The following is a 144,179-nucleotide window of genomic DNA, read 5'->3' on the forward strand; positions in this document are numbered from 1 at the left end:
TAAAATAATTATTTATTAATATTATTGGCCAAAAAGCTAGAAAGAGGGGATCCATATTAAAAAAAAAATATGATAATTTGAAAGGTATATAACTAAATAATAAATTTGGAGGGTAAAATATAAGAAATTATTTTTACAAGGATATGTATATATGAAAAATCTAAAATAAAAACTATAAGACACAGCCTAGCCCACTCCTGCTGCCCCCGCTTTTTACTCCACCCGTTTCTCTTTAGGAGCTAAATTTCTATTTGCCCTCCGAACCATCCCTCTATATATCCATCCTTCCCGTCCGGATTCTAGAGAAGCTCCAACCTAACTCCAGTCATGAAGGATATGAAGGTTTATGCGGTCGCCTTTCTCATTAGATTCATATATGCGGTCATGCAGATTCTCACCAAGGCTGCCTTCGATGGAGGCATGAGCACGTACGTTTATGTGTTCTATAGACAGCTGATCGGCACTCTCTCTGTGGCACCACTGGCTTTGCTACTTGAAAGGTATTGGTTGCTCCTCTCTCTTGGATTTCGAACCTTCATTATTGATTGCTACTCTGTTCTTTAGGGAAAGGGCTCCACAACTATCCGTTAAGGTCTGCTTCAAGATTTTCCTGCTTGCTTTAGTGGGGTAAGTTTTTTTTTTAATCAAATTTCATATTTAGCTAAAATTAAAAAAAAATATTTTCCTTTGGATTCATAAGTGTAGCTATATTTTTTTCAGTAAATATAAATACAGATATAATATTAAACTTATTTTAAATTTGATATTTATATTTGTTCTAAATGGATACAGATATAAATTAGATATAAAGCATATTTATATTTATTTAAATAATAAAGATATAAGTCGAATATTATTTGGATGCGAATTAGATTTAAGTAAAATTTAATAATAAAAATAAATATAAACAATATAACCATAAAGAATGAAAATAAAATCGCAATGGTCTAAAACTAGTTATTAAATTTGGATGGAGACTGGTTTCTTGAGCACTGCATATTAGGATAGTGAAGTTTGTTGTTTATGTGGCTTGAAGGTCCCTTTTGCCTATTACTTGCAAATTTAGCTGGGGTTCGTATCAAATTGATGACTGTGGCATTTCTTAAGATGCATTTAACTCTTGTTGTTGGCTATTATTGAGGAAAGTTTTAAACACTACATATTGGGATGGTGAAGTTTGTGGCTCATGAAGCTTGAAGGTCTGTTTTGCCTGTTACCTGTAGCTGTAGGTTTAGCATATGGCTGATATCAAATGGATGACTATGGCATTTCTAAAGCTACACTCAACTTTTGTTGTAGGCTATTATTAAGAAAACAACTTAGGCTAGTAGCCAACTTGGAGAGTACTCGTTTTATCTTGAGGATAGTGCTATCTCATTGCTTGCAAGATGAGTAAATTCCACATGTAGAGAAAGGTGGTGGATTGATCGTCATCTGACATTTTCCTATGAAGCTTAGCTACATTTCCTTTTTTTGAATCTTGGGAATCAGAGACATTTCTCCACGTATGTGACATTGGTGATCCTTGCAGATAGTCTCAACAAAAACATAAAAAAAAAGAAAAGAAAAAGAAAAAGAAAAGTAAAGAAAACTCTTGTAGATGGTGCACACTCATTGTTATTCTAGAAAAAGAAGGAAGAGCAGCACTATATGCTCCTCCTTATGACCATACTGATGATATGTACATTGCAAGATTATATAACATTAATTTTTTGTTAATCTCCTTTTCTATTTAAATTTCCATTAAAATTTCATTCAGCATTATCTCCCTTAGCCTATAATTCATATGCCTATGAGTTGATCCTCCATAGCTAGTTTGGGTATAATATACTATTTCTCTACATTAAACAAGTCTAATGTCTAAGAAGTTGTACATTTACCCAATATATAAGATTTGTAATCTTTTTCTAACTACTTTTCTTTTTTGTTCTATCTAGGTTTGTTATATTCTTAAATACATTTTCCATTGGTCTTGATTATACAACAACCACATCAGCAGCTGCAATGATAAATTCCGTTCCTGTGGTTACCTTTGTTTTTGCTGTTCTATTTAGGTATGGCTTGATCATATTATTTAAAAGTCCTATCTTTTCTTTTCTTTTCTTTTCTTTTTTTGGGTTGAATTGGTGTCTAAAACCATAAAAACAAAATATGGGGTACCGGCCTAAATCGGGTAGTATAGGATGTACTATGCTATACCGGTTCGATACCGGTACCTAGTATAGGTGGCATACCGATATTCGGTATGCCAAAAAAAATTTGTACCGTATCGTATTGATACTGTGCTAGAGTGACACCGTTACAGGATCCGATACCAAGACGCCAAGCCATGCATACAAGAATATAGACATCCAATGGTGTCAGCAAACAACAAATCTCTCAACTCAGTAGGAACATCAGATGTCATAAAACAAAATTAGTATAAGTATCGCGATCAGGTCAACTTCTGATTTGTGGCAAGTGCGTTGCGTTGCTCATATTGTGATTGCAGTATGAAACGCAAGAGGTGGAGGCAACCAGGAGTGGATTGCAACCCTAAAGATAGTTAAATCTTGTGTCTTTGTCAAGCTTGCTTGCTTTTTTCTAATGGGCGACAAGCTGAAGCATGACATGTTGTTGATAAATTAAAAAAAGTACGTGACACACTTCAAGCCCATATTTAGCACGAGCACTTTATTTACCAAAAAAAACACTAGTGCACTTTTGCCACCCTACCTTCTTTCCAAGCCTATCTCGGTGGACTTTATGATGCAAGCTAATGGAATTAATTTAAACCTTTAGGTACCATTTTGTTTTCAATTGTTTTTTACTTAAACTTTTTTTAAAAAATTAATAATTATATATATGATATCTGAAAAGGTCATTTTTTGTATGTTTGGTTGACAATGAAAAAGATGACCCATTACAGAGTAGCTTATATTTGGTTAAGTATCTACTTTTTTTAAAAAGTTATGTAAAATATCGATTGTACCCTTAATAAAGAGAAAAAATCTTACCTCATTATATCGAAAAGTTTAAGGATACTTTTTTTAAAAAATAATATCCCTATTTCCAATCAGGGAGAATTGGACTTTTTCTTTTTCATTAAGTATGGAAATCTTATTTTTATAGAAAAACTACTTTTCTATCTCTTTTCTTTGAAAACTCCCACCAAATATGAGGTAATTCTCTATTTTTTTATTGACCATACTTTTCCTCCTTCTCTTTCTGCGAATCAAACAAGTCCTTAGTAATCAGATTGCGAATATCAAATTTGTTGTGTTTATCTATTTATGCTTTGTCATTCAAGCTCCATAGTAAACCATAAAAAGAAAACCTTTTTAAATTTGTGAATGATCGTAACTAATCTTCTTCGTACTCTAAACACATCGTTTTTTTTATAAAAAAAAAAAACTTTTTTTTTTAAAAAAAAATTCTCAGCTCACCACTTCTATAATTGGGCTACCTTGCTTGCCCTACTCTCTGTTTCAAAATGAATCGGACGAAGTCCACTCTCTGGAGCATCCCACCGAAAGGGGGAGGACCTAGGTTCCAAACTTGAGGCCTTCTTTTCCAAAGCATTTCGATCCAGGTGTTTCCAAATTATGACTCTCCCCTCCCCCTTTTCTCTATTCTTTAATTTATTGAGAGGGAAAGGGAGGGACGCATATCCATATAATAATTACTTATATCCTAATAATTTTGGAGATGTTCCACTAAAAGATTTGAACCTAGAATCTTTGGTTGCTAGGCACTACATCAAAATGAGACAACCCCCAAGTCATTCAATTAAATTTAGCCGAGCCTAGCAGCCCATAGTATGCCCTTCTTTTCTGAACAAAAAAAAAAAAAAAAACAGGGCTTGTTAATCTTTCTTGGAAGAAAAAAATTTATCATTAGATCTTTAATCATGCGTTATCATTGTTTCATGATAGACTAGAAACCATTAAGATCAAAAGGCTTCAGGGACTTGCCAAAGTTGCTGGACTTGCACTCTGCCTAGGTGGCATCCTGACAATGGCCTTCTACAAGGGACCCCAGTTAAAATCTTTCAACCATCACCACTTCCTTGGCCTTGGATCCAGTCACACTGATGGAGCTCGCTCCCATTCTACCAAGAGATGGGCCTTGGGGACCCTCCTTATGACCATTTCCACTACGGCAATGTCTCTATGGATGGTCCTGCAGGTATGCTTCTAAGCTCTAAGCACCAGATTTCCCAATTATCCAAGTCCTCTGTTCCTGCATTTTATCATACAAATTAGATTAGGGTAGTATAATTTGCAAATAGGACTAAGAACAGGCCTAAAAAATTTGGTTCTATCCTCTGTTCTCATGAGAGAATGATTTAACTTCCACTAGGGATATGTGTTGATGGAGTACCCTGCCAAGCTTCTATTCACCACTCATCAGTGTCTGTGTAGCACCATTCAGTCATTCTTCATAGCTCTAGCTTTCGAGAGGGACTTTTCTCGGTGGAAGCTAGGCTTCAACATGAATCTCCTCTCCGTGGCTTATGGCGTAAGTATTTTTCTTTTCTTTTCTTCTAAGAATTTTTTTCGTCTGCACTCTTTGCTCCATCATAGCGTAGAATTGCCAATCCTTCCTCACAGAGACCACCTAAAGCTTTCGAAGAATATCCAAATGGAGAATTGAATTTTGCAAACTGGCTCTAGCCTAGCTATTGCACCCCTTCATTTGAAATAATGCCTTTATATGTTAACACTTTATTCGATGTTCAATGTAGAGTTAAGCTAAAAGACTTAAATTTTCTGCAACATAGCTTGTTTACAATGTATCATATCAATTTGCTGCTCATGCCTTACTCCAAGAAATAAGAAAAAAAAAATCTGAACTACTTGTTTGGTGACAAAAAATAATATAATAATGGACTGATCAAGTGATGCATGACAGGGTATCGTGGCCACTGCAGCCACATATTACTTGCAATCATGGACTATTGAGAAGAAGGGCCCTGTTTTCTGCGCTATGACCTCACCAATAACTCTAATTATCCAAATCATATGCTCCTCTTTTCTTCTTGGAGAAATGATTAATTTGGGAAGGTGTCCTTCAGCTTCATCAAATCTTCCGTCCATTTTATACTATTATGCCTGAAAGGGAACTTTACTATTGTAATATGTCGTTGCAGCATTCTAAGTGGAGTTTTCATGGTTGGAGGCCTTTACTGTGTTCTCTGGGGAAAGAGCCGAGAAGAAAAAGACAGAAAAATGCAAATAAGGGAGAATGAAGAAGCTTGCCTGGAGGAGAAAGAAGCACCAATACCAGCATAAAAATTACAAGAGTAAATATTAGTATAATTTTAGGGATCACTAACAACCTGCATCACTCATAATATTTTTCTTTATTAATATGATTTTGTAATAACATATATTATTTTTATTTGTTAGATATTGTTAGAGTGATTTTAGGGATCACATAACAACTCGTATCAGTCAGTAATATTTTTCATTATTAGTGTGATCCTATATCAGTTTATATTATTTTTCTTATATAGAGTTAGTACATGAGTATATACAACTCCTGAGATGTACCGAATATGATAGAACAGAGATATAAAGCTGTTTTTTTTTGTTTTTTTTTCTTTTATTGTGATCTTTCGATCTCTGTTTCCGAATGAATCAATATCCGAAAATCTTCTATTTTTTGGTGGATCCGCAGATCCTCTATTTCTCCACAGATCCTTTATTTCTCTACAGATCCTCTATTTCCTAATAGAACAATATTGATCTCATTAGTAGATCAATACAAAGATGAAAATTTTCGGGGGCAAGGAAAAAGGCACACCATAATGAAGTAAAGTAACATAAAATTCATATCCATCTTTAATTTTCCGAGCCTTGGCTATACTACACCTGAAACAAAAGATCAATAACTCATTTGGTTTGTGGAAAGATTTTTTTTTTTGAAAAATTGATTTCTGAGAATATGATGCCTGAAAAAAATTTTGGTATGTTTAGTTGACCATGAGAAAATGGTATATTTTAGAGTATCTTATGTTCCGTTGAGTTTGTTTTTTCCTTGAAAAGTTATATAAAATATCTATTATATTCTTAATAAAAAAATTATTTTAATAAATAAAAATAGCTTTTTTTTTGCCCCTCATATACTTATTTCATAAAATATAAAAAAATTATTTTTATAAAAATGCTACTTACTCATCTTTTTTTAAAAAAAATTTCAACCAAGTAATTTTTATATTTTAAGGCTAAGTCTCTAACAAAGAACCCAGAACGACTTAGGACGACTTGATCTAAAACAGTTGGGGATTGCCATGGTTTCAAACCCCTACTCTGTCCACTCCCTCCCTTCCCCACCTCTCTCCCCTTCTCTGTTCCCAAATCCCAACCCCCCACCCCCACCTCTCTCTCCCCTTCTCTGTTCCCTACCCCGCGCCCCCGTGTTCGCCTTAATCCCATTCCCCTCCCCCTCTCGTGGGAGGTGCGAGATCGTAGGAGAACGGCGGCCACTTTAAGACGACAGCCACATCTCGATGGCCACCATGATCGCCTGCTCTGAGATGGATCCGGCATGAACAGATTTGTCGGCGACGAAGCAATGGCCGGCCGACATTGTCGGAGAAGGCGGCCGCCCTGTTCCGATCGGCTGACGGAAGGTGGAGCGGATCGGCGAGAAAGACGGGGGGCTATTAACTAGTATTAGATTATTCAATTTTTACCCCATGAAGTCGCAAAAATTACATCACCACCATCACCTTCAAAGTTGTAAAAATTACATGAGTCATCGTCTTTAGATTAGGTCCAAACTATAACGCTTGCAATTCGTACCTGAATTTTGCAAGAATATAACCAGTTGCCATGGAAAAAAAAAATCAGGACCATTAATTTTACAAAAAAAAGTAACAAAATATTAAATAAAAATTTCTATAAAAATTTTAGTAAGCACCGCAACAAAATCCAAATGATTTATTTGGACCGCATTTGTCGGCTTCATGTATGGATGCTGATGTAAAGTCGGTACTATTGTTGAAATCATCACTTATTCTAAAAGCTTAAGTTGATACGAACTCAAGATCTCTATTCTGATACCATATTGAAATCACCCCTTGTCCTAAAAGCTTAAGCTGATAGGATGAGGTATATTTATTTATATATATTTTAATAACTCTTTAGCTTCTTTTTCTCGCATCTGTTCCTCTTCTCTTGACAATGTAACTTCTCTCTGCTGTAAATATGATTAATTTTTAATAAAAGCCGGGTGGCTCCTTTTTGCCTCCCCTTTTACATCAGAAAAAAGTGAACAAAGGATCAAGACGGTGTCCATCAACCTTTTGTCGCAATCCAATGCTTGGTCAACACAAACCCAGCAATTGTTAAGTTATCACAGGAAGTAATCATGGCAGAATTGCTATTCATTCTTAGAAGGATAATATTGCTGGAAACTTGATCATCTTCCAATCATGGCATCCCATTCTAAGAAGATAACTATGGTTGAACCAAATTCGATTACCCTTATATAATGGCTGCGATTATCTTCCTTTCATAGCTGTGATGACTTTCCTGTATTATCATTATATGATTCTATATTGTCATTTTATGATTCTCCATGGTTGTTGTAATTTTCCTATATTATTGGGATTTGATTATTTGACAGCTTGTATATAAACACAGCATTTCCATGAACATGATGAGAGATTACAGGTGAAACAATTCCTCTCATAGGTTTCTTCTTCATTATTTTTGGGAAAATCACAAAGGCTTGCTCCCCTCCATAGACTCTTGAAGGATCGAAGCTTTGAGACTCGAGACAACTGCCAGTTTGCTTTGCAGTGATTCAACAAGCCTAGCTAGGACATCATGAAAGGTAATCGAAGGTGCCTCATGATTTGTTGCCTTGTGACATCTATCATCATTATACTCCTCATTGTGACTCTTGTGATCTTATACTTCGCCATGCTCAAACCAAAGCAACCGCAAGTTGTGGAGACGCCGGTGAATATCCGAAGCATAAAATTTGGACTCTTCCCCACTCCGACGCTAAAGATATCGCTAGATATAGATATCTTCATCAAGAACCCGAACTATGCAGCCTTCGAGTACGATAACACGACGACTTCCATCTACTACCGAGGTGTATTAGTTGGGCTGCCACCATTGGAGGCAGGCAGCATCGATGCCCGTGCAACAAAGAATATAACCACCGTGGCGGATCTTCAGGTCGAGAAGATCATCTCCAACCGCTATTTCTTGCCGGATATTGCTTCAGGGTCCTTAAATTTGACGTCCTCGTCGAACCTGGAGGGGAAGGCGATCCTTCTCAAGATCTTTAAGTTACACGCATCGATTCATGTCTCATGTGATATAAGCGTTTTTGTTATGACGAGAAACAGCAGCTCTATCTGCAATTCAAAAATTAGACTTTGATTATTCTGTGGAAATTACATTAATTCTTGTTGGCAGTAGTTACTGGATTTTGTTTCTATGCCATTTTAGCGATGGCTTTGTGTATTATAATTAAACGAAGGGAAAAAAAAGGAAAGGAATAAATGAAGGAAGGAAGAAGAAAAGGAAAGAAAGGATGCATGGAAGCTGAAGGAAAATCAAGGAAAGAAGAAAAGGGAAAAGGGGAAGGGAAAAACAGTGAAAGAACCTGAACCACCCTGCGGAACCAAGCGATTTAATGAGCATTTAAATTTAGTTGTGCAAGTGATTTAATGTGAATTTAATATATTCAGTTGTGGAGGTCAGGACGGTATAAAAATAATTAGATGCTGACCTGATATCAAGAGAAACAAAATAGGTATGTTGCCGAACCACATCTAACTTTTGGGATTATGTAAGCTTTAAATTCTTGACCTTTATAAAACCATGGAATTTTGTTTCAAAGGCGAACCCTTATGAACCACTCAAGCATCAAAATTTTGAGACTAAAGGTCTTCGAAATTTGCATTTGACATGCTCTAAGAAGCCTATGAACATGATGAACGCCAAATCTAGAAGAGGCCTCAAGCTCTGCTGCTTTCCAGCTTGCGTCGTTGTAGGCCTGCTCCTCGTTGTTGCTCTTGTGATCTTATGGTTCACCATCTTCATGCCAAAGGATCCCCAAGTTGAGGTGAAGCCAGCTGATCTCCAGCACTTAGATTTGGGAGTCTTTCCGTCTCTTACACTAAACCTAACACTAGGTTTAGATGTTGGCATCAAGAACTCCAACTATGAAGACTTTATGTACCATAACACAACAACTTCAATATATTACCGGGAGGTGTTTGTCGGGCAGGCACCGATCGAGGCAGGAAGAATCGATGCACGTTCAACAACGAACATAAGCACTGTGGCGGAGCTTCAAGCGCTGAAGTTGATCTCCAACAAGTGTTTCTCTCAAGATATCTTATCAGGTTCCTTGAATTTTACAGCATTATTGAGCATAGAGGGGAAAGTGGTCTTCCTTAAGATCTTCAAGAAACATGGGTCAATTCATATATCATGTGATATGAGCATTTTTCTTCAGACTAGCACTAGCGAATCTAATTGCAGATCAAAAATTAAAATTTGATATTGTTTTTCTTTTTGAAAGGACAACAAAAATGATGTCATGTTTTGATAAAAAAGATCAGCAGTAACTTGCTTGAATTTATGTGATCCTTTTGATGTGAACTTAATATTAGTGTTGATCAGTTGGAATGAAGCAGATTGCACTGTCTTTTGTTGCACCCTTTTCTTACCAAGTGGCCTGTTTTTTTTTTTCCCCTTTTTTTCTTTCTGAGGATTTTGGAGCAACACACCAAGCACGTCGCTGTGGAAAAAAAAAAACTCCGTCCTTGCGAGGGTGATGAACAAAAATACTTGAATTACAGGTTCAGGTACATGGCCCCATCTCACCTGATCCAGATGATTTTGTAACTGGACTCTAATATGATCTATACCTGATCCATTACTTAGGCCAAGAAATCCAAATATCAGAGACCAAGAACAATTGGAAACGAATCATATTGCGGACCAGGTCTTATGAAAATTCTGCAGATGTGACGAGTCTGAAGAATTTGATACATTATGTAGGTCTTTCCTACTTATGACTGGGAAAATACATGAAGCGTACTATAATCTATCCTCAGGTACTTTAGGCGAGCAGTTTTGTTGATTTTAGTTCTCTCTCGATTAAATATTGGACCATCGGGTTTACCGACCCTGGAATTTTAACTTGCTTTTGAAGGCAGGAGACATGGTTTAATGATTCACACAAGGATCATTCATTCTTACCAAGAGAACGTAAGTATGATTAATGGGTGATTTCTTATGGTGCTCGTAACTACTACAATAAGGTGAAATCAAAGTTCCCCATTTTAATACCGGACTCCATACTAGTGTCACATTTGCATAGTATCGGCGTGCTACGGTACGAAATTTTTTGGTATACTTACATTCTGTACCATTCGGTTTAGACCGATACTGCATACCATGGGTAAAATAGAGGACAACTTTGAAACTATGTCTTGCTCAGCCCACATTATACCTCTAGGGCTCGATATTGGAAGTGGGCTTTATATATGAATCCATGAAAAATAATGCCAATTCTCAATGTGACTATTTTCATTTTTTTATAAAAGAAAATCGTGAGACCTTCCAATACTTTTTAGAAAAGAGGCTGTTTCATGCCATGGGGCCTTAACGCAACCAGGAGCGGCTCAATACATTCTGGGGCCTAAGGCGAATCCAATGAACGAGGCCTTTTTTTTTAATAATTTTTTTAATAAATATAAAATACTTAAAAAAATATATAAAAATAGATAGCTATCAAGTACACTATTTTAACAAAAATACATGAACCTAACAAAGATAGACAAGAAGCCTTTTTAAATTAATATAATTCTTGAATGGAAGCACGTAAAAGTAATTATACTAAATGAAGGGCCATGAAACTGATTAAATAACTGAGATAATGCTTGGCAATACTGTTTACCATGTCAAGCAAGAGCCAAATAGGAAAAGGTCATCCTATGGCACTTCATGGTCAAGGTAAAGAAAATAATTTTTTCATAAAGAAACCTCTCTATAAGAGAAAGCAGGGTCATTATGGGAAAGTCACCCCATCCCACCATCTCCCCTTCAAGTAAGTACCCAAGCGGCAACTGCAACATCCCAGCACAGCAGCCATTAAACCCCCTCCCTCCTTTTCTCTCTCTACCACCCAAGAGGGGAGAAGAAACCGAGAGGAGAAAACTAAAAGAATCTCCACCCTCGAAAAAGTCCATCTCCAATCCCCCTATCTTTCTTCCGGATGGCCCAGCTGGATCAGGAGTAATGTGAGGGAAGGAAAACCAAGACCAAAACCAAAAAAGAGAAGCGATGAAAGATAAGAGTGGCTTCAGGCGTCTATCAAGCCAACCAAATCCCTCCTCTCTCTCTCTCTCTCTCTCGCTCTCCCCACCCAAAACAAAACTACCGTCCCCAACATCCCAAATTGCCCCTTTGCAGGCCAGAAAACTCTCCACCTCCTTTCCATCAAGGGAGAAGACTCGTAGCCAGCCCCAGATCGGGGCCTTTGCTTCCTTTTGGTCAGCCTCCCGGAGGCCTTCCATTGGCCCGGGGCCTTAGGCGACCGCCTCAGTCGCCTAGGGCTCGGGCCGGCCTTGAACGCAACATTCGGTACCGTGTTCAAGGTGTGATTGTGGCATCCATTTCTTGCCAGATATTGCTTTAGGGTCCTTGAATTTGACGTCGTCGAATCTGAAGGGGGACGATCCTTCTCAAGATCTTTAAGTTGCAAGCATCAACTCATGTCTCATGCAGTGTAAATGTTTTTGTTATGACGAGAAACTGCCGCAGCTCTATCTGCAATTCAAAAATTAGACTTTGATTATTTTGTTTTGTTTATTTTTGTTGAAATTATATTCTTGTTGGGCAGTAGTTAGTTAATTTTTGATAGAAAAAATATGCTTAGATTTTGTTTCTGCATCATTTTAGCGATGGCTTCGTGTCCTTGTTCAATTGGAATTGTAATTATTATATTATAATTCACTGAAGGGAAAAATAGAAAAAAATAAATGAAGAAAAGAAGAAAAAAAAGAAAGAAGGAAAGAAAGGAAAAAGCAAAATAAAGGAAAGAAGAAATGAAAGAAAGAAAAGAAAAGCAAATACAATACAAGTACGAAAGGTTCAAGGGGAAAGGTTAAGAGACGTGAAGCACTCCGCGGAACTGAGCGATTGAAAGAGCATTTAATGAAAATTTAAATTCAGTTGTGGTTTCTTTTAATATATATATATATATATATATATAGAGAGAGAGAGAGAGAGAGAGAGAGAGAGAGAGAGAGAGAAAATAAGTGCATAAAAAATTAAATTTGTTCACGTACTTATCCTCCTAAATATTAAATTTTGCATAATTATCCTTCTAAAATTGATATCTACATGTATATCCTTATAAAATACTTGTTTTGTGTGTATACCCTTTTTTTCCTTTTTTTTCTTCCACATATATATATATATATATATATATATATATATATATATATATATATATATATATATATATATATATATATGTCCACACTATTTAACGCCGTCAAAAAATTAGCGATTTAAAATTAAAAATAATTGAAATATCCTTATATAATGGGTAGATATGCAAAAAGAAACATTTATAAGGGTATACATGTAAATAACATTTTGCGAGGGTATCATGCAATTTCACATATTTCGGGTTTACATGCAAAAAATTTTATATATTTATTAGAGCAATAGACAAGGAAAGAGTATAATAGCTTGTTCAAAGATCGTGTGACTAGATGATGACGGAGTCTCATCCTCCTCTCTATATAAACCAAGCGGGAAACCTTAGATATAAAACTTTTTACCTCGCTCTCACCTCGTTGCTCATCTCAGATTTTTGCCATTCCTTTTAAAACTCTGCCTACTTAAACATCGGATGGTTCCTCACTAAGCACATTTTGGCAACCCTTAATTGCTTCTTTTTACTTGAAAGGTAATTCTGAACGTATAGAGCCCATATGCTTTAATCCAGGTGGTAAGATATCGGGGAAAAAACGAAGGGATCGGAACTTTAACGTCAGACTTCGGGTTGCAAAGAGGCCTACAAATACCTCAGACCGCTACAACCAATCTTTCAGAGCTCAACCTGAACCCTAATTAACATCTTGGATCCCTATACCGTCGAACCAATCAGCAGTTGCCACTTTAGTACACAAAAACTGATGGTTGAATCGGATACGGAGATTGGATTAGATACAGACAGGGAATAGGGTAGGTTTTTTTTTTGCTACAACTCTAGTATGAATACATCTAAAAAGTTAAAAAGTAACAAGTCACAGAACACTTTGAGAAGCTCCCTCTCACCAGTCCAGAGAACTCCCTCAGAATAATTGGCTACAAAAGAAGCCACCGAGTCCGCAGCTCTATTATCTTCTTTATAAACTTATTTAGCCCAAAAGGCAATGTCTCTGTTTGCCATGCCCCAGATATTTCAGAGCAAAGAATAATGGCCACCTATATCACTAGTGCACCTCGAATCCAGTCGAGTCACCTTTGTGCAGAATTGCGTTAGCCAGCAATATATACCGAGCATGACACAGACCAGCACAAGCTGCCCTCAGCTCCGCTCCAATGACAGAAACACCAAAAATTGGAAACCCACCGGCTGCAACCATCCTAAACTTCAGATCTAGAGTTCGGATCTCTGATCATAAAATCAACCCCACCCTTCTACCACCGTCCAAAACATATCAATGGAAGCTGACTTAGAAAACTTGGGGCGGGGGCATTGCTCTTTCAAAGCCTTCAAACCCGACGGTACCAAAAGTTCCGAAGTCACCGAGGGCCCAACCATAAGAGTCGTAACGTCCAAAAGAAATGAGCGAAACGCGCTGCAGCACCAAAACAGACGGATCCCTCAAAGAATGGCCACCTGGGAAACTCCATCCTCCCATTTCCTACCCCTCTCTATTTTGTTTTCATCTCCACAAACTTACTCCCAGCATCAAAAATTCCTTCTCCAAAACAAAGCATTTAAACATCCTTTTTCACCCACCTTGCAAGCGTCCTGCGAGTCCGAATGCCCTTCCCATCCATCAACCTGGTTTCTTCTTCATCAGTCCTGGGAAAGTCTCAAAGGCTTGCCCAGCTTTGAGACTCGAGGCAACTGCCAGCTTGCTTTGCAGTGATTCAAAAGGCCTGAGAGATCATGAGGAGCACTCGAAGGTGCCTCATGATCTGTTGCCTCGTGGCGGCTGTCATCATTATTCTCCTCGTTGTGACTTTTGTGATCTTATACTTCACCATGTTCAAACCAAAGCAACCAGAAGTTGTGGCGAAGCCGGTGTATCTCAGAAACATGGAATTCGGACTCCTCCCCGTTCCGACGCTAAACGTATCTCTAGGTTTAGATGTCTTCGTCAAGAACCAGAACCGTGCAGGCTTCAAGTATGATAACACGACGACTTCCATCTACTACCGAGGGGTGTTGGTTGGGGTGGCATCAATCGAGGCAGGCACCATCGATGCCCGAGCAACAGATGTTATACCCACAGTGGCGGATCTTCAGGCCGGGAAGATCATCTTGAACCCCTCTTTCTTGCCAGATGTTGTTTCAGGATCCTTAAATTTTACGTCCTCGTCGAACCTGGAGGGGGACGTGATCCTTCTCGACATCTTCAAGTTGCACGCATCGACTCGGGTCTCATGCGATATTAGCGTTTTTCTTATGACGAGTAGCATCAGCTCTACCTGCCATTCGAAAGTTAAAATTTGATTATTTTGTTCTCTTTATTTTATTGAAATTACATTCTTGTTGGCAGTAGTTGTTACATTTTGATCGAATAAAACGCACCTGGATTTTGTTTCCATGTCATTTTAGCGTTGGCTTTGTGTCAGTGTTTAGTTAGAATCGTAATGAAAGGTAAAAAAAAAAAATAATCCAAAAGAAATAAATAAACCAAAGAATTAGGTTGAAATCGGATCAGATGCTAGTATATCTATATCTATATTTGTTTTGTTTGTCAAATACAAATATAGATAAAACGGATATGGATACAAATCGGATATCAACAATATAGATGTAAATATGGATATAAATTAGATAATTAAACTTTATGACACAGAATCAAAGATATTTCTAAATGGATGATAAATCAAATTAATAGTATATTAATGTGGTTATTTATTTTTAAAAAAAATTCATGAGCGTCATATAAAATTAAATAGAGTTGCAACTAAAATTGGATATTCGGATATGGATTAGATATTGTCTATCTATATCTATATCTATTTTTTTTTTTATGGATATAGATATAGATATGGATATTAGTTGGATACTCAAATTTCTATTCATATTCGGATAGATTCGGATACCAAAACGAATTCGAACAGATATTATCCGATCCACTTTTATCCTCTAGAAAAGAAGGAAAGAAAAAAAAAAGAAAGCTATTGAAAAATAAGGGAAAGAAGGGGAAAAAAAAAAAAGGAAAGGGGAAAGGGAAAACAACGAGGAACCTGAACCACCCCACGGAACGAAGCGATTTAATGAGCATTTAAATTCAGTTGTGCAAGTGATTTAATGTGAATTTAATATATTCAGCTGTGGTTTCTGTATGAGGTCAGGACGGTATAAAAATTAGATACTGGCCTGATATCAAGAGAATCAAAATAGGTATGTTCCTTAACCACATTTAATTTTTGGGATTATGTAAGCTTTAAATTCTTGATCTTTTTATAAAACCATGGAATTTTGTTTCAAAGGCGAACCCTTATGAGCCACTTAAGCATCAAAAGTTTGAGGCCGAAGCTCTTCATGATTTGCATTTGAAATGCTCTAACAGGCCTATGACCCTGATGAACGCCAAATCTACAAGAGGCCTCAAGCTCTGCTGCTTACCAGCTTGCATTGTTATAGGTGTTGGAATTTTTAATTTAGAAGAAATTTAAATTTAAAAAAAGATAAAACCAACCTCACCCCCAAAATTTTTGTTAGTTCAATTGCTTTAAACTACTTTCTTTTTTAATCTCGCCAGATATATGAAAGTAAGTTCTTGTACTTAACTAGAAATCTCATCCTATGAAGCCCAAGTTAGACTTTGGGGGAAGTAGGCTGGTAAACATACACGTGCGAGCTCGGCATAGTGCAGTCAGCCATGCTATGCGCCTTGTATAACACAAATATTTTCGCCAGTGGTGAGCAGGGTCGACCCAACTCTTAGACGACTTAAACGGTCGCTTAAGGCCCCGGCCCAAAAAAGGCCCACCGCAGAAAAAACTTCAAAAATAAAAAAAAAAAGAAAAAAAAGCCCTCATGTGAGTTCGCCTTAGACTGGCCCACTGCAGAAAAGGCCTCAAAGATAAAACAGCCTTAAGCCTCCAAATATATTGAGCCGCTCCTAGTGGTGAGGGCCAAGAGAAATACTAGTGCGAGGTTTTCCTCGTCAAAGCATAAATGCTCATAGGACTTCTTTTTGAGGAACATTCTTACTGAAATTTCTTGTCTTCGGAAAGCTACAACTAGATGGACCCCAATATTGCTAAAAAGCTAATATAAGGTGAAAAATTTGCCTCATTTTCTGAATGGTGTTTGAGAAGTCTTTTGGTGTGATGGAGAGAGAGCCTACAATTCTCTGTTTCTTCTTTCCACATTTCAACTCTACTCTCTGTTGATATGTTGTGCCACCTTTTTTGAAACCATAGCATTGGCAGAAGCCATCAGTATGCTAGCTCCAGAGGATGAACTCCATTTACGTATTTTGCCGGTGGGGTAGCTCATTTAAAACCGTTAAGAAATATCCAACATCTTAAGAAGCATAACAAGACGGTAAAGTGTAAATCTCAACTTCGAATGGATGCGTTTGTTTGTGTTGTGCTTAACTGTGCATTGATGGTGGCTGGAAATTAGTCCAGGCCTTGCGTTCAAAGATCCAGCGGAGATCACTAATCTACTCATACCTTGTTGAGGGATTCAATCTGCTCCACTTGAAAAGAGGTTGCCTCTCGCTTCCTCGAAGCCCCCACCATCTAGTTTTCTCAAGATAAACTTTGACAGCAGTGTCTTGGATGGTGCAGACAGAGGAGGAGTGGGCTTTGAATGAGAGACCATGAGTCTAGGTTCATTGCAGTAGCCAGATGACGCACCTTCGAGGAGTTGGTTATCAGAATAGAGCTGAGAGCCGCCTAGAAGGGCTCACCCTAGGCCTGCGTTGGGCACAGGTAACATTTACTTGGAGGGCGACTCAACCACAGTGATTTACTGGATACATGAAAGTCACAGCAATGAAGGGCTACACCCGTTGCTTCACGACATACGTAGGATCTCGAGAGAGCTTGTTGCATTCAGAGTCCCGCGCATTTTTCGGAAGACGAACATGACAGCCGACTAGGTTGTATCCCATGCTGCGCACCGTTCAGGAGGTTTCCTCTAGAAGAGTATTGAGATGGTCCTGCCTACTCTATGTTAAATACTCACTTAAGATTGCTCGGGGTGCACTCATGCTCGACTAGCGTAAGGCGCCGATTAAAAAAAAAAAAAAAGAGCTATCATTTTTTCAAGCTTAGCACCATGTTTTCTTGAGAAGTTCATTTTGTTGTTTTTCGGCTCAGTATTGCTTCTTTCTTCCCGTTATAATGCTCTAACTCTGTATCTCTACTACCCCCCTCTCTTGTATCACTCTGCCAAAACTCTTGTAAATTCTCGTGGTCTTTGATCTTTAATAAAAGCCGGGTGGCTGCTCTTCCAGCTTCCCTTATCATCAAAAAACAAAAAGGAAAAAAAGAAAAAGAAAAAACAGGAGATTGGAAAGTTCATAAGTTCTATCCGTGAGTGAGGGAGAGGGGGAATCGAAAATTTTAAGCATATGAAAGGCAGCATATATTTTGGTCATTTTTCAAAATTGCCATGAATGAGCCGAAAATGTCTTGCACAGCCCACGTTACACCTCTAGGGCTCAATGAAGCAAGCTTTTTACATAAATCCATGAACGAGAACAGCTAACTCGGGTTATCCGGGGGCACAAGGTGGCCCATATTTTGAGTGTTGCATGCCAAGCCTCAATCTGGCTATTTTCATTTACATTTCTTCAGAGAAAATCGTAAAACCATCCAAAAATTTGGAGAGCAGTCTATTTCATGCCATCCGGGCCTTAGCACAACATTCGGTGCTGCATTCAAGGTGTGCTTTTTTTTTTTCCCCTTTTTTTTTTTGGCTGAAAACGGGTGCTTCATACAGTATGGATATACCTAATAAAATCAGAAAACAGTAATTAGTTTTGGAGTACTCTCAGTAACTCCTCCTCTTCAGCTCATAAGGTACCTCCGGAGTCCATGTCGTGCTTGCGTCCGACGCTTCACAGCCACCTATTGGGCTGAAAATAGGAAATCTGATCCAAACACCAACACAAGGCCATCTTAATCTTCAATATAAAAAATGATAAACATTCGAACCCGACTACCTAAGTCAAGCCTAGTGACTTGTGATATGTGACGGGTGATCAGGTCGTGAGCTGGCCCATCCCAACTCAGTATGTACAGCTGGTTTTTTGACACCGCTATCCTGATTTACAAGACATGAATATTCTCAAGGCTGGAAGCAAAGGATTACTTCCAGGGAGCAATGCCGCAGAATAGATGCAAAAGTCCTCGAAAGACAATGCTTTACTCCAGGTGCTAAGATACCGGGGACAAAAAAGAAGGGATAGGAACTTTAACATCAGACTTCGGGTTGCAAGTAGGCCTACAAATACCTCAGACCACTACAACCTTCCTTGCATACTTCAACCCGAGCCTTCGTTTATCTTAATCCCATTTTCCCACGACAGTCCACTCGGGTCTTCCCTCATGGCAAACTTCCATGGTTCGGTGCTTCTGTGTTTCGTTCTCCTTGCATCAATGGCTGCTGCAGCACAGTTCAAGGTGGGAGGCTCCAAAGGGTGGGCTGTGCCATCCCCCAGTGCAATGTCACTCAACCAATGGGCCGAAAAAACCCGGTTTCAAATTGGTGACTCTCTACGTAAGTCGTCAATAAACCAATCCGTCTCAGCTCTTATTCAATTAGAAGACGGTTAAAATCTGTAGCTCAAGTTGACACTGGATATTTGTTAATGCTGCAGTTTTTGCTTACCTACCCGACCAGGACTCGGTACTTCTAGTGGATGCGAATGCGTACAATAGTTGTGACACATCAACATTCATTGATCGGTTCGATGATGGAAACACGGTGTTTACGTTCACCCAATCAGGTCCCTTCTACTTCATCAGTGGAAACAAAGAGAATTGCCAAAAGAACAAGAAGTTGGCGGTTGTGGTCATGGCAAGCCGTGGCAATGGAACAAGCCTGGCACCTTCTCCTTCACCGGTTTCTTCTCCATCACCTCCTGCACCTGCTTCGGGTGTGGTAGAGATTGTACCATTATCAGCTCCCGCCGGCGGGGAGTCCACACCTACTCCCCCTTCAAATGGGGCTTCCGTAAAGGTTGTGGACTTCATGGGCACACTTGGTGCTCTCCTCGTGATATTGTACAATGTTCTTTAAGTGTCTTTTGTTGAGAATTAATGTTTCTGAGATTTATTCATTTGGTTGGAGTGAGATTGTTTTGCTGAGAGTGAAGGTATGTGAAATTTATGTACTTGGCTTGGGTGAGAAATTGTATGACTCATCAATAAGCTTAGCTTGGTTAATGACAGATTATTTTATTTATTTTTAAATTTCGGTAGCTTGGCTTCAATACTAGCCTTCACGGTTGTAACACAAGCTGCAGGCATCATTTGGTAGCTTGTTTTCAGTTTTCATTCTCAAAGTCCAAAAAGAAGATGGAACTAGACTAAACTAATATATGTTGTGAAACCTTTAAAGTTAAAACATTAAGAGCAAAGATTTATGACTTTGAAACAATGGGGCTGAGTCCTTAAACAGGTACATGATCGAAAGTCCCCCGTCACCGTCTATCGAGCAATTGAAAATGAAATTACTCGGTGCCAAAGCCAGAGATAGTGATTTTCTTGGGCTGGCTATGATTTGAGTCATTTTTTTATTCTTCCTTACAGACAGAAAAAAAAAAATCTCAATTATAAACTTGCAAAACAAGGATTGGGTCCGGTAATGCTATTGGTACGGAGGGATCTACTACTGGTTCTTTGACTGGATCAACGTATGGATATGCTTCTTGCTCTGCTCCAGCAACCCTAGCTTATGGTTCAGGTCCCACAAGTGGGTATGTGACTGGTGCGTTCTTTTTACGTATTAGCTACTTATGCTCCTATTGGTGTTGATACTAGGTATGGATCAACTGCTGGGTCTTGATCTAAGACTGGATCTGCTGCTAGGTCTACTGCTTGCTTTGCTCTTGCCATCCTTGCCTCTGTTGCTATTAGGGCTGGTTCTCGATCTGGAACAACTGACTCTAGTACTGGTGCTTGCTTTGCTTATGGCGTATATGGATCACGAAAAATAAAAGTAAGGATTGGTAGTTCAACCTGCAGTATTTCACTAGCTAGCCGAGAAAGTCGAACAAAAAAAAAAGCAACGACAATATCAAACAGTCCACTGACGAACAGGTAAATTGTGACAAGCACCTATGCTCAAACCTTGTCTCGCTTGGTTTTATTTTTTCCTATTTTCCATTTTGAATGTTCTCTCTAGGGGCGTTAACTAACTTATGAATAATTCCCGAGTCACAAGGTCCACCGATGGCAGCTGAAAGAACACAGGAGTATTGCCCCTGATGCAAGGAACGGTCTGGAATTCTTCAATTCGAAGGAATGGTTTTGGGAAGCAATATTTTCTATATATGCATTTGCCAGGTTTTAATTACACTGGCCAATGCATGCGTCTTGTGACAAAAAGCATCATCTGCTATGAGTGAAAGCATTCAAAATGGAATTGCTAACTAGGGGAATGAGCAAAACTGTGGACCCGTTGTACAACCAATATTTCACCTTTGCCCATCAAAATTGTTTTCCTAATTCAACCTTTCTCATAAGCCGGATCGTATTGTGCAGGATAGAATCCAATATTCCAGCAACCTGAAAGCCAATAAGGTCAAATTTTTCATACGCATTTGGCAGTACAAAACCGAAGATATCATCTAAAGAGATCGAGTGCAAACCGTAAAAATGCCTCCAATGATAGCACAAACATTTGTAATGAAGTGCGAGAAGAATTTTGGAACTTCAGTTACCAAGACCTGAAATTCAAAATAACGATGAGCTCACAGATTTTGAATTTGGTAAATGTGTATCCAAGTGTCAGAAACCAGCCTGCATAGGAGAGGGCTCAAAATGGAATTTGGCAGCAGGAATATGCAGACTGTGCACCAAACTACTGTGGGCTGTATACTCATACTCCTCTAGCAATTTAAACTCCCGAGAAGATTTTCTTGATGCTATCTCAGTCTTTACCAATTGAAGGTAATGCTCAATCTGCAAATCCAAAGAGGGTACATTTAGATCTCTCTTCACAGCCTCTATTTCATAATCGGCATGGTACAAATAGGTAACTCCTGTTCATTGCTATCTGACAGGTGATTATCATTAGAAACATCAAAACAGTGTAAATATAGGAAGTCAATATTTCACTTCCTGTCCAATTCCTCGAAAATAAGTTATGGCTTGGTGTTCGTGCTGCTAATGCTAAACTAAGCGTCAACTACTGATATCATGATGGAGCATCAAACAGTAACAAGGTATCTGATCAATCAAAAAATTTTAAGTACATAAAAATGGTTCCGAGACTTACAGTAACATTTGCATTAACATCATCAGCATGATTAGTGATGTATGATCGACCTGTTAATCGATCATGGCTTCCACCAACATAGGGTGATAGCCTCTTCGCTTCAGACAGCATCTGTGGGGTGAGCTTCTTACCAAATGAAAATTGTGAAATGACATGCGAGACATTTATTTGAGATGGATCAAAGGAGTGCGCTCCAGAGCGGGCTGAGATGACAAGGCTACCTGGAACCTGCATAATCAGGAAACAGGAAAAAAAATTATACACTTCTTGCAAACAAACAAGTAAATTCCATGGTTTATTCAAGTTGATCACTGACATATTCAAGCCAACAACAAACACCCTAGATTTGTAATGAAACAGATGGTGATACCCAGATAAACATATACCCAACAAGCTTCACCCAAGTAATCTAAGCTGGATTTAGTAATCACGTTTCATCATACATTACTAACATCTGGTCCTTCAGATCCTATTTCGGTATTTGTCCTCTTTCAATATAAGGTAAGCATAGTCCAATTCCCTCTTCAGACAGGAGATGTTCGAAGGCAATGTGCTCTAGGTTTGGAAATGCCAAAGAACTGACAAATTATTTGAGCCTCAAAGAACATCCTATTATCGCTTCGTAAAGCTGAGAAGACCGAAATCAAGATTCTGGGTTGGGGAAGCCATACACTGGTATGGAACAATAGGATGGTGTGCATAGGTAGTGAAAGTACTGAAATTCAAAAATTCTAAATACCAATTGGTTAGGCCAACATGCATGCACGCATATATTAACTTGCCAATTGGTGGTGTAAAGATTGTTTTGTGTAATGCTGAAGCACCATCTCTGCAATGGCGTTGTTGATGCACTATCTCTAGAAACAGGTCTATGGATGCTCCTTCATTTAATAAATAGACATGTAAAAAAGGAGGGAGGACATATATAATACAAGTACTAATTGATAATAGGGTTTGAGGAGCTTATGAGAAGGAAGAAGCACAACACTAGAAAACCAATGCTACCACTCGTGTCAATCTAATGCAAAAAATATCATGAAGAGGCAGACAGCTAACATCATACTAGTTTTTGATCTCATTAAATAGAACACGGCAACAAGTCACCATTTTGTTCCATCCGCCAGACCTTACCTCTTTCTATCCTAGGTGTGGCCTCTTTAATTCTAATAACGTAATTAATAAGAGTTGTTCATATTAGGTACTCCAGCAATCTCATTCTTTATGCATTTAACATAATCTGAATGCCTCTAATTCTCCCTCATTTTTGTTGGTCTGCTCATGTCTTTCGCAACCTCTTTTGAGCTTGAGAAAGCAAATATATAACAATCTGCCAGTTTAGTACACCTAAGTAAAATGTATACGGAACAAGGGAATAATTAATTTAACAAGGAAGAATTTATATATTTGCTAAATCATCACATTAGTCTTCCAGATAACAAATTAAATGCCATGCTTACCATACTGAACATTTTTATCACAAAAATCAACAGTTGCATGACACTTGATGTCAATGCATCGCATCTTTGTGAGTGGAACTGTTAGTTTCATCACAGAGAACAGCATCGTACCTAGATGAGAAAAGGTTTAATGGTTCTAGTCAAATATACCAGAATATCTAAATTAAGAAGACATTAAATCATCTACAGATCATTCTGGCACATATTATACAATTTTCATTTCTGAAATTATATCCCGAACAGCCCATAGTATTGTTTTTCTAAGACATATATAGAAGATTCTGCAAACTCAAAATGGTGAATGAATTCAATGCAGAAGCTTATTTTACCTTTTTGACAAGCACAAAACCTTCTATTCTACACCCACTAGTCAATGGCGCAGGCCGTTTTGCTGTATCGATGGTTTGACCAGATTTGTCATCCAATGCTAGTTTATGGAACTCTCTTGGAACAGGTGCAACCAGAGTTTCCATTGCCTAAAATTAAGAACTCCAAACAAGCAGTTAAACCAGTTAACAGGGCTAACAAATAAAGTGACAATGCATATGCCTAACTCTTATGATAGACGAGTACACTATAAGGCAATGATGTGCAATGACAGTGCCGATGATTAATTACTGCACATCAAATTTAAATCGAAACAATAAGCATACCACAACTAAACTTTCTGTGTCCCGTTCTCCATAATAAGATTCATGTTCATGGTGGCCATGATTTTCCCTGTGGCAGATGATATAGTAATCACAGTTATTTAATAAACAGCAAATAAGATATAACAACATGACCATTAACATTCTAAAAGACTACTTGCTAGCCCAGGAAAATGGAAGACAGCAGAAGTTAATTGACAACATCAAAAAAAGCTAATTCAGCCTCGTAGAAAATGTAGTACTTGAAATTTTATAAGCATGAACGACAACAATTAAAAGCAACTAAGACAATTTTAAACATATCAAAAGTACATAAAACAAATTTGCAGGCAAATTTTACTTATGCACGAAGCTCAGAGGACTAGGTTGCCCGTAACGTCAAGTATTTACTCAATGCTCACTTGTTTCTTCCTTCATTAATAGGATTTTTAAATATCTATGTTGCATAAGGCTCACATAGAGGAATTTTAGCACAATTTCTTTTCAAACAATAGGAGTTCTAGAAGCAGAGGTGAGGCATATTAAAAAAGAAAAATATCTCAGGCTAAATATTCCTCCATTTAAGGGATCAAAATAGATGGTCGTGCTAAAGGAGGGTCGAAAAGAAACATATAGAATTTGAGCATGCTTAAGATAATTCAATGTATGACTAAAACTAAATAATATTCTCTCCCTGATACCTGTTACATTGAACCCTTATTTTTGGGAGACCTATTATGCAAATTACCTTTCAAGAAACAGTGATATAAATTACTAAGCAATATGAAGAGGGCTCAAAAGAGTAGCAATGTAGCTCAAAATTTTAAATAACAGAACAGCAATAGGATAAAACTGGCATCTTGATTATTACTGGACTAATAATATAAGACACTAAAGACTTCTCAGAAGAGTTGCTTGGAGAGGCATGATGAGTCTCACATAGATATGAACTGCAATTTTTATTTAAAGGAGAAGACATAAGTAATAAAACTACACGTTATTAGATCAAAACTCATCAAAAGAAATGGCAAGTTTTGCTTAGTTTCCAGCTTACTTAATATCATTCCCCCTGCGGAAAATGCGAATAGATGGGTAGCCCTGGATATGATGCCTGCACAAATTTCAAATAACCAAATCAGCTCAATCTTCAACAAGAAGAACGATACAACGACCGAACTTATAAAGCAACTTGGAAAGAAACTTCTACAATAACATGCTATTGCATAATCATTTTAATGTTTGTGGATTGCAAAATCCAACTTTTATTCATAGAAGATATGGAGCATTGTCATAAATAAAAAACAATCTCTTGATTCAGGAGATTAAATAAATGTTCTAAAGTTTTACAATGAGATGAAAAGTACCAGACTTTTGAAAAGAAACTTTCTATGTAATTTTTATCTAACAATTTCATAGTTTCTTTTTGAACTATCATCTTACATTCGTTCTTGTTGTTTTTGTTTATTCTTTTATTCTCTGCTCTTCTCTCGTCTTCTTTCTTCTAAAAAATTTCCTTTCCTTTTCCTTTAGGCATTCCAAATTAAATTCTTTTTTTAGAAAAGAAAAGGCTAATTAACCTACAATAAATAGATTAAATTTATATTGAATATTTGCATAGGTATTCAATCAGATCATAATAACTTATTCAAAATGGGGTGGGTGGGTTTTCTTTCTTTGCTTTTTTTTTTTCTGTTGGGGAGGTGCGGATGAGGGGCATAAGAAAAACATATCTCTAAGACGACTTGATTTTAAAATAGGGCATTTCTAGACAGTCAACAGTATGCAGCATATTGCACAATAAAATCAGACTATCTGAAAATTGACATTTCCCTGTAGACTGAACGGCATGGTAATTCTTACTTCAACAAATGATTAAATTTGTAAGCATATTATTTCTTCTAGCACACTTTAGGACTATTGTCAGTCTTTTATTGACATAAAGCGCTAGGTTTCCTGTCTAACATTGATAAAAGGTGTTACTAAATACAACGGTCAGTATGATTTTATGTCATACGGTGAATACCCCTTCACAAGGTTAGTGACATGGGTCTGTACATGTATCGGCCCCTATAATTGACAGCCGGGTTGTGTTAGCCTATATTTCTGCATATCACCATAATGCATGACAAGTCAGCATGGTGTAGTACCCTATTAGACAACAAACATTGATAAAATTTATCAATTCACTAAACACAATGCATATCAAACATAAAATATTTTTAAAAATTATTAATTATGAAATAATAAGAATGACAAAACTGGTAAGTCATGCAAAAATTAGTTACCTATCATTGTTAAGAATTTGGCTACCCTATAACATGATAGTTTGTGGATTAGATTGCAATCATCAGCAGTAGCATGTTTCAAAATGTATACTGTGAGGCCCAAGCCGAAGGAGAGGCCGGAATCCCCGGCTGCACCTTCTCGAGCATAACGGGGGAGAGATCCGCGGCGGCCATTTGAATGGCCGATGAACCCGCGCAGCCGCCGCTGAAATCACGGCGGTGAACGAGTAGAGCCGTTTGAAATTTTTCTGTAAAATCCCCCGTTGACCTGTATCTGAGATCCACCAAGCACTTCTCCTTCTCCACCCTACTCTGCCTCTAACCCCTTTCCCTCCTCCGCTACTAGGGTTTGGAGCTCGCATCAGTGCCGCCGAAGAAAGTAGCCGCAGCTTCTCTTCGTAGCAAGGTAAGCCTCAACCCTATATCCTTCCTACCTTATGATAATGAAATACAAGAAGAGAAGAAGAGGAGAAAAAGGCGTATCTGTGATCGTCAGCTTGCCGGCTCTCGGTCACAGGTATCGTCTGGCTTCGGCCGCAACCACCGCCAGTCATCGGAGGGGGATGCAGTCGGGTCGGAGTCCTTCCCTTTCTCCCTTCTGGTGGGACAAAGAGGGCGACTCTCGCCTCTTTCCCTGGGTGAACAGAAGAAGAAAGAAAGAAAGAAAGAAGAAAGAAAGGAAAAAAAAGGGAAGGGACTTACCGTGGGCGCCGGCCGCAGGCGCGGCCTACGACTGCGGCGCTGGAGAACAGGGAATGCCGGCCGCAGGCGCGGCCTGCGACTGCGGCGCCGAAGGCCAGGGAACGCCGGCCGCGGGCCGCAGGCACGGCCTGCGACTGCGGGCGCCGGAGGCCGGGGAACGCCGGCCGCGGGCCGCCAGTTCGGCCACGGCTGCAGCCGCGGACCGCGGGTGCGGCCACGGCCGCAACCGTGGGTGCCGCAGGCACCGCGGGTGTCGCCAGCCGGCCGAGGGGGCATCGCCGGTTGCTGCTCGGCCCTCTCGAGCCCGATCTCCCCTTACGGGAGAAGAAAGAGGGAAGGAGAAAAAGAAGAAGAAGAAGAAGAAGAAGAAGAAGAGGAGGGGAAGCTTCGGGAATGAAGAAGAGGGGAAGTTTCGGGAGGAGAGGAAAAAGAAGAAAAGAAGAAAGAAAGAAAAAAAAAGAAAGTAAAGGAAAAATAATAATAAATAATAATAAGAAATATATAATGAAATAAATAGAGAATTAAGGTAATAGATGTATTTAAATGAAATGAAATAACAATAAATAAATAAATTAAAATAGAAAATGATAATCTGTCCTCTATGATGATGATAGGTACAGTAAAGTTGTCATCTGGTTCTAGAGATTCGTGAGCGAATCAAGGTAAGTAACCCTGGCACTGATCTTATTAATTTAAAATCATTGTTTAATTGTAAGAATAAAATAATGAAAAAATATATTTGGTATGATGTATTTTCTTGAAAGTAGGATCAAGCATATGATTGCATGAGATTCATGAGTTTGACTAAAATGCATCCTTCAAGAATATTTGAGTATAAATTATGGTTATAATAAATTGCATGAAAATGAGATTTGTGGCATGATCATGAATTTTATACATTACGATGAATTATGGTTATGATAAATTGCATGAAAAATGATATTTGTGGCATAATCATGAATTTAATACATTATGATGCCATTCGTCATTTTTCAATCAATATATGAAAGTATGATTTGTGAAAAAGAAGAATGATTTATGAACTCTCAGATAGCTATGCCCACCTCTAGAAATAGAGGTCAGTCGACCCCCTGGAGCTAGCATCCAACGAATATGGCCCTCTGCCAACAGGTTAAAGTTGGTAACGAATATGAATAAGTTATAAACATCATCGACTACGGATACGAGCCCTGTCACGGGATTATAGTGAACAAAGCAGCACATCCGTTTGAGAGTAAGATTTATAAAGTATGGATGAATGGCAACATTTTTTTATATGACTTGCATTATCATGTTTATGAACTTGCATGGTTGGAGCATATTTTGCTTTATAACTTGTTTTGAATAAATTATCTATGAAATGCTTTATTTTGCTGTTAAATTCTTCAAATAATGCATTGGCATGAGAAAAATTATGCTTGATCTAATAAGATAGTACATGGTTACTTACTGAGCCACAAGCTCATACCTCTCCTGTTGTTTCCTTTTATTTATTTCAGATAATTAAGGCGATTAGGAGCGGGGAAGAGTAAATGAAAATTGGAGTTGAAGCATAGTTATAGGGACTCTTAGAACTATCTTTGTTAATAAGTTTGGGTTGTAATATTGCAAACTCAAGTATTTGATTTAGATGCTCTGTATTCGCTTCTTTATGATTTGTCAATAAATTTGATCAGGTTTAATTTCATGAAATAAAATTGTTATCGTGGGCTTCGTGTTATTGTGGGCAGCAACCTACAATAGCACGGCCATGTCATGAATCGGATCTGGGACGCAAGAAAAAAAAAATCATGTCCGGATCCGGGGCGTGACATTGAGTGGTATCAGAGCAATAGGTTTGATCAGGGATAGAAGTTAGAACTTGGTAATGGGCACACTTAGAGTCTAGTAATAGATGGTTACGTCTCATTTAGTTGGGTCTAGCTAGTTAAACAAAAGTAGATAGATTTTTTTTATAATCCTACTGTTGCTCAATTATGGAAACTAATAAACGTTGGCTTTCTAATAGGTAAAAATGAGGAACAGAGAGGAACAAGTTTTGAGGAATATTGCAGCTAGAAGGAGAGGGACAAGAGCACCCTCTCGGAGAACTACTAGCCAACTAGTTGAGTCAGCTCCTACCGCGACCGCTACCCAAACAGATTTTGCTGGAGTATGTCAGGTGATGACTCAGCTCCTTCAGCAGCAACAACAGATGCAACAACTGATACAACAACAGATGCAACAGCAGGTGCAAGCCACTGTCCGACCTGCACAACGTATGGACTCTTGCTATGAGAGGTTCCGGAGGCTGAATCCTCCTATGTTTGATGGTGGAGCTGATTATTTAGCTGCCGAGACTTGGATTCGAAAAATAGAAGAAATGTTTGATGCACTACAATTTTCCGAAGATGTCAAGATCAGACTGGCGATACCCATGCTTAAAGGAAATGCCAAGTTTTGGTGGACGACCATGCAAGCTACATTCGAGGGTGATGATGAACAACTGACTTGGGATGAATTTAAGGATATATTCTATGATCAGTACTTTCCTAAGTCAGTGAGGCTATCAAAGGAGAATGAGTTCCTATCTTTGAGGCAGTCAGAGAACATGACGGTGTTGGAATATGCCAACAAGTTCAATGAATTAGGCCGGTTCTGTCCTCGACTTATGGAGGATGATCAAAGCAAGGCCAACAGATTTGAGCAAGGCTTGAGATACGGGATTCGATCCCGGTTGTCAGTTCTAATTTTTAATAGTTACAGGGATGTACTGGACAGGGCTCTGAAGGTTGAAGCTGAACTGATTAGATCAGAAAGAGAAAGAGGTGGCCAGAAGAAGCCTAGGATATCAGGGAATCAGATTAAACAACCAAGAGACTATGAAGGCCCTTCAAATAAGAAGAGATTTGAAGCTTGTTACTACTGTAATAAATTTCATGCTGGACCTTGTCTAAAGAAAGCAGGAGCTTGCTTCATTTGTGGGCAGCCGGGGCACATAGCACGTGACTGTCCGAATAGAAAGGAGAATGACTCTAGACCTGCCAGACCTGCTGATCAAAGATAGAAGGGTGGTGCACGGGTTTTCGCACTAACACAGCAGGATGCTAGTGCCAGCGACGAAGTGGTGGCAGGTATGATTCCCATTAATACTGTAGATGCTTATGCATTGTTTGATTCTGGCTCTACTCATTCCTTTATATCCTCCAAGTTTTCTGTCTCTTTGAATCGCATACATGATAAGCTAGATGAGCCACTATATGTTGCTGCTACTCTTAAGAAAACAGTAGTGGTTGATTCTATCTTTAAGAACTGCATAATTCAGATAGGAGATAGAGAATTGATAGCAGACTTGATACAATTAGATATACATGACTTTGATGTGATTCTCGGGATGAACTGGCTGTCCGAGTATCATGCTCATATTGACTGCTATGGCAAAAAGGTAGTGTTCCAGATACCTGATGAACTGAAATTCTTCTACCAAGGTGATGCACCCACCATGAAGCCCTTTTTGCATATTATTTCTGCTATGAGTGCAAGGAAGGCACTAGAAAAGGGGTGTCAGGCCTATCTAGCCTATGTTGTGGACACTCAAAAAGAATCAGGACTGGATGATATTCCTGTTGTGAGGGAATATCCAGATGTTTTTTCAGAGGAGCTACCTGGGCTACCTCCTGATCGAGAAATTGATTTCCAAATTAATCTCATACCGGGTGTTGGACCAATCTCTAAGGCTCCTTACCGGATGGCCCATGCGGAGCTGAGAGAATTGAAAGTTCAGCTACAGAAGCTTCTAGAGAAGAAATTCATCCGTCCGAGTGTTTCTCCATGGGGGGCTCCTGTACTATTTGTAAAGAAGAAGGATGGAAGTATTCGGCTGTGTATTGATTATCGAGAGCTGAACAAGGTGACAGTGAAGAACAAATACCCTTTGCCCCGCATTGATGACTTATTTGATCAGCTGCAAGGTGCCCAAGTCTTCTCCAAGATAGATTTGCGATCCGGTTATCATCAATTAAAAATAAGAGCTGAGGATGTGCCTAAGACTGCATTTCGAACCAGGTATGGCCATTACAAATTTTTGGTTGTCTTTTGGACTAACCAATGCACCTGCTGCCTTTATGGACTTGATGAACAGGGCCTTCAAACAATATTTGGACCAATTTGTTATTGTTTTCATAGATGACATATTGGTCTATTCTAAGAGTAAGGAAGAACATGAAGATCACTTGAGAAAGGTGTTGCAAACTCTTCGGGAGAAGAAGCACTATGCCAAATTGAGCAAATGCGAGTTTTGGCTGGACAACATTGCATTCCTTGGGCATGTGATTTCCAAAGAAGGGTATCAGTGGACCCAAAGAAAATAGAAGCAGTGGTGGACTGGCCTCATCCTACAAATCCTACAAATGTGACTGAGATTAGAAGCTTCTTGGGTTTGGCTGGGTACTATAGAAGATTTGTGGAAAGGTTTTCCCGGATAGCTACTCCTTTGACTCGTTTAACCCAGAAACGAGCAAAGTTTGAAGGAGGCGAGGATTGTGAACGAAGCTTTCAAGAGTTAAAGCAAAGGTTAGTGTCTGCTCCTGTTCTTACTCTGCCGTCTAATACTGGGGGTTTCACCATTTATAGTGATGTCTCCAAGAAAGGATTGGGCTGTGCACTGATGCAAAATGATAAAGTAGTGGCTTATGCCTCTAGACAGTTGAAGCCCCATGAGCAGAACTATCCGACGCATGATTTGAAATTGGCAGCGGTAGTCTTCGCTTTAAAAATTTGGCGACACTATCTGTATGGGGAGCCATGTGAGATATTTACTGATCACAAAAGCTTGAAGTATATATTTACCCAGAAAGAGTTAAACATGAGGCAGAGCAGATGGCTCGAACTACTGAAAGATTATGATCTAAATATTAAGTATCATCCGGGAAAGGCTAATGTGGTGGCAGATGCCCTCAGTAGGAAGTCAGCAGTGGGCACAATAGCTTTGCTCACTACTCAAAAGCAAATTTTGAAAGATCTCCACATGATGCAGATTAAGGTGACTACCAAGGATGCTGGGAACATGCTGGCTAGTTTGATGGTACAACCCACCTTGATAGAGAAAATAAAAGCTGCCCAACAAACAGATGCACAGATGTGTCAGCTCAAGAAAGATGCAGAAAGAGGGTCGCGACCCGAATTCAGGATGCACCTAGATGGTACTCTACGATTTGGGAGTAGACTATGTGTACCTAAAGATGCTGACTTGAAGAAAGATTTTGGAGGAAGCTCACCAATCCTATTTCTCTATTCATCTTGGTAGCACTAAGATGTATAGTGATCTAAGGGAACATTTTTGGTGGAATGGTATGAAAAGAGAGATAGCCGAGTTTGTAGCTCGGTGCTTGGTATGTCAGCAAGTGAAAGCTGAACACCAAAGACCTGCCGGATTGTTAGAGCCATTGGAGATACCAGAATGGAAATGGGAACACATCACCATGGACTTCGTTATTGGGCTTCCTAAGACAGTCAAGAAAAATGATGCAGTGTGGGTGATTGTTGATCGCCTCACAAAGTCAGCTCACTTTTTACCCTTTAGGGTTGGCACTTCACTTGATAGGCTGGCGCAGAGGTACATTGATGAGATCGTGCGCCTACATGGGGTATAGGTGAGCATTGTATCTGATCGGGACCCACGATTTGTATCTAGATTCTGGAGAAGTTTTCAAGATGCCATGGGTACTAAATTCAGGCTCAGCACTGCTTATCACCCTCAGACCGATGGTCAGTCAGAAAGGACGATCCAGACCTTAGAGGATATGTTGAGAACATGTACAGTTGATCTTGGAGGTTGCTGGGATAATCATATAGCCTTGGTGAAGTTTGCCTATAATAATAGTTATCATTCTAGCATCAAGATGGCACCATATGAAGCTCTTTATGGGAGGAAGTGCAAGTCTCCTCTGCATTGGGATGATGTCGGAGAAAAGAAGTTATTGGGTTCAGAATTAGTGCAGAATGCCAGGAAGAAAATCTTGTTGATCAAGGAAAGACTCAAGGCAGCTCAGGATAGACAGAAGAGTTGGGCAGATAAAAAGAGGAGAGGAGAATTTCAAGCAGGTGATTTTGTTTTCTTAAAGATTTCACCCTCGAAAGATATCATGAGATTTGGAAGACATAGTAAACTAAGTCCTCGCTACATCGGGCCCTTTGAGATTCTGGACAGAGTTGGAGAGGTTGCTTACAGATTAGCCTTGCCACCTGGGCTATCTAAAGTACACAATGCTTTTCATGTTTCCTTACTGAGAAAGTATGTCTCGGATCCCAGTCATGTGGTACAGTATGAGCCATTGCAAATTGACGAAAATTTGACTTATGAAGAATTTTCTTTACGTATTATCGATCGCAAGGAGCAAGTTTTGAGGTGGTGCACCATCCCCTATGTGAAAGTACAATGGAGCAATCATTCAGAAAGAGAGGCGACTTGGAAGCTTGAGGATGACATGCGTGCGAGGCATCCGCAACTCTTCAAAGTCACAGGTATGTAAATTTCGAGGACGAAATTTTATTTAAGGGGGGAGAATGTGAGGCCCAAGCCGAAGGAGAGGCCAGAATCCCCGGCTGCACCTTCTCGAGCATAACGGGGGCGAGATCCGCGGCAGCCATTTGAATGGCTGATGAACCCGCGCAACCGCCGCTGAAATCACGGCGGTGAACGAGTAGAGCCGTTTGAAATTTTTCTGTAAAATCCCCCGTTGACCTATATCTGAGATCCACCAAGCACTTCTCCTTCTCCACCCTACTCTGCCTCTAACCCCTTTCCCTCCTCCGCTGCTAGGGTTTGGAGCTCGCATCAGTGCCACCGAAGAAAGTAGCCGCAGCTTCTCTTCGTAGCAAGGTAAGCCTCAACCCTATATCCTTCCTACCTTATGATAATGAAATAAAAGAAGAGGAGGAGAAAAAGGCGTATCTGTGATCGTCAGCTTGCCGACTCTCGGTCACAGTTATCGTCTGGCTTCGGCCGCAACCAACGCCAGTCGTCGGAGGGGGATGCAGTCGGGTCGGAGTCCTTCCCTTTCTCCCTTCTGGTGGGACAAAGGGGGCGACTCTCGCCTCTTTCCCTAGGTGAACAGAAGAAGAAAGAAAGAAAGAAACAAGAAAGAAAAAAAAAGGGAGGAGACTCACCGTGGGCGTCGGCCGCAGGCGCGGCCTGCGACTGCGGCGCCGGAGGCTGGGGAACGCCGGCCGCAGGCCGCAGGCGCGGCCTGCGACTGCGGGCACAGGAGGCCGGGGAACGCCGGCCGCGGGCCGCGAGTTCGGCCACGGCCGCAGCCGTGGACCGCGGGTGTGGCCACGGCCGCAACCGTGGGTGCCGCAGGCTCGGCCGCAGGCACCGCGGGTGCCGCCAGCCGGCCGAGGGGGCGTCGCCGGCTGCTGCTCGGCCCTCTCGAGCCCGATCTCCCCTTACGGGAGAAGAAAGAGGGAAGGAGAAAAAAAAGAAGAAGAAGAAGAAGAAGAGAGGAAGCTTCGGGAATGAAGAAGAGGGGAAGTTTCGGGAGAAGAGAGGAAAAAGAAGAAAAGAAGAAAGAAAGAAAAAAAAAGAAAGAAAAGGAAAAATAATAATAAATAATAATAATAAATATATATTGAAATAAATAGAGAATTAAGGTAATAGATGTATTTAAATGAAATGAAATAACAATAAATAAATAAATTAAAATAGAAAATGATAATCTGTCCTCTATGATGATGATAGGTACAGTAAAGTTGTCATCTGGTTCTAGAGATTCGTGAGCGAATCAAGGTAAGTAACCCTGGCACTGATCTTATTAATTTAAAATCATTGTTTAATTGTAAGAATAAAATAATGAAAAAATATATTTGGTATGATGTATTTTCTTGAAAGTAGGATCAAGCATATGATTGCATGAGATTCATGAGTTTGACTAAAATGCATCCTTCAAGAATATTTGAGTATAAATTATGGTTATGATAAATTGCATGAAAATGAGATTTGTGGCATGATCATGAATTTTATACATTATGATGAATTATGGTTATGATAAATTGCATGAAAAATGAGATTTGTGGCATAATCATGAATTTAATATATTATGATGCCATTCGTCATTTTTCAATCAATATATGAAAGTATGATTTATGAAAAAGAAGAATGATTTATGAACTCTCAGATAGCTATGCCCACCTCTAGAAATAGAGGTCAGTCGACCCCCTGGAGCTAGCATCCAACGAATATGGCCCTCTGCCAACGGGTTAAAGTTGGTAACGAATATGAATAAGTTATAAACATCATCGACTACGGATACGAGCCCTGTCACGGGATTATAGTGACCATAGCAGCACATCCGTCTGAGAGTAAGATTTATAAAGTATGGATGAATGGCAACATTTTTTTATATGACTTGCATTATCATGTTTATGAACTTGCATGGTTGGAGCATATTTTGCTTTATAACTTGTTTTGAATAAATTGTCTATGAAATACTTTATTTTGCTGTTAAATTATTCAAATAATGCATTGGCATGAGAAAAATTATGCTTGATCTAATAAGATAGTACATGGTTACTTACTGAGCCACAAGCTCATACCCCTCCTGTTGTTTTCTTTTATTTATTTCAGATAATTAAGGCGATTAGGAGCGGGGAAGAGTAAATGAAAATTGGAGTTGAAGCATAGTTATAGGGACTCTTAGAACTATCTATGTTAATAAGTTTGGATTGTAATATTGCAAACTCAAGTATTTGATTTAGATGCTCTATATTCGCTTCTTTATGATTTGTCAATAAATTTGATCAGATTTGGTTTAATTTCATGAAATAAAATTGTTATCATGGGCTTCGTGTTATTGTGGGCAGCAACCTACAATAGCACGGCCATGTCATGAATCGGATTTGGGACGCGAGAAAAAAAATCATGTCCGGATCCGGGGCGTGACATTTGTAACCACCCAGGACCTCATCCAAAATGGCTAGCCAGAAGTTATTATTTGGGTTCCTTGATCCTGTATAAGTATCCAAGATCTACCCAGCGAATAGCCGATGTGGGACTAAACACACGCCCGCACGGGTCCTCACATACTCCCCCCGTTCAAGCCCTGACGTCCTCGTCAGGCTAAGGGTTCATATCTATTCAAATCAAATCACAAACACCACGATTGGCCCGTGGTCAGCCCCAATGGATCCGTGCTGCAGTGTCCCCTAGTCCACATAGGTTATGGGTCGGGTCCGCTCTGATACCATTTGTAACAACCTAGGACCTCATCCAAAATAGCTAGTCATAAGTTATTATTTGGGTTCCTTGATCCTGTATAAGTACCCAAGATCTACCCAGCGAATAACCGATGCGGGACTAAACACACGCCCGCACGGGTCCTCACATATACTATCTACTAGAAAAGCTATAAGAAGTAATCCAATAATCTAAATGCCAAACTATAATTTTTATAGCATTTTATGGTGTATATTTTGCTATGTCATAAATAATTCCGTGCTGTGCATGTGAATTATCAGTATTGTATCATCATGCTATAATTTGGAAAAGTAAAAAATGTAAATTGCCAGCTCCTTAGAGGTGATAGGTGATACTCTAACCTCTGCAAGTGCTTAGGTGGTGCATCTAGCAACATATCAGCTCTATATTTAAATGGAAAAGAGTTTCTAAGCCTTTGGTTATGAACAAAACCCTTCTTGCATGAGGTAATGCCAAGCAACAGAATAGGAAGCCTGCATCAAAATATTTGCATGCGTTATCCTTTAAATGCATCCCAAACTGATTGCATATTTCATCATTTCTCTTATACTACAGGGGGGCATGACAGCATACAGGCAGACAAGCACAATGATCAGTGATGGTAAATGAAGCATCTATGTTGGAACTTGCACATAAGGGATTTCATTTCTGAACCTTGCCAGACACCTTAGCTAGACTCAAATATATAACACTGAAATTCGTCAGCAACACAAAAACCTAAAGATCTAAACAAGATTATCCCAAATAGGCCACTTTATCAAGTATAGAAGTGACATGGATGTGGCATATCAAGGGTTTCAATCAAAGCTTGATCACCATTCACTAGCTACATTGCCTTGTGATTATTTTGGATCTTTACTTAAATTCTAGAAAGATTGCCACATCCAAATGTACAACATTTATTTTCTCTTCACATTTACAAACCTCTCTTTGTTGTGGTATGAGGCCAGTAATTTGCCTCAACAATATTATACCTTTTCATCAGTACTCTCCAATTTATGGAAATTGTAATAGCAACAGTAACATTTTTTTTCATATTAACCATAGTAACCTTGGGGGAGAAGACCTCTACTTAGGCATCAAGCAGATCTGGTTTCTCAAGCAGGGTCAATATTTCCAACAAAGCAAACTTTTTAAAAGGATTCCTGCTCATATAACATTTAATTATCTTCTGTGCTCAGTTTGCTAAATCTGAATTCCATTGCATTTTTTGCTAATAAAAAAAGTGCACCGACAAAACCTTTTAGCCAGACCTGGAGGCAGTTCTAGAACATGCAGAAAAACTAGTTAATAAGCATTATGAGTGGAACCAGTCACCTGCCTGCATGACTATAGGAGCAGCTTAATGATTGCCCTTTGGCAGAGGCAAGGATTGGGGTATTGCATGCTGGCAGGATGCCAGTCTCATAGTTGCATCAAATGTACCATATTATGCAGTGTTATGCCAGTGCTTGGCATGGAAAGGCACCACAGCATGCCAAGCACTGGCATGCATCAGCTTTTGTGCCAGTACTGGATGCCTGTAAAGCATTGGCAATCTGGCATGGTATGCATGGTCGCATATCAACCATGCAGACCAGCATTTTAATTCACAGGGCAAAGTACCATATCCAATCCTTTTTTTGGTTATCTCATTCCTCCTAATTTTATCTCCTTTATCTCTCTTCCAAAGCATGTTCATGACATGGTGATCGCTAACAAATAGCATGCAATGTGCAGTTCAAAATTTCTTGAGACATCTTCCATGTCTCAGGTTTTCAGCAGTCTATGCTCCATACTGCCTGCCACATCAATTTTCAGACTAGAACCATAGGATTACCCCTAATTTTCCTGCTCCTGCATCAAGAAATTCCAAATTAAAATCCAGACTAAAATACCAAGCTATTTGTCAGAAGGTGAAAGTTTCATATCAACTGAAGTAGAATGTCAGATTATTCATGCAGACATGAGAATAGCCACAAGATAAGGGTTCAGGAACAATCAGGATAGGAGAAAAGATTTGGAATATAAAGAATTTTCCAAGAACTTGGGAAGAAGTTCAACAACTAAAAATTAGGGAAAGAATAGCCACCAGCACATACACATGGGAGAAGTTTCATATTCAAACTTAAAAGGTAGTATTACCAATTTATTTCTTAAAAAAACGACGAAAATGAAAAAACAAGTGACCAAGAGGCAAGAACAATGACCAAGTGCCTGGGAGAATACAATGCCACTGCCAGAACAGAATTATCAAAACTTGTAATGGATGAAGTGTTTCTAAAATCAGTCATCAAAAATTTCACAATGAAACATGAAAATCATCAGCAATTAAATGGCTGCAGATCATACATTACACAAGTAAAAATTTAAATAATCACTGAGACAAAAAATGACAATATGAATAAGCCAAACTTTTCCAATGTTTCAACAATAAGCACAATGTGGAAAAGATGAGGACCGCGCAAGCAAAGTTCCAAATGTAAGAATGAATGTGAAAAAATTAAATGGTACTCATCTCACATTGTGGACTTTAAATGTCAATTAGCACCTCTGTCTTCTCAGCTAGACTGATGATACTCAGCCAAGGACAGCGGCATGTATTCTCATTTTAACATATCACGCATCCTCCAAAATGTTGGACAGGATACAGCAAAATAACCATTTCAGCACGTTAAAACCCTATCAAATGATATGAAAATACAGAGTTGTATGCTTTAATGCATGGTCGGTGGAACTGTCCCGAACCGTCCAGTTCGAAGTGTACCAAGTCGTACCGGCAGCAGACCAGGATGATTCTAACAACCAAAACAAGAAATTGGGACGGAGGAGGGAAGGAGAAGCAAAGAGAAAAAGGAAAAGCGGGGAGGGAGGGAGGAGAGAGAGAGAGGGAGCATGGCGGCCGGCCGACGGAGGGTCAGGGAGCTGCATGAAGGGGCGGAGGAGAAGCTCCGCCTTTGGTTCCCCTGTTTCGTTCTAAAAAGAAGTCCCGGAGGGGGCCCTTATTATTTTTGAAAATTTTAAGTGATAAAATTTTTGAAAATAAAAAAGAGCTCCCTCACCAGAGGCGAAGCCCCTCCTCCACCCCCCGCATGGCTCCCCGGCCCTCCACCGGCCTTCGCCACCCTCCTCTCTCCGTCCCTCTCCTCCGCCTCCTCTACTGTGTCGATACGAGCCCAGCACAGAACGGCACAGGGGCATACTGACCCGTGCCGCCAGCCAACCAATCCAAGTCCCAGTTGTGACACAACAATTCTTGTTTTAATGTAAATTATATAGATAGAGGCGATATGGAAATGCTGAAATATGTTCATCTTCTCAAATATGTGGAACTTCGTCTTCTCAAATATGTAGATCTCATAAGAAGAGACATCTAACAGGCACATACAATCTTGGTATCAGTATCTAGACATCGAACTAACTGCACGAACATAGTTACATCATGCATGTTGAAGTTTCCAAGAATATTTCTTGACCTTTTATCCGAACATATGCACCCTTACAATTTAGAAAGGGATCATCATGCTCCTCAATCATGTCTTCCTACGTAACCAAAGTTGTGATTTTGCTCTTCTCTAGAAGGTAAAAGTCTATAACTATCTTATTAACACTTTATACAAAAGTTTGATGCACTGCAACATGCTCAGGCAAGGTACAAGGATTATGTCCATTACAAGCAGCAGGGTTATCTAGACTTGAGTTCGGACAAGAATACATGGTTTAATTTCATAGCTAATCCAAAAGAGCATGAAATACATTCAGAATCTCCAATTAAAACCTTTCTTTGGGGGCAGAATCACATTTTGATCTTCGACATCAATCTAACAAAAGTTAAACATAAAGCAGGCTTCAAGTTTCAAGTTTAATTTCACTTGTTAATTATGATGAGTACAATAAAGCATTCGAGGTGACCTCGTTCTTCTTTTATGGATTCATAATTTTCAAATTTAAACAGAGAGAATGCATTGCTGACAAGTTTTATGGATGTTGTACTTGGTAGATTTGGTGCAGGTAATAGCAGAAATAGCTTCTCCCAATCACTGAGTTTCTGAGCACTCAAACCCCTGCCATACATAAAATACCCTAACCAACAGATCTTCTCATCCAAGACAATGGGAAAGAAGTTGACATCTCAATTTCTAATAAGATAAATAATATAAGATATACATAAGGAATGGAGGAGAATTTCATGTCATCTCAAACTTGTATAAGAAAGCAGTGCAAGATATCAACTTAGCATCCAATTTACACGGAATTAATGCCACAATGAGTAAATGCTGCGATGGAAAATACCTCCTGCATAGTCCACCTTCTTCAGTACAATCAACCTTTCCCAAGAGAATACGTCCATCCATTTCAGGATCATATCTGTAGATATTCATAAATAAAAGTAAAAAAAAAAAAATCTTCCCCAAGAATAGGTGAACAACATTCAATTTAAACAAAAGAGTAATAAAAGAAGATATTGCATGATACCTTTGTCTCATTATTTTAGCAGTCCTCTCCCATGATGGTTTCTGGAGCAAATTGTCAAATTTAAAAACCCAAAATTGAAGGCGAATACAACTCAAAAGACTTATTTCATAATGATGTTTTTCTTTAATAATTATCTTTAATAATGTTGCATATTTAGCTTTTGTTGCAGCTGCTGCTATTGTTTTTTTGACCTACCCTATTGGTCCAGGAAGTTTCTATGATGGTATGCCTTTAATGATTGTATTTTAGATGGAGTGCAACATCCTTATGCATCTATTTCACATGTTGGGTGTAGCCGGCGTATATAGCGGCTCCCTATTCAGTGCTATCCATGGTCCCTTGGCAATCTCTAGTTTAATCAAAAAAACCACTAAAAATGAGTCTACTAATGAACGTTACAGATTCAGTCAAGAGGAAGAAACTTATAATATCATAGGTGCCCATGGTTATTTTGGCAGATTGATATTACAATATGCTAGTTTCAACAATTCTTGTTCCATACATTTCTTCTTGGCTGCTTGGGCTGCAGTAGGTATCTGGTTAACTACTTTAAGTATCAATACTATGACTTTCAACCTAAATGATTTCAATTCCAATCAATCTGAAGTTGACAATCAGGGTCATGTTATCAACACTTGGACTAATATCATCAATCGTGGTAGCTTTGGTATGGAGGTAATGCATGAATGTAATGTTCACAACTTCCCTCTAGACCTAGTTGTTGTCGAGTTCCATCTACAAATGGATAAGAATTTTGTCTTAGCATACATTGAAGGCAAAGACGTTCACTCCTATTCATTTGTGCTCTAGGAAATAGAATGAACAAGCTGCATCGACGCCCATGCATACAGAAAGATTAGAGATAGTTGAGCAACTTCAAAAATGCAAATTATGAATAGTGTCAGCTTCTGGATTTTTATGGGGATGAATAACTGCCACTATTTCATTAACCACTACTGAAAAGCTTTAACTCAACTGGACAGTGCTTGTTCCCTAATTAGAAGCAAGGGGGATGGACATGAAACGAAGTACATTAAACAGACTAGGCCTCAACTTGTAACTGTAAATTTGCTTCAGCCTTTCTACAACCAAAATCTTCCCATCTCCACACAAGAAAATGGGACAGATGAAAGTGTTCCATGATTATAATAGAAATATTGAGCAAGAATCTTCTACCTATGGCAAGACGCCAGCTTTGAAAGCCTGTTCCCTGTTCGAGATCCCCTCCCAATTCAGGTAACTAAGCCGTAAGAGAGATGAAGTAAATGCAGTGCCTTGTCTAACAGTGTGACACCTAATTTTTGTAGCATATGTAGGCCATAAAGTGCTCCTAATCAATAGCAGGCAGGCAGCATAACTAGGAACCAGATGCAAATGATAAGCATGCAGGCCTCTTTCCATGCAATTGCACGGACAGCCTAGCTACAGGATCAGAATAGATATTTTATTTTGAAGAGATGCTCTTGGTGTTCTATCTCCTCAAATGACTCGCAAATCTGGCGGGTTGCAAGAATTTTGAAGCCGATAACATAACTCTAATACCAAATGTCATACACCACACGGAGCAACGTGTTGCTACCATTACCATTGTTGCTTGATGAAGGACTGGAGCATCGGTACAGTGGCTCATACATGACATTGAGAAGATGCTAGCATCAATTTATCTTCCACTAATTTATGATAAATAGTGGGATTTCACTAGTGACAAACTTGTAATTGGAAAAAAAAATATAGAGACAATAAAGAACTGTTCATATAGAGACAAACCAAGTTGTAGTATTATTCAAAAAAATGGCAGTTTATGAACCATGTGAATAAGGATCAGCGAGATTAGTTACGTATTGTTGTTTCCATATAAGAGACCCTCAGCCTCTATGCATGAATCATCACGAGATATACTTTCGATCATGGGGTGGGAAGAGGAAATGACAAAAAATACAGGAAGAGCAGCAAAGGAAAAGCGTTAAAAGGTAGTAGGTGGGGAAGTTCCACTGCCCATGAGGCACTGAAGGGAACGAAAACGAGAGACAGAACATGCATGATTGGTGTGAAGCATATTTTTGTTTTCGAGTTAGTGATTTGAGTGGTAGAAAAAGTTACAGTGAGTATAGTCTATTATTGACAAAAGTAGAACACAAACGGGCCAATTTTGACATTCCAGGTTGGGCCATCAGGCCAGTGAAAGAAAATCTGGGATAAAGTTGGACCAGACATGGAGTTTACATGACTGTCCTTCTACCCTCCAACCGGTAGCCCATACAAGTGATTCAAAAACCAGTGAAGCATGACTAGAGTGACCAAGATATATTAAACCAAACATTATATTAATTTTAGGAAAATGATGATCTTTTGCAAATTTTAGTGAAGAACAAGGCATAGAACACTTACAAAATAATATATAACCAGTACTGCATAAGGACCCAGTCATTCATGCATCTAAATCTCTTCATAAACTTGCTTTCACCATCACTCATGATCTCACAAGTTTGGCAGAATCAATTGTTTTGAACAATTAAACCCCAGAAATGATAGCATGGGCAGCTTGCCATTATGGAAATAATATTGATGCTCAAGTCAGCTGAATCAGAAGTGAACATGGTTTCAGTAGATAGGCTTGGGAATTCTATATATCCTATAGGTCAGGCTTAGCCACATCTATGCACAATTTGGGTTGTACATCTTGTGATGGTCCTAGACAAGCTCTATTTCAGCCAAACGCTAAAGAATTGTTGGGTCACTGAAGAATTTGATCCATGTAAAAAGATGAAGCTACCTCACAGCGCTGTCATTTACTCTCCCCATGGTACCATAGGATAAAGGTATATCCTGACATTTAAACTTAGTATATGTACTGCAACAATAAAAATGCAAACATTACCAAGCGATTGCTCCAATAGCACCAAGGTGCATAAAAATTGACCACCAAAATGGGATACCTGAAAAACAAAATGTCAAATATAAGAAGATTGCTCATGAAATGCAGTAATTAATTATAAAATGTCTATGCTCCTACAATATTTATTAGATGAAATGTTGAACTGCACAAGAATTTTCATGTCATAGGCCCATAAAGTATCAAAATAGAACCCAGACAAACAAGTATTTGGCTAGTGCATTACTTCAATTTTACAACTTCAACAGTATATTGCTCAGAGAGCATAAGTCTCAAGATGCATGAAATGCATCAAGCTAATAGCAAGGGCATCATCCTTGTGTATGTGTGTGTGTCTCATAGATAGATTGTGTGTAAGTGGGCCCGCGCAAGGGCATCATCCTTGTGTGTGTGTCTGTGTCTTAGAGAGAGAGATAGATAGAAAGATAGATAGATGCAAAAGAAAAAATAAGCTTGACTAGTATCTACGCAAGTCGTGTATTCATAAATGTATGTACAAGGAAAAAGAAGTTTAACTAGAACCATGCTATTGCAATTCAAGCTCAAATCCTAGTAGTGCCAAAACAACATTTTGCTAATTAACTGAACATCTCACAAATCATAATTGGGAATATCTAAAATGCCTCAAAACAAAAGGGCAAATTTGTTTAAGGTTCCTTGCCTATGAATTTAGTGGACACAACATAGACAAGGCAACAACATTCGTGTGTCCAAACATATATTGCACCATACAAATTAACAACCCACATTGCATAGACATCTTGAAAAAAAACATAAAAACCAAAATTTAGTAGGCTTGGATGCTTATAAGCCATAAATCAAATCAAATGATTGCATCTTATCTCCAAATAACCACCGGATGCATGAGTTAGAAATATCCAAAATATTTAGTTTTCACATTAAGGCATAAGAAATATGTGATTATGCTTAATGATATCAATTTTCAAATTGAATGGCTCATCAATGATTAAATCAAATTTTAGTGATTTCTCTGTGTCTATAGATATAAATAGAAAGTGTTGGCATATGCTCATCCTTGTTTTGAGGGTATGCTTATGTTTATTTTGAAGCAAGGTGTCAAACATTCAAGGCATGGAGGCATACCATCAAGAGGTCAGTAGGATAAGTGTCATACTGCCTACCATACCAGCACACTGTACGAGCCGACACAGTACAAGCCTATTTTGGCCTCCAAAATTTTCATTTGTTTTTTTTTTTATTTTATTGCCTAAATGCCCAGTTTGTGCACAAATATGGTAAGTGTAGTTATTTAAATTTCCTAATGATCCTACTCAGTGTGAGCTGAAGCTTTTCTATCGCTATTTAACTTTCTTTTCTTAGGTAATTATAATTTTAGATAACTCATTATATAGAATACATTGAACAACTATCTTTGTGCATTAAAAAGTGAAGAATAATTAATTCACATTAAATCAGTGAACTAATGTATAACACTGAAGATTGTGAAGACAGAAGATTATAGAACTAGCATTAGTTTGACAAATGAACAAAGAATACATTGAACATATTATTGGACAAACAGTGACCATGTTTTGTTACCATCTTCTAGACTCTAATGGACAATTTTCCAGCAATCCTAGCTCCAAACGAACAAATCTTCATAACAAGAACCTCCCCACTGCCTCTCAGTGCAATTCCCACCTTCAAATTGTGGAAAACAGGGTGGAAAATCTTTAAAGGAAATCTTGCTTGATATTAAATGGCACTAAGCACTCCAAGCTTTATATGACACAATCCAGGCTGTTTGGACCTGTTTTGCCAAAACCAAAGCATACCAAGCCCCTGTGTATCAGCATCCAGCTAGCAAGGGGCTGGCATGGCCAGAATTTTAAACCATGATTTGAAGGTAATATATCGCATGACTTTTGAACTGATATTCAAATCAATGAGACTTGGTTGTGGTTGCATGCTGATTTAGTGCATTTCACAATCATTATGTCTAGGAGAACACCAGCTCATGACTAGAAACACTTGGTAATCATCGATGTTTTTCTTTCTTAAGTGAACATCATGCTTGTGAGAGAAATTCACCCAACCTTCTAGGACACTACGTGTCAATCTTAAAAGCCTCCAGGCAATGTTTATGCTATAAAAAATATTAAGGGGCACTATATGAGTTGGTGAGAGCTGAGCTACAATCCTATCCGAGCTCCTTCATACCAACCTATGCTTCTCCGTATAAGGCATACCATACCGACCTCTTTTCACATGTATGGTACAACAGCTCAATACAGTGCTCTGTTGATACATGGCACAGCTGCTGTCTTGTCTCCAGCGATGTACCAAATGACAATATAGGAGTGTACTGTACAGATCTGCTTACAGGAAGAAGTCCAGTAATGAGACTGAAAACCTTGATCGTATCCGTACCAGCTGAGCTCAAGCCTTAGTTACAACTAGAGCACACAGCACATCTCCACATACACTTTTGAAAAACAATAACCAGCTTCTTCAGTCAGCAACTCTGACCTTTATACAGAAATTCAGTTAATACAATTCTGACTAAATGCATAAAGGGAGACTTTTTCCTAGTCTAACCAAAATTGGTTGACAGGGTTATTGCAAAGACACCATAGTAGCTTGCATCATATAGATGGCCAATTGGCCAATCACTTCAATTATCTGTAACATTAGACAATTAGCTGCATCTAAGACAAAGATTCAGATGCTATCTAGCAAATGCAAAATCCTACTGATGGATTTGACATTGAAATCAAAAAATATATGAATGTCACATGGCCACACCAAAAAGAATTATGATGCCACTAATAAACTATGGTATCACAGGAACCGTGCATTAATATGGAGAGCTAAAGTTGCCTACTTACTGACGTGCAAATTTTTCAAAATTGTCAGCAGTTAAAGAAACTGAACCATCAGCATCTTCGTCTTCAATTTCATCTCCATGTCTATTAATTTTCGGGACAGTTCCATGGTGGAATTCAGATCCTGTTGGTATTAAATTGGGATCTATCGAAAATTTGCGGACAGTTTTTGTAATATTCAACCTGCTCTGCAAATCATTGAATATGACCTCAAGTTAAACTAGAAGAAGGGATATCCCACATAAAAACGATTAGCATCCACATTTGGTAACAAAAATAAATAACTGTTTGGGAAAAACCATTTTACAGATAAAACTCATGAAAGAATAGAAGTGCAGAATTTTCTATTTACGTTCTTAGGGTAGGCAGATATTTACTTATTTTACTTGGAAAAAATATCAGCATAGGTTTTAGAAGCAGGACTAATGAATGCTAAATTGATGGTGGATCTCAAGACATAAAGAATTTCCTACTCTTTTTGCAGTATTTCCAATATAATCACAAAAAATTAAATTCTTCACAGTCACAAACACTTTCAGCAAATTGTGATAGCAATGTCTTGCCTTCCAAGAAATCTTTTGTGTCCTTCCAACAAAGTGCAGTTTTAGTAAAGCAGCATATAAATTAAGCCAAACATATAATTGATATAGATCATTTATACATCAGCACCATAATCGACTTATCATATCAGAACAAAACAACAAAAAATTGCAAGAGACAGACATGCACACACCCCATGTGCATGATTGATCAAGTCTCATACTATTGCTCTATTTCATAGCCATCATCCAATATATGCTAGCAGTAGCAAGTTCCTTAGCTTACCTTGAGAAAAGTTATTCAATGAATAAAACAAGTATGCACCCACATATAGGCATGCAACAATGCACCAAATGGATGCAAGACTCAATAAATTTGTTTACGACTGCTATGTTAATCTGGTTGTATTCAGTAAGGTTGCTCCATTGTGACTCGGTTTGAAACATGGAAACAACTTACTCGCAAGCGGAGGTAAAATTGTACACATCTGACCCTTCCGAGATCCTGTGATGGCAAGAGCCTCATGCCCTACCCGCCTTTTTTTTATGTTAATATGGTTGTATTCAGTTCTCACTGGCATAATAGAAGGTTCCCATAAGTGCTGATGTTTCAATATTAAATGCCATCAGCAATTCAACAATATGTAGTTACATGCAAGGATAATCCGGATTATTGGATTAACATGAGTTTGAGTACACATTACATGACTGAGGCAATCAACAGCATTGGTGTTTGACATGCTGGAGCTGCCACTGCATCGGTTGGTCCGACATTATATGATCAAAAAGCTCAACATGGAATATCCTACTCCAACAATACTCAGCAGGTGCATAGGCAGAGCATAAATGCACATTTCTGTCCCGATAAATTTGAAGCTTTAAAGACAATAAAATATGTTCAGAACTCATGAAATGGTGAATCATTTCATGTTATCACAATCCATTCCCTTGACCTATTAAAGCAGATTACAATAGCTTTCACTGGTTATGGATGCCTTGAAAATTTAAACTGTGATGCAAACTGACTTCTTTGGGACATTTTGTAACCTTTTTGACAGTAATATACCAACCTAAGGGCCATTTTGTAAGGCAGCAAAAGACAATGGAGACACTGCTCTTCTCTGCTGACCAACAAATCCAACTTAGATCTACCATATACATGCCACTTGAATGACCAATACACCATCTGATTTTATCACATAGAATGGAAGAAATGTCATTTAATCAGACCAAATATGCACCTCAATGTGCAATGTAATCATACCTAAATACACAGTTACGCGTGCATATACTTGCACATGCTTGGCTTGCAAATGTATATTGACATATGTACGAGCATACAATTCTTATATATACATATACATACATACATACATACATATATATATATATATATATATATATATATATATATATCCATGTACAATTAATTTTTTATATTTATTTACATACATATATGCATGCATGTATGTAAACACATACACACGCAAGCATGTATGCTCACACACAAAAAAAGAGAATCTTAACATAAGATATAATTGTGCCTAAATAGAAGACATTTCTAGTAAGGTATAATGCTATGATATAAGCAAGGAAAAAGGAAGCAGCAGCAATATATGACAAAGAATAGCCACTTACTGTTCCCAATACATCACTCATGTCAACTGATGCAAATTCGCATGAGAGTGCAGGAAAACTACAAAATAGATTTTACTGAGTAAGATATGTGCACAAAATGCTGACAACTTTAAAGACCTGGATGACTATCTTTACACAACACAAAACAAAGATGGTTTTACCTTATGTTAAAATCAATGCGTAAGAACTCTGTATCTGTACTTTTATCAACAATTATGGATGTAGATGTGCTCACTGTCAGGTAAGAATTCAACTCCTGAAAAACAAGAACCCAGTCAACCATTCTGGAAATTATTAACTCCATAACTACCAACTAAAATTAAAATTTTCTGTTGGAAATAATTGACCCTTACAACATTTTTGTGAAGATGCTGGAGTGGATTAACACATGAAAAGTGTGATGAAGAAGAAATGAAGGGACTTTTGCACGTAACCACCTAACAGAGTGCAATTCAAACCAGACCTCAGAAAGTCCGGCAATTTGCACAACAAACCCTACCATTTATATCACGTCAAAAATATGAATTATTTAATAGATAATCTTCCAGCAATATCTCCATTTAAATTTTTAAATTACTGTTTCTCCCTTCCTTTTATGTTTTCCTTATCAGACTTTGCATCTACTCAACCATCAAGAGCCCCTATTTAATGATGAGGAAGAGGCATCAGAGCCATTTTCACCTTAGCGGTCCAACTCGATAAACAAAAACTAACAAAATGCTTTTCTTTTTTTAACAAATAGTCCAATTGATAGGAGGTTCAGGTCAGTATTTAATTATCAAAAAGCGCAATATTTAATTGCAATATTGAAATTTTATATGTAACAGTACTCAAAAAAATGGAAGCACTAAAAAGTGAAAAATGTTTCCACAAATCACCTAATTATTTTATTCATGAATTCCCTATTATTCACAAATTAATACACTATATTGTTCATACTATTATCTAATAAGACAAAGTAAGAAGGGAAGAAAAGAACCCACCATTCCAAATAAAAACATCATGGAAAATGCTGCAATGATAGATAATCCAGCACCTGAAAGGGATGCCTCCGTCAAGTCTCTAGGTATTTTCCTGTGCTCAATAAAGGGTGTTAGGTGCTATACATTCAATAGAAGCACTAGCAGTTGCTCTTTAAGGGGAGAAACTTACTTGAACAGACAAAACAATTGACAAGGAAAACACAAAATTTACAATTAAAAAAATTCACATTATAATAATCTCAGCATCAAACATCAATTATTTCTTTGCAGTATACTAATAAACATAATAAACGTCAATTAAAATTCACATTATAAACATAATGTCTTCATTCCGAAGAATGTATGTAAAATTATTACAAACATCAAAGAAAAGAATTTTAAGTATTGGTCCAGAAAATAGTGGTGTCACCTTGATGTTCTGTTCAGTCGGCTAATACAAATGAATATCAATCGACCGTGAACTAAGTACGTACACCTGACTTAACTTTTTCTTTCTTTTTATTTTTTCCATAATTTTAATTCATTTTCTTGTGTTTTTATTCATTCTTTATCAAGACCGCTTAAAGTGGAGTTGAGACCACCAAATTTGAAGCTCATTTAGTCCAGGCAAGACCAAACTGAAAACCGAGTTTCAAACTTCCAGTCAACTTCAAGTCAAGTTATTCATATCGACTGCCAGAGAATGGTATTACATCACTATTCAAATGGAAGTCCAATAAATTTAAATTGAAGATGACTTTAAATTGGTGTCACATAGACACTTGGCACAAGTGCCACATGTCTAAGTATACCAAATGAACAACACTTTTAACTTCCAAAAAACTTGACATGGAGACAGTTCCCTACAACATAATTTATCAAACTATGACATATAAATATGTCAAGAGACATTTACTGCTAGCATAAATAGGAGGTTATTAGCACTTTTGATTATAAATTCATTACATGGTGACGATAAAGGAAAAGAAGATGGAGGCGTGGCATTTCACTATAGGTGTCTGGACACTTTAGACTGATATTGTTTATTTTTTTAAAGTAGTAACTTGGTCAAAAATTCAAGTGCCAATAATTGCCATAAAGTTTTTTGAAAAGATACTCCAAAGTCAGTAAGATCCTCCATTTTTTGAACTGCTGGAATAGTCATGTTGTCTCATAGCATGTCCAATTATCCAGAATTGTCAGCACTTAAACTTTAAAAATTAAGAGTCCAAGTAGTGCAGCCTTTAAATTTAATATGGAATGTATTGGTATATGTTAAAATATTTCTATTATGTAACATGCATCTTCTGATTTTTTAGCTATAAAAAACCAAATAATTTCAAGCTTTAAATAGTAAACTTCCAATACAAACTTTTTTGTGTAGGTTGCCCCCTTGACAATAAGTTAATTTCTTCTACTTTTACATTTATTGTAAGTAACAGACTCATGTTGGATATAAAGGAGGCCAATATATAGTACATATGGTAAAGACATATAATAATGCTATGTTTTGTATGATGTCACTCAATCTGTTCTTTTATACTTTGCATGAGTCAATACATGAGTCATGTGTATAGATCTTGTATATACATGCACAATTAGTACAGAGTCATGCATAAAGGATGCATATTCTATATGCAGATATATATTAGCCTCTTGCCCTAGTCAATAGTGCATTCATTCCAACATGTGCTTTCCCAGGTTATGGCATTTGAGCTCCAAACAAAAGGATCAAAAGCATTAAAGCTTTAAAAAAATATAATAAAGAATCTTGTTGTACATGAGAAATCTCCGACACTGAATTAAATTACCACCACGAGGCTGCCGTAGCTAAATTCTTGTTGTCACCACTTGTCGCAGGCTTTGCTCAATAAACTACAATTAGTAAAGCGTGGTTTGTTGCCTTTATCCATGATCACTATAAAGGCTGAATCACATAAAGAAAACTTGTGTAGCCCTCTTGCAGCTTTCAAATAAACTTATTCGCCAATAAAGTCCTCACTAGATTATAGTTCCAATACAAAGGTAAGCTACCAGATTTTCCATTGAAGCTTGAACCCAATTCAACCTGTTGCTTGCCTCCTTTACACCCCCTTTGCCTTCCAAATTTCCAATTTGAGGTGTATTGTGCCAAATCAATCAGCATTTTACATATGAACACTAATTGGGCATAGCCTAACTTGTCTTCCCAAAAAATATGCAACATTATTGTTCAGCAACAGTTGTTTCTCTAACAATCTCATAACCTTGGTATTGTTGCCAAACATTGCCATGAATACATGTTTGTTCATAGGGATTGTTTTCCTCTTTTTCCTATATGGAAAGAGCAAGTAAGGCCCAACAAGTTACTTTATGAAATCAATTGTTGTCTCCACACTATCAGCATAGCATGGCCCACAACTTCATGTCACTTATAACCCCACCTTATATCGCTTTCCTCAGCCTGCCTACACACCTTGCTTGCCAGGCCTCAAGAACTGACAGCTTGGCTATGCCTTCCAATTTGCTCGAACTCTTATGACCCACTTGCCAAGCTAGCTTTCCCTCATGCTGCATAATCATGCCTACCTCCAGCTCTTACCCACATTCCAACCTCTCTCTCTCTCTCTCTCTCTCTCTCTCTCTCTCTCTCTCTCTCTCTCGCTCGCTCGCACATGCACACACATGCATGCAAGGTCATTAAAGTATGATAAGGCAAGGTTCAAGGCAATTCCTCATCCAACATTTTTTCACCTGGCCCATCAAAGTTCGATATTGGACTTAAGCTGATGAAAGCCTAGCTGTACCTAGTGGGAATTTGGTTTTCCTATTTTCATCTCATGCAAAATTATTCATGGAACTAATAGTGTGGGATTAAAACATTCCCAAGGAAAAAAGGTAGAATCAGAAAAGATAAACCTACTACAAAAAGCCCATATAAAACTGGAATAAGAACTTGCTCCGCAGAGCTGTTAATTACCTTTCACAACACAAAATGCTCATGCAGGAAAAAAATAAATAAATAAATAAATAAAGAGTACGCCTTATTCCATCTCCTTCGTCCAACATGATGAATCCTACTTCACCACTCATTACTCTAAACCCTTTTCCCCACTTCCACAAACCCTACTAAGTTTGCTTCAAAAGCTGGGCTTGGAGCTATATCCCCTGGTCTCGGTCTCGGTCTAGCGACTCTAACCGATGGCAGGAATTTTATCCTTTGTGATCCAGCCTATGCCTACTAAAGACCACCCTCCATCGGCAAAGTTTGAAATCCTATGTCGGAGGTTGATTCCTCAGAGCATCGGACATGTTCCAAAGCTAGAAGTTGATGGTTTTCCTGTTTTGGCAGTGAGAAGTCAATTCTGAAAAGCTTTAGCCAGGGCTAACTCTCTTTCTAAAGCAGAAGAGGAAATAGGAGCATTACTGCTGCTATGAGCTAGGCAAGGCGTTGGTGTCCGCTATAGGCTAGGTCTGTATCTGCTGATGGCACCAGAAGTAAGAGGGGCAGTCGAATAGCTTGATGAATACACTATGAATCCTACTTCACCACTCGTTACTCTAAACCCTTTCCTCCCTTCCACAAACCCTACTAAGCGGTGTTGTCCATGGCAAACAGACAAATCAATAAAGCCCGCAGCATTAGCACCGTACAACCCTCCAAATCTCCATCACATTCTTCGTCTAAATCAAAACACTCGTTTCACTCTCCATGCTATTCAAATCCAGAGACTGCAAACCCAAAAAGAACAGTTGCCAATCACCAAGAAAACAAGATTCATGGAGAACGATCAAGAAAACAGCATTGAAGACAAATTCTAACGGAAGAAAAAGTAAAAATAAAAAATAAAAATCACAAGATCAAGAAAATCCGACAAGAACGCCACTTTCCACCGATTCGTCGGGAACCAAGGAGGCGGGGAATCTTGACTGAGATTCGGAGAGGGATCAGAGATCTGACCTGTAGAAATCAACCGATTTGAGTTTGCTGGAGGAGATCATGGTTTCCGGAGAGAGGATGAGAGAGACGATCCGCGGCTCCGCCCTTAGCCGATGACGGTTATTTGAATCCAAGAAGTAGGAGAGCGAGAGTGAGATGTTTTCGGCTCTCTCCCTTTCTTTTCTTTTTTTTTTTTTTCTTGCTTAAAGCGGGTGCTTCATGCAGTAACAAAATTAAAATACTACAACTCGTGCCAGCTCCCCGTTCCCTGACCAAAAGGTATACCCTGAGTGGTAGGCCGCCACCCAGTTGGCCGCCACCCAGTCGGCCGCCCCATTGACTTCTCTAAATACATGCTTGCCTGGATGTCCCCCCATCTCTCATCATCATCTCTATATCGCGGATCAAGAGATGGTCTATTCTCTCACCCCTTGACCTCCTCTGAATCCACCCGATAATCATGGCCGAGTCGCCCTCCAAAATGATCAAACTGGCCTGCAACACCACCCGCGCATGTCGAAAATCCGCCCAGGCAGCACGCAGCTCTGCCCCCGAAACCGACGTATCAAACAGCTGACAGCCACCTGCTGCCACTACCCTGGAGTGTGGGCCTCGTATGACAAAGCCTGCACATCCTCGCGTACCGCCATCCAGCACCAACCCGTCGAAGTTGACCTTGAGGAAGCTCGAGGGTGGGGGATCCCAAGTGAAAAACACCGTCTAAAGAGCTGCCAGAGTAGAGAGGGAACCCAAGGTGTCCCGAGCTGTCAAAGGTCTATCTGAAGAAGGGGTGGGCCTGATCTCTGTGGCCTGTGCTCGAGCAAACTCTGCAACAAACCTCAGTGATACCCTGCGCTCGCCGAGAGTACGAGCGTTCCTTGCCAGCCAAATCTAATGTGCGGTGCAAGTCGCTCTGATACCCTCCTAGCAAGTTCGCAAACTGGCCAGCCACTGCCGTAACACCTGAAGGAACTGTAGCCTCGCACTCCGAGCCCCCTGCGGGATCCCTATCCACTGTCATATCGACCTCGCCCATGTATACTGGAAAAGCACATGGTCCACCGACTCCTCAGCTCCACATATTCCACACTCTGCGGGGATCCCCCAGCCACGCCTGCTCAGCACTGCTCTCGTCGGAAGGTGGTCCCAGAACACCTTCCATAAGAAGAGAGCTGCGAACCTCCAGATCCAAGTACAACCGGCCCTGGCTCATGCTCTGACTGGATAACACGGGAGAGATCTCCCAGTCTAACACTGGCCCGGCTCGAGGTACCCCAAACCCTGATATCTGGCCCTCCACATCCTGGTAATGGAAGGGACCGAAACCTCGCAGCTAGGTGTACCCCAAACAGCTGTCGAAGTCTAGCCTCATCCCACTCTGCCCTTCCTGGTCTTAGGAGGTTGCACACCCGTAGCCCCTCCACTGTCTCTGTATCAACCATGGTCGGCCAACACCTCAAGGAAAGGGTGTCCACCTACGGATCGCTAGTCACATCAATACTCCGGCCATCGCCTATCAACCACCTGGTATTTGCCGACGCAATCGGCAGGTACCTCCCGATCTCATGCCACATGAAGGAGACTCGACGACACATCTGTGCCACCTCTGAAACCCCTCGACCATATCTGACTACCATCACCTGACTCTAGAGGCCATGTGGCTCTAGCATAAACCGAACCGCGTGTCGAGCAATGAAAGCCTCACGCCTTTCCAGGAGGGACTGCACCCCTAGACCACCCTCACTAGCAGGAAGGCAAACCTGCTCCCAAGCCACCAGATGCACTCCGTGGTCTCCATTGTGTGACCCCCACAAGAAGCTCCGAAGAAGACGCTCGATCCTTAATAGAATCATCTTCAGTACCACAATGTTATCCATGAGATACATCGGTATGGATCCCAACACCGATCTGACCCATGTCAATCTTCCCGTCATAGATAGGGAGAACGCCCTCCATCCCTCCAACCTACTCTGGACCCGCTGCACTAGGCCCGAACACTCTACCACCCGTAGCCTCCGGCCAATGATGGGGACTCCCAGGTAGGTCAGCGTCCCCTCCTGCTCCGGTATCTGCAATATCCTCCGGATCTCCTATCTAACTCTGGTCTCCGTGCTGGGGCTGAAAGAAATGGCTGACTTCATGAAATTCACTCTCTAGCCGGACGTCGCGTAGTAGTCCGCCACCACCCTGCAAAGAACTCGTGCCTCATAAATCTGTGCCCAGGTCAGGATAAGATAATCATCAGCAAAAAGTAAGTGAAAAATAGGTCGGGCTCCCAGTGCTAGAACATAGGCCTCCATCTCCCGACTGGCGTACACTCTCTGCAAAGCACAAGACAAAATGTCAGCACAGATAATAAACAAGTATGGAGATAAGGGAGATCCCTGCATCAACCTCATGGTGGACTCGAAGAACGATGACAGTGTGTCGTTAACTAAGATAAAAAACTTTAGCCCCCGGACACACCCTATGACCCATCCAATCCACCGCCTGTGGAAACCATATGCCTCCAGTGCATGCTGGAGAAAACTCCACCTGATTCTGTCGTAAGCCCTCTCCATATCCAGCTTGACTGCCATCAAGCTTTGCTGCTTCGGTGCTCGTTAAAGATCCCACATCACTTCTTGGGCCAACATGATATTGTGGAAACTTTCTACCGGCTACAAAAGCCTCCTGCTCTTGGCTGATGATACCAGGCAAAGGGGCTTCATCCTGCCCACCATTATTCTCGCCACAATCTTGTATAAGGTTGTGCACAAACTAATGGGCCTAAAGTGACAAGGCTCAGCCGCATCCTAACGCTTAGGTATAAGCGTGATGAAGGTGGCCTTCTAATCCTCAAGCATTGCTGCCTGGGTAAAGAAGCATCGAATAATCTCCACCGCCGCTCGTCGAATAATACCTCCACCAAGGCCTAGACTGCCTCCTGCACCTCCTGTGCCGACACTGGTTGGATTAGGGATGCACTCTCAACGTCACCAATACCCACGTCCACCCTCAGAAGGTGGTCTCCATCACTAGCCTCCTATCTTCCGTCCATCTGGCGCAGAAAAAGTCAAGTAAGACCTGTCGGATGGCAGGGTCACCCTCCACCCGATGGCCAGACCCATCTCGCAGAGAGTGGATCATGCTCCGCTGTCTCCGAATAACCATCGTCCGATGAAAGAAGCTAGTATTATGATCACCCTCACTTACCCACTGCATATGAGATTTCTGTCTCCAGAAAATCTCATGTTGCCGTAGCAGCGAATGGTGAGTCGCTAGTAGCCCCCGAAGATCGGCCATATCATCCTCCGAAAGCACGCTTCCTAGTCTTCCTTCCTTTGCAACTCAGCAATCGATGTCTCTGCCCCCTCCAATTGCCAAAAAATATTGCCCACAATCTCGCGGCTCCAACGGCGAAGACGTCTCTTGGTCAACTTTAGTTTGCGCGAGATCTGTTGCATTGCATCCCCACGCACCAGGAAACACCATGTGTTGCGAACAATATCCCAAGACTAGGGGTACGTCAGCCAAACCTTCTCAAAGCGGAAGGGGCTGTGATGAGTAGGTCCTGATGAGGTAGAAAGTAGCAGAGGACAGCGGTCCGAGGCAATCCTAGGTATGTGACTGACCCGACAGGTAGGAAATCGAAGGATCCAATCTGAGGACGCAAACCCTGGGCGAGGCAATCCTAGGTATCTAATCGCTCCCAAACCCTAGCATTACCAGACTGATTATTCCACCACATAAACTGTGGTCCGAAAAAACCTAAGTCTACTAGGCCGTTCTGCGACACAAAATCATGGAACTCCCTCCTATCCACTCTATCCGTGAAGGTTGCACCTCCCCGCTTCTTACTCTCACTTTGGATACAATTGAAGTCACCAACCACCACCATCGAGATACCCTGGGCGGCCAGGTTGGTGATCTCCTACCAGAGGACTCTCCTAACCCTATGATCCGTGCTCGCGTACACGCCACATAACACCCACAGAGCAGCGTCAGGTTCGGACACGACTAAGATTACATGTTGGGGGTAGTTGTGGAAAACATCAACTGTCGCCTCTCCTCACCTCCACATGACCAAAATGCCTCCCGACACCCCTGGGAATCAACTGCATAGGTCTCCCAATCCCTCTCTAGGCGTCGCCTCAGTCGTCTAAGCCCCTTCCTAGATAATCGAGTCTTACAGAGGAAACAAATCTCCGAACAATAGACCTGCACTAACCGCTTAAAGGAAGACATGAGGACGACTTGGCCACCCTTCTACAATTCCAAGCGAGAATCATCATGGATCACAGTCCACATAGTCGGCCTCAGACTCATCCTCCCCTAGGTTCGGGGGGGCAGCCTCAGGCTCGACGCCCAAGCTACCCCGCTCCTCCTCCTCGTCGCATGTAGTGGATACGACATGCATAACTGCCGCCCTGACACGTTGCGCGATAGTAGAATGGTCTGTACCCCCTCCTAGCGACAGTGGCTCGGTTGTGCTCCCCTCCAAGTGCGGGACGGGGCCCCCCCCGCCTTGCACTTACCTGAGGTAGCGTCCTCCAGCACACACGAGGTCGGGGGTGGAGGGCCAAACCGAAGACCCCATTTGGGCCACTCTCAAGGCCCTCATGAGCATCCCACGGCCGCGGCTCGCTCGACGTGCCAAACATGGGGAGGTCCTGGCCAACAGGCAGGGGGGTCCCCAACCCTGACTCCAACTTCTGACAGGGTGGGCTGTACTGGAAAGGCCTTGTTGGTACCTCAAGGGGCCTAACCAGGGTCTGCTCGTCCTGGGCCAGCAGGTCCAGCTCAGTCAGAACCCCCGACCCCAAGGCTAACTGGGCCAGTGGGCCCACCACAACCTGGGCCCGTGGGCCCCCCATGTCCTGGCCCTAGGGCCCCCTACAAGCTAGGCCTAAGGGGCCTGGGCTCGCGGGCCAGCCCCAGGGCCCAGCACCACTAGGGCCTGCAGCCCTGTCACGAGATGGGCCCGCGGGCCCTACGCGTCCAAGGGCCTCGCGCCCCAATCGAGGGGCCGCGGCCCCAGCACCAAGCGCGCCCTCGGCGCGGGGCGCAGACCCAGCGCAGAGCGCGCCACCGGCACGGTACGCGTCGTCAACATGAGGCTCTCTCCCTTCAGGCCTCGTATGCAGTGTTAGAGCACGCGCCGTTCCCTTTATATAAAATAAGTAAATAAATAAAGTTATATTTTGACCTCTCAACTTCCTCAACGTCTCACATGCACCCTTATATTTTAACAAGTCTCAATTGGTTGCTTAAAATCACTTCTGTTGCAATGGATCCTGTTAGCTATCCCTGATATTAAGATATTATAGCATATGACCAACACAAGATGACTTCAAATTAATTTAGAACTAAAATACCCCTATATTTTAGGGTTTAGAGTCATTCATGGGACTCCACTAAATCCATTCTTCTCCTTTGTCTCCTCTCCACCACTACTCTGAATCAAGTTCAATATCTAGATGTGATGAGATGGGAAGAGATCAATGGAACTAGAACAAATCCATCGTGACCTCGTCGCCCCATCCCCCCCTATATCCATCTTCAGCCCCTCAATCTCTCTTTAAGGGCTCGATCCATTGACTAGCCCAATGTCTTCCTCGCACGAATCTTAGAGCAAAGAAAGAAAAACATTATTTATGCCTCATGTGTCTTGGAAGAAGTAGACTTTTTTCAGGAGTTTGTCTTCTTCCCAAACTTCGTCGGGCACGAGGAGTCTGGTGCTTCGTCGGAGATGAGGTATGGCCACTAAACCCATTTCCCCCTTCTTCACAGTTCTAAGGCCACCATTATCGGCCATTTTTGAATCGACTGATGGCTAGAACTCCTTGAAAATAGGCTCTCCCCTGTTTTTCTTGTTTTTTTCCTTTTCTTCCACGTCACCGTCAGCCACCGACTACCATGGATATTGCAACCGTGATGGGCAGGCATGCCTTTATCGTTGACCGCCGGATTTAGTCGAACAAAGCCTTCCCGTGTTTCGACCTCTTTTCTGTTTTTCCTTTCTCTTCTTCTTCCCATCTGGCCAATCGGCACCAGTCGTGGCTCGTCGTTTGGGTCGTTGTCGTTCCTAAAGCCTCTTCCTTTTTCTCTTTTGAGAAGAGAACCTGGGTTCCCTCTATTGCTCTCTCTTTCCTCTCTTTCTTTCTCTGTATCACTCATCTACTCTCTCTACTCTTTCTCTCTGCATGTTTTACTCTTTCTCTCTACATGTTTTAGTAGACCAATGATGGGCCTAGAGCTGTCTTTTGGAATCAAGCTGATCCTTCGAAGGGTTCCGGGCCAATATTGCATGACCAAGGGTTCCAAGCCGGTATTGTAAACTGGGGGTTCTAGGCCGACATTATATGACCATCTTTTCATCCTTCTACAATATTTCAATATTAACCATGGTTATTTATAATTAATCTGAGGATGCGACCTAATCCTGTAGAGGAACAACCATTTAGGCAAAAGGTGTTGAACTACATGACACCGTATCCACGAGTTCATAAATCGAGGAGTGGAATGGTTACTCAATGTTTGAGTATATCATCGATAGGGGTAAGAATTCCTCAACACAATCATCTACACAAAAAAAGTATAAATAGTTGCATTATATATCCTTTATTAAAATAAATAATTTATGTTATCGTCTGCATAATTATGAGTATTTTTTTATATGTCACTATGGGTATTATGTGTTGATGTGATGTTGCAAGGATTATGGTGTTAATTAGTCTAACTTTTTATGAAACTTATAATATTGGTGATTGATCATGTAGACTATAAATCAAGAAAAATCAAAACTTTGATATATGATAGGGTATGGACGGCATCTGAATTGGTTGGCCATGCAAAAAACGTGGTGTATGTGTCGGATCAGTCTTGGACTAAAATATAGCATTTTTTTGACCTACCATGGGCTAAAGCATGGCTGTAACCAGTCCAATACCAAAAAGTCAATTTTAGATAATGAACTATGTTTAATCATAGTTGTGACATAATTAAATTAAATTTTACATAATTATAAGGGTGGGACAAAAGAAGGCAATTGGACTAGTCGACCATGTGTGAAACGTGGTGTGTCACCTGTGGAATGTGATATTTTTGTCGGCCATGGGCGGAGCATGACATGTATTTAGCCTATCATGGGCTAGAGCATGGTTGTGACTAATCTAATGTTGAAATCAAATTAAGATGATAAATTATGTTTAATTATAATAAAATTAAATTTTTGCATAACTATATGATTAGGAGAAAGAGGGGCATTTGGACTAGTTGACATGTGAGAAACATGGTATATATGATATCAACTGTGGGCTAAGATGTTAATTGGAATGATAATATTTCTAGGATCTGGAACATATTAATCGGTTAACGATAAGTAACCTCACTAAATTACTGTTGAATAGAATTGCTGATTGGGTGATACATGATGTGTTGCATAGAACTATGGTGACATATGACATATATCTCGAGATTCTCATTTATGGTGATATGCATGTAATTGAATCGCTATTTGTTTAAACCTGAATTCTATGTTGTCATGGCTTATATGTATGCTCTATAAATATAACTGTTGGATCTGTTAAGCATTATTCAATCATTAGATTATTGATGCGCAAATCTTACTATTTTTTATTAGCTTAATATTTGCTAAAAGATATTCTCCATATTTATGCTAGTATGCGTGCATGGAGGATTCTTACTAGGCTAAAAAGCTCATGTCTATTACATTTTTTTTTCCAGAGTCGCAAGATGCGTAGTTTCGGATGGATTGGGCATGAAGTTTGAGCACTAGAGTTAGTAGTTAGTTTATTTTCTAGTACCAATGAATAGTTGAAAATTTTGTAATCGAACAAGTTAGTTATTTGATCATTGTGGATTTATTTAGTTAGATTATTTTGTTTACTAACTGTCGATTTAAATTTATAAAATTATTGAAAATTATTCATCTTACACCTTGCATGATCTCTAGGGTATCGCCCTAGGGTTATGTGGCCGTGTCACGTGGTCGACCCAAATGATGGGTTCAGGGTTCGATACTCTTTTTCTCAAATCTCCTCCCAATCTTTGCCCCTCTCATCCTCAATAGACCACCCTCGATGCTTGTTCATCGAACTATCAATTTTGTAACATCAGCACTATTGCCATCTGTGGATTGGGTTGGGTTGTCGGACCAGATAGATATCTGATCCTAACAAATCTAGGACTTCCAATATGGTACGCACTTTAGACGTGGTGGCCATAGAAGGTACTACTTGAGGAGAAACAAACAGGAAAAGATTTTGCAAATCATAGATTTTGTTCAAGCACCCAAAAAAAAATCGAGACGCCATCAACCATTTTACTAATCTGTCAAATTATTAGATAGGTGATAGAGAGAAAAATGGATTGTCCAGTCCACAACTAAAAGGCTGCCCAGTTTCCGCCCAGTAAACATCAACGACGGTTGGCTGATCTTTATTTCGGCCCAGGACCAGCTCATCCTCGGAACTCTGCCGAAAGCTCCACCAACTCCAGACATTCGCGGACTCCCCCGACCAAGCTCAGGGTACCTCCAGACAATCGTCGACTCGCCCCGACCAAGCTCGGGGTCCCAACCCCAGCGATACGCTCCGACTCTCGAGCTCGGAGCGCTCCACCGAGCATATCTCGAAATCTGAGAAGCCGAGTTGCTCCCATCATCCGCCAAGCCGACCTCGTCAAATGCATGACGTGACTACTTAACGAGTTCGGCCTCGCCAACGACCACACCCATGTGCGGGCCTACGCCCACCTATATGATCGTACTTCACCACACTATCGTGTCATGTATCTATAACCGGCCAACAGCCGTCAGACGACACCTTGACTACTCCGACTATACCCTGCCATGACTGTCAATACCCTACCGTTCTCAAGAACGGACTGTACCGTACGTTACCAGCCAGCCTGAGCTGCGCGCCATCCGGCTCAGAGCCATGCCCCCTCATGATGAGGGCTGACAGTATCTCCATCACCTGGGCCACCCCACCGAGGCTATAAATAGCTCGGTCAGATAATTTCTAAGGAACCTTTGGCTGGACCAAATTTACCCCACTCTAACTTGATCGTCGGAGAGCTCTCACCGGAAACACCGGTGAGACTTTGTGCAGGTCCACGGCCGTCGCACAGGATGTGGCTCCCGTTTCCCCCTTTCAACCACCGGCGGCTCCCTAGACTCCACCGGCGTGGTCATCCTCGGGCCAAATTCGAACCATGATAATAGGATATAATTACTTGGCTTGGAATCATATTTGGAGTGCTTCATATCTTGTCAGAACTAAATGCATGGACATACATATCCATAAAATGTTCCTAAGTAAGCTAAGCTTCTTTTTTCAGGTTTTGGCATCCCAACTCCTTGCACAAGATTCAAACCATAGATGCTGGACTCAAAGAGTTATCACCTACTAAAACCAATATAAATGAAGTAATCGCCAACCAGACAACTAGCTAATGCATATGGTGTTTGAGAAAGTGTAAGGAACAAAATCATGGAGCTAACCCTCATTTCAATATTCATAGATGTCATCATTAAGTGTGCAGGTAGACAACTTTTCAAGAACTAAGGTACATACCTGAGCATTTCCACCAAATGCTACAGTTCAATCATCTTGAGTTGAGGCTCCTTCATAGTATTTTCCAATGCACCAGCCTATAAAAATGCAGCAATTCTTGGACTATAATTCTTACGATATTTGCATCAAAAGGTTCAATGCGATTCAGTTTCACCTCTAGTTCAAAACAACTGAAGCATTTAACATCGAATTAAGAAATTATATCACCAAGTGAGCAGACTTCATCCTCTTTCTCTATGACCCATAATGTTGGAGTTTTAACTTAAAAAAAATAAAAATAAAAAATAAATATACCAACTTTATCTCCATGAAAACTATCATCCTTCGTTCTTTTCCTTCAAAAGACTCACCGCTCTTCTGAAAAGAACATGGTTCACAGGTTCAGCCTATGATAGGCTAAACCTTATTCCTCCCTACCGTATCCTTCACTTTTTCCACTGAAGCCTTGACCAGCTCATAAATTTCCCTTCCAACGAAGTCCATGAGTTCTCATGTATATCCATCTCTTTTCATCGAAACAGAGTCCGACAAGGGCTCTCGATCTCCATATATATCCTTCTTCCAGACCTCCTTCCTGAGCCCTCGAGCTGTGACACCTTGATGGCAATCTCATAATTCCTCTGCTCCATCTGCTCCTTGGCATGGCCCCTAGGCTTGGACACACCATGCATCGATCTACTTCACGAGCTCCTCAACAATCTTGTTGGCCTGCTTGATGACACCTTGGGCAACAGCCAGCAGATTGGCGTGCTTCCGGGACTTGGGAGGCAACTGGTGTACTTCCGAGGCCTTTCCCCAATAGTGTCTTTGTGGGAAAGTGTTACCAACATTGACAAGGGCGAGGATGATGCGAACAAAGAACGAGGAGAAGGCGAAACAGAGTCAGGCATGGAGGGGCATGCATGGTGGGGGCCTGAGGAAAGGGTGTAACTTCAAGGATTTACTCGAGATTTTTTAAAGCCCAAGGATTGAACATGAAATATGGGCAAATTTGAGGGGTTCAAAATATACTCTCCTTTTTTTTTCTAAGAAATAATTCTGGAGACTTGCATGGTCTGGAGTCCTAGGAGAACACTGGAAGTATACTTCGAGATCTCATTGAGTTGACGAGTGGGTGGGACCGTGTAAAAACATGGCTGAGAAGCATTGTCGCTATGTCCATTTGATTATGGTTCTTTTTTTAAGTCATTTTTTTTTTGTCATGGGACTCAATCAGCAGCGTATTCGTCTATTTCTTTATTCCTTTTGTATTTCTATTTTTTCTCTTGTTCCAATTATATAAGTTTTCCAATCCAACAAGTCTTCAAACTTATACATGTTGTCTCATGAATGCTTCCAAAATCCAGTTTTTCAGTTGGGAAAAAAAAAATTAAAATTTCATAGGTTACTTGGTACATGTCACTCATATCCATTTATATATAAACCTTATTTAGAAAGTGGATAGATGCCAAAAAAAAAATGCTTTGATATAGCTTGGATGTGAAATTGTCTTACAAGTAAAAAGGGCGACATATGGAGTCATGGTGTCACTCCGTTCCCTACTTGTGCACCAATCTTACATGGCGATAGGGGATTGGTGCGATGCAAAGAGGTACGTATATGTTAGTCAAAGTTCCACATACGATAAAGCCACTTATCGACTTTCGCATAAGACTAATGCCAAAGGATTAGTTACACTTGCAAAGAACCAAGTTATACGACCTCGCAATTGAAGAAATCGGGTCCAAATTGCATTTGCACATGTTGGATTAGTTCTGTTTGCAGGGCAACAAAGTAATAAGACCTTGTGATGGGGGGCAAAATGGATCGTCCAGCCCACAGCTAAAAGGCCCCCCAGTTTTGGCCCAATAAATGCCAATACCAACCGGTTGAATCCTCGGTCCGGCCCAGAATCAGCTCGGCCTCGGACTACGGCAAAAACTCCATCGGCCTCGGATATTTGCCGACCCGCCCCAACCAAGCTCGGGGCGCCCACTTCAGTAGTACCCCTCGACCTTCGAGCTCGGGGCGCTCCACCGGGCACACTTCAGAATACGGGGAGCCGAGCTACCCTCAGCACCTGTCTAGCCGACCTCGCCAAACGCATGATGCGACCTTTCAACGGTTCGGCTTCGCCGACAATTGCATCCATGTGTGCACCCACGCCATTCTACGTGGCCGTACATTACAACACCACTGCCCCACGCTTCGATAGCTGGCCCTCGACAGTTAAAGGACGACACCATGACTACTCCGGCAATATTCTGCTGTGGCTGTCAACACCCTACCGTCCTCGAGATCGGACAGCACCACACGCCATCAACCAGCCTTAGCTGCGCGCCATTCGGCTCAAAGCCACACCCCCTCTCATGATGAGGGCGGACAGTGCCTCTACCACCTGGGCCTCTCCATCGGAACTATAAATAGCTCGGTCAGGTAACTTCTAAGAAACTTTTTGGCTGGACCAAATTTATCCCACTTTAACTTGATCGTCGGAGGGACCTCACCGGAAACATCGGTGAGGCTTTGTGCAGGTCTGCTGCCACCGTTACGGAGGAGGTGGCCTCCATCTTTTTCTTCCAACCACCGGCAGCTCCTTCGACTCCTTCGGCATGGTCACCCTCGAGCCAAATTTGAACCACAACATTTATGGCGCTAGAGAAAGGGCCTGACTCATGATCATGAGGCTAAGGAGTCACGGAGCTCAGAGTGCATCGAACAGCCAGGTCTCGCCACCCGGCCGCTCTCGTCAAAATCCACTCCCTGCAGTACCTGCACCAGCGGACCATGTCCCACAAGTCTTGCCAAAGCGATTTGACCTGCTTTTTCAGCAAGTTCAAACACTGACCGCAGCTGTCCAGGATCTATAATGAAGCAGAGCCCGGCAACTGACCGACAACAGGTGGTAGCTGAAGAAGTCGACAACCTCCTTAAAGCCAGCTTTATCAGGGAAGTCACCTACCCCGATTGGCTCGCCAATGTTGTCCTTGTAAAGAAAGCCAACGGAAAGTGACACATGTGTGTGGACTACACCAACCTGAACAAAGCTTGTCCGAATGACAGCTTTCTACTTTCGAGGATCGACCAACTCGTTGACGCTACCTCCGGACATCAGCTCTTAACCTTCATGGATGTCTTCTCCAGATATAATCAGATCCGAATGGCATCCGAGGATGAAGAGAAAACTGCTTTTATTACTGACAATAGCCTCTATAGTGAAGAAGAAAAAATAGGCAGATCAGGATCTGCTTTTCTTTTGACTGGAACGAGCTTGGCCCTGTTACAGGGTTATGTCTTTTGGGCTGAAGAACGCCAGTGCGACCTATCAACAGCTTGTCAGCAAGATCTTTAAAGATCAAATAGGGCGGAATATGGAGGTCTATGTCGAAGACATGCTAGTGAAAAGCCAGACAGCCAGTCACCATATGTTGACTTGGGAGAAGCATTCTCCACTCTCTAGAGGTACCGAATGAAGCTCAACCCTACGAAGTGCGCCTTTGGGGTCACTTTAGAAAAATTTCTCGGCTTCGTGGTGACACAACGAGGGATCGAAGCTAACCCCGAGAATCCGGGCATTACTAGAAATGACATCGCCGAGGACAGTCCATGAAGTACGGCAGCTCGCTAGTCGGATGATAGTTCTTGGAAGATTCGTCGCTCGATCAACCAAGGGGTGCCTTTACTTCTTCAAAATCCTCAAGAAGCCCAAGAACTTCGTACGGTCCGAGGAGTGTCAACGAGCCTTCGAAGAATTCCGACACTACCTCGCCACTCCCCCTTTGCTTACAAAGCCCTAGTGTGGGGAGATTCTCTTCCTGTACTTTGCGGTCTCCCTAGCCACAGTAAGCTCGGTGCTGGTCTGAGAAGAAGGTAAAATCTAGAAGCCCATATTCTATACTAACCGGGTTCTGCGAGATGCGCAAACTAGATATTCCAAGCTAGAGAAAACTGTCTACGCGCTCGTCACCTCGGCCCACAGACTTCGACCATACTTCCAAGCGCACACCATAGTCATGCTGATTGATCAACCCATAAGGCAAATTTTGCAACGATCTGATCGTGCCGGAAGAATTGCGAAGTGGGCAGTTGAGCTCGGAGAATTCGGTCTAGAGTACCGCCCCAGACCGGCGCTCAAAGCCCAAGTGCTTGCCAATTTCCTAGTGGAGTCCACCTTGCCAGACGACTCCCCAGCTATGCTCGACTTGACAGAAGAAAATGCCTCCGAACGGCCATCGATTCTACACATCGACAGCTCCTCGAGATTAGGGGGCAGCGGCACAGGCCTCATCCTCACCAGCCCAGAAGGAGTAGTGGTAGAGCAAGCCCTGCACTTTGAATTCTCTGCTTCCAATAATGAGGCGGAGTATGAAGATCTGATTGTCGGGCTCAAATTGGCTAAAGAACTCAACACCCCTAGCCTAAAGGTCTTCAGTGACTCTCAGCTAGTGGTGAGCCAAGTTTTGGGAGATTTCGAAGCTCGGAAGCTGTCAATGATGAAATACCTACAAAAGGTTTGGAGCATTACTTCAACCTTAAGCAACTTTGACATCCAGCATATTTCCAGGTCAGAAAATGCAAGAGCCGACCTGCTATCGAAGCTGGTGATGTCCACCTCGGCCGAGCTCCCAACGAGCACCTTTTTGAGTGCTTGAAGGCACCAAGCACAGAAGAGCCCGAACTAGTGCTGTGCACAGAAACCGAGCCTAGTCGGATGGATCCCCTAATAAACTTCCTATGGAATGGAACCCTCCCGACGGACAAGCTTGCGGCTCGACCACTCGAGCGCTCGGCCGCTCAATATATCATGTATGAGGGCAAGCTGTACTGCCAATCTTTCATATCGCTGCTCCTCAGATGTCTCCGACTCTCGGAGGCGGATTATGCGATGCAGGAGGTACACGAGAGGATTTGTGGAAATCACCAAGCCGGTCGGGCCTTATCACACAAGATTATGTGGCAAGGATATTACTGGCCCACTATGCAGAAAGACATGGTGGAGTTCATCCGAAAGTGCGACCGATGCCAACGCTACACCAGCATCCAACGCAGACCTTCGGCGCTATTAACACTGATCAGCACCCCTTGGCCTTTTGCCTAATGGGGAATCGACATCCTGGGACCCTTCACCTCGGCTACAGGACAATGGAAGTTCCTCATTGTCTCCATCAACTATTTCACCAAGTGGGTCGAGGCGGAACCCGTCGCCCAAATTACCAAACCGAAAGTGCAAGATTTCATCTAGAAGATGATCATTTGCCGGTTTGGACTTTCCCGAGTTATCATATTCGACAACGGCCACCAATTGGACAATGCTTGATTTGGCGAGTTCTGTTCCAAGCTCGGCATTAATCACCGCTATACATCGGTGGCCCATCCACAAACCAACGGGAAAGCAGAAGTTACCAACCGGACCATCCTAGAAGGGATTAAAGCCAGGTTAGACCGAGCAAAAGGGCAGTGGGCGGAGGATCTCTACATTGTCTCTGGGCGTACCGAACGACTTTCCGAGTCCCCACTAGAGAGACCCCCTTTAGCTTGTCTTATGGTACGAAGACAGTTATTCCCCTTGAGGTCGGGTTGCCCTCCCATCGAGTTGAAAGCTTTGACACCACCACAAACTCAGCGCGACTTCGAGGCAACCTGGACCTACTTGAGGAAACAAGGGAAGCCGCCCAGATTCGCATGACGAGATTACAGCGAAAAGCAACACAATACTACAACTCCAGGGTCAAACCCAAGTCATTCAAGGTCGGCGACCTCGTCTTGAGGAAGGCCGAAGCCTCCCGACCTCTGGAGCAAGGAAAGCTCGCCCCAAGCTAGAAAGGGCCATACCGAGTTATCCGAATCCAGCGGCCGGGAGCTTACAAGCTGGAATCCCTGGACGACAATTCAATTCCTCGGACTTGGCATTTTGAAAACCTCCGAATATATTATCAATAAAGGCGGCTTCTAAAAGCTGCCAAGCATTTCCAGAATGCCCTGACTAGTTCGGCATATTGTAGGAATCTTTATGGAGAATTCATAATTATAATACAAAAACAGCCCAGGACGCTCCACAGAGTTGACTAAGAGCCAAAGAGGCCCCGTCGACTGCGAAAGCAAAGCAATGCCCTAATCTAAGTGGGGGGCATCTACAAAGTCATCCCTTAAGTTCGGCTCGGGATGCCCTGCGGCGTCAATGGAGAGCCGAGGAAGAGCACCCCTCTCCACAGGAGTCTACAAGCAAGCCCCTGATCTGAGTGGGGGCCATCTACAAAGTCATCCCTTGAGCTCAGCTCGAGATGTCCTGCGGCGTCAATGGGGAACCGAGGAAGAGCACCCCCATCTGCAGGTTTTCTATAAATCACCCCCAATCTGAGCTGGGGGTGGAAAGTCTAAATGTGGCCTGACTTGGTTCTAAGTGCCCCTACAAGACTTACGGAAATTTCGAAGGCTGAGAATCGTCAAAGCTATCGGCGGCCACCTATGTTGAAAGTGCCCTAAGCTACAATACGAGAGCAAAAATAGGGCTAAAACTCGATCCAGGCGCCTAGGGCACACCAACGGATGAGCTAGGGAATAGCAGACTACAAAATTAAAAGCAAATGCTGATCACAAAGACTTCGGCGGACATTCTACACAATCCTGCTGTGCAAGCCAAGCACAGACCTGAGCTGCGCAGTTCAATTTTTGGTAACTAAACATGAGATGGAAAAGCTCAAATGCGTGGCTAGATTTCTAAAGGCAAGCCAGCATGAGCTCAAAAACTTGACAAAAGACATAATGTACTGAAGAAGGAAGAGTTTACTTCATTAATATTAAAAGGCCTAGGGCCGAGTACAAGAAAAGCCGACCTCAAGGTCGGACAAAATACAAAGGGCCCCCAGGTGGCCGACTTTACAAAGAAAAAGAAAAAGTGATAAGCCAAAGGCTTAACCAGCCTGTTCCGCCTTGGGCTCAACTTCGGGGGCAGCTTTGATTTTCGGCCTCGGCAGCAGCCGTTGTCTTGACCTCTGCAGCGACTTCGACAAGGTCCACCGTCCCAACAGTGGACTCATGCGTCTCCACTGACTCGCCTCCGGCTCCAACCTCCCCCTCGGCTTGACCGTCCAAACACGAGCATAAGCCGCTGAGGTCAACTCCAGGGTATAATTTCTTAGACTGATCCCGACAGTTGTCGAAGCACCGGACCATGGCGTTAACTGCTGCCTCTGCCAACTCATCCAGATACTCCCCAGACTCGCGGAAGTTCTGGACGGCCACCGAGACCTGCTTCTTCGCAAGCCGACTGAGCTCCTCAGCCTTCAGCTCCAAAGCTCTGACTTTGTGCCCCTGATTGGCAAGCGTAGACTCCAGCTCCGAAATACGACCCTTGACAGTCGATCGCACCTGGAGAAGCTCAGCCTCCATCTCCCAGATTCGGGCAAGCTCAGTCTCGACGTGAGCCATAGCCTGCTGCCGTTCTTGCTCGGCGGCCACCAACTTTTGCTCCGCCTCAACGGCCCGGGCCTCGGCCTCTTTTCTCCGCCGCTCCTCGGCGGCTACATCCAACCGCAAATCCCAAATTCTTTTTCGGGAGTTGGTCGTGGTGTTCTCCAGTATATCAACCAAGTGCATCATCTGGCACAAGAAAACAAGAGTAAGCTGGGGTCAAGTACCTATGCAAAAATAACACCGCTTACCGAAATCATGGTGGTGTACGCTTCGTTGACAACCTCGGGTAATCCAAGTTCCACCAACTCGGCCTGGTCACGTGGAAGTGAGGCCCAGCGCATGACCTCATGTGCAACCTCGCTAGATTGCAGTGCTGTGTCATCCTCGAACAGCTAACAGTCGGGATGAAACAGCCTCCTTCTGAACTCCGAAGGAGCAGGCCGGGCCCCGGGCGAAGCTGCAACCATAAGAGAGGACCGAGCCTTTGGCTTGTCCACCAGCTCGAGACCCGGTGAAGGCGACCGGATGACTCTTTTGGCGCTACGAGCTTTGGTGGGCGATATGACCGCCCGCTTCCCCGCACCTTTCTCCGCTACCTGCGGAAGCGGCCTCGCTTCAATTGAAGTAACCTGCTCGGGCTTGGGCTAAGCAGGCTCAGCAATGACGATTCCAAGCCAGCGCCGCTTGGCGCCAAGTCCCGAAGCAATTCAGGCTTTCTTCTTCGGCTCGGGCCAAACTTCATTAGGGGCGACTGCCCTCTTGTAGTATTTGGCCATTAGAGCCTCGGAGTCAATGCACATCCCTGCAATTTCTGGCAAATGAAACTTAGTCAGAATTCGACATGAAAAGAGAGAAAGAAGAAAGCAAGGCGAATGTTTCACCCTTATCCTTGGGATGAGCCGAGCTCTAGTCGACATTTACCAGGACCTCCTCAGTAAGCAAGTCAGGGAGTCCTGGAGTTTCTTCCAAACCGAGCAGCGTATCTAGGGTCACCTGCTCGAGCTGCGACAACTTAGGTAGCCTGTTATTGACGGCAACCCGCGGTGTGTCCCAGGTTGACTCAAACCCCCATGGCTGCTCGGAGAAAATAAAAAAAAATTTGTGTTTCCATCCGTAAATGGAGGAAGGCGCACCTCGGAAGAGTGAGCGGCCTCTCTGAGGAGAAAAATACCACCACCCTTTGTCTACGGAGTTGGCCTTCAACATGAAGCACCTTCGAAAGACATTGACTGAGGAAGGTAGACTGTGAGCGAGGCACAGGATGAGGAAGCCCATTATTATCCTCTACGAGTTTAGAGTGAGCTGCGCTGGGACTAAGTAGTAAGTCGCCAGGAGCTCATTCACGAACCCATGCACGGGGAACCTCCACCCCGCTCGGAGTGTATCCATATACACCCCAATCTGACTCTCAGGAGGAACATCAACTCAAGCCCTGGGCCCTGGGAGCTCCAAGGTGAACCCCGAGGGAATAAAGAACTGAGCCCAAATCTAGGCCAGCTCTTCCTTACCCACGAATGAGCTGAGCCCATACGGGTTGTGGCTCCCATCGAGCTCGGCTTCCTCCGACGACGAAGAAATCCGAGCTTGAGATGGGTCTGCACCAAGCACAAGAGTTCTCAAGGGTGACCCCATCGCCTTGCTCATAGTAAGGAAAGAGAAAACAGGAAAAAATCCCCTCCGAGCAACCGAAAAGAGGTGAGGACACCTACCTAAGGGACTAACCGAAGAAAATAAACAAAGAAAAGCCATCGAAAGATTTGCCGGAAAGCTCCGGAATACTCCACAAACCTCCCAAAAGGTTCAAAAGAGGAGCAACGACAGGCAAAGAAAAGAAGGGAAATAGAAATCCTCGAGGTCCCTCTTAGGGCTTTATATAGCTTACTTCAGCGCCCCCGATCGACTTTTCGAAATGGCAGGGCAGCTAGATCTCACCACGCAGCAAGCCCCGAAGTCGTCATAGCAAATCTCTCCCAGATTGCCACACTAAAGACCGATCATTATAGCGGTCACTTTTGAAAGCGGGGCATTGATGAGGCCCCTCGCGTTCCGCCCAACGATGCTTTGAAAGAAAGTGCACACGCAATGCATTAAAAGAGCTCTCGTAACTGCTTCCTCTTCAGCTGATATGGCAACCAAACTCACCCAAGCTCACTTCGCGAAGTGCGTCCAGAAGTAATCGGCCCTTGATAAGATATGCATACCCAGTTCGGTGCGCATATCTACATAAGTGCTTGATTGGAGGGCGGACGATCAAAAGACTAGCTACTTCCTTCACCCGAGCTGAAGGGTGACTCGACCTCGGAAGTGGGGGGCAAATGATGGGGAGCGAAATGGATCGTCTAGCCCACAGCTAAAAGGCCACCCAGTTTTGGCCCAATAAACGCCAACACCAACCGGTTGAATCCTCGGTCCGGCCTAGAATCAGCTCGACCTTGGACTTCGACAAAAGCTCTATCGACCTTGGATATTTGCAACTCGCCTAACTAAGTTTGGGGTGTCTCCAATATTCGCCGACTTGCCCCAACCAAGCTTGAGGCGCCCACTTCAGTAGTACACCTCGATCCTCGAGCTCGGGGCGCTCCACTAGGCACACTTCGGAACACGGGGAGCCGAGCTACCTTCAGCATCCGTCTAGCCGACCTCGCCAAACATATGATGTGATCTTTCAATGGGTTCGGCTTCGCCAACAATTGCACCCATATTTGCATCCACGCCCTACTACGTGGCCATACATTACAACACCACCACGCCACGCTTCGATAGCTGGCCCTTGACAGTCAAAGAACGGCACCATGACTACTTCGGCCATACCCTGGTGTGGTTGTCAACACCCTACCATCCTCGAGAACGGATAACACCACACACCACCAACCAGCCTTATCTGCGCGCCATTCGGTTCAGAGCCACGCCCCCTCTCATGATGAGGGCGGACAATGCCTCTGCTACCCGCGCCTCTCCATCGAGACCATAAAGAGCCCGGTCAGGTAACTTCTAAGGAACTTTTGACTGGATCAAAGTTACTCCACTCTAACTTGATCGTCGGAGGGTCCTCAACGGAAACACCGGTTAGGCTTTGTGCAGGTCCGCTGCCGCCGTCGCGCAGGAGGTGGCCCCCGTCTTCTTCTTCTAACCACCGACGGCTCCCTCGACTCCTCCGGCATGCTCACCCTCGGGCCAAATTTGAACCACAACACCTTGCAATTGAGGAAATCAGATGCAAATTGCACTTGCACATGTCCAATCCTTATACAATGGTTTCTTGTCAAGTTTTTTTTTTTTTTTTTGTTGTACCGGCGTCTCACTATATACGACCGTGAGTACATCCAGAATAGTCACAGTATAAAATACGATCTAGTGCCAATTGCACTTGCTCCAATGCCTCCTATGTGATGGCTCCAGAGTGATATGCTGCGAAAAAAGCGGCCCAATCTGCTGCTGCGAAGGAATCTGCTGCACTTACTATTCGCCTTCCGAAATACAAGCATGACACCTTGTCAAAAATTTTAGTGGACCATATGTGCAAAAGCTTTATTGCATTATGCAGTTTTTATGTAGTTTTATTCAAATATTCTCTTTATCTACTTCTTATAATTGGAAGGAGATGCATACAGTCAAATATTTTATGTAAATTTGTTGATTTATTTTTATTTTTTATTTTGGAGGAACAAATCTAAAATCAAGAGCCCGAGAATGGAATGGAATATGGAATATGGTGATTGTAGGGTTTTCAAGCCCTCAATTAATGTATTACATGACAAGCAAATGTACAGTAGCATATTTTCAGAAAATTGTTTAAATGAAGTAAAAGAAACGCATAATTCAATCGAGACACGTAGTATGAAGGGAAATGAAGTTTTTGAGGAGTTACAAGGCCTTAACAATACCACATAAGAAAGATGTTACATTTCTCTTCACCACTCAATCATCCTCCAGGTATGCTAGGTTTTGACACAAGCCTGAAAGAGCTAAACAAGAAGATATCGATAAGAGAACTATAAGAGGGATCTCAAATCAAGAGAAACCAATGTGAGCGAAGTGCTGTGAAAAAGCTTACAGATACATGCCTTTTGCGCTTACTGATGGCATTGAACATATCAAATATTGGGGGATGCAGCTGAAGGGAGGCAAAAATAAAACTTTTTAGGTCCCAAGTCACCAATCTTAGGAATCAAAATCCTTTTGAGAACAAAGAAAGAACTTTGGAACTTCTCTTGCTTTATTGTGGGTAGAGCTTATCCAAACCTAGGCCGGGCCGGGCTCGGGTCAGGCTCTACAACAGAAATTAGGCCTGATGGCTATGCCCAGGCCCGGCCCGGCCCGGCCCGACTATCGGGCTTAAATTTTTATTTAGGTCCGATCCGACTTTATAAAGCTGATCCCAGAACCGACTCGACCCGACAGGTCCGATTTTTTCTTTGTTTGGAATCTAGAAATGGGCCAGAATGGCCTAACAGCTTAATGGGCTCTCTAAAACTGGATGTATTTTATATAAAACACGGGTCGAGCCGAGCCATTTTTAAAAATTTTCCGGCCCGACCCGATTTTTTGGTCGGGCTGCTTTTCCTACCCAGGCCCGACCCATGGGCTTTTTTTTAATGCCCAAGCCTGAAAAATTCCGGGCCGAGCTGGGCGGGCCAAAAGGTCCGTGATCAGCTCTAATTATAGAATAATGAAGGAATGCATTGAATAGGGAATAAAAAGAAAGGAGACAAAGCTAAAGCACTTTGACCGAATCAAAATATTCCTAGGTTTCTAGGTGAAACCAAATCTTCCTAAAGGGTGAAAGAGTTCAAGCATGAGTACACTAATGAGTGTAATTCATGGTTTCTTAATAAGTTTCTAGTGTTCGTTCACTCCAAACGCTTAAAAGAATTGACAATATTTGTAACGACTTAAAACCTCATTGACTAAAGACTAGCCAGAAGGTATTTCTAGAGTTTCTTGGCCTTGTATTAGTATCCAAGATTCTCACAACATATAAGTCTGCACGGATCTTTACATATTTTTTCTATTTAAATTCTGGAACTCTCGTCGGGCTAAGCGTCTAGTTTTAATCAGATTTAATCATAAACACCACGATTAGCTTATGGTTAGCCCGAACAGTACTAATGCTACAGTATCTCTAGCTTACATGGGCTACAGATCAAGTTCACTCCGAGAGCATATATTTAGGATATATGCCCATTTATTATTTTTGCATTCCTTCCTTATATGCATTCATTTAGAATCATACCCAACTTTTGAGGATGGTTACAAAAAGAGGAAGGTTTAGATAGATTTATGAGTACATCTACATATGGCACGTGCATTCATTGCTCATACCACTAGTCATATGTGGGCCAATCAAAGATTGGTGCAATACTATCATGCCCTAGACCCATCATCACTTAGGTGGATACATGACATGACTGCATATTCCATAAAGTATAACTTCCAGTGAACATGTAAGGCCTGCTAGATGAATAACAACTTCACAACATATCTCATTTCTAGAATAAAATAATTTAACTCAATAATTGTTGCCCAGAGATGGTCACCCAAGAGGGGGGTGAATTGGGTGTTTTAAAACTTTTTGACTAATTAAAACAAAACACACAAGTGTATGCGCTAAAGTAAAGATAAAGCTATAAGCACAGTCAATCGCAAACACGAAGATTTATAGTAGTTCGGAGCTTCCACTGCTCCTACATCCACTCCCCAAACACCTTTGGGAATTTCACTATAATCCGCGATTACAGTCCGGTAGTTTTGCGAGTGCACTACCCCACTCGTTGTTTTACACCGGGCTAACAACGAACCCTACAATCCCCCAATTTAGCCTAGGCTTGGGACGCCTATCCCTTGTTCCAAGTCCCTTGACTGGAACAAGCACAATAAACAAAGGTTTTACAAAGATTTAAAAGCTCTTAATGAAGCAAATATAACAATGAGAAATAATAAAATCCGGAAGAACCCTTTTTGCCGTTGGAAGCGTGGGTAATGGTGGTTCTTCCGATGTGGATCGCGTTGGCTTGAATGTGAGCTTTGAATGCCGAGTGGGAGTGAGTAGTTGAGCACGAAATCAGATGGAAAAGCTTGAATGCACTTGATTTCTCCTCTTGAAAGCACTAACTCCCTTGAACCTCTTTCTCTTTCTTCTCTCTTGAATGATCTTGTGTTAGGTTGGTGAGAAGTTGTTGGAAGGCACTTAAAAGCTCCCTTTTATAGCCCAAAAGGCAATAGATCCGTTAGACACAAAAATATGACCGTTTGAAATTCAAATTTACCTGAAAAAGTGTGTCAGTCGTGTTCCAGGCGCTCCGGAGACGTCTCCGCTTCGACGCGAGACGTCTCGGCTGTATAAAATTTCTCTTGACGTTGTTTGGAGTCGACTCGGCACTTTTACAGGGACGTCTCTGAAGAAGAACGACTTGAATGCTTGTTCTTCTGTTTTTCTGAGAGAGTCGGCTCGGCACTTTACGGGGACGTCTCGGGATGTTTACGCTTTTTCCATGGGGACGACTCCGCGACTTCGGAGACGACTCCGTAGTTGTATCACCGAAAAACATGTCCTCTGGAATCCCCTGAGAGAGTCGACTCCGCACTCTCTGGGGACGTCTCGGGAAGTCCGCTTTTTACTCGTGGGGACGACTCCGCGTCCTTCGGAGACGACTCGCGCGCATCCCTTGAAATCGGCCTTTCTGCCGCCTCTGAGAGAGTCGACTCCGCAGAGTCAGGAGTCGACTCCGACCCTGCGAGACGCCTCGCCAGGTGCCGGGGACGTCTCCAGACGTGCCAATTCTTCCTGTTCGTGCCAGAGACGTCTCTGAGACAACCCGGAGACGTCTTGGCTGTCCCTGATCTGTTTTCTTCAACTCAAAAATTCTTCAATAAATCCTTGAAAAATATGAAAACTTGCCTAGACATTTCTTAACAATATTCTTAATTAAACACCTGAATTCCTCAAATAAATTGTTAAGATAAGTGGAATTATACTCTAGTATTTTGTATTCATCAAAATCCATTAGGGGGTCAACAATCTCCCCCTTTTTGATGATGACAAAACACTGAGTATATGCAAAATTCGAAATTTAAACATATACACAGTATTTGATCAGATGTACAAGTATTGTGCTTTGGTTAGAGCTAGATATAGCGTGCATAATTCAAAATAGTCAACTTTCAGTTCTATCCTTATGCATAAGTATTGATCTTAGTAGCTCTTGAGCAATTTTAGCATATCAACTGAGTTTGAATCAAGTTAAGATGTAAGTTGATGAAATATTGATGCTGAAGACAATTGAAAGCTAAGCACTTTTTGACTCCCCCTTTCTTTTTCAGAAGGGCAATTATCTTAAAGCCAATATTCTTCAATTTTATCTTTTCTAATTCAACTTTTAAGTATGAGTGTAAATTTTGCATTCCATATATTTGTTCTATTTTCTATTCCATATACTCCATATATTGGTTCTACTCCATACACTCCATATATTGGTTCTACTCCCCCTTCTTGTCATCAACAATGAAGGGGACAAATTTTCCTTAGGTACCTAAAACACAATTCCTAGTAGAATTCAGCATATTATCATGAATCACTCAAGGATATTCAAGTTATGCTCCCTCTGTCCAAGTTATTTTTATTAATGAATTCAGCATACATTTTACTCCCCCTTTGTTTTGGAATTCATTTCAGACCTTTTAAAAATAGTTATCACAAGTTGTGCTCCCCCTGTTTCATATTCGTTGATAAGTTGTGTCAAATTTGAACACTTAAGGTATGTTATGAGATTTTTGTGGCACATCACAGAATTACATACACAAAGTTTGATTCCTCAAAATTAGAAACATACACAAGGTTTCAAAAGGAATTGTATGACATTCATATATCATTGCAATCATTTGAAGTCATTACAAGGTTAGAAAGGAAATCATTACAAGTATTGATTCCTAATACAAAAGAGGTTTCAAAATGAGCCTAGGATTTTACAAAAAAGTGAACCCTAGATGTTTACAAAATGTCCTTCAACGGCGACGTTGCTCAATAGCCCTAGCCGCAGCCTCTATAAATGCATTTATAGAATCCAGTAGAGTTCTAAACTGATCTTCTTGAGATTGATGAAAGGCTGCCACTAATGCTTCGAACTCAAGACTTGCCCTTTCAATTTTTCCTCTAAGTTGGGCAGCCACGGTGCCCACATTGCCTCCAGGGCTCGTCAACTCTTGAAGACCATCTGATATGATCTTCAATTTCTCCTGCAGCTCAATTGATCTTATAGTTTGGATGGTACCCACATGAACCAATTCTGATGCTGTAGCTTCTACCTGAGCTTTGATTTCCTTCAATTCTTGTAGGAGAGCTTCATGTGAGGTACGGATGGGGGCCAGCTCAGCAGAGACTATGGATCTCATCTCTTTTCTCATCTGCTGGCATATCACAGATGCTAGGGTGTGCATCTGCTCATCTGATAAAGTGAATGGCCCACTGACTGGAGGAGGAGGAGGCATAGAGGTGGATGGTCCAGCCGAGCTTGAAGGTACATCAGGGAAGGCCATAGGGCTATGTGGAGGAGAGTGGTGGTCAGGCTCCTGATGTGGGATCTCAGGCTCTAAGGTTTGGGATTTTCTTTTAGGGACCTTAACCCAAGATCCATCTACCTTGTGAAACTCCATTCTACGCATTGTGCTTTCATTGTAGTAGTCGGTGTTTCTTAAAGGTTTTGCCGGCTCATTTTCTGGAATTGGAACTTTGAAATGTTTGAACAGTAAGGTAAAGATCATCCCATATGGCATGCTAAACCTAGAGTACCTATGACATATGGAGATGTAGTTTAACATAAGTCTAGGGAGGTTTAGGGGAATCCCTAGCAAGATATGGTGCATGATAGCTAAATCTCGCTCCGAAACGAAATCGAAGCGACCGGTTTTTGGAAACAAGACCCGGTTAACAATGCTCAAAAGCAGTCTCATCTCGGCATTGAGGTCTTGGGAGTTAACTACGTCAAGAGGGCCGCAGTCCTCTCTTCCTAAGAGTAGGTTTAGGACAATCTTCCTTTGGGGATGTGAGGTAGGAGCCTCACCGTATTTAGGGATTTGTAATACGCTAGATAGAATATCCTCATTGATTTCTATCAATGTCCCTCGGACATATCCGGTGTACCCCGAGTCCCCTAAGGCCATGTTGCTGAACATTTCTCTAACTAGGCCGGGATAGGTTGATGTGTTTAGGGTACATAGGTATTCCCAACCTTGGGCTCGGAGTCTCTCTCCAATAGAGAACCCCTCACTAGCTAAGAACTAAAAATCTATGAACCTACCCGTGGTTACTGTGCGATTTGCACAGGAAGGGGTCACGGTTGGCGGAGCAACCGGAGGAGACGGCGCTGAAGGCTCTTCCCTCCGTTCCTCGTCGTCGTTTGCTTCCCTAGGACGCCTCCCACCCGTTCGCCTAGCTCTCTTAGGTGCCATGGATTGGAAACTCTAGGAAAATGGGGAGATTTTGGTTTGGTTTGTGGTGGAGAGAAAATGAAGGCTAGGGTTTTTCGTTGGGGATGAAAGAGGATAGCTCGGGTCGGCTCGAGCTGTTTCGACCTAATTTAAAAACTTTCGTTCGGTCCCCGAGACATCTCCGCGACTAATGCGAGACGTCTCGCCGGGGGGACGTCTCTGTGATTTGCCAGAGACGTCTCCGGCACTGAAAAATTTCAGACTGATTCTATCTTTTTCCAATTTATTTTATTCAACCACAATAATCAACTTGATTTCTTTTGGTGAATATAGAGTGAGTTTGCTTGTGATCCTTCCCTTCAATAATACATCCTACAAAAGTTTTTATAATGATTTTTGAATTTATAAATATTGAAATGAGGAATGTTTGACCAAGTTTCGAATGCCTATGAAATAGGCTCTGAAAATATCTCCTTGAAGAGTCCAAGGGAGGGTAACCATCCTCCGAAAAGTCAAACAATTCGTCATTTAACTTAGATAGATTCATGCTTTCACTTAATAGATACTAGGTTTGCTATTTGTGACCTTAAGGTGTATTGCTAGCTTGAATAGCATTCACATGTATTTCTAGAGCTTACAAAGCTTTGCATTACAAGTTCAATCTAATTGCTAGGGTCATACAAGCACAAAGCATTCCTTAGAAAGTTGAACCTATCTTTACAAAGGGGCTTTGTAAAGATATCGGCCAATTGATTTTCAGTACATACATATTCAATCATCACATCATTTTTCAGCACATGATCCCTTATAAAGTGATGCCTAATCTCTATGTGTTTTGATTTAGAGTGTTGGACAGGATTTTTTGTTAAATTAATTGCACTTGTATTATCACATCTAATTGGTATGTTGTCCATTTTGATACCGAAGTCTTCAAGTTGTTGCTTAATCCAAAGAACTTGGGCACAACAGCTTCCAGCTGCAATGTACTCAGCCTCAGCTGTGGATAAGGCAACTGAATTCTGTTTCTTGCTAAACTAAGAAACCAAATTAGCACCTAAGAATTGACATGTGCCACTTGTGCTTTTTCTGTCGAGTTTGCACCCGGCAAAATCAGCATCGGAATAAGCAATTAAATTTATGTCAGATTGTTTAGAATACAATAAGCCTACATTAGATGTCCCTACTAGATATCTGAAAATTCTTTTAACAGCTTGCAAGTGTGATTCCTTGGGACATGCTTGGTATCTAGCACACATGCAAACACTGAATAATATGTCTGGTCTACTAGCAGTAAGGTAAAGTAAAGAGCCTATCATACCTCTGTACAATTTGCAGTCTATACTTTTACCTTTTTCATCTTTGTCAAGCTTGCAACTTGAGCCCATGGGTGTGCTGATTTCCTTTGCATCCTTCATCTTGAATTTTTCCAACATTTCCTTGATATATTTGGACTGATTGATGAAGATGCCTTCCTCTGATTGTTTTATTTGTAGCCCAAGGAAGAAGTTGAGCTCACCCATCATGCTCATTTCAAATTCTCCCTGCATAAGCTTGGCAAACTCTTGACAAAGACTATCATTAGTAGCACCAAAAATTATATCATCCACATAAATTTGCACAAGCAATAAGTCATTCCCTTTTCTTTTAATGAAGAGGGTTTTGTCTACATTTCCTCTTTTAAATTTATTTTCAATTAGAAAATTACTTAATCTTTCATACCATGCCCTAGGGGCTTGCTTAAGTCCATACAATGCTTTATGCAATTTATAAACATAATCTGGATGTAAGTGGTTTTCAAAACCTGGAGGTTGTCCTACATAAACTTCCTTCATTATATAACCATTTAAAAAGGTACTTTTTACATCCAGTTGATAGAGTTTGAAATCCATGAAGCATGCATATGCCAAAAGTAGTCTAATAGCCTCTAACCTAGCAACAGGAGCACAAGTTTCATCAAAATCTATTCCTTCCTCCTGATTATATCCTTTGGCTACTAGCCTAGCTTTGTTTCTTATTACTATTCCATCTTCATCTAGTTTATTTCTATATACCCACTTGGTGCCTATAATTGAAATATTAGGGGGTCTTTTCATTAGAGTCCAAACTTGATTTCGTTCAAATTGATTTAATTCCTCTTGCATAGCATTCATCCAATTTTCATCTTTTTCGGCTTCTTCTAGTGATTTAGGCTCTATCTGTGAAATGAATGCAAGATAATTACTAGTGTTTCTTAAAGAGGATCTTGTCCTTATCCCTTGTGAAGGATCACCAAGGATTAGATCCCTTGGATGACCATGTGCATACCTCCATTCCTTAGGAAGATCTTGATTTCTCGCTGGAGGTTGATCTTCTTCATCTTGCTGAATTGTATCTTCTTTGATTTCATCCTCATGTTGTTTGTCTTGTATGGAGAATTCCTTCATTCTGTCTTCAAGTATACCTGCATCATCACCTTCTTCTTTTCTAGAAGAATCTCCATTAGCTTCATCAAAAACAACATGAATGGATTCTTCAACAACGAGAGTTCTCTTGTTGAAGACCCTGTATGCTCTACTAGATGAGGAATAACCTAAGAAGATCCCCTCATCTGATTTAGCACTAAATTTACTTAGATTGTCCTTTCCATTGTTTAAAATAAAGCAGCGACAACCGAAAACATGAAAATAGCTTATATTAGGCTTCTTATTTTTCAACAACTCATAAGGTGTTTTCTTTAAAATAGATCTAACTAAAGCACGGTTTAAAATATGACATGCAGTATTTATTGCTTCAGTCCAAAAGTACTTTGGTAGATCCGATTCACACAACATGGTACGAGCCATATCTGCTAGTGTGCGATTCTTCCTTTCTACCACCCCATTTTGTTGGGGTGTCCTAGGTGCCGAGAAATTGTGATTGATACCGTTTTCTTCACAAAATTTTTCAAAGTGCTGATTTTCAAACTCGGTACCATGATCACTCCTAATTGCTTTTAGTTTAAGATTAAGTTCATTCGAAATCCTGTTATGAAACTTGATAAAAGCGGAAAAGGACTCATCTTTATGTGCAAGAAATGAAACCCATGTAAAACGTGAAAAATCATCAACAATCACAAGACCAAATTTCTTACCCCCTAGACTAGCAGTTCTAGTAGGTCCAAATAAATCCATGTGAATTAGTTCTAAGGGTTTTGATGTCGAGACTATATTCTTAGACTTAAAAGAACTTCTTGTTTGTTTCCCTAGTTGACATGCAGCACAGATTTTGTTCTTTTCAAAGTCTATTTTTGGTAATCCTTTGACTAGATCTTTTGTAATCAATTTAGAAATTAAATCCATGCTAGCATGCCCTAACCTACGATGCTATAACCAGCTAGTCTCATTGACTTTGGCATCCATGGCTACAAGACATTGGCCATCCTTCATGGTGAGATCATCAAGATCTACCATGTAAATATTTCCACGCCTATGTCCCGTAAGTATGATTTCATTGTCAATTGGACTACTAATTATGCATAGTGAAGATTCAAAAGACACTTTAAAGCCTTTGTCACAAAATTGACTTATACTTAATAAATTATGTTTTAATCCATTAACTAACAATACATTGTCAATAAATGAGGAGGGTGATATGGAGATTTTACCAACGCCAATGATTTGACCTTTAGCATTGTCTCCAAATGTGACTACTCCTCCTTCTTTCGATTTCAAGGTGACGAAAAGGCTCTTATCACCGGTCATATGCCTTGAGCAACCACTATCAAGATACCACATTCTCTTTTTACTCTCGGCTGCAAGGCATACCTGCAAAATAATCATGTGAAGCTTTTAGGTACCCAAGTTTTCTTGGGTCCTTCTTGGTTAGTGTAGTTGGTCCCCTTAGGCACCCACACTTTAGTTGTGTTTTTACCTTTTACAAATGTATTCTTGTTAGATTGAATCTTTCTTTGAATGCAAGAATAGGCTTTATGTCCACTTTTTCCACAATGAAAGCATGTAGGTTTTTCAGTTTTGGTATCTTTTGCTTTCACAAAAAAGTTCTTTAGATATTTTTGTTGTTTGCTAGTTTTGTATCCTAATCCGGCTTTATTAAAAACAGCTCTTTGATTGGATAGAATAAGATTTAATTTTTCAGAACTAAGTGTAAATTTCTCCACAATTGGTTTGTACTTATGTACCTCATTTTTAAGAACCAAATTTTCTTTAGCCAATTCTTCCTTATCATTTTTAAGCGATTCGACATTTTGCGTAAGTGAGGTATAACTATTGAGTAGGGATTTAACTTTTAGATTTAATTCCTTAATTAGTGTTTTTGCCGTTTCGTTTTCAATGCTAAGCTTTGAATTTTTATTTTCTAGGTCAATGGTGTTAACATTTTCAACGCTCTCCTTCTCAATCAATAGGTTTTTAATGTCATCCTTTAGTTTTTGATTGGAGGCCTTTAATTCTTTATTCTTTGCTCCTAACATACTACAATCACTCATGAGCTCTTGGAAAGCTTCATATAATTCTTCTAAAGTAAAATTTGTGGTTGAGCTTTGACATACCTCATCGTCTTCGAATGCCATGAAGCACAAGTTGGCGGTCTCTTCCTTCTCTTCCTCGGAGGAGGATATGTCACTATCATCCCATGTTGCTTTCAATGCCTTCTTCTTTTTCTTTCCAAAGTGCTTCTTCTGTTGAGGGCATTCGGAACGGATGTGTCCCGATCTTTTGCAATCATAACATATGATTGGGTCTCTTTCCTTTTCTTTTTCCTTTTCCCAATCATTTCTCCCTCCAAACTTCTTTCTTGGGAAGGATTTCTTTCTTCTCATGAATTTCTTAAACTTTCTTACTATTAAGCCCAAGTCCTCATCTTCGCTTTCTTCTTCACTCTCACTACTTTCTTCTTCACACACACTCGAAGTAGCCTTGAGTGCGATTGTCTTCTTCTTCGACAAATCTTCTTCATGTTGCTTCATTGTGAGCTCATGCGTCATCAATGAGCCCAATAGTTGTTCAAGTCCCAATGTGTTGAGGTCTTTAGCTTCCACGATCGCCGTGACCTTCGCTTCCCATGCTTTTGGCAAGGACCTGAGAATTTTACTCACAAGTTCTGGGTTAGTGTAGGATTTGCCCAAATTCTTTAGACCATTTATTATGTCCGTGAAGCATGTGAACATGCATGAAATGGTTTCGTTGGATTCCATCTTAAATAATTCATATTTGTGAACCAGAATGTTCACTTTAGATTCTTTGACTTGATTGGTACCCTCATGGGTAACTTCAAGCCTATCCCATATTTTCTTGGCGGAAGTACAGGTGGAGACTCTATTGAACTCATTTGCATCTAGAGCACAAAATAATGAGTTCATGGCTCTAGCATTGAGTTGAACCATCCTACCATCATTCTCATCCCAATCCTCTTCAGGTTTGGGAACTTGAATGCCATTAACTATGTGATATGGTTCGTGTGGTCCTTTGATTATGACCCTCCACAAGGCATAATCTTGTGCTTGAATAAAAACTCTCATTCTAGTCTTCCAATAGGAATAATTTGTTCCATTGAAGAGTGGAGGTCTATTGGTAGCCTGCCCCTCAGTAGGAACATTGTCGAAGGGTGTTGCCATCTTGATCTTTGGCAAAGACGGTTAGGTCTTCAAGAAATACACAGAGCATCTGCTCTGATACCACTTGTTGCCCAGAGATGGTCACCCAAGAGGGGGGTGAATTGAGTGTTTTAAAACTTTTTGACTAATTAAAACAAAACACACAAGTGTATGCGCTAAAGTAAAGATAAAGCTATAAGCACAGTCAATCGCAAACACGAAGATTTATAGTGGTTCGGAGCTTCCACTGCTCCTACATCCACTCCCCAAACACCTTTGGAAATTTCACTATAATCCGCGATTACAGTCCGGTAGTTTTGCGAGTGCACTACCCAACTCGTTGTTTTACACCGGGCTAACAACGAACCCTACAATTTTCCAATTTAGCCTAGGCTTGGGACGCCTATCCCTTGTTCCAAGTCCCTTGACTGGAACAAGCACAATAAACAAAGGTTTTACAAAGATTTAAAAGCTCTTAATGAAGCAAATATAACAATGAGAAATAATAAAACTCGGAAGAACCCTTTTTGCCGTTGGAAGCGTGGGTAATGGTGGTTCTTCCGATGTGGATCGCGTTGGCTTGAATGTGAGCTTTGAATGCCGAGTGGAAGTGAGTAGTTGAGCACGAAATCAGATGGAAAAGCTTGAATGCACTTGATTTCTCCTCTTGAAAGCACTAACTCCCTTGAACCTCTTTCTCTTTCTTCTCTCTTGAATGATCTTGTGTTAGGTTGGTGAGAAGTTGTTGGAAGGCACTTAAAAGCTCCCTTTTATAGCCCAAAAGGCAATAGATCCGTTAGACACAAAAATATGACCGTTTGAAATTCAAATTTACCTGAAAAAGTGTGTCAGTCGTGTTCCAGGCGCTCCGGAGACGTCTCCGCTTCGACGCGAGACGTCTCGGCTGTATAAAATTTCTCTTAACGTTGTTTGGAGTCGACTCGGCACTTTTACAGGGACGTCTCTGAAGAAGAACGACTTGAATGCTTGTTCTTCTATTTTTCTGAGAGAGTCGGCTCGGCACTTTACGGGGACGTCTCGGGATGTTTACGCTTTTTCCATGGGGACGACTCCGCGACTTCGGGGACGACTCCGTAGTTGTATCACCGAAAAACATGTCCTCTGGAATCCCCTGAGAGAGTCGACTCCGCACTCTCTGGGGACGTCTCGGGAAGTCCGCTTTTTACTCGTGGGGACGACTCCGCGTCCTTCGGAGACGACTCGCGCGCATCCCTTGAAATCGGCCTTTCTGCCGCCTCTGAGAGAGTCGACTCCGCAGAGTCAGGAGTCGACTCCGACCCTGCGAGACGCCTCGCCAGGTGCCGGGGACGTCTCCAGACGTGCCAATTCTTCCTGTTCGTGCCAGAGACGTCTCTGAGACAACCCGGAGACGTCTCGGCTGTCCCTGATCTGTTTTCTTCAACTCAAAAATTCTTCAATAAATTCTTGAAAAATATGGAAACTTGCCTAGACATTTCTTAACAATATTCTTAATTAAACACCTGAATTCCTCAAATAAATTGTTAAGATAAGTGGAATTATACTCTAGTGTTTTGTATTCATCAAAATCCATTAGGGGGTCAACAATAATAATAAAAATTCCAACTATATATAAATGATAATTTAGTGATATCAGATGCATTTATTCCTTTATCTATATTTTTGTAGGAGACCCAACTTTAGCCAAGAGCAAAGAGTCTTGAGGCTCTGAAAAGAAAAATAAGAAACTGATATGAGCTTACTAGCTCAGTAAGAAATCCGCTCACACATACACTAATATATGAAAATAATTACTAGAATAAATTATCATAACATGTATATGCCAAATAATCAAAATTTGAATACTGACCAATAAGAAAGCTCAATATGCATCAACCATATGCCAACAAATCAATTTGTTCTAGTAATATTTTTAGATGAGTATGTTATTATCAAATTAATTAAGCTGGACCCAATGACAATACTAGAATTTCGTATTTTGTAATGAGGACTTCCAATTATCATGTTGGTATTGGATTAGCCACGGTCATGCCCCAAACTATGACCGAAAAGTTAAAGTACCACGTTCTTGCTTGTGGCATGGCTATCTATAGTGCCATGTTCCTATCCATAGTAAGCTATCCAAATTATCACATTTCTCTCCATGATGAGGTTGTCCACAATACCACTTTCTAGCCGATGAGGCTATCTACAATGTTATATTTCTGATTGTGAGGACGCTATTGACAATTAATGTGGCTAGTCCAAATACCTCTTTCTCAACTATAAAGTTGTTAAATCTTATTCTTGACGAATAAAAATAATTTAATACTATATTTTTTCCAATTTTCAACCAGTATGGTATTCCAAGCAACCAAAAATCATCGATATTTGATACATGTATACAATAAAGAAAATATTACCATGAAAATCATATGTTCAACAACAATCATCCATGCCAAACTAGAAACCATTGGTACATGAAACATAAATACATAACCAAAAATAAACATATAGGTGATTATATATAGGGATTCTTACCTAAGCCGATATAAATTCAATAATGCTTCTACCGAAGTAAGTATATCCCTAATAATTTTTAGTAAATTAGATATAAATATTCATTATAATTAAGTTACCCAACCATCCAAGAAAACTGACCCTAAAATTTTCTCTTCCCTAACATTCACTAATTCAAATTTATTACCTAATCCAAGGGCTCAAGTACAAAACCCATGCTAGATGACTTCTTGTCCAAACAATTGCGCCCATACAGATTTAATACAACTAAATTAAGAAATAAGTAAATCATAAAAAGCAGTCAAAACCATGGTAATAAACATAGCAAACTATTGGCATAACTTATACCAACAATCGGTAAACCGTATAAGAAAAACTCTCACATGTATATACAAGGAACCAAATATAAAACTTCATAGATTGTTGCCCACTACTCAAGCATCTTTAGCTTCTGGTATGTAGTTATGGTTGGTTATACTTATTCAAAAATTATTCATATTATAAAATATACTTATTTGAAATGTATTATGGTATTTCATATTTTAATAAATAATTATTTTCATAAAAAATTCAATCATCTTCTTTTTCAAAGAAATTAAAAATAAATAACTTTATTTTATTATGTATAATAATTTGAAAATATTTTTATTTAAAATATTTAAAAATATCAATAATTTCAACATATTTTTATTATGATATATATTTTTCCTAAAATTCTTTAAAAGTTGATATCTAATGATTCTTTTTATTTAAGTTGTAGTTAAAAAGTAACGTTATTTAATATAAAATACTTTTAATTCCTTATATTATATATTTTGTTTAAATATTTTTAATTTTTATATATTTGTAATATAAATTAGATTGGATCAATGATCCAAATCCTTGGTTAAATCACTCCATGCAAGTTTTTAATAATTACGTCTTAGACATTATCTGGTTATGGTGCATAACTTGCAATATTGATAATGAATTTCATACCAAAAAAATATTTTTGTCTAATTATTAAATTGACTTGACTCATATAACTTGTTCATTAAATGGATTAGATCAGATCAAATTGAAAATAATAAATTTAACCCATCAAAAAATTATAGATAAAAATATAATATATATTCAATTTATTAAATTTACTATCTCTCTAATGACCAATAATTTTTTTTTTCATGAGAGTAGATAAAAGATATTATGCACCTTCTATATTAATAAATTATTTATAGTACACCTTTAATTAATTAATAATCACTAATATATATAAACTATTATGAATAGATTAAAAAACCCAAGCCGAATCTAAACTATATTTCTCTAACTATTTATCTGACCTGACTGATCGTGTAACTCGTTTAGTACGTAAATAGGCCTAACCAAATGAAGTTGAAAATAACATATTTTACCTATTAAAATTTATTAGATATATGTAATATATATCTAATAAATTGAAAATAATTTATTAGTACAAATAGTCCATATAATAGTCGGTATATGCATTTAAAACTTCATTACTTCTAAAATTTATTAGATATATGTAATATATATTTTTGAAAAGTTCAAATACATATTTAGTGTAATCACAAAAAATTCAAATCAGTTTGCCATGATAGTAATTTACCACAAAAATAAATCATAAATAATTAGCAATAAAAACTATTAGTTATGCAGCAATTAATATATAGGTAGTAAAATTATTTCATGGACAAATAGTCAGTATTCTAACTACATATATTGCCGATTAAATTCTATTTAGCGAGAAAAAATTATTCTTACAAGTTGCTGTTGTAACATAAAAAAATTTGCCAACATCTATAAAAAAAAGTTTTTATAATATTATAGTCTATAAAAAAGCATGTATAGCCTAATTAATTGAATCCTGGTGAGGCTTAGATAGGTGTTACGTTAGGATAACTAGCCAACTTGATTGGTACCGGCATGCGCTGCCAACTTGTTATCGCCAGGGCAGCGGAATTGGAGAATCCATCTTCAAGAAAGATCTATATCGACAAACTAGCCCCTTTGGGGACTACCTAAAAGGTTGACCACATGATGCACTCCATTCATCGTTTGTCAACTAGATCCCTGTCATAGCAAATCTACTCTTAACTCCTTTTGCTTGTAAGGAAGGCGATAAGCCACCCATAATTAATTGAAGAAAAGAAAATCTAAAGAAGATTACAGAGGATGGCCAGAAAAAAGAAAAAACAGCCACCAAGATAAAGTCCTATCCAGATATAAGCGTTGCAAAGAAAAGGATCGATTTTTTCGAGGATTAAAGTCAGGTGAAGAAACAGCTGTCTGAGATCCACAGAGAGCAGGGAGAAGAATCGTATGCAGCCAAATCTACTCGAACTCAAGTATATATCATAAGAATTATGTTACCTGCAGCCACACACACACACACACACACACACACACACATATATATATATATATATATAATCTGGCTGACCTGTTGACCTACGTGAAGATTGATTAATAGGGATGCAATGCCAAGACTGGAGCCACAGAGAGCAACATTTCGTAGCGCACCGAAGGTTGGTAGTTCTGTTCGTCATGCATGGAAGGACATGCTTTGATACCTAGCAGCACCGTAGGACTACTGTGCCCAAGAACACAGGGTCGTAAAGGGTTGGTTATGCCCATTAAAGCAGCATGACATCCCAACTAACTGGTGGTTTTCCTTGCTGTACGTGTTGCCACAGCTACCGTAGCAACCTTTTTTCCCCCAAGTGTTGCTGATACCTATATTGTGGATTGGACGATCGATCATACGTGATGATTAAACTAAACCATTTAGTTTTCTGTCAATGTTCCTTGACACAGCTTGGATGACAGAACCAAAAGCAGTCCTTTTCTCATGCTTTTCTTCTTGAACTCATGTTGCGATTACCATTTCAAAGTTTTAGTAGTTGAAATCCTGGGTATCTTCTTATCTACTTCAATGGCGGAACAGAAACAAATTGTTGATGATCGAAGTTTGAAGAGAAGAAGTTGCCATTCTTCGAGCAGGAAATTCAGCATATATGACACAAATATAGGTGTTGGATTAGGATTCATTGATGCCCGAAACTAAAATTCGAGATTGATGGCGGTCCGATTTGCGTAGACTTGAACTGCAATGCCAATATTTGTTAATGGCTTACCATTTACCCATTAGTTGAATATTGCAATACGGCTGGCACTAAATCATTAAGTGAATCTCCAATGCAGTGGAAAAGACTAGTGACCTACCAACTACTGGGAAATAGACAAAACACTTCAATGTTTTGCAACACAATGATTTATTATTTAGATTCTATTTTATTAGTCCTCCTCCTCCATCATTAGTAAGTAATGTCCTCAGGTTTATGAACAAGTAAAACCCACATCTAATGGCTGTAGCCTGGATTGCATTGGTTTAGATGGCGCATGGATGGCTAAAAGCGTAGTGATTTTTTTTTCGCCTAAGAATAAAACCTGGAAGCTTTTGCATGTAGAAAACCTTCTTTTGAGCAAAACTGTGGTATAACTCATGACTGCATGTAGAAACTGTGAAGACCTGAATTGGGCCCGTCCTAGGGCCCAACATACTGAAGTCGGCAAGGGGTGCCGACTTCAGTTGGGTCATCGTGGGGGTGACCACGATGACCACGCCGGCCGAACGGCCAGCGAAATCACCGCACCACCCCCTCTTCCCTCTCTCCCTCTCTCTCTCTCCCTCTTTCTCTTCTCTGGCCCACCCCTCAAAAAAAAAAAAAAATTGGGTTTTTTTCCCTTCATCTTCTTCCCTCTTCTTGAGAGGATTACCGAAGCCGCCGCCGCCGCCGGAGCCGCCAACGCCGCCTGGGATTCATCCGTTGACGACCGGAGGTGAGCAAGACAACTTAGATTTTTTTTTTATGGATTTAAGGGAGAGAAATGGTGGGGAATCAGTCGGTTTCACTTCCCCTGTTTCGGGGGAAGTTTTTGGTGAATTTCGGCCGGCCGACGGCGGCCGGCCGGGGTCAATCCGGCCGAGATGAGTTCGGCCGGAGGTGGGTGAACGGGGGCCGGGCTTCCAGCCCCGGTCTCCCTCTCTTTCCTCCCTTTTCTTCCTCTCTCTCTCTCCTTCTTCTCTTCTTCATCCCTTCCGTCGCCGTGATAGTGGAGTGGCCGGCGGCGGCTGTCGGCTGACTGAGCGCCGCCGCCGAGGGCCACGGTCGGCCGCCGAAGGCCGACCGGAACCACCAGCCACCCCCCCCTTCTTCCTTTCCCTCTTCTTCTTCTTCTTCTTCTTCTTCTTCTTCTCTTCCTTCTTCTTCTTCTCTTTCTTTTTCTTCTTTATTCGGTCTGGGTTTTTCCTTGCTTTGAAATCCGTGCCTTAAGGGTGAACCAGACTTTGAACCGGGTTTAAATTGTAAACCGGTTCCACCTATTCCATGAATGGGTTTTGTTATGGTCTGATCAGACCTGGTTCGGGTTGGGCTAGGGAATCTGTGTTGGGCTGAGTTGAACCTAATTGGATCTGTGGGCTGGGTTGGTTTGGGCCCGAGATCTGATCTGGACCTGTAATCTGGTTTGGTTCATTTGGGCCTAATCTGTGTTGGGCCACAATTGGTTTGGGTTTAAAGGATTCTGATTTTTGGGATTTAGTTTACTCGTTCTTAGGGTCTATGTTTGATATTGGGGGCTCATTCTTGGATCTATGAACTTAGGAGCTTAAGGGGTTGAAATTAGTTTAAATTATGTTTCTTAATTAATTAAATAATTAATATTTATGTTTAATCAGGGGTTCGTGATATCTGTGGCAGGGATTTTTAAGCGAACCCAGGTAGGTGACCGTTGCTTTAAAGTAGAATTTTAACATGTATATTACATATGTTGATGTTATGATTTATTATTGGCATTATGTGTTAGAATTAGAATTAAGCATGTAATTTCGCAAACTGTTAATTTATTATTGGCATTATGTGTTAGATTTAGAATTAAATATTTAATTTCATAAATTGTTATGTGCTTTACGGTTGGGAGTATGATTATGACTTTGATATAGAAAGTTGATTTATTGATTTTTAAAATCCGCGTGACTATAGTCTAGGCCCCGCCAATGGGATGATACGTTGGCCCTGTCGACTTGTACTGAGGAACTAGTTCCAACACCGCGACCACCGGTGATAGAATAGTGGCGGCACAGGGGTGCATTTTGCTCTTCGGAGCAGCTCGGTGGAGCGTGAGTTTGGCACCAGGGGGTGCGGCACAGTGGTGCGTTGGCTCAGTGGAGCGGCTCTTCGGAGAGTTGTATTGGCACTTCGGTGTAACCATGCCACTGGGTGATGTGGCCGTAGTCATGCGGTTGAGTTATTTTGAGTCTCGGATCGGGTTTACGGATTGTCGTGTGAATTTTTGGATTTATGAGTTTTAGCTGCTTTTTATATGCATCATGACATGTTATATGATGACTTTATTGCATGATGTTGCCTACTGAGCTGTTAGCTCACTCCTACTATTTACATTTTTGCAGGTGATGATATATGATTATGGGGATTACGGGATAGAGTGATCATGATGTAATTAGCTAGTAGATATGGACTTTCTTTTGACTTATGTATATATGGACATTTGATATGAAAACTGAAATTTATCTTTAATTAGTTATTGATGGTTGATCTGATTTATCTGCCTTGCGTGCCTGCGGGGCCCGCCCTGCAGGTGTGCGGCGTCTGCTCGCGCCCGGGGCTCCGGGTTCGGGGCGTGACAGATTTATTGGTATCAGAGCATAGGTTAAAGATCACTAGGAATATTATAACAGAATCATAATAAATATAATAATAATTAATAATAATTAAAAAAAATAATAAAAAAAAACTTAGGAATATAGGGACACATGTGAAGAAATGAGAGTGGGGTAGAAAATCTTATGGGTGGGTGGATCTAACACTAATGATGTGTTATTTGGAAGAAAAAAAAAACTTAGGAATATAGGGACACATGTGAAGAAATGATAGTGGGGTAGAAAATCTTACAGTGGATGGATCTAACCCTGTTGTTGTGTTATTTGTGTATGTATCAGCATGCCGCCCCGCCGTGCACGTGTGGCACCTCGCCGCCTGATCGAGACTATCGGAAGTGATCCAGCCACTTCTCATCCCACTGAAAGAGTCCAGGAGGACGAGACTGATCAGACAGTACTGGATGGACCAGATCACGGCCAGGAGAGCAGGATGGGAGGACCGACCCAGGTGATGGAGCTGATCAGAGAGGTTGTTGGGTTGGTTCGGCAGCAGAGGGGACCACAGCAGCTACTTCCCTCTGCTAGTTCTTCAGATCAGGGGAGGAGTATAGCAGAGTTCAGGAAGTTGGCTCCTCCGGCCTTCAAGGGAACTACCGATCCCCAAGAGGCCGAATGTTGGATAGATGAGATGGAGAAGGCCTTCAGGGCCATGGGTTGTACTGAGGAGGAGAAGATCAGATTTGCCACCTATATGCTTCAGGACCGGGCTCATCATTGGTGGGAGTCTGTAGAGAGGACCATGATGCAGGATGCAGGATCTGTGACCTGGCCGGGATTTCGCATGGCCTTCTACTCCAAGTATTTCCCTTCCAGTCGTATCAGGGAGCTGGAGAGGGAATTTCTGAGCCTCTCTCAGGGGAGTATGACTGTGGAGGACTATGAGGCTGAGTTTGATCGGTTGTCCCGTTTTGCACCATCTCTTGTCCAAGACCCTAAATCTAGGATGAGTAGATTTGAGGAAGGACTGAGGCCTCGCCTGCGTCAGGGTTTAGCTGCTGTTCACTCGACTGATTATGATGACCTAGTTGACAGAGCTAAAACTATGGAGATCATCTGGAAGGAGACACAGGATGCTCAGAAGACACGGCCTGGTATTGGAGCATGTTTCAGGTGTGGTCAGCAGGGCCACCGGATAGCTGAGTGCCCTCAGACTCAGACTGTTTCTGGAGTTTGTTTCGGGTGTGGTCAGCCGGGTCACAGGATTTTCAGTTGTCCTCGTACTAGATCTGCGCAGAGGCCACCGAGTTCTGTAGCTCCTCAACGACAGACTTCCTTCACTCCAGTACAGGCTACCCAGTCAGCTGTCCCCAGGCAGCAAAGGGGAGGAGAATCTCGTACCCAGGGACGAGTTTATGCGCTGACTCAGCAGGATGCTCAGGCATCCAACACTGTAGTGACAGGTATACTGTTGGTATCTTCCACTTATGCTTATGTGTTATTTGATTCTGGTGCTACGCATTCTTTTATCTCATCTTCATATGTGCATAAGTGCGATTTACACTACTCTTCCTTAGAGAGGGAATTATGCATTAGTACTCCAGCTGGGGGTACGATGACAGTTAGTCAGATCTGCATTTCCTGCCCAGTACTAGTTGAGGGTAGAGATTTGAGAGCTAATTTGATTGTTATGAATCTGCATGATTTTGATGTAATCTTGGGTATGGATTGGTTGGCTGCATACCACGCTACCATAGACTGTTTTCTGAAGACGGTGACCTTCCGGATCCCGGGTATTGATGAGTTCAGTTTTATGGGTGATGACTGGGGTGTCTCTTCTCAGGTAGTGTCTGCTATGCAGGGCATAAAATCTCTTAGAAAGGAGTTTCCCATCTTTATGGCCGCAATTGCAGATTCTGAACAGTCTGAACAGAGAATTGAGGATATACCAGTAGTCAGTGAGTACCCTGATGTCTTTCCTGATGATCTGCCAGGCTTACCTCCTGATAGAGATGTCGAGTTTGCTATTGATATAATCCCTGGTACTGCACCTTTGTCTAAATCTCCTTATAGAATGGCCACTGCTGAACTAAAGGAGCTAAAGGACCAATTACAGGAGCTATTGGATCTGGGTTTCATTCGACCTAGTGTCTCTCCTTGGGGTGCCCCAGTATTATTTGTAAGGAAGAAAGATGGTAGCATGAGACTGTGTATTGATTACCGGAAAATCAATAAAGTGACTATTAAGAATAGGTACCCTCTACCCCGGATCGATGATTTATTTGACCAGCTTCAGGGTGCTCAGGTATTTTCCAAAATTGATCTTCGATCTGTATATCATCAGCTGAGAATAAAGGAGTCTGACATAGCCAAGACTGCTTTCCATACCAGGTATTCACTGATCATAAAAGTTTGAAATATCTCTTCACTCAGAAGGAGCTGAACATGAGACAGAGAAGGTGGCTGAAATTACTGAAGGATTATGATTTATCTATACATTATCACCCTGGGAAGGCAAATGTGGTAGCAGATGCTCTAAGTAGAAAATCTTCAGAAAATATTGCAGCCTTGATTACTACTCAGAGAAATATCCTGGAGGATCTGAGGAGGGCAGAAATAGAGGTATATCTGCAGGATGCTACCCTGAAGTTGGCAAACTTGCGAGTCCAGCCTACACTCATTGACAGAATTAAGGCAGCGCAAGTGGATGACTCTCGGCTCCAGAAGATCAAGAAAGATGTTGAGTCTGGATCTCGGCCTGATTTCCATATACATGAGGATGGCTCATTGAGGTTCATTGGCAGAGTTTGTGTTCCAGATGATCCTAGTCTGAAGAAGGAAATTATGGAGGAGGCTCACAGTACGGGATATACAGTGCATCCTGGTAGTACAAAAATGTATAGGGATCTAAAAGTTGTATTCTGGTGGAACAATATGAAGAGAGAGATTGCCCAGTTTGTATCTCAATGCTTAACTTGTCAGCAAGTTAAGATTGAGCATCAGAGACCAGCTGGTATGCTTCAGCCCCTTCCGATCCTAGAGTGGAAGTGGAAACATATTACTATGGATTTTGTGTTAGGGTTACCTCGTACCCTCAGAGGTAATGATTCAGTCTGGGTGATTGTAGACAGATTGACCAAATCAGCACATTTCCTAGCATTTAAGACTGGGATGACACTAGAGAGATTTGCAGAGTTGTACATTGAGTAGATCGTGCGGCTGCATGGAGTTCCAGTATCTATAGTGTCTGACAGAGACTCCCGATTTGTGGCTCATTTCTGGGGAAGTTTGCACAAAGCTTTGGGAACCACTCTTAGCTTCAGTACAGCTTTTCATCCACAGACAGATGGGCAGTCCGAGAGGACCATTCAAATTCTAGAGGATATGCTGAGAGCCTGTTCTATTGATATGAAGGGTTCTTGGGATCATCATTTGTCGTTGGTAGAGTTTGCTTATAACAATAGCTACCAGGCAAGTATTCAGATGGCTCCTTATGAGGCGTTGTATGGTAGGAAGTGTAGATCACCTATCTGTTGGGATGATGTGGGGGAGAGAAAAATTCTGGGTCCAGAGATTATTCAGTAGACAGTGGAGAAAGTTCAGCTGATCAGAGAACGACTTCGGGCAGCTCAAAGCAGACAGAAGAGTTATGCTGATATCAGGAGGCGGGATCTGGAATTCCAAATCGGAGATCATGTTTTTCTCAGAGTGTCCCCTTCTAAAGGGGTGATGCGATTTGGAGTTCGGGGTAAGCTCAGCCCGAGATTGTGGGACCATTCGAGATTCTCAAGAGAGTTGGAGCTGTTGCTTATAAGCTAGCACTTCCACCTGCTTTATCGGGGGTCCATTCTGTTTTTCATGTCTCTATGTTGAGGAGGTACATTGCTGATCCCAGTCATGTGATTGAAGTGGCACCTTTGCAGCTCCGCGCAGATCTTTCTTATGTTGAGCAGCCTATCCGTATTGTGGATAGGAAGAACCAAGTTTTGAGGAGGCGCACGATTCCTTATGTAAAGGTGCAGTGGAGCAATCACAGTGAGAGAGAAGCTACTTGGGAGCTGGAGGAGGAGATGAGAGAGAAGTTTCCTGCCTTATTCTCGGATTGAGGTATGTTTTAATTTCGAGGACGAAATTTCTTTTTAGTTGGTTAGAGTGTGAAGACCTGAATTGGGCCCGTCCTAGGGCCCAACATACTGAAGTCGGCAAGGGGTGCCGACTTCAGTTGGGTCATCGTGGGGGTGACCACGATGACCACGCCGGCCGAACGGCCAGCGAAATCACCGCACCACCCCCTCTTCCCTCTCTCTCTCTCTCTCTCCCTCTCCCTCTTTCTCTTCTCTGAGAGCCCACCCCTCAAAAAAAAAAAAGGGTTTTTTTCCCTTCATCTTCTTCCCTCTTCTTGAGAGGATTACCGGAGCCACCGCCGCCGCCGGAGCCGCCAACGCCGCCTGGGATTCATCCGTTGACGACCGGAGGTGAGCAAGACAACATAGATTTTTTTTTTTTTTATGGATTTAAGGGAGAGAAATGGTGGGGAATCAGTCGGTTTCACTTCCCCTGTTTCGGGGGAAGTTTTTGGTGAATTTCGGCCGGCCGACGGCGGCCGGCCGGGGTCAATCCGGCCGAGATGAGTTCGGCCGGAGGTGGGTGAACGGGGGCCGGGCTTCCAGCCCCGGTCTCCCTCTCTTTCCTCCCTTTTCTTCCTCTCTCTCTCTCCTTCTTCTCTTCTTCATCCCTTCCGTCGCCGTGATAGTGGAGTGGCCGGCGGCGGCTGACTGAGCGCCGCCGCCGAGGGCCACGGTCGGCCGCCGAAGGCCGACCGGAACCACCAGCCACCCCCCCTTCTTCCTTTCCCTCTTCTTCTTCTTCTTCTCTTTCTTTTTCTTCTTTATTCGGTCTGGGATTTTCCTTGCTTTGAAATCCGTGCTTTAAGGTGAACCAGACTTTGAATCGGGTTTAAATTGTGAACCGATTCCACCTATTCCATGAATGGGTTTTGTTATGGTCTGATCAGACCTGGTTTGGGTTGGGCTAGGAAATCTGTGTTGGGCTGAGTTGAACCTAATTGGATCTGTGGGCTGGGTTGGTTTGGGCCCGAGATCTGATCTGGACCTGTAATCTGGTTTGGTTCATTTGGGCCTAATCTGTGTTGGGCCACAATTGGTTTGGGTTTAAAGGATTCTGATTTTTGGAATTTAGTTTACTTGTTCTTAGGGTCTATGTTTGATATTGGAGGCTCATTCTTGGATCTATGAACTTAGGAGCTTAAGGGGTTGGAATTAGTTTAAATTATGTTTCTTAATTAATTAAATAATTAATATTTATGTTTAATCAGGGGTTCGTGATATCTGTGGCAGGGATTTTTAAGCGAACCCAGGTAGGTGACCGTTGCTTTAAAGTAGAATTTTAACATGTATATTGCATATGTTGATGTTATGATTTATTATTGGCATTATGTGTTAGAATTAGAATTAAGCATGTAATTTCGCAAACTGTTAATTTATTATTGGCATTATGTGTTAGATTTAGAATTAAATATTTAATTTTATAAATTGTTATGTGCTTTACGGTTGGGAGTATGATTATGACTTTGATATAGAAAGTTGATTTATTGATTTTTAAAATCCGCGTGACTATAGTTTAGGCCCCGCCATGGGATGATACGTTGGCCCTGTCGACTTGTACTGAGGAACTAGTTCCGACACCGCGACCACCGGTGATAGAATAGTGGCGGCACAGGGGTGCATTTTGCTCTTCGGAGCGGCTCGGTGGAGCGTGAGTTTGGCACCAGGGGGTGCGGCACAGTGGTGCGTTGGCTCAGTGGAGCGGCTCTTCAGAGAGTTGTATTGGCACTTCGGTGTAACCATGCCACTGGGTGATGTGGCTGTAGTCATGCGGTTGAGTTATTTTGAGTCTCGGATCGGGTTTACGGATTGTCGTGTGAATTTTTGGATTTATGAGTTTTAGCTGCTTTTTATATGCATCATGACATGTTATATGATGACTTTATTGCATGATGTTGCCTACTGAGCTGTTAGCTCACTCCTACTATTTACATTTTTGCAGGTGATGATATATGATTATGGAGATTACGGGATAGAGTGATCATGATGTAATTAGCTAGTAGATATGGACTTTCTTTTGACTTATGTATATATGGACATTTGATATGAAAACTGGAATTTATCTTTAATTAGTTATTGATGGTTGATCTGATTTATCTGCCTTGCGTGCCTGCGGGGCCCGCCCTGCAGGTGTGCGGCGTCTGCTCGCGCCCCGGGCCCCGGGTTCGGGGCGTGATAGAAACTTAGTGCAAAACAATATGTTACTGTAAGGCGACCATGCATGTTACTGTAATAACACCTCCGAAATCTATGTAGGCAATTCACTCTTGTGATTCGAGATTTCGTTCTCACACGTTTTTAGGAGGAAATGATTCTCTAACATTTGAACTCGAATAAGGAGTTTTTAATATTGATAATCAATGACACCAAGAAAGTATTCATATATATATCACACATGCTTTTTTTTTGTGTGTGGAGTAGGGCAGAATCCTATACTTTTAAGCCACAAACATGGTCTTCACGGAGCCTACATATGTATCAATTATTTGGATGAAGCAATGATTGAGATGAAGTCACTACCTGTGTCTCCTTCCTACCTTCCATCTGCTTATTTATTTCCTTGTTCTCCTTTCCCATCTTTTTTTTCTAATTTTTTAAATTCACCAGTTCTCCTCCTACATCATTAAGTGCAAGCTTACCTACCCTTCTTTTTCTAATTTCTCCAGTTCCCTTGTTCCATCACCTCACGCTTCATCAATCATTTTGAGGCCCACTCTTCTTTTTGCCTTAGCTAAATGCTGTGGTTGCGAGCAGGTCTATCCGATGCACAAAATTAGAACGATGACATAAAAGATTTTGTGGATCCTGTTATGTTTACACTTCTTTATGCAAACCGGGGCGTTGGTGCAGTCCCATCTAACTCAAAGAGATGAACGAAGGACCCTACTTCGAGGGATACACTCCAGAGGTAGTAGTCCCCACGAAGGCAGAGAAGAAAGAACCAAAGCCAGTACGGGCAAGGGCACGCCACGTGCGAATGCTCTGAGAGCACAAATGCAATGTCTTCCCATCAAAATCTACCAAGATAAGCACACGTGCTTGTCCCCGCCAAAGTCCTTCCTCCATGCTTTGCCAGCCAGGTCTGCCCCACGCTGGTGACCACTCATGAGGATCTGACAAAAGATCATTGAAAGAAAGACAAAAGATATATATATAGATGGAGATCAGCCACAAGAATCCACTAAAGCAAACTAAAGCATTTAGCTTCAAGCCAGTACGTAAAACCATGTTTTCAGTAACAATTAGAACTAATCATGATATTTAGATCCTCAGATATAGTTATATAATTTTAACCAATCTATCTTGTGGATATGTTGTGGGGGAATGCATCCAGATGGATGCGCACAGTCGCACTGGAACACGTCAATGAGCACGCCATGTGGTGCGCCTGGAAAAGTAATTCTAAGAGTGAAAAAGCCATCGTTTACGTTGGTAAATTCAAGGAGTTCCTTCCTGATGTCTTTGAAGGTTAAGACTGCAAAGTTTTAATATTTGCACTCGCCTACCTTAATGCCCCGCACATGGAGGGAGGGGGTCTTCTCTTCTGGATATCTCCTACCTGCAATTGTATATTGCGAGGCCTGCAAGAGGCTGACTTATTGATGTGATATTGTCATAAATTTAATATTATATTGATTTGGTTATGGGCAGAGAAGGTTTTGGATTCTAAGATATTCTAATAAGTCAGCTTGATTAATTCTCAACTGCAGCAGGGTATGAATGCCAACAATAGAGCAGTTAATTGGATAATCGACATCAAGGGAATCTGAACAAATCATCCTTAGATTTTGTAAAATAATATCACTTTCATCTAGAGATTTACCGAGGTGTAAATTCTCACTTAAAACTTTTGTGGAGTCACAAGAAGATACTTCTTGTTATGATCACGGGAAATGTTGAGGTGTACTCTAGGGGGAAGAGAGGAAACGTCATACTAGAATCATACTAGAAATCTTCTTTAGCTTCGCCCTGTTTTTTTTTCCACTTTTAATCTATGTCGGATTTAAGACAAAAAAGATGAGGAATACCATTGACAATAAAGTTTGTCAATTAGTTTGCAGAAGCGCAACAGGACTTGGTGCTGTTGCTCAGTACTCCTCGCCTGAGCACTTGCACTGGGGATCGAGGTCCCGAAACCAAATCTAGGTGGTCGCGTTCCTGCTATATTTTCTGGAAAAAAATAAAAAGAAAAAGAGGTAGAATGTTTGTAGAAGCATGAATACTGTAAGCTGAAGGTCACTTAGTGATGACTTTACTATGCTTGAGTGAATGATATGGCCCCCTACATGAATGAATTGCGAAAAGTTAAAACTCATAAATTAAGCTGACAAGAAGTTGATGAGATGAGGCCTGTTGTCATGACTAGTGCAGTAACATATTTCTCTTGTTTTAGGTGGTGAAGTCTTCATTATTACCAAAAGAGATGTGGTCTTCATCTCCATTGGTCCAGTATGCCAATGGCAAGAGGAAAGTGAAAGAGATAAACTATTGTAATCCATGTAGACTTGAATTAGCTATCAGGTTCTCAAAGTACCGGATGGCATTTAGTGCTACATTTGCATCAAAAGAAACATTATGGCCACACTTCGCTCGAATTGTACAGATTAATAAAGAAAATCAATGTAAGAAGAGCAAGGGAGACCCATGAACATGATGCTCACTGTTATATACGTAGAAATTAAGCTTTCGTGCCTTTTCATTTAAGTCATAGCGTTTCTTAACTAGTATTTTTGAACTACCTCCTACCATGTGGCTCCTTTCTAATTTCCATTATCCACCTTTTGTTCATTAAATAAGGGAGTCTCAAGTTGAGGGTTCAGTATATTATGCAACTGACGACCGCAGCTACTGCTATGTGATAATATAGATTACACTGCAAAGATAGAGATATTCGAACAAACCATATTGATCCAATCCTCACAATACACACGTAGAGAGAGAGAGAAAGAGATTCCATATATTTGATAGGAAGGTTTATCCAAGATAGTTTACTAACATGGACCAAGGAAGGAGGCAAAGCCCTCTTTTCTTCAGCTCTGTACATTCATTGGTTCCCTCAATAAAACCCAATTCATTTACATCTCTTTTCAGCTCCAAGTCATTCCCATAACCAACACCTTCCTCCTACAAGATCCAGAGAAAGAAAAACTTTGTGTTAATTTAGACCCTAAAAAGAAGCATAACAACATCAACCACCTCTCTAATTCTCTCTCTCTCTCTCTCTCACACACACACACAAATACACAAAGGGGAAATATGTTTCAACACAAGCAAATTATGTTACCTGAGGAATCCCCTTATAATCGTCGTCTTTTTTATTTGGCTGCACATCTGAACGATTCAAATAACTAACCTACACCAATATGAACTAGAAATAACAATCTAAAACAGAAAAATAGAAGAATGATATTATTTTTAGATTCAGAAAGGATTGAGAAATTATTAGAACATGGGTTCCTCTAACCTTGGGACTGTTAACAGGAGAGCTAGCAGTATCTTCCAAAGAGTCATCATCCAAGATACCCTTTCCCTTCCTCTTCTTAAAGCTGAGCTTCTTGCAGCTCTTTGTGGTCTCAGCACCGGCAGAAGGCTTCCATGCAACACATGAAGCAGCATCAGAGATGACGGAAGACCCTCCTCCAATGCTAAAAGAGCAACCATCTTCTTCCTTCTTCTCTGATGCCAAGAAGTCCTCAAAGTACATGGTCCAACCACTCTCCTCGGAAGAGGGTGTCCCTTCCTTGGAGTAGAGAGCCCCGTTCAAAGAGGAATGGATTGACTCCTCCATCATAAGGGAGAAGAGATGGTTCCCCGAAGTAGTTAGTTATATATATACAACAAAGGAAAGAGAACAAATGTAGAGATAGAGATAGAAAGAGAAGGGTATTATATTGGTGTGGGGTAGGGGAAATTGGGGAGTTGATATCAGAAGTGGCAAACAAAAGAATTGTAAGGGAACCTGCAAGAAGAAAAGCAAGGGAGCCTTTGACCTCAACAGCTTCCGATAAAGTTTAATTGAAGTTTTCCTCCAAAGTTCCTTCTTTTTTTACTATATTTTTATCTCTTCTTGATGCTTGTTAATAAAGATTTCCGGTCATCCATGACTTTGGTCGGTCTAAGGCCGTTGTTACAGCTAAAAGACCAAGTATATATAATCTGGCTCCACGACCAAGTGGGAATGGGGTTTTTGGTTGCGCATTAATGCAATCTCGAGCAAGTGTTGTGATCATAATTGCTACGAAGATGATGCATGACATGCCTTCTCTTTTCAAGCTTCCCTTCAAGAAATTCAAAGCTACGTCCTGATCACAACCTATGCACTTTTTTTACCTACTAAAATTAAAATTACCCGAAAACAAGGTGCACCAAGCAAACTTATTGGGCAAGATGGAGTGGATTGGCATGATGCACCACAAAACTCCAGTTGGCTGGACCCATTGAGCAGATTGGTTGGACTTGGGTTCAATTTCTAGATTGGAGACTAACTCGAGTCTGGTCTAGTTGTAGCAATTTTTTTTCATGTTTATAATTTATTTTTAAAAATTAATGCTATAATATTTGGAGCACTCCTACTAACCATCATATCTAGTGCTACACATTCCGTAGAGCTAAAATTCAGAAGTGTCCAATATGTTGTTTGCTCGTGTTTTATCAAACAAAGATTAGCATGTGAATATCAATATGGTTATACAAAATGTGTTTCCCAATACCAACCATAGATGGTGAAGGTTGCAGGAGTCAACCAATCAACCTACAAGCTAAAAATGCATTATATTATTATCATACTACTTAGAATTAGTTATGTTAAGCCTTAATTTACCACCCATTTCCTTTAGGTTATATCTATTGGCAATATTATCTAGAACTCATGCATAATATAGCCACTAGACCGTCTTCATAGAAGATTAATAGCTGAGATTAATAAAAAAAAAGAGATGTAGTCGATTTGCTGCAACTCTTTTCCATAAGGGAGGAGAATTTGAGCTCAAATTTTGATAAGTTGATTTTCAACCATCTAACTTGCACTATTACAATAGATGATACTCCTTTCTCCATTCAAAATAGAAAAATTACAATACATACAAGTTGCTCATTAATTGTTATATCTATTGCTATATATACACACACAAATACATATATCTATATTTGTGTGTGTATATATATATAGATATATAGATATATACATACATACACATATGTGCATATATAATGTATGTATGTATGTATGTATATTGTGTGTGTATGCATGGATAATATCAGTTGTGCTTAAATGTGCATTAGCTTTCAGTTCGAAAGGTGATAAAGGCCCTGGTGGTGACTGTACCCACATGGGTGCTGTTAGATCTTTTGATGTGTTGACAAATCCACGTGAACATCTGTTGACATCATTCGGGCACTGAGCGACTTCAGACCCGGAGTTATGAATGCGTCCTATTTGGTGGCCCTTGCCTGCCAATTTATCCCCAAAATGTCCCTTCAATACCCATATTTCAAAGTTTTGAACAGCTGTTTCAAAACCCTAGAAATCTATCCAATTATGGTCTCTCATATTGCAGCCACGGAGTTAATTATAGGAGTCCTGGAAACAAAGAACATTTTATTCCGTGATCAAAAATTTTAACAAGGTATTTGTCCTCTGTTAATTAATTACATTTTTTTTAATACTTTTGTTTTGCGATAACAAAGATAATGAGCTATATCGATTTGCTTAACAATTAATAAATTTGAATTTGGTTCTTGGACGGTGCATCCTGAAAACCTAGTTTCAACCAAATTGAGGCGAATGGATATATTTTTATATTGATAGAGATTAAAATTTTAAGTTACAATAGCCAAAGTGTTGAATGATAAATGTTACAAATGAGATAATTAGATGACAACATTGGCTACTTAAATTCTCCATCTACACGTGCATGACATAAAGAAGGGCAAACCTTCCACAAAAAGTTAAACAGCCATTATTCAAACTGAGTGTGATGTCGTTCACGGGTGCCAGCTAATATTTAGGTTATGATATCTTGGTGGTTGCAATGGAGAGGTGGTCCAAACTCTATCATCGCTGAGCTATAAATACTTAGCAATTCTGGAGTCATATAATCCAAAAATTCCGTGAACCAATCATTGGGCTAGAGGTTGTTCTCCGAGTTGACCCCTTCGTGGGTCGTCCATTGCTCTAAGGCCAAAAAACCTCCAGCCGAGCTGATGGCGTCTTCCTCGAATCCATACCAAAAGGAATAGGCCGAACTCCTGGCAACCACGTCGCTTGGGTGGTTCCATTTCTAATCCGTTGAAAACAATAGCAGACCCCACCTTGGATTGACTTCAGTTGAGGATGATAAAGAAGGGTGCTTGACTTCCTTGGGAGGCTGCCAATGTGGGGCAGATCATGATGCTGCATGCCCGCAAGACTATGAAAAAGCTAGCTCATTTTAGAGGATGTGCCAATAAATCATTCCTAAGGACATGTTAGAGTGCAAGTGACAATCTATGTTGAACTTGATGTTCGGTTAACCAAATTTGAATCAGCAAGGGTTTTTTCCCGGTTTTTGTTTTTGATAAAAGAAGGGTGAGCCCAATTATAGTCCAAAAAAATAATGATCGGTAGCATCAATTAATCAAATAAAAGAAGAATATCTATGAGGATTCGTGCAGGCATGTGTTTAATCTCATATCGATTGTGCGTTACGTAAATTTTGGGTTCTTATATATCTGAATAGCATCTTTCAGCTAGCTTTTTTAGGTCTGGATTGTTACAAATGGTATAATTAAAGCGAAAGTAACCCATAGTTTATGAGAACTAGGGGACATTGCATCAAGAGCCTATTTGGGCTATCCATGAGCTGATCATATTATTTGTGATTGGATTTGAATAAATTTAGACTTTTAGCCGGGCGTTATGTGAGAATCAATACAGGTGTATATTTAATCTTATGTTGGCTATGTATTGGATGGATTTTGATACTTATATAGAACCAAGAAATTCAAATAACACCTTTCAGCTAACCTTTTTGCATAAGATTCTTAATCGTTACAATATCGATTGCACTTGGGAGGTTGCAAGGTTGGTAAGTATATATTGGTTTACTACCTTAGAATATAAGTGATCTAAAAGGATTGTTACCGAGAGATAGCAGCCCTTATATCAAGAAGGCAAGGACGTTGGGAAGTGGGTTAGTCATTCAGTCATGCAGTCACAATACGTGAGTCACCTTCGGTACATAATTTGGAAGCACCAATCACAATAACTATAACAACCCAGAACCTCACCTAAAATAGCTAGCCGGAAGGTATTATTTAGGTTCCTTGATCCTGTATAAGTACCCAAGATCTATCCAGCGAATAACCGATGTGGGACTAAACACACGCCTGCACGGGTCCTCACAGTCGCTCCCCGTTCAAGCCCTGACGTCCTCGTCAGGCTAGGGTTCAAATCTATTCAAATCAAATCACAAACACCACGATTGGCTCGTGGTCAGCCTCAATGGATCCGTGCTGCAGTGTCCTCTAGTCCACATAGGTTATGGGCCGGGTCTGCTCTGATACCATTTGTAACAACCCAGGACCTCATCCAAAATGGCTAGCCGGAAGTTATTATTTGGGTTTCTTGATCCTGTATAAATACCCAAGATCTATCCAGTGAATAACCGATGTGGGACTAAACGCACGCCCGCAACAGGTCCTCACAATAATATCAATAGATAAACCTTGCCATTAAAATTTGACCATGGTAATCCCTGATGATGAAACTTGCCCTAGCATTCAAACAATGAACCGAGATATGACCAATATGCAAGGATGCTGTGAATTAGCATGCATGGTTGAATCCCTAAATCTCAAATTTTTAATTTTTAGAAGGACAAGGATAGTATATAATCAAGCATATGGTGAAGTTTTCTTGTTGTTGTGGAGCATGGACAATGATTTGATTACCTATAATGATTATGCCGTTTTTTTTATATGTAGTAGTGGAAGTGAGACACTTTCCCCTAACTTATTATTAAGGAGGAATTGATAATGTATAAATTATATAAAAGAGGGACGATTACGAGTTTGAGTTGATCTAGTGAGCGTAAGAAAGCATCAAAGATGCAGTAGGGATCCAAATCCTCCCATGACCATCAATCACCTTGTTATTACAAAGATTCTCCCAATGATGAAAGGTTTGGAAGAACTGTGAAGAAGGGACCTTTTCTTCTTAGGAAGATTCTTGCGTTCGCCAAGTTTCAACTTATACCAATCAATAACTGGTCCCATGCTCTAATTCTAATGGACAGTCGGAATTATTTCCTTCTCCAAGAAGTCCAAAGTGTGTAGGTTGGGTGGCCATCCCCTCAAAGAATTGTCGTAATAGCAGATCAAATACTTTTGGTAAAAGGCCATTTTTAATGAACAAATGAGCAACACACTTGGCTTTGGACCGGCATAAGGAGCAATCCTGACCCACCATCCAACCTTTTCTAGCGAAGATCTCCCTATGTGCAATGGCCTGCCACATGCATACTTTTAGCTGGCTCTAGCACTATGGCTTTCCGAATAACTTTGATTACTTGCAATGATTTTATTGGTTTTAATGTATATTTTATGTAAGGATCTATGCGGGCATGTGTTTAGTACCACATCGGTTATTTACTGAGGAGATTTTGGGTACTTATATAGGACTAAATAACCCAAAAAATAACTTTTAGCTCGTATTATTGGGATGAAGTCCTAGGTTGTTATAAATGATATTAGAGCGAACTTAACCCATAGCCTATGTGGACTAGAGGATACTGCAGCACGGATTTATGAAAGTTTATCATGGGCCAATCGTCATGCTTGTGATTAGATTTGAACTCTTGGCCCGATGAGGATGTTAAGGCTTGAACGGGTATAATTGAATGAATTTGAACCCTTAGCCCGACTAGGACATTAGGGCTTGAATGAAAGAAGTATGTGGGAACCCATGTGGGGCGTGTATTTAATCCCTCATCGGTTATTTGCAAAGGAGATCTTTGGTACTTATATAGGACTAAGAAAAATCTAAAAACAATGCTTTTCGATTAGCATTTTTGGGGTGAAGTCCTAGATTGTTCCAATTAGCATTTTTAGGGTGAAGTCCTGAGTTGTTACATCTTGTTGTTTTCAAAAATTATTGTGGGTTGTTATGTCTTGTCCTTTTCAAAAATTATTAGTGCCAGGCCCAAGGTTTCGCTGCCAACTCTTTCGGCCGGAAAAAAAGGCCTTTAAATGAGTTAAGCTTACCCTTATGATGCCAATAGTTTAGCCACCTACGATGCATTAGTTCAAGAGCCATTTGTATGAAGAAGAAAACCACTCTGATGGTAGGCCTAAAAATGTCAGATTACTGCAAAATATCACATAACACGATGAACCTAAGAAAAATTTCTCATAAAAAGCCTGAGATTATAGAGATATTTCTGAAACATTCCTCCAAAAGTTTTCGTACTCATTGCACATGTCACACCCGTGGAACCTCTTTCTTGTCCCTAAGGAATAGACTAATAGCCTCCTACGCATCAGACAAAGAAATAGGGTAGTATGCCCAGTAACCATCTCTCACCCTCTTCACCCTCTCGCCTTGCTCCTCCTCAAACATCCCATCTGACCAACGCAATGATTTAGTCCCTCATGTCTCCAGTTGTCACCAAATCCTCACCCTACCTTAACCCAACGTCCAATTCTCTATTCCGATTGTTCTCAACTCTTTTTAAGTCATGCTTCCCATGACAGCTCTACGAAGAGGCTTTCCTTTTTTTTTTCTTTCATTAGATAACTTCTAATCATCATTGTGTCAGTGGAAATTACATAAACTGGGAGTCAGAGATTGCATTGTCTTTGGGATCGTACATGAGAAATTGTTAAATAATTCTTGGTGGTGAAAACAAGAACCTTTTGTCTACTAAAGTATGGGATTGTTGAATAGTTCTTGGTGGAGATGACAAGAACTCTTCTGCTAAGAAAGCAACACGGGACGTCGGTGGATCGTAGTTAAGGTGTGGGCTCCACCTTGTCTTCCAATTATTCTCCAGGACTCTCCATTGAATTGGGTCCGAGCGTGGGGGGGTTGGGTTCGTACAAGAGGTTTCAAGTCCGTGATTACCGCGCACATGAGAGCACATGGTTTGATGCAGTTGCCTGCTGATAACGCTGTGATGTGATGTCTGGTGCTTGCACTGCTACTTGGCATCTAGCTTTGGGTCTGCTTGGCCCGGGGCGTATTGGATGTTGTCCTTCTCCTGCTTGAAATTAAGATTTTGGTCACCGTCTTGGCCTACTACGGGACCGTTGAAATAAAATTTACTATATTTTTTTTAAAGCAAAATGATGATAAAGCTTATCATAGATTTCAACATAGCAGGAGAAGGAAATAGATGTATTATTTGTGATTACATACCTCACCAGTGTGTTCTTAGACTTTTGTAACAGCCGTTTAGACCCTTGTATACTCTTTCTCGTGGATGATACCTGGTTATTAAATTTGAGTAATCTATAATCTATAATCTTGTTTCAGCTTGTCGAGATAATTTTTTAGTCTCTCCAACTCCGACTACTCCCTTCCTCTTGCCTCCGGCATTCGGAGTTTTTCATGAATCACTAGGCCAATGGACCATAGCGATCTCTCCTCCACGTCCATCTCTTCTTCGTCCGCATTGTCCCCTTCTAATCTGTCTCTTTCTCAAATTTTTCTTTTTATGCTAAAATTTTAGTTGCAGTGGCATGGAGGCAGAGGTTAGGCATTTAGTATTCTTTTATTTTTAAATACCTCAAAATCGCTTATCTCTTGCATTAACTTATTTTTGGTTGAATTTTGTTGTTTCTTCTTTCTTTGTGTCCTTTTCCTAATCTTATAAATTAATGCCCCCTAAAAATAATTACACCACTCACTTGAGTTAATCCTTGCTTATGCAAACTCTTCTGCGGCGAGTTTGACATTCTTTGTCGATCATTATGTACTAAATTGTGGTGGAAAATGGAAACAAATTTTGTCCACATTGCTTTCATAAGTTCAGCATAGGATATTAAATCTCGATATCTATTTTTGATTCATCTGACCCATTATTCCATCATAATAAAGTTCATTTACTTTAATCAATGATTTTAGGTGCTATTTGGTTTCATGTGCAGTTCTAGGAATGCCACTCTTAAAGCCTCCATGCCTAGATGATCCTCCGCAATATTAATGTCTGCCTTCATGTTGGCTTTGCTCTTGTCCTGCTCCAAGCTAGCTGGATTCTCTCAATCTTCGAGTGAGATCCTTTATCATGGTCTTGACTCTTGATGTCACTTCTTTTACGTAATGTTTTAAGCAATGTTTAATGTTTTGAAGGTCTTGAAGGGAAATCTTGTTGCGGATGAAAGCACTCATCCTTCGATCGTACTATTTTCTTTTCTGGATCCAAACTGCAGAAAAACAAATCGAAAATAAGAAGTAGTAGAGAATAAAATCAAACAATCACAAAAACAATAATTTTACGTGGTTCACCCCAAAATGGGTTACGTCCACGAAGGCCACACACACAGATTCAATATATTCAGCAAGGGTTACAATGATTTCTCTTCTCCGTTGGAGATTGCACAACTAGGGCTTACAAGAGAAATCTAAATCTTTTAGGGTTTACAAGAGAGATAGGACTCAAAAAGGAACTCTCTACCACACCTACGATTCACAAAAAACCCCTATTTATAGGTTTCCAAAACATAATGAGACTTTTCTAACGAAATCCTAAGTCAAAAGCCCATCTTGCCACCGTTTGAATCAATCCCGTGATCAGGAGTCGACTCAGACATCCTCGGGTCGACTCCAAGTATCAGCACCGAAAACTGGTGCGTTCTGTCTTCCTGCGAGAGTCGACTTCTTCAATCTTGGAGTCGACGGAAGCAGATCTGGAGTCAACTTTTGCAGGGCTGGAGTCGACTCCTGCAAGCAACCCAAAAAATAGCTCTCTGTTTCTTCACTGTGGCACATAGCGAGTCGACCCTCTCATCCCTGGGGTCAACTCAAGTTTCACATGAGTCGACTCCTAGATGCTAGGGGTTGACTCCATTCAGTTGGCATAAACTTTTTCAAGAAAATTGAGCCAAATTCAATTGCAGTCGTTTCGAGTTTCGAGGCACATTTTTTCAACAATCTCCCACTTGCCGAGAAACAAGCCTGAAGCAACTGTAACCCCATCAGCAACATGATCTCCAATCATCCTCTATGTGTGTGAACCTCTATCTTCACTTCTAGTTGTGAAGACTAACAGAAGATGCACAGATGTGCAACTTCTCAAGAGTAACCATCTTTGTCAACATATTTGTTGGGTTGTCCGTTGTATGTATCTTCTCTAGTCGGAAAAGATCTTCTTCGAGGAGTGACCGGATAAAGTGATATCTGATATCAATGTGTTTGGTTTTTGAATGAAAAGCAGCATTCTTTGCCAAATGTATAGTACTCTGACTGTCGCTATACAACTTCGCATCGCCTTGCTCTTTGCCAAGCTCTTTCATTAAACCTTGTAACCAAACCATCTCCTTGCTCACTTCTGTAAGAGCAATGTATTCGGCCTTGGTCGTAGACAACGCTACAATCTTCTGCAGTTTCGAAACCCATGAAACTGCAGCACTTTCCAGCGTGAACACATACTCGGTAGTACTCTTTCTGTCATCAATATCTTCAGCCATGTCAAAATCCACAAAATTATGTAGGCAAACATCAGAACCACCATAGCATAGTCCTAAGTCTTTGGTTCCTTTCAGATACCGCAATATCCACTTTACAGCTCTCCAATGCTCCTGGCTTGGATCGCTCATGTATCTACTCACCACTTCCACTACATGGGCAATATCGGGTCCCATGCAAACCATGGCATACATAAGGCTTCCGACCACTGATGAGTAGGGTACATACTTAATCTCATCTCGATCATCCTGCGTAGTAGGACACTCCTGCTTTGATAACTTGAAGTGTGCGCCCAGCGGAGTACTCATAGCTTTAACCCCGTCCATATTGAACCGCTTCAGCACCTTATCAATGTACTCAGCTTGAGACAACTTCAACGTTTTAAGCTTTCTGTCCCTGCTGATATGCATCCCAAGGACTTTCTTGGCTTCATCCAAGTCCTTCATTGAAAACTCCTGCAACAATTGTTCCTTCAGTTTCACAATCTCTCCTATGTTGGCTTTTGCCACCAACATATCATCTACATACAGAAGTAGAATGATATATGAGCTCTTCAATCCCTTGAAGTAGCAGCAATGATCACCATTACATCTTTGAAAATTATTCTTCAGCATAAACTAGTCAAACTTCAAGTACCACTGACGAGGTGCTTGTTTCAAATCGTATAGACTTTTCTGAAGTCGACACACCCAATCTTTCTTTCCTTTCGCTACATATCCTTCTGGCTGCTTAATGTAGATTTCCTCTTCAAGGTCGCTATGTAAAAATGCAGTCTTGATGTCAAGCTACTCAAGATGTAAATCTTTGGTTACCACTATAATCAACAGCATCCGAATAGTAGACATCTTCACAACTGGAGAAAAGATCTCGTCAAAATCAATGCCCTCCTTCTATGGAAAGTCCTTGACAACAAGTCTTGCTTTGAACCTCTCGGAACCATTTGTTTCAAGCTTTAGTCTGTATACCCACTAGTTGTGCAAAGCTCTCCTTCCCTTCGGAAGTGGAACCAAATCCTACATCCTATTGGATGATAGAAAATCCATTTCATTATCCATGGCAAGCTTCCACTTGTCACTGGCTTCGACCTGCAAAGCCTTCTTGTAGCTTTCTGGCTCACCACCATTCGTAAGCAACAAGTACTGTAAGGAGTTAGTATATCTAGACGGAGTTTTTCTATTTCTTTTACCCTTGCGCAAAGCAATCAAGGTATCAGCTGGCGGTTCTTCTTCTTGTTGTGCTTCTTCCACTGGCTCAGTAACTTCTTCATCGTCTCGAGACATTATTTCATCATCCAGTTCTGCATATTCCGATTTTACAACTTTGACGTGTTGTTTCGTCTGTTGCTGCAGGTCCTTATACAGAAACTCTTCATTGAATACAATATTTCTGCTCCTGATGACTTTTTGATCTGTCGCATCCCAGAACCGGTATCCAAAGTCATTACCACCGTACCCAATGAATGTGCACTTCTTTGACTTTGCATCCAGCTTGGTTCGATTATCTGCAGTATCAAGCACGTAAGAGATGCAACCAAAAGTACGCAAGTGAGATAGTTTCATCTCTTTTCCAATCCATGCTTCCTCTGGCAGTCCAAGCTCCAATGCAACTGAAGGCCCTCTGTTGATTAGATACACTGATGTACTGACCGCTTCCGCCAAAAAAATCTTCGGCAACCCCGCATGAAGCCTCATGCACTGTGCCCGCTCATTGATGGTGCGGTTCATGCGTTCTGCAATGCCATTTTGCTGTGGCGTTCCTGGAACCGTCTTCAGTCTTCGAATTCCAGCTGAGGCACAATAAGCTTCAAACTCATCACTGCAGTATTCGCCCCCATTGTTAGATTGGAGACACTCCAATCTCTGACCTGTCCCGTTCTCTAATAGAGCCTTCCACCTCTTGAACTTCTCAAATATATCGGATTTGTGCTTCAAGAAGTAGACCCATAGCTTTTGGGTAGCATCGTCGATGAACGTGACATAGTACCTTGCTCCTCCATGAGAAGCCGCTTAAGTTGGTCCCCACACGTTAGTATGTACGAGTTCCAACTTAGAATTTTTCTTGGTACTACCTTCTTTTGAAAAATTGACCTTCTTCTGTTTTGACAGTACACAATCTTCACAGAATTCTAAATCCACAGATTTCAGGTCTCCCAATTTTTCTTTGGACATCATCACCTTCATCCCTTTCTGACTCATGTGACCGAGTCTCATGTGTCATGTCCTTGCATCAACAGTCGGATTTGCAGCACTAACGGTGGAATCAGTATTAGCTGTCATGTATAGTGTTTCCGACCTTGCAGCTCGAGCGATCACCAAGGCTCCCTTAGTGATCTTTCAAGCTTCATCATTGAAGGTGGTCAGAAATCCCAAATCTGACAACTGACTTACCGAAATCAGATTTTGAGCCAGTTTGGGTACATGTCGCACATCTCTCAAAGTTAAAGTCATCCCACTTGATGTCTTTATCTGAGCATCTTCTTTTCCTACGATGTTGCAACTGTTTCCCTCACCAAGATACACCTTGCCATGATCACCTGCAACATAGTTTGAGATGATTGCCTTATTCCCAGTAGCGTGGAACGAGGCACCTGAGTCGACTATCCACGACTCCGGATGAACATCACAGGAAAGTATCAGGGCATCGTCTTCACTTTCAGTTTCGACTAGATTAGCACTTGCTTTAGTGTCAGAACCATCGTTGTTCTTTGGCACTTTGCAGTCTTTTCTCAAGTGTCCTTTCTGCCCAAAATTTTTGCACTTTTCAAGAGGCCTAAACTTGTTTCTAGACTTGGATCGTCCACCCCTGTTTCTGTCTCCCTTCTTTGAAGTTCTTTTACGTTCTTCAAAAGCCAGCGCATTCCTAGATGAACTCGCTGATGGATTCAAGGTTTTCTTTCGAGCCTCTTCACTCAGAATAAGAGCCACTACTTCATCAAACCTCGCTGTAGTCTTTCCCAAAGAATTACTAACAATCGTAATGAAGCCTTCTCAACTTTCATGCATCTGACCTAGAAGAGCCTACGCCTTCACCTCATCAGTGAATGTGATCTTCACAGATTCTAATTGGGCACATAGGGTATTGAATTCAATCAGATGTGAATGAACACTCTCATTGTCTCTCATCTTCAAGGTGAACAATCGTCTAATCAGGAATACCTTTTTTGCTCCTGTTGGTTCATCATACATGGAAGCTAGTGTGTCCATCAAATTTTTTGTAGTTTTTACTTTGGATATATATTGGCGAGGATCTCTGATGCCAAGAACAAACGGATAGCAGCGAGTGCCTTCTTATCAAGACGCTCCCACTTCTCCGATGGCATGTATGTCGGCTTCGCTTCTTCTCCACCTAGTAGTAGATCCAGATCCTTTGAGAGCAAGTAATCCTCCATCTGCATCTTCTACACACCAAAGTTCTATCCATTGAATTTTTCTATCCTCAATCTTCCTTCATCAGCCATTGGAACACAAGGAACGTAGCTCTGATACCAGTTGTTGCGGATGAAAGCACTCACCCTTCGATCGTATTATTCCCTTTTTTGGATCCAAACTGCGAAAAGATGAATCGAGAAGAAGTAGTAGAGAATAAAATCAAACAATCACAAAGATAATAATTTTACGTGGTTCATCCCAATACGGGTTACGTCCATGGAGGCCACACGCACAGATTTAATATATTTAGCAAGGGTTACAACGATCTCTCATCTCCGTTGGAGATTGCACAACTAGGGCTTACAAGAGAAATTCAAACCTTTTAGGGTTTACAAGAGAGATAGGACTCAAAAAGGAACTCTCTACCACACCTAGGGTTTCCAAAACATAAGGAGACTTCTCTAACGAAACCCTAAGTCAAAAGGCCATTTTGCCACCGTTTGAATCAATCCTGTGATCAGGAGCCGACTCTTCACTTTCAGGGGTCGATTCATGATAAGTTCGAGTCGACTCGGACATCCTCGAGTCTACTCTAAGTATCAGCACTGAAAACTGGCACGCTCTGTCTTCCTGAGAGAGTCGACTCCTTCAATCTTAGAGTTGACTCGAGCAGACCTCGAGTCGACTCCTGCAGGGATGGAGTCGACTCCTGCAAGCAACCCAAAAACAGCTCTCTATTTCTTCACGATGGCACATAGCGAGTCGACCCTCTCATCCTTGGGGTCGACTCAAGCTTCACATGAGTCGACTCCTAGATGCTAGGGGTCGACTCCATTCAGTTGGCATGGACTTTTTCAAGCAAACTTAAGCCAAATTTAATTGTAGTCATTTTGAGTTTCGAGGCACATTTTCTCAACAAATCTGATGGGGCAATGGACTTGCAAGCTGATGGAGATTGGCAAGCTTGCAAAAGAGAAGGTAGGGATGCTTTCTGTAGGTTGAAATAAGTGGTTGCAGTTGGCTAAGTAGCTGATTATCGATAGCCTAGTTTGGCTGCTAAATGGGACTTCAGTTTGCTTGGATGACAAGGGCTCCAATTGTTCGGACATATAATTGTACAGGACTGGAAGAATGACATGGTAGTTCACGTAAAGTATGATAGTGTTTTTCTTCTTAAGAAATAGTTTTTTTGGTTGTTCTTTTTTCTTCAATAAATTTAAAGTTTTGGTGACTAATTGATACTTTTTAAAACTCTTAAGTCTAGGTATAAATTGTTCAAACTTAGAAATATGTTTCTATAAATTTTTCTTACATTTTTTATAAATGCAGTCTGCGGGTGCCGTGATGGCTCAATAGGCTTAGAAACCAAGTACGCCCAAACTTGAGCGATGTTTCGAACCATCAAACTCTTAGCCCAGGCCCAAACCACAGGCTGCTATGCGGAGTCATGTCTCAAAAGCGAGCTCGGTCTATCGAATCACGATTCTCTTTCAGCCCACTGACAGTCGCTAGTGCCAGATGTACTTAGGCAGCTTTTCCTCTCCTCTCTATGCAAAATATTACTTCTCTAAAAGTTTGGATAATAACTTACTATGTATCTAAACACATCAAGTCCTTCAGGAATAATAAACATGTAATCATGTATACAACATTTGGGAATTATTTATGTAAAAACCAAAAAAAAAGAATGGACGGGCCGACCCGAAAAGACCGGGCCCATCCATCTATTACGATCGTGCCCTAGGCCCGATCGTGGAAGAGAGGGGTTAAGGGGGCGGCGGCGTGAGGTGGTTCGCCGGAGAAGAGGGTGAACGTGGGGGGGAAGGCGGCGGATTTTGCGAGCCGGCCGGTCAAGGAGGATACCATAAAGCCTCCTTCCTTCAACGAAGATCCCTCACAAATCGAGTGAAGAGGCCTTGGATCCGTGCGTGAAAACTCAAGATTTTCTCCTCCGATTCCTCGCCGGAAAGGTCGCTAGAACACCCCGTCGGACCGAGGTAAGCATGGCTCGCCCTTTGCGTTTCATTTGCTTGATTTTTGGGTCATGTTGGTGGGATTTTGGCCGGCGAATCGTCGGAGAAGAGTCCAAAATAGGGTACCCCTGTTTCGGCCTCCCTCTTCCGGATTTTGCCGCCATCAGCCGTCGGTTGGCCGAGATCCATGACATATGGGGCATTGATTTGGACTAAGAAGGGATTGTAAGGGATTTCTAGGGTTTTAGTTAGGGATGGGGAGAGGTGGACCGAGGTCTCATTCCTCGTGATCCCATCCCCTTCTTTTTCCTCTCGTCGGATTGGCCGCCAGCCGGTGACAAAAGGGGAGGTCTGAGCCACTGTGTGGCTGTCGTCAGATGAAAGTCGAACCACCGTTATGATGGTCTTCGGTTGATGTTGGAGGAGGGGAAGGGTGATCATGTCGGTTCTTGGGGAAGAAGAAGAAGAAATCTCTTCTTCCCTTCCTCGAGGTTCTGCCGGTTCTTAGGAGAAGAAGAGGAAGAGACTACTTCTTCTCTCCCCCCTTGGCAGGCCACCATCGCTGGCAGTGGCGGCCGGCGATGGTTTGGCCAGTGGTGTTGTCGGGTTGGGGAAGGAGAGGAAACAACCACCATGAAGAGAGAGAAATCAACCATGAAGATGTATTCTCAACCATGAAGAGAGAGAAATCATCCTTTTATGTTGGTCTCTTCACCAGGATCGGCCATTGTCGCCGGCGTGGTAGCGGCCACGGCTGGCGACGACGTAGGCCGGTGGTACAAGGTGGAAGTCGGGCCACCCCGACTATCCTGAGATCTGGAGGGATTGAGATATTTGGGGACTTGGTGATGGACCCCATAGCAGAATTGAATTATTGTTTAGAATATTTTAATATTAAATAATTTAGTTTGTGATTTGTAATTGATGTTGTAGGGGAGGAGTCAGCGGTGCCAGGAGGTTTTGATCAGGGGACTCAGCACCCCAGCTCGTAGGTTGTGATTCGGATCCGTGTTTGTGTCAGTCTACAATTTCTGTAAGAATCCTTAAATCTGAGCACCTCTATTTATGCATGTATTGGATTTATCATTAGATATATTTTTATCAGTATGTTGTTATTAATTTTATGAGCTTGTATGACACACATGAGGTGTGCATTTGGTTTAATATGAAAGCATTCGAATAATTAAATTGAGAAGAATTATCATATTTTTGAGAATTTATGAAAATATGTGATGTGATTGAAATGTGATTAAACATGTAAAACTAGACATGTAAAATGGGTTGGACTAACCTTGTCATGAGATAGCCTCTACGAACTTATGCGTAGGATAGCTGCCACGAGCTGATGCGTGGGATAGCCTCTACGAGCTTATGCGTAGCATAGCTTCCACGGGCTTACGCGTGGGATAGCTGCCTCGAGCTTATGCGTGGGATTTGTGCAGTCTTGGACTGGGTTATGATCTTGGTTAGTTCAAAGCCAGAAGTGAAAAATCTTAAAACTTGGAAATCAGAGTAATACGAAAGTGGATCTCATAATGTGTAAAAAAGATTTATGTATATATACTGGTTATATATACTTGTTGATTGTTGAGCTTTTTGAATGATGAAATAACATTTATTTGTTGCTTTGATTATTTTATTATTATTACTGTGTGTGGCTATTGGGATTCTTACTAGATTGGAAAAGCTTATACTATACTTACTTTCTTTTTCAGAGGCATTGGATTTGTAGAATCTGTCGGGTGGGACAAGAAGTGAGATCGATCTGGAGTCAGACTGCTAGATAGTTAGAAGTAGCTTATCTTTTATTTATGGATATTTGAAATTATGTAATAAATCAGTATATTTTAGTTGGATTTGATTGAATTACATTAATCTTTGATTTTGGCATTTTTGGGAATATTGTACCTTTAGGCCTTACATGATCTCTAGGGTTTTACTTTAGGAATTATTTGGCCGTGTCACGTGGTCAACCCGAGTGATGGGTTTGGGGCATGATAGATTTGGTAACAGAGCGGAAGGTTTAGAAAATCCTAGGGTTTAGGCTCGAGTAAGCATGAGTGGGGAAAATCTTTAATGCGTAAGATATTAAAATAGTGTGTTTAGCATATTAAGGATGCAAAATTTGTCTCAATTTGATAATTTTGATGCTGGAAAAAATGTGTAGGTTGATATGGCGCGAGGGCGTGGTCGGGGGCGTGCCAGAAGGCCGACCCGATTTGCGGATGGCTCCATGGCTTGGGCACCCTCTGGACAGCAGGAAGGTACCTCATCCACGCCGACTCGGGGTGTGCCCCAGCAAGAGCACACTATTGACCCTACTGGCAGTACTCCAGAGATGGGAGCTCCGGAGATTGGAACATCCGAAGGACCAAGTATTCAGCTTGAGGAGACGATAAGTGCTTCACAGTTGATGCAAATGATGGTGCAACAGCAAGCTGCTTCCAGAGCAGACATGATAAGGATGGTAGAGGTACATCAACAGTTCTTGCAGCAACAGTTGCAGCAGCAGCAAGCAATGTATCAACAATAGCTGCAGCAACAGCAGCAGTTTTAAGGCACTACAGCTCAGCCGGAAAATCGAGTTAGTCTGTTGGATTTTTAGAGATATGCACCCCAGCATTTAAAGGTACGGCTGACCCGATGGAGGCTGAGAGCTGGCTGAAACAGATAGAGAAAGTCTTTCAAGCTCTGAGGTGCCCTGATGAGGAGAAAGTCCTTTTTGCTACCTTTATGTTACAGGGTGAGGCAACTGACTAGTGGGAGATGGAGAAAGGGAAGCTTGGTCCGGATGATGCCTCCTTCATTTGGGAAGAATTTAAAAAGGGTTTTCATGAGAAGTATTTTCCCCAGGGTATCCGATTCCAGAAATATAGGAAGTTTGACCGATTGGAGCAGGGTGATATGACAGTTGCCCAGTATGCAGCAAAGTTTGAAGAGATGTCTCAATATGCTCCGACCTTGATATCAGAGGATAGTGACCGAGCAAGAAAATTTGAAAATGGACTCAGGAGACGGATTCAACAACAAGTCGCTGCTTTTGAATTGTCTAGTTATAAAGATGTGGTTAACAAAGCCCTGGTGATAGAAAAAGGGCTTGACAATGCCCAAGCTGCCAGAGAAAAGAATATGAAGAAAAGGTTTCGACCCACTGATTCTCCAAGCTAAAATAGTAGACCCTTCAAGTCGAAGGATCAGAGACCGAATCAAGTTGTCACCAGAGACAGAGGTCAAGCTCGAGGTGCCATTAGATGCTACAAATGTGGAGGACCTCATCTCAAGCGAGATTGCACTTGGGTTGGAGGGACATGTTTTTCTTGTGGACAAGAAGGGCATAAGGCTATTGTTTGTCCTAATGAGAAAGAACCGCAGAGGCGACATGCACCACAATCCTCTTAGAGAGCCCCTGTAAACCGAGCACCTTAGGAAGGACAGCAGCAAGAGGGAGGGCAGCAGAGGCCTAGGACCCAAGGGTGGGTCTATGCACTCATAGAGCAGGATTCCAAGGCTTCTAATTCAGTGGTGACAGGTAATAAGTCCATTTCTAATACTCTCTCTTGTTTAGCATGTCATAAATTTTGTTAGGTTATATATGCTTGTGCATGTATGGTTAAAGATTGTGATTAGGTGCCTTGCGACTATGTTTACAGGAATGATTAGGTTATTGTCATATGATGTAAATGTTTTATTTGACTCTGGTGCTACCCACACTTTCATATCGGCCAATTTTGTTAGGAAGAATACTGAAATATCACCTGTGCCATTAGAATTTGATCTCTGTGTCTCAACGCCAAGTGGAGATGTTATATTAGTTAATTCAGTTTGCAAGAACTGTATTCTGAGCATTGAGGATAGGGAAATGAATGCAGACTTGCTGGTCTTAGAGATGAATGATTTTGATTTGATCCTTGGTATGGACTGGTTGGCAGCATACCATGCTATTGTTGATTGTTTTGAGAAAACGATCAAGTTTCAGATCCCTGGTCAGCCAGTGTTTGGTTTGGTGGGTAGCAAGTCACCTCATCAAATGAAGTTAATCTCAGCTCTACAGGCTAAGAAGCTTCTCGCAAAAGGTTGTGAAGGATTCTTAGCTGCTGTGTTAGACACCCGGAAAAAGGAGCCCAAGTTAGAGGATATCCCTGTGGTGATAGAATTTCCAGATGTGTTTTCAGATGAATTGCCAGAATTATCCCTTGATAGGAAGATTGAATTCTCCATCGACTTGATTCCTGGCACTGGTCCAATTTCAAAAGCTTCATATCGAATGGCTCCAGCTAAATTGAAAGAGCTGAAGGAACAACTACAGAAGTTACTGGATAAAGATTTTATCAGGCCTAGTGTTTCTCCTTGGGGCGCTCCTGTATTATTTGTGAAAAAGAAAGATGGTAGCCTCCGACTCTGTATAGACTACCGAGAATTAAACAGGATGACAGTACGGAATAAATACCCACTACCAAGAATTGATAACTTGTTTGATCAGCTGCAAGGGGCTCAGGTTTTCTCGAAGATTGATCTTCGTTCTAGCTATCATCAATTAAAAATAAAGGCAGAGGATGTGCCCAAGACAGCTTTCAGGACCAGATACGGGCATTATGAATTTTTGGTCATGCCTTTTGGTTTAACAAATGCATCGGCTGTCTTCATAGATCTTATGAATCGAATATTCAAATCTTATCTGGATCAGTTTGTGGTAGTGTTCATTGATGACATTTTGGTGTATTCAAGGAGCTCACAGAAACATGAAGAACATCTAAGAGTAGTATTGCAAACTCTTAGAGAAAATAAGCTTTATGCTAAGCTATCAAAGTGTGAGTTCTGGTTGGATAGTATTTCTTTTCTTAAGCATGTAATCTCCAAGGAAGGTGTCTCTGTTGATCCAATGAAAGTGGAGGCAGTAGTTAGGTGGTGTAGACCTACCAATGTAACACCGTGAGGTTTTCACAGACCATAAGAGTTTGAAATATATCTTCACACAGAAGGAGTTGAATTTGAGGCAAAGAAGGTGGCTATAGCTACTGAAGGATTATGACCTGACTATCAGTTACTGTTGCCCAAGGTGACAATCCAAGAGGGGGGGGGGGGTGAATTGGTTTCTTCTAAATTTTGGTGTTTTAAAAGTTTTCTTAATTAAGTGCGGTGGATGCTTTCTTAAATTATTTGAATGAGTTAAACTAGAACAAAGATGGAAGATATTGCAAGAATAAACGTAAGCACATGCACAACACAAACACAACAATATATAGTGGTTCGGTGCTCTCCTTAGCACCTACGTCCACTCCCCAAGCGACCCCTTGAGAATTCACTATAATCCCGCGGATTACAGTTGGATTGTTTTCCGGGCTCATCCAAAAACCTTGTTGGTTTTACGGGCTCACCAACGAACCTATACAACTTTGGTTTTCCGGGTTCACCAAAAACCTTGTTGGTTTTGCGGGCTCACCAACGAACCTATACAACTTTGGTTTTCCGGTTTTACCAAAAACCTTTGTTGGTTTTGCGGGCTTACCAACGAACCTTTACAAAGTATTTAAAACAGATGAAAAGAAAGGATTTAAACTCCTAAATGAGCATATAAAGCAATATGAACTACAAAGAAGAGTTAGAAAGAAATTATCGCTTTGCTCTTCTTTGTCAAGGAAGCTTCACTCTTCAAGGGGGGAAGGAGCTCTTGATGCCTCTTTGAATGTGCTCAATCCCTTTCTTTGATTCTTGAATGAAGCTCTTGATGAAGGAGATTAGGGCTCTTTTGTTTTCTTGTGTTTTCTTTGATATCCCACTCAAAAGTTGTTTCCTCTGATGAATAGTGCCCCTTTAAATAGTTTTCAACCTTCCTTGGACAAGCCCCATTCGTCAGATTTGAAAAACTAGCCGTTACATACCTTGGGAAGGACAGAAAGTACATCTGCAGAACTAGCCGTTACTGTTCAGCCCGTGTTTGGGTCGGCTCAACCTGTCCTTGGGTCGACCCAACTTTGCCTTGGGTCGACTCAACCATTTCTTGGGTCGACCCTCTCAGTAACCACAGAAACCTCAATTTCAGCCTTTCTTCCCATGGGTCGACCCAACCATTCTTTGGGTCGACTCAAAGTTCACTTGGGTCGACTCAAATTCTTCTTGGGTCGACCCTCTCAGTAATTCTAGAGAACCATTTTCTGTCTGTCTTTCTGTCTTGCCCTTTGGGTCGACCCTCTCAGAGTTTGGGTCGACTCAAGCTTGGGTCGACTCAACCACTGTGTGGGTCGACCCTCTCAGTGAATCCAGAGAGCATTCTTCCTTTGCGTTTTGAGGTTCTTTGGAGGTTGGGTCGACTCATGCTTACCTTGGGTCGACCCAACTCACTGTTCATTTGTGCTGTTTTTGCAGGAGTGTGCCAGATGATTCCTAGATGTGCCGGGGTCGACCCAATCAACCTATGGGTCGACTCAATCCACATTTTGCTGCATTCTCAAGGTTAGATTCATCCAAATGAACAAGACCATATATATATTTTCAATTTAAACAAATGTACTGAGAGTAATGAACTTATAAATGAAGTATCAATTTAACTTATAGCATGCTCTAGATAATTACTTGTTAATCATCAAAATAACACTATCATCCTCAATCTCCCCCTTTTTGATGATTACAAAATAAAGAGTATAAGCCTATTGATACTTGTCTTTAAAATCAGTTTATAAAAGGGATTGAATTTCAGAATTTCAGCTTTTCATATATACTTGTGAAATCTCCCCCTATATTATTCAAAATTTGCCAATTTGACTTTTTGAATGGCTCCCCCTTTCATTTATAATTCATTAGCAATGAAACTTCAAAAATTTGAGATATCATATGAGTTTCAGGTTATGTATCGGGGTGCGAGAGGAGCGTGCCAAGTTCTGAATTATGATAGAAATTTTTGATCTGATGATTTTCATTGTTACAAATTGCTCCCCCTTAGATGTATAGGCTATCTTATATGATTTTCAATTTGTTTGCCCAGTTATTTCTCTTTTTTTTATACATAATCCTTTCTTTAACTTTCTTTACTTTTGCTCTTCTTATTCTTTCTTTACTTACTCTAAAGAAATCTTTGCTTCTCCCCTTTTTGTTACTTTGTTTACTCTAAACAATATCTTTACTTCTCCCAAAATTAATACTCTTTCCTTACTTCTCAAATTAAATACTCTTTCTTTTCTTCTCCCCCTTTTTGTTATCATCAAAAAGATACATGGGAAAGATGCAATAAACAACAAACTTCAATCTTCATTGATCAAAATAGGAACATTTTAGTATATCAAAAACAAAAGCAAATACAATATTCCTCAATCAAAGTTTAAAGATGCATGATAACCACCAAATACATATGAGAACTAGATACATATCCTAGTCTCTAAACAAGATCATGAGACTCTCCCGGATCGCTTGGCTACGGCTCTCTCGGGTCCCATTTCTCCAAGATCTTGAAGTAATCTACTGTTTGGAGATGATTGGAGAAGATTTGAGAGTGGAAAATAAGGTTTTCGGAAGAGGACAAAGGGTAAACAGTGCCCTAGATAGCTCACGGGTCCCCCTTTTAACAGTGGGATCCCGACGTTGGGTCGACTCAAGAAACTTCTTGGGTCGACTCAACGTTGGGTCGACCCTATTCTGGGTTGGGTTGACCCAAGTGCAGAATTTTTCTTTTCTCTTCCTTTTTGCTTCTAAAAATTTTTCTTGCTTCCAATCCTTATAAATTCTTTCTGGGACAATGATACATGAGTAAGGAATCTATAGATAACAAGTTTGACTCATGTTTCATGGATTTTTAGAAATTGGAGGAATGTATCATGAGACTACTTGCTCCCTTTTATATTTCTTCAATAAAAAGGATCACATATACCTAATTCTCTTCTTAGCGTGCAGAATCTATCTTCACTCAAGGGTTTTGTGAATATATCGGCTAATTGTTTTTCAGTGCATATATGCTCAATACATATGTTTCCATTGTGCACATGATCCCTAATAAAATCATATCTTATTTCTATGTGTTTGGCTTTAGGAATGAGATATTTAGGATATAAGCCAGAAGTGATCTCTAAATGTAGATTCCAAAGATAGTTTTGAAATCAAGTGTAGATGGAATCTTTTTCAAGTTATTTCAAGGAGTATCAAGAATAATATTCAAAGAAAGCACGAATGAAACTTCAATACTCTTTTTTTTTTAATATATTAAGTATATAGCAACATGAGAGCAATCTAATTAATTTTTAGAGTATAGTATAAGAGCAGATAAAGATCAAAACTTATATACTCGAAAAACATAAGATTATGTTGAATCCTTAATTCTTAATGACTTCAAAGTTCTTTCATGATATAAAAGTATTGGAGCATAGATACCAAAATATGAATTTATGCAATGTAGGATACATAAAATTCAGGGTTTTGAAAGTTCTTTGAAAGCTCTCTTAAAGACTTTCTTTTACTCCTTTAAAGATCATATCATCAAAATCAATTAAAATGAATTGGCTCATGATTGAAACACTAAAGTGCAAGCCAATAAGAGCTCATTAGTAGATTCCAAAGTAAATTTCCAATACTAAGACAAATGGAATCCTTTTCACTTAGTTTTCAAAACAAGTGATTTACCAATTAAGTACAGATGAAAATCCAACTTTCAAAAGATATTCAACGAGGCACAAAGTTTAATACCACTTTACATTTAGTATTCTTTCTCTCATCTTTAGTTGTGAATTTACATGATTAAGTTCTATATGATCTCTCCCTCTGAAATTTTCTTTCTCCCCCTTAATTAATCATTCCATTTGAGAGTTTTAGAATTTGTTCAATAAAATTGTCAATCTCGAAAATATATTTTATTTTCATAAGACTCAAGGTTTGAGATAAGACAACCTTTATAGAACTCATCTCAAGGTATAAACTTATTATATAATTAAAGCAAGTCTTGCAATATAAGGAGGTTCATCAAAATCAATCCATAAAATTCAAGGTATGCATCAAATTAAAGTAACTTTAGGATAAGATACTGAATATCTAAAGCTCCCCCTTAAAAGATGCATTCTTCTTTAATTATTCTTATCTTTTGTTGAATTTCAGATTTTAATGATAAACGTGAATAAAACTGAAATTTTATGATATCAAGAATGTAGAGTGATCTAGAATTATTCAAAATTTATAGCAATCACTCTTTTTAATCTTTTAAGAACAAGTTATGCTTCCTCTTAATCTTTGAGAAAATGTACTGAAATATTAATCAGAAAATAATTCATTTGAAGCTCAAATTCTTTCAAAAGCATTTACATTTTCTTTCTTTTAAGAATCATTTGAGTGAGCTGAAATATTTCTAAACTTAAGATCATTCACTCTTTTAATAATATATATATACATATATATTTTGATAGAAGTCTTTAATAATGTAGGAGAGGAAAAAAAACATATAGATGATCATTGAAGTATATATATTTATAGAACTCAATTTCTTAATCAAAGTTTTTCAGCAATGTATATATGAAGCACAATAAATCTTTTCAATATCAAAATAAAATTACATATTTAAAAATATTTGTTTGCAATCAAGATCATCGAAAGACACATCATTCAGACCAATATTAGTACACTTTGAAGATAAGAAATGATATGTTTCAGATGCGTATCGGGGCAAGCAATCAAGGCATCAGAATTATTCTATTTTTCTTAAGCTGTAGTTTTATCTAGGAATTCATATTGAGTTTAAGCTTTTATACAAAATCAGATTCTGAATTTCATAAAGATTCTCAAGGAGGCTTTCAAGGTTGTAATTTGAGATATGTATCTTCTCATTTGTTGCTCATCTTAAACTATTAAGATTGAAAACACATATTTCAAAAACATTAGAGCACATCCAGAATCTTTGTAATTCATATTGAATTTTGGTACAAATTGGAGGACATTATGTACTAATGTTAGGCAAGTTGAAAGATAAATTATAATCAATTCATTCTGCCTAATTTGCAAATTCAGATTATCCTTTTTTTTTTTGGAAGATATTCATTAAAATAGAAGTATCCTTTTCTTCTTCTTTTTATAAATATAGTCAACTTTCAGATTTCAAAGGTGATCATTAACGACAAATCTAAAATTTCTTTCAAAAATCTTTTTAGAAAAATTCTTTATGTAATTTTTCAAACATTCAAGCATTGGAACCGATTTAATAAGAAATTTTATTTTTGATCAAGAGAGTACAAGAGAAATCCAACATATCATTGATGAGTATAGAATACAAGTAAAAACAATTTTCATTAGACTTTGAGGCACACGTTATTTCGAAGTCAAAGGTGAAGCAAAAACTTGTATACAAAGTTAAAGCCTATTCCAAATTATGAGTGTCATAAAAAAAGAAAAATAAATTTGCTATTGGTAGAAACATGTTTCAATCAAATTATTCAAGCATGAAGCATTTCAAACTGAACATTGAAAACATATAATTCAAAGTATGCAAAACATAACAAGCATGTCATGGATCAAAATCAATTCTTTTCAAATAAAATTTCCTTTATTTAAATACAATTTAGCACTGATTTTATCCTTAAGGTGTGTTTTCAAGTGATTGAAACTTCATTTGATTTTTCACAACCTTCTTATATATTTTCATTTATTTATCATTCATTCCCCAAATTTTTTAATTTCTTTCTTTAACCATTCAATGAACATTTTGATTATCTTCATTTATTTTTCGGTTTTACTTTTCTATGCTCTATATTCTATTTGCTCCCTATCCGGTGGAGTTGGAAGGGGCACGAGGTACTACCACTAGCCTCCCTCTTGTGCCGTCCCTAATATGCCCTACACCGAATAGTTGGGTCAAATAGTGCCGGGTACTACCACTAGCCTCCCCATTGGCACCATCCCTATAATGAGCAATGTAGAAATGTTAAACTGTTCTCTTTAGCAACAAGATATTCACTCCAAACTCTCCCTATTTAAATATAATTAATTACGGATTTTATCCCTTCCAAAAGAATGTTCACACAAGTCTCACAAATATGCTGAATATATTATGCTTGCGCTGCTTTTACTTAAGATTGGAGTATTTACTTAGCTTTTACTTCTTCTGAGCAATGTTCATTTTCTTTTTCTTTATCTCTCTCTCTTTTTGTTATTTTCAAGTAGTTACATGAAAGAGCAGAATAAAAAATTAATCTAATATGCTGCATAAAAATATATATCATGCAAACAACATTTTCATTATGCCCAATGATTCATAGCTTATCACAAGTTATTTTGAATTAGAAACTTGAGGCATAAACTTGTGTATTTCATGGTTATGCATTATACAGGCAAAAGTGAATTTCAATTTAATCATACCATGAAACAATTATCATTAGCATGAGAATGAAGCATGATATCAAGAAGATTAGCAATTAAATGTTTAATCATGCTACCATATAATTTCAGACTATTAATTTTGCTCAACTAACTCACAAGAGAAGGGTTTAGATTACCAATGCATTTAGCATTCTTCAAGCCAAATATCTTTTAAATTCTTTACATCCTTGGCTGAAGAAAATCTCTCTTTTTTTGTTTGCAAGGGGATGTTTATTGTATCTTTCATCGAGGTGTCCTTCAAGTTGAAATTTCTTGCTCATAAGTCCTGTATCATTAGCTAAATCTTTTTCTTTTCTTGAAGGCAATTCATTAGGTTCTCTAGGATACAAAAACATTCATACAACATATTTCTTAACTAGATGACTCAACATGAGACATGATAATAATTGAATTTGAGTCACTTTACTCAAGAGATTGCCTAAATATAAGCAAGCACAAGTCACTTGAACTAAAGAGATAACTTCATTAAGTAAAATGGTTCAAGGACAAGCATGTGAGGCAATAGAAGGATTCATCAAGGTCAAATCAAATTTTTTTTTATTTTTAGAATTAATTTAGCTTAGATTCTATTTGCTTAAGATAATTATCAATAAGATATACAAGTTGAGTTTTAATCAAATTATCTTAAACAGTTGTTTCTATCAAAAATTTTGATTATGATTTAGTTTTCAACACTAATAATCATGTTTCAGGGAGTTGAGCAATCTTCTTTTAGAGCAATTAGGATTTTATTTTGACTTATGAGTGATAGTTTAAAAGAATTAATATTCATGCTTTAAAAGATTTTTATGATCAAGTTAAGCATGACATGTTACAATTAATCAGTAGAATTTGAGATAATTTTAGAGAAAGATATTAATCATGGATACAATGATTATGCTCAATGAAGTTTTAACATGAAGGCATGAAATCAGCATCAATCATTTATACTAGAGAGAAAATTTAGATTTTGAAAACTTGAAGGAGAAAGTTATACATATTCATGCATTGTTTTCTTATCATCATGCAAGCACTAGAAAATTTCATGCTAAGATCGTGTAGATAAGATTTGTCATACATACAAGGCATTTAATAAATATTCAATAGCCTAACTGAATTTATAAAGTTAAGCATATCAAGACATAAAATGACAATTTAAATTACATTCACAAATGATGAAATAAAATTTATTTATAAGTCACGTGCCATGGCACCCAATTAAGAGTTTCACATGAGCTTCAAGGGCTGCTTTGACACATTTGCAAGATAATCTCAGTTTTTCATTTTAGGTACCCAAGCTTGCTTGGGTCTTTGGGAGTTAGTGCATATGGTTCCTTTTGGAATCCAAATCTGTTTAATTGTAATAATTTTATCATTTGATTTGCTTGTATTGAAACAATAGGTAAAGTTTTTATGCCTATTCTTTTCATATTTGAAACAAGTTATCTTATTTGATGGTTTGCTTGGTGAATTAATTACCTTTTTATTTAGGGGTTTATTGTTAAGTAAGGAAGTCCAGTCAAGTTTTGATTTATCAAAATCAGCATGTTGGCTTTCAAACATTGTTTTTAATCTTTCTGAACTTACAGTGAATTTGTTAATAAAAGATTTCAGTTGGTTAACCTTTTTACTTAAGTTTTGATTTTCTTTAATTAAATTCTGATTTTTCTGAATTAATTCTTCTGAATTTAACCTTAAATGTTCATTCTCAAAATTTAATTTGTCTTTCATTTCAACGGTAGAATTTCTTTCTTCTGACATTTTCAGATTTAGCTTTTTATTCTTTAAACTAAGCTTCTTATTCTTTAAATTAAGCTTCTTGTATTCTAAGTATAAATCAGAAAAAGCATCATGAAGTTCATCAAATGTAAAATCAGATTGAGCTTCAGTATGTACTTGATTTTTGAATGAGAAATCACTTTGTGTTCGAGTACATACCTCATCTTCATGTGCTACAAAGCATAGATTTTCAGTTTCAGTTTGATACTCTTCTTCTTCGGAACTAGTTTCAAATTCACTAGAAACGTTAGTGCATTCATATTTAACTTCAAGCATATTCCATATTTCCTTAGCAGTTATGCAAAAAGATATGCTATTAAGTTCACTATCATCCAATGCACAATATAGAATATTCATGGCTTTTGCATTTTGCTGAGCCCTTTCTTTATTATGATTAGTGTTTGTGTGTAGCCCATTGACTATGATACTCCATAAATCGTAGTCATGTGCTTGAATGAAAATGCGCATGCGTGCTTTCCAATATGTGTAGTTTATACCATCAAATAGTGGAGGTCTATCAATTAATTGTCCCTCACTCATAGAACATCTCACTTGGGTTGTCATGATCTTTAACTCTTGATTGTGAGATCAATGAGTACTATTAGAGCACCTTGCTCTGATACCACTTGTTGCCCAAGGTGACAATCCAAGAGGGGGGGGGGTGAATTGGTTTCTTCTAAATTTTGGTGTTTTAAAAGTTTTCTTAATTAAGTGCGGTGGATGCTTTCTTAAATTATTTGAATGAGTTAAACTAGAACAAAGATGGAAGATATTGCAAGAATAAACGTAAGCACATGCACAACACAAACACAACAATATATAGTGGTTCGGTGCTTTCCTTAGCACCTACGTCCACTCCCCAAGCGACCCCTTGGGAATTCACTATAATCCCGCGGATTACAGTTGGATTGTTTTCCGGGCTCACAATCCAAAAACCTTGTTGGTTTTACGGGCTCACCAACGAACCTATACAACTTTGGTTTTCCGGGTTCACCAAAAACCTTGTTGGTTTTGCGGGCTCACCAACGAACCTATACAACTTTGGTTTTCCGGGTTTACCAAAAACCTTTGTTGGTTTTGCGGGCTTACCAACGAACCTTTACAAAGTATTTAAAACAGATGAAAAGAAAGGATTTAAACTCCTAAATGAGCATATAAAGCAATATGAACTACAAAGAAGAGTTAGAAAGAAATTATCGCTTTGCTCTTCTTTGTCAAGGAAGCTTCACTCTTCAAGGGGGGAAGGAGCTCTTGATGCCTCTTTGAATGTGCTCAATCCCTTTCTTTGATTCTTGAATGAAGCTCTTGATGAAGGAGATTAGGGCTCTTTTGTTTTCTTGTGTTTTCTTTGATATCCCACTCAAAAGTTGTTTCCTCTGATGAATAGTGCCCCTTTAAATAGTTTTCAACCTTCCTTGGACAAGCCCCATTCGTCAGATTTGAAAAACTAGCCGTTACATACCTTAGGAAGGACAGAAAGTACATCTGCAGAACTAGCCGTTACTGTTCAGCCCGTGTTTGGGTCGGCTCAACCTGTCCTTGGGTCGACCCAACTTTGCCTTGGGTCGACTCAACCATTTCTTGGGTCGACCCTCTCAGTAACCACAGAAACCTCAATTTCAGCCTTTCTTCCCATGGGTCGACCCAACCATTCTTTGGGTCGACTCAAAGTTCACTTGGGTCGACTCAAATTCTTCTTGGGTCGACCCTCTCAGTAATTCCAGAGAACCGTTTTCTGTCTGTCTTTCTGTCTTGCCCTTTGGGTCGACCCTCTCAGAGTTTGGGTCGACTCAAGCTTGGGTCGACTCAACCACTGTGTGGGTCGACCCTCTCAGTGAATCCAGAGAGCATTCTTCCTTTGCGTTTTGAGGTTCTTTGGAGGTTGGGTCGACTCATGCTTACCTTGGGTCGACCCAACTCACTGTTCATTTGTGCTATTTTTGCAGGAGTGTGCCAGATGATTCCTAGATGTGCCGGGGTCGACCCAATCAACCTATGGGTCGACTCAATCCACACTTTGCTGCATTCTCAAGGTTAGATTCATCTAAATGAACAAGACCATATATATATTTTCAATTTAAACAAATGTACTGAGAGTAATGAACTTATAAATGAAGTATCAATTTAACTTATAGCATGCTCTAGATAATTACTTGTTAATCATCAAAATAACACTATCATCCTCAGTTACCATCCAGGGAAAGCAAATGTAGTGGCTGATGCTTTGAGCAAAAAATCCTCAAGTGGGCTGGCAGCATTGATCACTACGCAAAAGCAGATTTTATTAGATTTGGAGAGATCAGGGATTGAGATACGACTACATGATCCTAAGGTACAATTGGCTACCCTCACAGTGCAACCTACTCTGATTGAAAAGATCAAGATGTCTCAGAGAGAGGATTCAGAGTTACAGAAGATCAGAGAAACAGTAGAGTCAGGTATGCAGTCAGAATTCTGTGTGCATGAAGATGGCTCTCTAAGATTCGGGAACAGGGTATGTGTGCCGAAAGTATCAGAAATGAAGAAGAAGATTCTTGATGAGGTACATAACTCAGCTTATACAGTGCACCCAGGAGGTACTAAAATGTACCGGGACTTGAAGAAAAATTTTTGGTGGAGCGGCATGAAGCGAGATATAGCTCAGTATGTTGCACAGTGCTTAGTGTGTCAGCAAGTGAAAGCTGAGCATCAGAGGCCTGCTGGACTATTACAGTCGCTTCTCATTCCTCAGTGGAAGGGGGAACACATCACCATGGACTTTGTGACTGTCTTGCCTAAGACCCCTCGGGGTAATGATGCAGTTTGGGTGATTGTTGACCGACTGACCAAGTCAGCATATTTTTTGCCTTTTAAAGTTGGATTTTCTCTGGAGAAATTGGCAAGTTTGTACATAGAGCAAATTGTGAGGCTGCACGGAATTCCAGTTTCAATTGTGTCTGATAGAGATACTAGATTTGTGTCACAGTTTTGGAAGAGCCTTCATAAAGCCCTTGGTACAAGACTGGACTTCAATACAGCTTTTCATCCAAAAAATGATGGACAGTCGGAGTGCACTATCCAGATCTTGGAGGATATGTTAAGAGCTTGTGTCATGGATTTGGGTGGTGCATGGGATAGTCATTTGTCGCTGGTTGAGTTTGCTTACAACAATAGTTATCAGGCCAGCATTCAGATGGCTCTTTTTGAGGCATTGTATGGCAGGAAATGCCGATCTCCAATTTGTTGGGATGATGTGGGAGAAAGAAAAGTATTGGGTCCAGAGATAGTACAACAAACTGTGGATAAGATACAGATGATCAGAGAACGGCTCCTTATAGCTCAGAGTAGACAAAAGAGTTATGCTAACAATAGGAGAAGAGAACTGGAGTTTTCTTGAAAGTATCTCCTACTAAAGGTGTGATGAGTTTCGGGGTTCATGTCAAATTGAGCCCTAGATATGTTGGTCCGTTCGAGATCCTGGACAGAGTTGGAGAAGTGGCATATCGTTTGGCTCTACCACTAGTTTTATCAGGTGTACATAATGTATTCCATGTTTCAATGCTAAGAAAATATATTTCGGACCCGAACCATGTGGTAGATTTTGAGCCTATAAGTCTGCATGAGGACCTCACTTATGAAGAGTACCCGGTACGGATTGTGGATAGAAAGGATCAAGTGATGCGACGTCGGACCATTCCTTATGTAAAGGTGCAATGGAGCAATCACTTAGAAAGAGAGGCCACTTGGGAGCTCGAGGAAAAAATAAAAGCCAAACACCCTCAACTCTTTAGTATTCCATGTACGTTAATTTCACGGACGAAATTTTTTTTAGGAGGGGAGAATATGAGAACCAAAAAAAAAGAAAAGGGAATGGACGGGCCGGCCTGAAAAGATCGGGCCCATCCATCTATTACGATCGTGCCCTAGGTCCGATCGTGGAAGAGAGGGGTTAAGGGGGTGGGGGGCAGCGTGAGGTGGTTCGCCGGAGAAGAGGGCGAATGTGGGGGGAAGGCGGCAGATTTTGCGAGCCGGCCGGTCAAGGAGGATACCGTATAGCCTCCTTCCTTCAACGAAGACCCCTCACAAATCGAGTGAAGAGGCCTTGGATCTGTGCGTGAAAACTCAAGATTTCCTCCTCCGATTCCTTGCCGGAAAGGTCGCCGGAACACCCCGCCGGACCGAGGTAAGCATGGCTCGACCTTTGCATTTCATTTGCTTGGTTTTTGGGTCGTGTTGGTGGGATTTTGGCCGGAGAATTGTCGGGGAAGAGTCCGAAACAGGGGCACCTCTTCCGGATTTTGCCGCCGCCGGCCGCCGGTTGGCCGAGATCCATGGCATATGGGGCATTGATTTGGACTGAGAAGGGATTGTGAGGGATTTCTAGGGTTTTAGTTAGGGATGGGGAGAGGTGGACCGAGGTCTCATTCCTCGTGATCCCATCCCCTTCTTTTTCCTCTTGTTAGATTGGCCATCAGCCGGTGACAAAAGGGGAGGTCTGAGCCACTGTGTGGCTGCCGTCAGATGAAGGCCGAACCATCGTTATGATGGTCTTTGGTTGATGTTGGAGGAGGGGAAGGGTGATCATGTCGGTTCTTGGGGAAGAAGAAGAAGAAATCTCTTCTTCCCTTCCTCGGGGTTCTGTCGGTTCTTGGGAGAAGAAAAGGAAGAGACCACTTTGTTGGCGGAGGCCTGAGGGGCCGAGTCAACGTTGGCGGAGGCCTGGAGGGCCAAGTTAGTCCTGCCGCCTGCCAACGTGGATGCGCTGGAGGAGTAGGGTGGGTTATACCACTAGGGGGTCCCTAAACCCACTGGCGAGGCTCTGTCGGAGTCCGGAGTTGGGCGAGGCTTGGTCGGAGTCGACTCGTGGTGCTATGGGCCCCTGCGCTAGTTTAAGAAAATAAAGTTGCGCTTTCACTAACACCTGCGGGTTTTGGTGTAATGGTAGCGCTTGATCCTGACAATTGGTATCAGAGCCATAGGTCTCGAGTTCGAAACCCAGGCATCACGTTGGGGGGGGGGATTGTTGGCGGAGGCCTGAGGGGCCGAGTCAACGTTGGCGGAGGCCTGGAGGGCCAAGTTAGTCCTGCCGCCTGCCAACGTGGATGCGCTGGAGGAGTAGGGTGGGTTATACCACTAGGGGGTCCCTAAACCCACTGGCGAGGCTCTGTCGGAGTCCGGAGTTGGGCGAGGCTTGGTCGGAGTCGACTCGTGGCGCTATGGGCCCCTGCGCTAGTTTAAGAAAATAAAGTTGCGCCTTCACTAACACCTGCGGGTTTTGGTGTAATGGTAGCGCTTGATCCTGACACACTTTTTCTCTCCCCCCTTGGCCAGCCACCATCGCCGGCGGTGGCGGCCGACGATGGTTCGGCCAGTGGTGTTGTCGGGTTGGGGAAGGAGAGGGCACAGCCACCATGGCTGTTGCCCTTGGATCAAAAAGATTTGAGGAAGGAAGATGTATTCCCAACCATGAAGAGAGAGGAATCATCCCTTTATGTTGGTCTCTTCACCGGGATTGACCATCGTCGCCGGCATGGCAGCGGCCACGGCTGGTGACGACATAGGCCGGTGGTACAAGGTGGAAGTCGGGCCACCCCGACTGTCCCAAGATCTGGAGGGATTGAGATATTTGGAGACTTGGTGATGGACCCCATAGCAGAAGTGAATTATAGTTTAGAATATTTTAATATTAAATGATTTAGTTTGTGATTTGTAATTGATGTTGTAGGGGAGGAGTCAGTGGTGGGAGGAGGTTTTGATCAGGAGACTCAGCACCCCATCTCGTAAGTTGTGATTCGGATCCGTATTTGTATCACTCTACAATTTCTGTAAGAATCCTTACATCTGAGCACCTCTATTTATGCATGGATTGGATTTATCATTGGATATATTTTTATCAGTATGTTGTTATTAATTTTATGAGGTTGTATGACACATATGAGGTGTGCATTTGGTTTATTATGAAAGTATTGGAATAATTAAATTGAAAAGAATTATCATATTTTTGAGAATTTATGAAAATATGTGATGTGATTGAAATATAATTAAACATGTAAAACTAGACATGTAAAATGGGTTGGACTAACCTTGTCATGAGATAGCCTCTACGAGCTTATGCGTAGGATAGCTGCCACGAGCTGATGCGTGCGATAGCCTCTACGAGCTTATGCGTAGGTAGCCTCCACGGGCTTACGCGTGGAATAGCTGCCACGAGCTTATGCGTACGATTTGTGCAGTCTTGGACTGGGTTATGATCTTGGTTAGTCCAAAACCAGAAGTGAAAAATCTTAAAACTTGGAAATCAGAGTAATACGAAAGTAGATCACATAATGTGTAAAAAGGATTTATGTATATGTACTGGTTATATATACTTGTTGATTGTTGAGCTTTTTGAATGATGAAATAATATTTATTTATTGCTTTGATTATTTTATTATTGTTACTGTGTGTGGCTGTTGAGATTCTTACTAGGCTGAAAAAGCTCATACTATACTTACTTTTTTTTTTCAAAGGCACTAGATTCATATGATCTGTCGGATGGGACAAGAAGTGAGATCGATCTGGAGTCAGACTGCTAGATAGTTAGAAGTAGCTTGTCTTTTATTTACAGACATTTGAAATTATGTAATAAATCAGTACATTTTAGTTGGATTTGATTGAATTACCTTAATCTTCGATTTTGGCATTCTTGGAAATATTGTACCTTTTTAGGCTTTACATGATCTCTAGGGTTTTACTTTAGGAATTATGTGGCCGTGTCATGTGGTCGACCCGAGTGATAGGTTTCGGGCGTGACAGATTTACTGTGAGGACCCATGCGGGCATGTGTTTAGTCCCACATCGATTATTCGCTAGGTAGACCTTGGGTACTTATACGGGATCAAGGAATCCAAATAATACCTTCCGGCTAGCTATTTTGGGTGAGGTCCTGGGTTGTTACAAATGGTATCAGAGCGGATCTGGCCCATAACTTATGTGGACTAGGGGACACTGCAGCACAAATTCATTGAAGTTGACCACGAACTGATCGTGGTGTTTGTGATTAGATTTGAATGGATTTGAACCCTTAGCCTGACGAGGATGTCAGGGCTTGAACGGGGGGAGTATGTGAGGATCCATGCGGGCATGTGTTTAGTCCCACATCGGTTATTCGCTGGATAGATATTGGGTACTTATATAGGATCTAGGAACCCAAATAATACCTTCCGGCTAGCCATTTTGGGTGAGGTCCTGGGTTGTTACAGGATCTTGGAGTCGATTCGAGCAGACCTCGAGTCGACTCCTGTAGGGCTGGAGTCGACTCCTGAAAGCAACTTAAAAATAGCTCTCTGTTTCTTCACTGTGGCACATAGCGAGTCGACCCTCTCATCCCTGGGGTCAACTCAAGCTTCACATGAGTCGACTCCTAGATGCTAGGGGTCGACTCCATTCAGTTGGCACAAACTTTTTCAAGCAAACTTGAGCCAAATTCAATTGTAGTCGTTTCGAATTTCGAGGCACATTTTCTCAACAAATCTGATGGAGCAATGGACTTGCAAGCTGATGGGGATTGGCAAGCTTGCGAAAGAGATGGTAGGGATGCTTTTTGTAGGTTGAAATAAGTGGTTGCAGTTGGCAAAGTAGCTGATTATCGATAGTCTGATTTAGCTGCTAAATGAGACTTCAGTTTGCTTGGATGACAAGGGCTCCAATTGTTCGGACAGATAATTGTAGAGGACTGAAAGAATGACATGGAAGTTTGCGAAGCATATGATAGTGTTTTTCTTCTTAAGAAATAGTTTTTTAGTTGTTCTTTTTCTTCCAATAAATTTAAAGTTTTGGTGACTAATTGATACTTTTTAAAACTCTTAAGTCTAGGTGTAAATTGTTCAAACTTAGAAATATGTTTCAATGATTTTCTCTTACATTTTTTATAAATGCAGTCTACGGGTGCCGTGATGGCTCAGTAGGCTTAGAAACCAAGTACGCCCAAACTTGAGCGATGTTTCGAACCATCAAACTCTTAGCCCAGGCCCAAACCACAGGCTGCTATACGGAGTCATGTCTCAAAAGCGAGCCCGGTCTATCGGACCACTATTCTCTTTCAGCTCACTGACAGTCGCTAGTGCCAGATGTACTTAGGTAGCTTTTCCTCTCCTCTCTGAGCAAAATATTACTTCTCTGAAAGTTTGGATGATAACTTACTATGTATCTAAACACATCAAGTCCTTCAGGAATAATAAACATGTAATCAGGTATACAGCACTTGGCAATTATTTATCTTTAAAATTTCAAATGCAAGCAACTATGGAACTCCGATAAAAGAAATATATTCTACTACTAAAAGGAATCTTTTCCAATGCCTCTATTTATGAGGCTTCATTTCATGCATCGCTAATTTTCAATTTTGAGAAACATCAAACTTTTCAATTTTCAAAATACCTTTTATTCAGTAATTTTTGAACTCGTAATTTCATTGTGCAGGCTTTAGCATGTTTTGAATAGTCTGTCCCCAGAGCACATGCAATGGAAAGAAAAGAGGTAAGAGAGAGAAAGACCGAAATTCTCCAAGCTCTACAATCTTCATAACAATCTTATCACTATGCATACGTGCATGACGACACGTGTTGAGCTTTAGCAATACATCAAAGTATTCACTCGTTTTGAATTTCAAATCTACGCAGCTCTTTTAGCAAATATGATGACAATATAGTGCCTCAATTCTTTAGCGAGATGGAGGCTTTTTCTGTGATTATTTACACGGTTTGATTGAAAAAGAAATCTTGCAAAACTAATTTTTTTAATAATAATCACTAATTATTATTATAAAAACATACTATTATATTTCTTTATTATACTTTTGTGCTGATGCAATGTTGATGAAGAAAGGGCATGGTGCTGACCTTTTTTTGTTTTTGCTAAAGGCCATAGTGCTGACCTTCACTGCAAAGGAACAGCTAAAAAACGTTTTGCGGACCACTTCTGCGATAAGTTCCACACCAAATGCTTGCGTTTAATTATAGCGGTATGTCATCAGCTTGGCAGAGGAAAGAGAATTCTACGAGCTTAGCTGACATCATGGTGATAAAAAAAGATACCACACGTTAATTATTCCACTTAGCATTATTCGGGACAAAATAATATATTATCTGGAATGAGCAGGATAACAGAGATATCGAGGTGTGATAGGGAAAAAACAAAGGTCCAAAGAGCTTTTCCACCTGACCAGGGCTCTCCGAGGCCAATTGGAGCTCGAACTTGGAGGGTAACCCAACAACTTTTGTACGAGGGCGAGAACCCCGAGGAATCGCGGGGGTTGATATTTTAGGATGCAGTCCTCACGACCTCGATTTTTGTTACAGATAGGTCCCTGGATCTCGAAAACAAGGGGTTTGATATCTTCTGTTCAGGAGATATCCCAACGGTTACATGAACGATGGGCCCCACAAAAAGCCCCCACGCCGTTTTTTGTCCCCCTCAGCCCGCTCCATCCACGGTTATCTGACAGCGAGAAATTTAAAGTATCGCGTTGTGAGATGATGATGTAAATTCTCGCGCTCCATTACTTCTCTCCAGATAAATTGATAAAAAGATTATACTCCTCTAACATCCCACACCCCATATTTTGATAAATTTCAAATCCTGGACTTTTATGTTACTTTTCTTTTTCTGAGCAACATGGTGCCAAACAAAAAAATAAACTACTAAGTTTGTTTTCTTGATTTGAGTTATGCATTAACAATTAGATTTTGAATCAGAGTTACTGACTTTTATGGATATTGATGTAAATTGAGATTGATGCCCATAATATGGAGATCGAGACAGCATATATATGATATGCACTAAGTTAAACATTAATTAGATGCCGACCTTGATGCACACTTAACCTAATGAAAATGAGTTACTTCCAAAGGTTAAATAAGGAGCATCTTGTCCAACTATGTTTATTATAATAAATAGTAGGAGTTGGATGGATATATAAGATGTCAATTGTGATGCTCTAACACTCTGTCCTCTGTGTATCTTCTAATAGAGAAGTTTAGAAAATATTAGTCAGTATCGATGTAGGTCTATGATATGAATGATTTTTTTGCAAGCAACTTGTCTTTAGTCAAAAATTTGATCTAATAAAGATTCGCCCAATTAGTAAATAGTTTCAATTTGGCATATGTTCTAAGCTCGAAACAAATTTTAGACTGAAATGGAGACTCAACTGGCTTGTTCATACTAGCTCTAGTTACTTATATATTTTTGATATTTTATTTTTTATTATTTAACTATCAAAATCTACTCTAATATATAACACCAAATCTTTCAATACCTTTGAGAATTCTTCCTTAGCCGCAACTTTCCTTTTTTTCTATCTCTTCTCTTTTTATTCTTTTTAGCGTTCAACGCGAGTCAACACACTACATTTTCTCCTGTCCTTCTCTATTCTCTGCACGACTCCACATTTTCTCGTATCTCATCGGTCACGTACTTTGCACATGCATATAACATTCTAGTATAAATCTAATGGCTAAACAACTCATTAAAACATTTAAAGCACAAGGCTGGGGTCTAATGGCTAAGATGAACTCAATGTATAGAGAAAGTCTTAATTAAACACTTCAAACTCTCTTAAATCCCTTGAAGAAGTAATTTATGAATAATTAAGCTTAGTTCAAAATAAATTGATCGAAGGCTTAAGCCAGGACATAGTTTTTTGAAGTATAATAATGTTGAGTCAGGTGTCCTCAAAATTGAGTTGATTACATATTCAAAAACCTTAGCTGTTACTGCTTGTCTATTGCTCATTTAGGTGACTTTGACCAAGAGTTCATACTTAGATACATGATTGCACGAATATTCGAAATAATTTGTTTTGCGAGAGCAATGCCCATGAACCTATAAGATATCTTAGGAACATATCAGATTCTCCCTATTTCTTAGGTTTCGTTTGGGGGAGCTTTTGGAGGGCCAAAAAGTACTTTCTGGCCCTCCAAAAGTACTTTTGGATGAAAAAGGGTGTTTGGTAAAAATTTTGAAAGCTATTTTAGCTTTTCAAGAAAGCTAAAAACAGCTTTATGGGAGAAGCTCCATTTCGGAGCTTTTTGAAAAAGCTATTTTGAGCTTTGTCGGAAAGGTATTTTTTTAACCAAAATATCCATAATAAAATATAACAATTACATACCTTGCTCCTTTATAAATTTAAAAATTCGGTAGCCCTAACAAAGAACCCTAGCCATAGATCAGATTCCCTTCCATGCAAGAAAAGGTATTCTTGTTTCCTATTATTGTATTATACTATAAATATAATATTATATTATATTATATCATAATATATTAATATGTTATGTTAAATAATTTAATATTATGTTATATTATAAAAAATTAATAGATGCTAATAATTATAATATTTTGTACCTTTATTATTATATTATACTATAAATATAATATTATAGTATATTATATCATAATACATTGATATGTTATATTAAATAATTTAATATTATATTAAATTATTATGCTATAGTATGCTGTGTTATATTACTATATTATAATAATATCATATTATATTACAGATAATATTATACTATATCATATATTTATGTATGAATATATGTTATATTTTATTATGCTCTGTTATATAATACTATGCAATGTCCTTTATAATAATTTTGTCATACGAAAGTACTTTCTCCGTTTGTTTACCAAACACATGTTAAAGTACCACAGTACTTTAGAAATGTAGTTATCAAACAACAAACAACTTTTTATAAAAGTTCTACTTCAGAAAGCTCTACTGCCAACAGCTCCCTCAAATAGGGCCTTAGCTTGACGTGCTGAATGTGGCACTTGGAAGAGTTCATGATGAATGAACCCAGTAAACGACTAATCACCATGCCACCTACTTGTGTGCGTCCCATCCTAGCTTCATCACCCCAGATGTTTGGGCCTTCAAGAGGGCATTTTGTAAGTGGTTGTCTACAGAATATGGTTTCTCATGAGGCATATAAGCAAGCCATGAAGCCACTACATCCAATTCTTTGATGTCTAGCCTAAGATTACAAACTTCCAATTCCATTAAACCAGAACAAAAGCTTAGTATAGGGTCAATTCACTCTCTCTTATTCATTTGGTTTTATTAACTTCTATTTGCGGGGAAATGGGATTCTTTGGCTATATTACTCTCATACTAATTTAGTACTATGTAGTTCAATGTATTAACTGAACCAAAAAACAGATTGTTTATTTGGCAAGTGAAAATTACTAGATATGCCTTTCATTTCTTAGGAACTTTGGACTCAAGGGTTAATTTAGACATTGTTTAAGTTCAAGTTCTCTTAATTTCAGTCATACAATATATTGTTCCAGTATGTCGCGCAGTATGAGACGTCTCATTAAGAATAGACCTAACCTGTACTATGAAAGATTAGCTGTAAAGGGCTCTACCAAACCAAAATAGAGTTAGTGCTACGTCGACCGGCAACAATTAGACATTAGCTTATATATTAAGTATTTAGTAAGTCCTCAGTTTCAAATATTATTCGACAAGACATTTCTCCCATCAGAACTGAAGGTTACCCTAATTGTAATGATTGAGTCTCTTTTTTCCTTTAACCCTTCTTTAAATTAATGTTTCCAAATTTGACTCCCTCGGTCCAGAGCAAATTCTTGACTATTGAATGTTCCTCTTATGTTCCTTTTAGGATTGAATCCAACTGTAGTAGTAGTATTGATGTCATCGTCTCATGTTCTATACATACTTGCAGGCAGGTTCTTATATGACTCAATTACATTGGAGTTAATATTCAAAGTTAGTTCAGTTTGGTCTAATCATTTAGAACTAATGTTGTATCGGTGAACCATTATTATCAGAGCTAGTTCTCCATTTTTCATGCTCTTCCTAGCTCTTTTGGAAAGAAATACTGTTAATTATTAGTGCTAATAGTAGATATTTAAAAGTTTGTGCATATCAAATTTGTGAACTGCATTGAGGTTTATCTTGATTGTTGTGCAGCTCATGCACATTGATCTTCAAGTCATGACTAATACAAACATCTACTAAGTTGCTAAATAAACAAACAAAATAAATAAATAAAAAATAATTAATGATCAATCACGTTCAACTACAAAATGTGTTATATAAAGGAGCCAAGCAACTCCATACACCAACTTACATAGTTTTTCTTAATAAAATAAGTAAATAATTAGAACATGTAGTCAAGTGTCAATTGAAGCTTTCCTTTTCTTTTTGAATAATGGTGGTACAACCACATATCTAAACCCATAATGTTTCAAACTCAGAATCTTTTTGCGTGCTATATTTGAGGAGGGGTGCCAACTAGCAGAACCTATCGCTACAGAAAAAGTAAGATTTTACGATGCTTTTTTTCCGACGCTAGGAAGAAGCATCGAAAAATTTTGGTTCAGCGCCAAACTATACCGACGTTTCTAAAAAGCGTCGGTAAATCTTCAGAATTGACGACGCTTAAAAGCGTCGCAGAAAGTTTGGACCTAAGATGACGCTTATAAGCGTCGTCGGAGGCTAAATCCCTTCACAACCGCTCACCCCTCTCTCGATCGATGCCCTAGCTGCCCCTGCGCCGACATTAATCTCTTAAAATCTCT

General features: G+C 40.5%; 6 protein-coding genes across 9 annotated transcripts; 4 read left to right on the plus strand and 2 right to left on the minus strand.

Annotated features, from left to right (window-relative positions):
* The first annotated feature begins 205 nt into the window (after positions 1-205).
* On the plus strand, positions 206-5,572 carry LOC103716813 (WAT1-related protein At5g64700-like). The gene is made up of 7 exons (XM_008804983.4): positions 206-500; positions 565-627; positions 1,938-2,054; positions 3,915-4,167; positions 4,342-4,500; positions 4,894-5,045; positions 5,132-5,572. The coding sequence occupies exons 1-7, from the start codon at positions 328-330 to the stop codon at positions 5,271-5,273; spliced, it is 1,059 nt and encodes a 352-aa protein (XP_008803205.3). The 5' UTR covers positions 206-327; the 3' UTR covers positions 5,274-5,572.
* Positions 5,573-14,154: 8,582 nt separating this feature from the next.
* LOC103716837 lies at positions 14,155-14,721 on the plus strand. Its single transcript, XM_008805014.2, has one exon. It carries the CDS (start codon positions 14,155-14,157, stop codon positions 14,719-14,721), a length of 567 nt encoding a protein of 188 aa, XP_008803236.2.
* Positions 14,722-18,703: 3,982 nt separating this feature from the next.
* On the plus strand, positions 18,704-19,655 carry LOC103716812 (early nodulin-like protein 1). Its single transcript, XM_008804982.3, has 2 exons — positions 18,704-18,960; positions 19,061-19,655. Exons 1-2 carry the CDS (start codon positions 18,789-18,791, stop codon positions 19,480-19,482), a joined length of 594 nt encoding a protein of 197 aa, XP_008803204.2. The 5' UTR covers positions 18,704-18,788; the 3' UTR covers positions 19,483-19,655.
* Positions 19,656-20,662: 1,007 nt separating this feature from the next.
* LOC103723110 (protein disulfide isomerase-like 5-4) lies at positions 20,663-53,419 on the minus strand. Of its 4 annotated transcripts, XM_039125938.1 has the most exons (16): positions 53,263-53,419; positions 49,344-49,434; positions 48,522-48,616; positions 48,361-48,418; positions 46,187-46,371; positions 43,323-43,380; positions 40,445-40,485; positions 40,262-40,336; positions 36,331-36,462; positions 24,825-24,881; positions 23,795-23,861; positions 23,471-23,617; positions 21,685-21,912; positions 21,207-21,368; positions 21,056-21,133; positions 20,663-20,972 (listed from the first exon to the last, which is right to left on the minus strand). In XM_039125938.1, the coding sequence occupies exons 1-16, from the start codon at positions 53,301-53,303 to the stop codon at positions 20,895-20,897; spliced, it is 1,593 nt and encodes a 530-aa protein (XP_038981866.1). In that variant the 5' UTR covers positions 53,304-53,419; the 3' UTR covers positions 20,663-20,894. The 4 variants fall into 4 exon arrangements, with proteins under 4 accessions (XP_038981866.1, XP_038981867.1, XP_038981868.1 ...); XM_039125939.1 differs by lacking the exon at positions 36,331-36,462 and having other exon boundaries at positions 53,263-53,418; XM_039125940.1 differs by lacking the exon at positions 21,685-21,912 and having other exon boundaries at positions 53,263-53,417.
* Positions 53,420-100,273: 46,854 nt separating this feature from the next.
* Positions 100,274-103,327, minus strand: LOC103723109 (vascular-related unknown protein 1-like). Its single transcript, XM_008813923.4, has 4 exons — positions 102,974-103,327; positions 102,794-102,862; positions 102,506-102,633; positions 100,274-100,622 (listed from the first exon to the last, which is right to left on the minus strand). Exons 1-4 carry the CDS (start codon positions 103,298-103,300, stop codon positions 100,613-100,615), a joined length of 534 nt encoding a protein of 177 aa, XP_008812145.1. The 5' UTR covers positions 103,301-103,327; the 3' UTR covers positions 100,274-100,612.
* Positions 103,328-120,278: 16,951 nt separating this feature from the next.
* Positions 120,279-120,680, plus strand: LOC120110677. The gene has a single exon (XM_039126263.1). The coding sequence runs from the start codon at positions 120,279-120,281 to the stop codon at positions 120,678-120,680; it is 402 nt and encodes a 133-aa protein (XP_038982191.1).
* The last annotated feature ends 23,499 nt before the right edge of the window (positions 120,681-144,179 follow it).

Source organism: Phoenix dactylifera, chromosome 4 (genome assembly GCF_009389715.1).
Source record: "Phoenix dactylifera cultivar Barhee BC4 chromosome 4, palm_55x_up_171113_PBpolish2nd_filt_p, whole genome shotgun sequence".
Lineage (NCBI taxonomy): Eukaryota > Viridiplantae > Streptophyta > Magnoliopsida > Arecales > Arecaceae > Phoenix > Phoenix dactylifera.

Coding starts and splice junctions, on each gene's coding strand:
- LOC103716837 (XM_008805014.2), top strand. CDS start 14,155: ATGAGGAGCACTCGAAGGTGCCTCATGATCTGTTGCCTCGTGGCGGCT.
- LOC103716813 (XM_008804983.4), top strand. CDS start 328: ATGAAGGATATGAAGGTTTATGCGGTCGCCTTTCTCATTAGATTCATA. Junction 501..564: donor CTGGCTTTGCTACTTGAAAG/GTATTGGTTGCT, acceptor TCTGTTCTTTAG/GGAAAGGGCTCCACAACTAT. Junction 5,046..5,131: donor GAAATGATTAATTTGGGAAG/GTGTCCTTCAGC, acceptor ATGTCGTTGCAG/CATTCTAAGTGGAGTTTTCA.
- LOC103716812 (XM_008804982.3), top strand. CDS start 18,789: ATGGCAAACTTCCATGGTTCGGTGCTTCTGTGTTTCGTTCTCCTTGCA. Junction 18,961..19,060: donor TCAAATTGGTGACTCTCTAC/GTAAGTCGTCAA, acceptor TTAATGCTGCAG/TTTTTGCTTACCTACCCGAC.
- LOC120110677 (XM_039126263.1), top strand. CDS start 120,279: ATGGAGAAAGGGAAGCTTGGTCCGGATGATGCCTCCTTCATTTGGGAA.
- LOC103723109 (XM_008813923.4), bottom strand. CDS start 103,300: ATGATGGAGGAGTCAATCCATTCCTCTTTGAACGGGGCTCTCTACTCC. Junction 102,863..102,973: donor CTCCTGTTAACAGTCCCAAG/GTTAGAGGAACC, acceptor ATATTGGTGTAG/GTTAGTTATTTGAATCGTTC. Junction 102,634..102,793: donor ATTATAAGGGGATTCCTCAG/GTAACATAATTT, acceptor TGGATCTTGTAG/GAGGAAGGTGTTGGTTATGG.
- LOC103723110 (XM_039125938.1), bottom strand. CDS start 53,303: ATGATCTCCTCCAGCAAACTCAAATCGGTTGATTTCTACAG. Junction 36,463..40,261: donor GAAGGTGGACTATGCAGGAG/GTATTTTCCATC, acceptor ATTTTGATGCAG/GCTTCCTATTCTGTTGCTTG. Junction 23,862..24,824: donor CGCAGGGGGAATGATATTAA/GTAAGCTGGAAA, acceptor CATCTGCCACAG/GGAAAATCATGGCCACCATG.